Source organism: Diceros bicornis, chromosome 2, assembly GCF_020826845.1.
Source record: "Diceros bicornis minor isolate mBicDic1 chromosome 2, mDicBic1.mat.cur, whole genome shotgun sequence".
Classification (NCBI taxonomy): Eukaryota; Metazoa; Chordata; class Mammalia; order Perissodactyla; family Rhinocerotidae; genus Diceros; species Diceros bicornis.
The window spans coordinates 12,315,758-12,455,567 of NC_080741.1; the positions used below are offsets into that span (position 1 = coordinate 12,315,758).

At 47.2% G+C, this 139,810-nt stretch overlaps 1 protein-coding gene and 1 long non-coding RNA gene across 4 annotated transcripts; one reads left to right on the plus strand and one right to left on the minus strand.

Moving 5' to 3' along the window:
- The first annotated feature begins 26,837 nt into the window (after positions 1–26,837).
- LOC131412381 (uncharacterized) lies at positions 26,838–29,139 on the plus strand. Its single transcript, XR_009221767.1, has 3 exons — positions 26,838–27,521; positions 27,717–27,780; positions 29,028–29,139. It is a non-coding gene; the product is annotated as an uncharacterized LOC131412381 (long non-coding RNA).
- A 4,464-nt stretch (positions 29,140–33,603) lies between these two features.
- PXYLP1 (2-phosphoxylose phosphatase 1) lies at positions 33,604–100,118 on the minus strand. 3 transcript variants are annotated; one of them, XM_058551949.1, is made up of 7 exons: positions 99,907–100,033; positions 99,454–99,586; positions 67,283–67,413; positions 50,108–50,266; positions 49,180–49,306; positions 40,141–40,280; positions 33,604–35,639 (listed from the first exon to the last, which is right to left on the minus strand). In XM_058551949.1, exons 3-7 carry the CDS (start codon positions 67,359–67,361, stop codon positions 34,705–34,707), a joined length of 1,440 nt encoding a protein of 479 aa, XP_058407932.1. In that variant the 5' UTR covers positions 67,362–67,413; positions 99,454–99,586; positions 99,907–100,033; the 3' UTR covers positions 33,604–34,704. The 3 variants fall into 3 exon arrangements, with proteins under 3 accessions (XP_058407932.1, XP_058407937.1, XP_058407927.1); XM_058551954.1 differs by lacking the exons at positions 99,454–99,586; positions 99,907–100,033 and adding an exon at positions 100,058–100,118; XM_058551944.1 differs by lacking the exon at positions 99,907–100,033 and having other exon boundaries at positions 99,454–99,892.
- Between the last annotated feature and the right edge of the window lie 39,692 nt (positions 100,119–139,810).

A 139,810-nucleotide genomic window follows, 5' to 3' on the forward strand; every position in this document is an offset into this window, starting at 1 on the left:
CCCGGAAGTATTGTTTCTCTCACCAATACGTTCAGTCTTTATCTTCTCACTAGCTTTTCCCTGCTGATTGCACACAAACTCAGATGGTTCCATTAAAAAAAAAAATTTCATTTGACCTTGTTGCCCTCTCTAGCTTCCTTTCTTTCAAAACTAAACTTCTTGTATGAGTGTTTATGCCCACTCCCCAGCCTTACCTCAAATCCCCTACAGTCTGTGTTTTATACCAACTTCTCAACCACAGCTATCTTCTCTGGGGTCATCAGGGCTCTCCCAACTGCCTAATCCAGGGGCCTCTTTTCAGGTTTTGTTTGTTTGTTTGATAACTTTAAATTTTCTGCAGTTTTCAAATGGACAGAAAAGTAGAGAGAATAGTATAATAAACACATACATCCATTACTTAGATTTAACCATTATTAAATTTTGCTGTAACTGTTTCATCCATTTTTTTGCTGAATTATTATACAATAAATTACAGACATTCAGACATTTCACCCTGAAATAATTCAATAGGTGTTTCTAAAAAATAAGAACATTTCCCTACACACTCATAGAATCAAATCACACCTAATAAAATTAACAATAATTCTATAATATCATCTTATACACGTTCCACATTCCAATTTCCTCAATTGTTCTAGGAATGTCTCTACAGCTGGTGTGTTCAGACCCTGTTGCAATCACGGATATCCACTTGTCTGGCGGTTGTGTCTTGGTTTTCGCCAATGACCTCACTGTAGCACTGGCCTGCATTAAGCAGTTCCTTTTTGGAAGTCCTCCCTTGGTTTTCATAATATCAACTCTCTCTTCATTTTCTACTTTCAACCATCTGTTTTCTTCACAGACTCATCCTTTGCTTCTTGCCTTCTCGGTATTGGCGCTTCAGAGATTTTTGTCCTTGGCTCTCATTCTCACCTGAAACCCACTTCCCAAGCAATTCTACTGACCAATATTCCACTGCATGGTTATACCACAGCTTGTTTATCCATTTATCAGTTTATGGACATTTGGGTTGTTTCCTCTTTTTGGCTGTTATGAATAATGCTGCTATGAATAGCATCCATAGTATATAATCATTGTATTTGTACACAAGTTTTCGTGTGGACAAATGTTTTCATTTCTCTTGGGTATACACCCAGGAGCGGAACTGCTGGGTCATATGGTAATCTCATGTTTAACATTTTGGAGAAGTGCCAAAATGTTTTCCAAAGTGGCTTTACTGTTTTACAATCCCACCAGCAATATATGAGGGTTCTGATTTCTCCACGTCCTCACCAAGTTTTCTTTTTTATTTTTTGTGGAACATCAGCCCCGAGCTAACATCCATGCCAAGCCCCCCTTTTTTTTTTTTGCTGAGGAAGACCGTCCCTGAGCTAACATCTATTGCCAATCCTCCTCCTTTTTTTCCCTTTTTCTCCCCAAAGCCCCAGTAGATAGTTGTATGTCATAGTTGCACATCCTTCTAGTTGCTGTATGTGGGACGCGGCCTCAGCATGGCCAGACAAGCGGTGCATCAGTGCACGCCCGGGATCCGAACCCCGGGGCCACCAGTAGCGGAGTGCACGCACTTAACCGCTAAGCCACCGGGCCGGCCCCACCAAGTTTTCTTGTTTCAGCAAATGGTACCACCTCCAGTGAGATGCTCAGGCAAAAATCCAGGAGTCATTCTTAACTGCTCTTCTTCCTCCTTAAAGGTTACAATTCATCAAAAAGCCTTATCAGTTCTAACTTCAAAACATACCCCAAATCCAACCACTTCTTACTCTCTCCAAAGCTTACCACTCCAGCCCAAGCCACTGTCTTCTCTTCCCTGGATTTCTACAATGGCCTTCTAACCAATGTCCCTGACTCTACTCCACCCCATCTACAATTTTTTCTTCACACAGGAGCCAGGATGATTTCCTAAAAACTTAGGCCAGATCATACTACTCCCCTGTTCAAAACTCTCCAAAGACTTCCCATCACACTCAGTATCCACCCAAAGTCCTAACCATGGCCTAGAAAACTCAAGTGATCAGGGCCTGGTTTCCTCTCTGATCTGACCTCCATCTCTCTCTGCCTCACGGACTCCAGTCTGGCCTTGCTGGCCTCCTTATGTTCCTTGAACATGCCCAGCAGGCTCCACCTCAGGGCCTTTGAACCTACTGATGTCTGCCTACAATACTGGTTCACCTGAGATTTCAGCACAGCTCACTACCTTGCTTTATTCAGGTCTCTGCTTGAATGTCACCACCTCAGGGAGGTCATAGCCAACTCCCTTTCTAAAGAAGCCCCTCTGCAACTCACTGTCCCCTTATTCTGCTTTGTGTTCACTGATGGTGCTTCACTTCCCTAAATTACAGTATATATCTGTTTGTTTACTTCTGAATTGTCTCCCCCACTAGAACGTAAGCTCCGTGAGGGCAGAGATCGCATCTTTGTTTATTACTTTGTTTACTGCTGTATTCCTAGTGCTGGGTACCATTTCCAGCACATTATAGACATCCAATAAATATTGTTGAATAAATAAATAAGTTGATGGTATCATAATTTACCATCTGAGAGCAAGCCCTGGGTTTGTGCCCTGGCTCTCCACTCACTAACTGAACAGCCTTGGGCAGACCGTTTAATCTCTGTAAGTCTCAGTTTTCTCATCTATAAAAATGAGCTCGTAATACCTACTGTGAAGGGCTGTTGTGAGGCTTAGAGATAAGAGATGAAAGTGCCTGATGTTAGGTGCTCACTTTATAGATCTACAATTACCCACAAAAGTAAACACCCTTCTTTATGCATTACTTAGTTGAGGGACAAAGGCAATCATCAAACTTGCTTTCTCAGAACCAGATATTATTGATGGAAAACAGTACGCTGGAGGCTAAAGAAGGAAATGAATCTATTTCACTGTAGGAGACTCCCAGAGCTGGGTTTATACACCAGCCAGAATAGGCAGGCTTAGAGATACTACTTCCAAATTCAAGTCAAGGCATCGCTTTGTTCTGTGGATGGCAGCAGGGTTGGAGGTGATGATTCAGAATGACCTCAGCTTTTGTCTAATCTGGTCCTGTGACTAGACCACAGGCGACACCTCATCCAGGGCAGTAATTTCCTTTGCAGCTCTCTGCTAAGAGGCCTATCGACACGGTAAAATACTGCACAGATGCTACAAAGAATGAAGCTTCTCTATGTGTTCTGACATGCAAAGATCTTCGACACATATTGTCGAGGGAACATCACACAGCAACAACACCCCACTGTACTTGCACCCCAGTTTCTATATATGCATGTAAACACAGAGAAAAGGGTCTGGAAGGATAGAAACTGTATCACTTGTACTCATTTCCCCAGAGAAGTGGGGAGGTGACTAAAACTGGAAGTGGGCATCAAAGGAGACTTTGGCTTTATCTAGAATACATTTTTACGAAGAGAATGTATTACTTATGTAATTAAAAATTAATTTTTAAAACTCTCCAAACAGGATGATGCTAAAACACCATATTTAAGGTAAAAGGAAGCAATTTACTTTCCCCTAACTAGCAGTTCTCAAATGGGGCAGTCCCACCCCCAGGGGGTGTTTGGAAATGCTTGGTGGCATTTTTTGTTGTTGTCACCAAGACTCTTAGTTCCCCTAGGGAGAGGAATGTTAAATGTCCAAGTGTGTGAGAAAATCCCACACCACAAAGTAACATCCTAGCCCAAATGCCAACAGGGTTCCTGGTGAGAAACACGACACAAAAGCCGGGGCTGGTTGTACCTATAAATTCATCTGTGACCCCCAATTAAGAATTTTCTGTCCTTGATTTGAGCTACTGAGATGCCCAGCCCATGTTCCCTTTGGATATATAAAACAGTAAATTTTGTAATTGACGGTCAGGAAAAGTAAGTTGAGAAGCATGCCAGTTGCTCTGGCTGGGAAGCCCAAGTGGCTTGGGTTTTCTGCCTCCCATCTAGGGCATGCGAATATTCGTGAGAATGAGGGTCGTCCAGGCACCAGCCAGCGTCTTTGTTCTTAGCTAAGACTTTAAGATAAATGTCCCATGGGCCAGCAGTTAGGCAAGGGCTGAGAGCCTTCCAGGGAAAGTTAGGAGGGCCGTTCTCCTGGGCTTAGCGGCTCCCACACAGGACGGTCTGCCTTAGACCCCCAAGCCCTTGGGAAAGGGCTCCCAGCTCCCAGTAACGAGAGACAGAAAGGTGATGCTAAGCAAAACAGAAAGTGTGTTATATTTTCCCCTTCAATTCCAAACTCTCTGACACTGTTGTTGTACACGCCATTCCACAGATATTTGTGAAACACCTACTGTGTGCAAGCACAGTGTAGGCGCCAGGGTATTCAGAGGGTGAGACGGATCCGCTTACATTCTAGCGGGGAAGACATAGTAGACAGATGTAAATCAGATCATTTTAAACAGTGATAACCCTTATGATGAAACAGCATGAGTAACGTGGTTGACAGAGGCTGAGCTGGGGTCAACATGTGATAGAGTTCAGCAGAGACATCTGTGGGGAGGCGACCCAATCTGAGGAGGCGAGCTGGGTCCTGCAGAGGAGAATGAAATTTGTGCTGGGGGCCGCCACTGTGGAAGGCTTATGCCTGTGGGGGCTGTTCCTGTCTCTTCCGTCCCAGTCAGGGCACCATGCCATCTGGGACAGCAGATGTGGTCCAGATCTTGCGGGCTATCTGTGCTCCTGGGCAGGTAAAATTATCATGAGTAACATTCACGCTCCTTCTTATTTTGTTTTCCAGCTGATTCAACCCGGGATTTCACCTGCATCTGGGGAAGTTGATGTCATTTGTTTCAGAGGTATGGGAGTAGAATGCACTGGCAGATAACTGGCATGGGATTTTAAAAATTATTGTTACTTAAAAACACTTGTATGGTACTTTCTTTGTGTCGGGCACTGCTCTAAACACTTCACAAATGTTAAGGCATTTCGTCCTCACAACAAACCTACCTAACAGGCACTGAGGACCATTATTATCCTCAGTTCGTGGGTGAGGACGTGGGGCTGTTTCTCTAATGTCAGCCCTTTCCCATGATGCGCAGTGTGGTCCTGCCTGCTGGTTGCATCAGCACTGGGTTGGGGGGACGGCAGCTGTGGCCATGGTGTCAGAAATGCAGATTATTGAACTGCCCCCAGACTACTGAATCAGAATCTATTTTCTCTGGTGATTCTTATGGCTGGCCAAGTTCAAGACCACTGATCTAGCCCATCATTTTTAGGGAGATAATCTGAAGGATGAGCCTTCCATTGTTAGCTAATTGTTCAAAATCGCCCTCCATTGTTAGCTAATTGTTCAAAATCAAGCAAGTGTTTTGTTTTAATACACTCTTTTCCCTCCTTAGTTAAGGTTCACTTCTTGGGTAGGGGAACCAAGCACAGCAAGGTCAGAATCGACCAGCTAACCAAGGAACACGTAAGCAGGACATAGTATGTGCAAAGGGTTGGGATTGGTGGTGCCTGGGGTTGGGGAAGGTACAAGAGAGATGCTGCAAACAACAAGACATTGTCCCTGCCTGAAAGGATGCCCTATCCCCATGTGGAGAAAAGATACACGAGTGCCAAATGGGTGGACAGACAGAGGTACTGTGCTTTCACAGTGACATCTCATCCCACGAACAACAAACTTAAGTCAATTTAACCATATATCCTTAGCAGAAAGGAAGAAGTGGGGGAGGGGAGGAAAGGGGCGGGAGAAGACTTCATGTTGAGGCGCATTCCCCCTACATTCCTATAAGGAGATGCCTCAGAGGGAACCTGCCTTTCCCCGGGGGGTGCTCAGCTACCAGGGGCTTCTTTACCATGTGGCTCTCTCTAGCGGAGAATAGATCTAATATTTAAAGATTTTTCATAAAACATGGCCCCTGAATGCAAACCAACTACATCTCCTGGTTGTCAACCAAAAACCATGGTCTGCTTTAGTGCTAGCAGAAACACTGGTTGTGGTGGGCTTTCTGAGTGATGTTGTGTCCCATACTTTACTGGTGATTTAAAGGATTGTCAGATTAAATATATTTTCATCTTATGTGCTGACTTCAGACACCACCCTGTCTGTATGTAAGATGCAACTGCCCTGTGTATGAATGCCTCATATTATCTGACTTCCCCTGTTGCCAAAGCCAAGAAACTAGCCAACTAGACCCCATCCTACGCTGCAAAGTCCATGCCATGAGGAGGAGACAAGGCTGCAGCCTCTGGAGGAAGCAAGGGCCTTACAATTGTTGATAGACTCTGACAGTGAAAATATCCGCTGCCCCATCACTGTGTTTGCACAGTGGACACGTGTGCTCAAACCCCTGCCAACTGCAGCACTGGTGGTCTCTGTGTCCGTGAGGGTCAGTGCGACACCAGACGCTCCTTCCCCATCCACACTTCTCTTGTCCTGGATAGCCTGGCTCCCACACTCCTGCAGCCAGCCTGCCCTATTGGTGCTTCTTGACCCTGGGGTGACCCTGCCTTCTCCAGTAATTAGGCAGGAAGTGGACCACTCTATGAGTGCTGTACCCAGCCAACCCCAGGGTCTCCCTCTTACAAATGTGATCTGAGGGGCAGCCAGTCTTCGGTCAGATGGCAGCAGGCTCTGGAGCCATGAGGACCCGTAGACTCTGGGCTGGTGGCCACCTTGAACACACAGAGGTGGATGACAAGCAGAGGAGGGCAGAGAGAAGCAGGGATGAGGTGAGCCTGGAGTGAGCAACCGGGCAGTGAGAGACTTTCCTGGTCAGGTCTCCTGTGCCTGGCTGCACCTGACGCGCTGTCCCCGGTCTCCTCTGCCCATGTCCTTGCACCACCCCCCAGCTGCTTTTCATTGAGCTGGTGGTTTTGGTTCTGTCTCTTGCATCCAAACAAGGCTTTACTGGAGCAAGCGGTGTGAGGCCCAGGCTTTACACTGTCCCCTGGGGCCTCAACCACCTGTGAAGGCCGGTACAGAGGAGACAGGTCTAACCACTTGGAGGCCTCACTGCAGAGCTTCAATCGCTTGTGGCCCAAAATGTGAACTTCTAGAATTTAGATGCTCTTGGCAAGTTCATTTGTCTAAGAAATCCCTTTCTCCAGGACAGATACTTTTTCTTGGTCCCATGTAAAATGCCCACTCCGTGGGCTACATCCTTCCTTCTCAGATGGTTTCTTGGTGCTACAGGCACACTTTTCAACGGCAGGCATTTCTTCTACCATTTATCACATTAGGCATGGAAATAATAACAAGGAGTCCAATGGTTTTCAAAGTTTTAGCATAGAATCCTTTTTTTTCTTTCAAATTAATGTTACTTGACACCTCAATACAGAAGAGATATAAGCCGAGGGGACCTCTGGGTTTCTTCTCTCTGCGCGCCTCCCCCCACTCTCAGCTGCAGGCTCCTCTAGAACCCGAGGGCTCTGGGAACAAACAACGGTGCGCTGCTCAGGGCGGCAGATCGTTTCATCTTTATCTCAGGCAGACATCAAGGAGCAGCTGTTTACACATTACAGACATACTACAGCCCTTCCTCACCTCTGGAAATGCTCTGGAAATACACTGAAGTGAAAGACACGTCCCCAACACACAGGAGGTGGGGCAGATAAGATGCCAACAGCCATGAGCCAGAGCCTGGGCGAGGTTCAAGGGTGTCACAAGGAGTTAGGGCTCCAGGCTCAGAGATGGAAGAGGTGGCCAGGGCTAGAGCAGGTGGGGCAGCCTCCCCAGAGAAGATGGGGCTTCAGCAGGGTTCCATAGATTTACACAAGAAGAGAAAGTAAAATTTGAGGGTGGGGGATGTGGGTGCATCTAGCCAAGAGGAGAAGCCGGAGTGAGGGTGAAATGTCCGAGGGGTGCTCAGGGAAGATTACTGATGGATCTGGTCAGATAACAGGGCGTTCCAAGTGGGAAAATGGGCAGGGGCCAGCATTTGAACGACAGGCTAGGAAAATTCAACTCATTTCAGAGACCATCAAGAGCCCTGAATGATTTCACTTAGGAGAAAAAAAACATTAGGAGAAAGAAAAACAAGATAAGAGCAAAAATCAGACGTCACGGGGCTCAGACGTGGCGTCTGACATGGGTCTGCAGGAAAGGCGAAAGGTCAGCCAAGGGAAACGTTGATGACACATTTCCCCGTTACTAACCCTCCCCCTAAAGGGTCACAAGCCTTCTAGACTGGTGAGGGTGGCTGCATTGTCTTCCACTTATTCACCAGGCATCAAGAAGCACGTGACTCATTTGAAGTCACCCAGCCGAGGACTCTGGGGGTCCTGACTCACAGGCCTTCCCAGAAGAATCTTCTCCAGCAAAAACACATGATCACCAGAAAACTCGTTCAGCGGCTGGTGAGAGCAGTGTCCAAGCAGCTCAGTGCTTCCCAGACCGTTCTCCTTCTGCCCAAATCCAGGAAAGGGGGACACCCAAACTCCCTCCCAGCCTCAGCCGCGGCCTACACACTGGCAGCCAAAGGGATTCAGAGAACGGCCTTACATTAAAACCTCTCCAAAATCATCACAGTGAAACAAACCCACAAACACACGCACACACAGTCATTCTTGAAGCAGGCGTGAGCATCGGCGGTAAGCTGGGTAAAGGTGAGGGCCGCGCTCCATCCTGCCGGCCCTGAAGGGAGACCCCGATGCAACAAAGTGCCACCAGGAAGACGGTATGAGAGGTTCCCTCACCACAGTTTGATGGTGACACTTTTGGGCTGGCCAGCTCTCTCTCTCTCTCTCTCTGTCCCCTACATAAGAATCCAAAAACATGGGGAGGACGTGATTGGCGGTGGGGGTGGAAATGGAGGCATAAAGAGTCTGAGTGTCCTGCACAAGGTCCCTGGACAAGGAGGTATGTGGCCACCCTCTCATCCTGGTCCTCCAGTTCCAGTGTTCTGTCCAACAGCTCTGAAAGGCGGATGAGAACGACATCATCAGATAAGGGGACAGAGAGGAAGGACAGCCACCGCACAGCCCCCATCGGTGGGCGAGGCCTTTCCGGGAGGTTGTGTTGGTCTTCCCAGCACCTCCCTGAATTCCTAGGAGTCTGTTCCTGAGGATCTGGGGGCCGAGGGAGCGGGCACCATGGTGGCCTTACAGTCAGGAGAGCGTGTCAGCCGCAGTTCAGCCAGTGACTCAGCACTGACGGGAAGGCCAGACCTCCCTGAGGTCACCGGCTGCAGTCAACACTGCACTCCTCCACCTCCCAGCGCTGCCCCTACTCTAGAGGGGGGAACTCAAACCAACCTCCTGGTGACTGTGCTGCCCCTCGTCCACGACAAACAGGCCATCTCCCCTTCACTGGTTTTCTAGTCCAACTAGTTATGTAAAATTTATAAATACAACAGTGTGTACCTGACTTTAAAAATTCAAACAGTCCCAAAGACTGTCCAATGAAAAGAAAAGCAACAAAGGTTTAAGTATAATTTTCTAGTTCTTGCTGCATCAGTGTAAGACAGCTTCGTGTGACTTCCATTTTTGTAGACAAGGAAATCAACCTGCTTTGAGCATCCTTCCACTTCACTCTCCTCCACCTGTCCCTAACCTCTGGCACTCTTATTATGACTGTTACATGGCACCAAGGGCTATGACTTTTTTTTTTTTTTTAAAGGTAGTCCATCTCCACATTTATTTATATTTATTTCCCCCTAAGCCCCAGTAGATAGTTGTATGTCATAGCTGCACATCCTTCTAGTTGCAGGGCTATGACTTTTATGTTGTGTTCTAGAAATATAATTGTTTGTGCTTCATCTAGATCTTGATTCTTAAAATTAAAAACAAACAACCAGCATTTATAATATTCTGACTGTGTAAGTACTGTTTCCTCCAGAGGCAAGTGGAACCCTCAGAGAAGAACATGCAGACATGTCACTAAACTTGTGCTGCTCAAAGGGAAAAAATATCAACTAAGTTGTGAGGATGACTTAGGGAGGGGATGGGGTGATGTACTATTTTTCCCCAGCACATTGAAGCCATTTCTCTAACTCTGATCATTGAGTGATGTGACAGACGGGAGGAACAAAATCAGGGGTCTTCATTTATGTATTCATCTGTATTTGTGTGTGTGTGTGTGTGTGTGTGAGGAAGATTAGCCCTGAGCTAACATCTGTTGCCAATCCTCTTCTTTTTTTGTTGAGGAAGACTGGCCCTGGGCTAACATCCGTGCCCATCTTCCTCTATTTTACATGGGACGCTGCCACAGCGTGGCTTGATAAGTGGTGCCTAGGTCTGCACCTGGGATCTGAACCTGCAAACTCTGGGCCGCCGAAGCAGAGCACGAAAACTTAACCACTATGCCACCGGGCCAGCCCCCGTCTGTATTTTGTGTGCACCAACTATGTGCTAGGTACAATGCTAAGCGCTTAAGATGCATATAAGTACATGTCAAGCCTTCAAAGAACTTCCAAGGGAGAGACCAGAAAATCAAACCAAAGAGAGAGTGCCAGGAATGAAAACTCCAAGAAGGCAGGGATTTTTTTGCTGTTTTACTCACTGCTGTATTTTTAGTATTTAGACTAGCCAATTACTGAATGAATGAATGCAATGCCAGAGACGTGCACGGTGGATGGGCGTGGGGAAGGGGGATAGGATGAGGGAGGGGGGCACCTGTGAGAACACTGAGGAGGAGCCCTGGAGGACACCCACCTTAAGCTCGAAGGCTCAGAGAACATCCCCAAAGAGTCTGGGTTGACCAAGTAGGAGGAGGACATGGGAAGAAATTGGGAAAAGGAATTCCCTGTAGTGTGGTAGAAGCAGAAGGTGAGTTTGGGCACATGGCAGATGAGGTGAGAATGACAACAGGGGGCAATTCATGAAGGGACTTGTGTGCCAGGCTGACAAGCCTGGCCTTTATTCTAGGGGTGACAGGGAATCTTGGAGGGTTGTCAGCAGGGGAGTAGTGCAGTCAGGTGTGTCTGTGTTTTAGTGACACGCTGTGTAGGCGGGGGTGGGGTGGGTAGATGGGGCTGGAGGTGGGAGCCCAGCCAGGGGCCTGAGGCTGTCTCTGGAGTGAGACATGATAAGACGCTGAACTAAGGCCCAACTAAGGTTGGTGAGAAGGGCTCAGCTCTGAGAACCATTTAGGAGGCAGAATCTGGATGATTTGGTAACAGAGGGGCTTTGTGGGATAGCTCACCACGGGGTGAACTCCTAATTTGAGTGGCTGAGTGGGTGGTGGCATCATTCATCAAAAGAGGGATTAAAAGAAGAGCAGTGGGCTCAGCAAGTTTCCAGGCAGCGTTAAGTACCAGTGCGTGCTGTGCGTGTGGGGCATCTGAGTGGGGCCGTCCCTAGACAGACGGGTCTATTTATAAATCACAGAATTATTGGCAAGTAAGTGGGAGATGAAGCCACAGAAGGAAAAATGTAGGAGAGTGGGTATATGAAAGTGTGTGAGAAACGCCACCTTTAAGGATGGATAGACACAGAGAAGCCCATGAAGGGGACGGGGAGAGCGGAACTGGGGGAGAGGGTGTCGCTGTTTTGGTGTAGGCGTGTGTGTGAAAGAATGAAGGAAGGAAGATATTAAATGATTTATCCTTGCCTTTTCTCCTGGCTTTCCCCTCTTAAGTAACTTCAAGCACTAGACTGTACAACCAGAATCTGTCCCCATTAATCTTGGGGTAAAAACCACCAGAGGCACAACTTAGTTCTGGATGTGGTTATAAAGTTCCTCCAGGATTTTCAGGAAATATTGGAAGTCATGAAGAGTCTCAGCAGTTTTGCAACCAGTGATTTCTCTGCCAGTCAGCTTTTTTTTTGTTTTAATAAACTTTTTATTTTAGAATAGTTTTAGGTTTAGAGAAAAGTTGAGAAGATAGTACAGAGAATTCCCATATATCTAACACTCAAGTTTCCCCTCTTGTGAACGCCTTACATTAGTGTGGTACATTTGTCATAACTAGTGAATCGATACTGATACATTATTATTAACTAAAGACCATAATTTATTCAGATTTCCTTAGTTTTTAAGTGATGTCCTTTTTCCATTGTAGGCAAGCATCCAGGACATCACATTACATTTAGCTGTCATGTCTCCTTAGGCTCCTCTGGGCTATGATAGTTTCTTACACTTTCTTTGTTTTTGATGAACTTGACAGTTTTGAGGAGTACCGGTCAAGTATTTATAGAATTTCCTTCAATTTGGGTTTGTCTGATGTTTTTCTCATGATTAGACTCGGGTTATAGACTATATAGGTTTTTGGGAGGAAGACCATAGAGGTAAAGTGCCTTCTGCACCACATCATGTCAAGGTGCATCCTACCAAGAGGAGTTATCACTGCTGATGCCGACCTTGATCCCCTGGCTGAGGTGGTGTCTGTCAAGTTTCTCCACTATACAGTTCCTCCCCTCCCCGCTTTCCGTACTGTGCCCTCCGGAAGGATGTCACCACGTGCAGCCCACACTTAAGCAGGGGACTTGTGTTCCACCTCCTTGAGGAGGATGCAGTTAGCCTGCAAAATCTCATCCTGCCTTTTCATTTGAAGGAAACTTCTCTCCAGCTTCCTTTCCTGTCTTTCAGACACTCTTTTAAAAACACAGACCTGTCCACTATGGAGCCTGACTTTAAAGGGAACTTTTATGGGACTTAACATTTCTAAAGGTATCCAAATACAGGCACCTCAAAATCCCACATGAGGAGATTTTAGAATGCAGGTGGCGACTTCCCGCCAGGGAGGCACTGGGTCACTGCTGCCTCAGGCATGGAGGTTCCCTTTGAAGCAAGCCTGGGGGGATGTCTTGTCCAGGGGCCCATCTGGCAAGCCCTCACCCCTTGTCCACCTTCCTGGTGTCATTTATGAGGCTGACCTAACTTAAAAGTCAGGAATAAGTGAAAACCCCTCACAAGAGGGAGGAATCAAAAAGGAATTACTTGAAAAGAATGATGATGTTTCATCGTGTGATACAGATAAATAACATCGTACATTGTTACAATAACAGCATTCTCTTCTATGAACCAAGAACATCACTGTAAATACATACAACCTGATCACAGATTAAAAAAAAAAGTAAAGATTTTCATACCAAGATGGTAGAAAAGATTATGATTTAAAGACATAATGAAACTCCAACAAGAATAACTGTCACTGGAGTCAGGAATCATAGCACTTGTATCTTAGCAGTATAAATTTTATAATTTCATTAAGAATTATTGCAATCTGGTAAGATAAGGCCCTACACCCCTGCTTTGGTTCCTTCCAGTGTCTGTGTCCTGCCACCTCCTGGGGCCTCTCCACGGGGTAAGGAAGAGCAAGAAAGTGACATAAACTGTTTTTCTCTCTCTCTATTTTCCTCCTTATGGCCTGGACTTTGAACTTCAACGTCACATAAACATTAACTTGCTTCTTAAATAAAGCCACAAAGAGCAAACTGTAACTTGAGCACACAAATTACCCCAACACTTTCCCATGAGCTCTAAGGATCATGATTTCTTCTCCACCAGTATGTCTCTGTCTCATAGAACTAGTTTTGAAATAGTTTTAACTTATCATTATTATTATTATTATAGTCATGTGTCGCCTAATAACAGGGTTACCATCTGAGAAATGAGCAGTTGGGCGATTTCGTCGTCGTGCGAACATCACAGAGTATACTTACACCACCTAGATGATATAGCCTTCTGCACACCTGGGCTATATGGTACTAACCTCATGGGACCACCATGACATACGTGGTTCTTTGCTATGCGGTGCATGACTATATTTTGTTACTGAAGTCTTTTTCAAACAGTGCCTATCAGAGTTGATTTTAGGTGGCAATATGCACTGTTTCCCTTTAAATATATTTAAGTTAAAAAAAATTTTGATTTAAAGAAACAAACATTAAATAGCAGTACATGTAGTAAAAGGTAGGGCAAAGATGATCACTGCCTAAAGTTTCAGACCCACTGAACTCTTGCATTAATCAGTTTCACAGATGAAATTTATTGCACACGTAAAGCCTTAATCATCCTATTACAACTTTGGGATCAATCTACAGCAGCTAAAAGGGTGCAGGCTTTTTTGCTAGTCACTAGTCATCATCCACCTACATTATCAACAGTTTTCTTTTATAATACAGTTGTGCTGATCATGATAGTCTAAATCACTCTTGCAAACCCTTCAAAACAAATTACACACTTCGTTAACACAATCTTTGCCAGACTGGTGTCAAAAGCGAAGTTTCTCTGAATTTGGTTTGGAGATGTTTTTAGATTTTCTCCTAGGTTACATTTTATTTTCCCCAAACTAAAATAATAGTTTGTTATTTTAACTATTTAACTATATAATATAAAATTATAGTGACTTTTCCTAACATTGAGAACTTTAATATATATTGCTATCTGAATTGCTGAAGAAACAATCCCTTAGTTTTGAGATCTTGATTTTATAAATTATATGTCTTAATTCCTCTTCTACCTCCATCATGGTGGTATGTTCTTTGCAATGTTTGTGTCTTTTAGAGTTGGCTTGCTGGACCTGAACAGTGTAGCCCATGGGATCTCAAATAAATTAAAGACTGATACTAAAAAAAAAAAAAAAAAATGCTAATTTCTTTAATCTTTTTTTTCCTGGACTAAGAATTGACACATAATTAAATACTTTTGCGTGTTTGCTGAATTACTACTGTGTGGTTAATCCCTCTCCACATCAGGAAGCCTAGATATTTGCAAATTTCCTCGGAGCACCATTTCTGATTAGTTGACCTTTTCTAAATACCAGACCAACCAGCTGCAGTCAATTCTACCACCTCCATGATCAGCTTGCATTTATCCATAAATAAAGTTTTTGGTTGTTTTAATTTGCTTTTGAGAACTGGTATAGATGGAACAAATGGCTGTTACATTAAGAGTTTTGAATTTATCTTAAACTATGACCACTGTTGTTTACCTTTATGCTTAAGTTTCAAAGAGTAAATTAGTTGTTATTCTGGTTGTCTACTACTATTTTATCTTTATAAATACATCCTTCATTTTGCAAAGTGACTTAGTTTGTTTTATTGATTCTAGGAATCAGTGAGAATGCACCTAATTAACTTTGAAAACATGACTGTTGTCATCACATTAATTCTGAATAATACATTAACATTCTTTCCATTCATGCCCATTCTCCAAACGCTTCCTCTTCCTCCTTCTCTCCTATCTTTGTTTCCTTCCTTCATCAAACTTTCATCCAGCATCTACATGTCAGGCACTATGCTAGATGATGGGAAATCGATGCATAAACTCTCAGTTCTCCATGAAGCTTATGCTATTGATTTAAAATCTTTCTTTCCTGTTTATTCCAAAGGTCATTTGGAGAAAATACACTAATGAAATTCAGGGGAAAGAAAGCAAACATGGACAGCTTTCACCGAGTTGGAGAAAAAGTATGTCACCAACCTTTAGCTGTTGCAGAGTAATCGTTCTTCTTTTTGGACTCTGGCTATATCAACAATTCTTCTTTTCCCCAAGAACTGGCTCTAGGGAAGGCATTCTTCCTCCTCTAGCATAAATAACCTTGGGTGGGAATGTTTGGATGGACACCAGTTGGATGAGACCCAGTGCAGCCGGAGAGTCCCACTAGAAAACTTAAGTGCCTACACTCATTTGGTATGGCTGCCTGAGGCCTCTAGTAGAGAGCTCCTGTAGAAAACCACAAATGCACAGGAAATTGGGGAAAATAAGATAAAGGCAAAGCATTCAATGACACATGTACAGAAAGGAAACAGTTAAGAATTAACCCAAATTAATTTAAGGCTATAAGAGCGAGTGGTGCAACGGTTTAGTTAATAAGTAGCTAGTCTCCAAAGCTAGGGCATTTGAGCCAAATGACTAAGCGTTTTCAGAGCCATCAGGGGGCAGGTGGATGGAGAAAGGGATCTATTATAGAGAGAATCACAAATAGCCGTGGGAAGTAGGAGCAGGCACCATATACCAGATAGATAGATTCATTCATACACCCATCTACACATACACACAACTATTGATCCAGTCAGCAAATACGTGTTGAGGACCACTATTCTGGATGAGGGTATTGAGGGTACAGCAGCGTGCATGCCCTCATGGATCTTAAAATTCAGCAGCATGCAGGAGGCACGTTGAACAATCAACTGTCATTTAGGCAGGGATTATACAAAGAAAAAGGCAATGCTGAAACTTGAGTCTGCTGAGTTTAGCTAGTTTCTTTGGAAGACCAGGGCCCAAAGAACATTCCAATGGAACAAGTGGTCACCTACTCCCTCACCCTTTTCCTGGTCTAGGGTTATCTCTCCCTTTTTCTTTCTCTCAGCTTAGCAAGACCATGTCACCATCCACTTCCCTAGTCTCAGACCCATCTATACTCAGGCCTCCAGTCCTGCCCTAACAGGAAACATGAGGCCCTTGCCTGTTCTGCACTTGGTTGAGAATCAGCTTCTTGAGTTTCTGATTTCTTCACTGTGTTTGACCTCTAAAAACTGAGTTGAAGTTTCTGGATTTCCCAGACTCAATATTCATCCAATATCCTTTGTTTAACTGATACTCATCAGTCTACATGATCCCACTCAAATCCCTAACCTAGCCCTGAAGAATTGGCGTGTGGAGTGTGACAGCCTGGTCAGAGTGCTAGGGAGAGCAGTCAGTGGACAGAGGTGAGCGAACCCAAAAGTGAGATGGGTTAAACGTCTGGAAACCAGGTCAGGAAATGGAGTCCATAGGGATCACAGTCTATAGGGGATATGTTTCTAGAAGACTCTCCTAGAAATAATTCATTCTATGTTGTGGTTTGGAGACAGTTTAATGGTAAGAGTTAAGGGTCTCTTTGTAAATAAAATCAGGAAAAAGACCACTTTTAAATTCAAACAAAACAGAAAGGTATAAGACAGACAACCACTTGTGGAAAGGTGACTATGCTTTAAGAGACTGAGAAGGAGAAGCTGAGGAAGAAGGTTTTATCACTGTATCTCCAATACTGTGCAGGCGGGGAGATGATTGCCTGGTCTCCTGGTCTGTTTGGAAGGCTGATCCCTTAGAAGAGACATGTGATATCACAACTTAACTAATTCATTCATTCTCCTGGTTTGTCTGTTTGTTTGAGCACATACTGTGGTCCACATACCACTGAAGATAAATCAATAGAGAAGACATAATCTCTTTCCTCTAGGAGCTCACAGTCTAATGGGAAATGCGGGCTTATAAACAACTAATTAAAATACTACAAGTTGCGGTTTCTGATACAAACTTCCTTGGGACCTAAGAGCCGGGCAATCCAATACTTCCCGGGGAGGTCAGGGACTCTCAGTTGAGTTCTGAAGAACAAGGGTGTTTCCAGGGTGGAATTTTTTTTGTCTCCACTTAGCTCTTCTTAATAGGAAAAGATTGCTTATGACTAGTTTACCATGAATATTTAAGTTTTCTTGGAAAATACAGCTCTCATTACTAAACTAAAATTCCAGTTAATTTTTAGAACCAGCATGGAAATCACTCACTTGGACCTGATCTTGCTTTGGAATCTACAAAGCTAAGGACTAAATCCTTGAGCAGAGTCAGAAGACACGGTACCTGAGAGACCCAGACTGATGGGTCAGGCATCCCTATTTTTCATAACCAACTTAACGATTGGTAACTGGCTCAACCTGGGAACTTTTAGGGCCACGTAAGAGCAAGCGCCACACTTCCTGAACAAAAGGTAAAAATGTGTATGAGAGTGCAGCAGGGGCTTCCTCGATACTCAAAGGAAGCTTTCAAATAGTTTCCAGTAACAGTTAGCTAGAGGACTTGAATTAGTTTTTATTTTCCCAGGTCCCTAAGCCTTTAGATCTGAAGTTTTCTAGGGCTGGAATAACAAAATACCAAACATTGGGTGGTTTAAACAACAGAAATTAATTTTCTGACAGTTCTGCAGACTGGAAGTCCAAGATCAATGTGCCAGCAGGGTTGGTGTCCTCTGAGGCCTTTCTCCCTGGCTTGCAGATGGTTGCCCTCTTGCTGCGTCCTCACATGGTTTTTTCTCTGTGTGTGTACATCCCTGGTGTGTCATTTGTGTGTCCAAATTTACTCTTAACGTGACCAGTCAGATTGGAATAGGGCCCACACTAATGGCCTCATTTGAACTTAATCACCTTTTTAAAGGCCCTATCTCCAAATACAGTCACATTTTAAAGTACTGGATGTTAGGGCTTCAACATATGAATTTTGGGGGACACAATTCAGCCCATAACAGCCCTCCTCTGCAGATTCTTGCTGTCTGGTTGCTCTGTGATTCACTGTGTGGAAAATGGCGTGAACCACAGAGAAAGCCAGCAACAGGCGGGCCCTCCACTTCCTAAAGGAATGCCTGCCCCAAACCAAGAGAGAAGTGGGGGTCTTGCGACCTGCACCCCTTAGCCATACCTGCACTCTAATGCAGGGACAGCCTCCATTCGTGCCCTCCCAGCATTTGGGGCATCTCCCTGTTTTAACAGCAACAAAGGAAGTTTCTACTAGAGGCAACTGAAATGTCCATTTTGCACCTTAGGATCACATGGGAAGATACAAGCCATTCACCATCAGAGGCTTCAGACTAAGGAGTCTTCAGAGATCTCAGGTTGCTATTAGAAGCAAACTACAGCATAATAACAGAGCCAAAACAGAGGAAGTAAAAGAACTCTGCAAGGCACAGCTCGTAGCACTCTGAAAGTCAGTGTTTCCTGTTTGCTAGCAAACCTCATTCTTCCACAGGGGCCTTGCTCAAAGTTAACTGGTCCTGTTTGCCGTGGCTCTAGGTCAATTCACCAAAAGCCAACTGTTTGCATTTTACCTTCGTAGTGCCCGCCAATCCCACCCCTTCCCTTCCTGTCCCTCTCAGCAAGTTTCTTCAGTTGTTTCTAATTCCTCTTAATCCTCCCACTGCCATTTGTTCTCACTTCCCCCAATTCTTTCAACTACCTCTTGGTTCCTCCAAGCCTTTGTCCGTTTCCCCCCCTCCTATCAATATCAGTCCCTCCAAATCACTCCCAGTCCTACAGATCCCTCCCTTTACACGCCAGGCCTTTAGTCCCTCCCATTACGTCCATTCTGGAGCATATGTGTATTCCCCTAGCTCCTCCAACTCTTCCTCAGCTCCCACAGTACCTCAAAGAATAGGCATTTTAGCGGTGAGAAATACAGCCCAATTGCCTACCCAAAACACTGTACCAGTTTACACTCATGTCAACGTTGAATTCTATGAATGGGCTTGATCTCAAAAATACCTTCACTAACCCTATTACTCTTTTTAACTATCTGATAATAAGTTGTGTGAAAATAAACATCTTATTGCGGTTTTACCTTTTATTTTCTTGATTTCTAGTAATGTTGAAAATCCTGTCATGTATGTTTTTTGGTTAACTGTATTTCTGATCCTGTGCATTGCCTGTTCATAGTCTTTGTCCATTTTTCAATTGGGTTGCCTTTTTCTTATTGATTTATGTATTTGGATCATTAGTCTTTTATATATCTCACAAATATCTTCTTCTCAATATCCCTTGCCTTCTAACTGGGCTGAGATAGACTGAATCTTCCTTAAAATGCTGTTATGCAGATATAATGGGATACTGGCCAACTAAGATTTTGAAGAAATGTTCAAAAGTTGTTAGAATTTCATCCAGCATGAACGCTGTGAACTTTATAAACAGGTAAAAGAAGCAAGTAAATATGGTGTATTGATCAGCGAATTGGGTTTCAGCAAATGGGTCTGCTTCCTTTACCAGCATATCTGTCTCAAATACCTTGAAGTGTGACTGCATTTCTTAATTTTCTATGTCCATTTTCCCCTCATATTCATTACCTTTCTTTTCCTAATCACACAAACATATATTTTATTGTGGAAAGATTTATAATATACATACATACAGACAATTGCAGCAGATATTTTTGCGCCTACCCAATAGTCATTCCCCCTCATCCATGATGGTAAAGCCCAGATTTTGTTCAGGTATGGACTCAAACTTGTTAATTGGATTGTTTAATTCCCTAATTTTACTAATTGATTTATGAATTTCTGAGAAAGTTACATTAAGAAGAAGGGTAGAAGAAACCCAGAAACCTTGGTTTCATAGCCCCAGGCCCTTCGGTGAGATTGAGGGACCACACAGGAAGAGGGTCCACTCACTCAACAATGTAATGAGCCTGCCTTTGTACCTACTGTGGGGTTCCATTTAGAAGGTGCTTGGACAAGTTCCTAAAAGGAGTCTAACATGGATTCAGAGCATGGCAGTTTGCAGAATTGATGGGCTTGCAACCTCAGTAGATATTTACTCTTATGAGCGCTTTAGGCGAGAGAACCTAGCAGATGATGTGATGTATGACAGATGTTGGTATCCTGCCTGACCCTAGGAGAGAGAGGGGAGAGGGTCTAAGCCAGAAGCAGAGGTCTTTTTATGAGGGACTTTGTATGACTTGAACTGGCAGCCTTGCGAATGTGGTGAGATTGCACATGTGGCTAGAGGTCTGGGGGTTCTCAGGTTACAAGTCAAATGTCACAAATATGTTGCAGCCACAGACTCAGAGAGCCACGAAATGTACACAAAATTCTTTAGAGCCAAACAACGCACACTCAGGCCCAATATACCAGATGAATATGCTGCAAAACAGACATGATGCTTACACAGAGGAAGGGGAATCTTCTCTGCCACGTGTTCTTTTAATTTTTTGTTATAAAATATTTCACACCCCATAATTTAATATGTAAGAGATATAGAAGGCTAATAAATAACACATATCAATCATCTAGCTTGAGAAACAGAACATTACCAATCCTTTTGAAGACCTCATGTATGTTTCTATTTAATACCCTAAACTGAACACAACACCTTCACCTATGTCATTGGCCAGAATGGCACCACATGCCCATACCTAAATTATTATATCAAGGATATTATTTCAAGGGTAGCAGAACCATCATGATTGCTCAAATAAGTGATCTTAAAACTTTTTGGTCTCAGGACCCCTTTACACTCTTAAAAATTATTGAGGACCCCAAAGAACTTTTGTTTATATGGGTTATATCTAGCAATAATTACCATATTAGAAACTAAAACTGAGAAAATTTAAAAATATTTAATTCATTTATAAATTACAATAATAAATCCAATACATGTTAACACACACACACTTTAAGAAAAACATATTTTCCAAAACAAAAATAACTAGAAGAGCAGCACTGTTTTACATTTTTGCAAATCTCTCTCTGGCTTAAAAGAAGACAGCTGGATTCTCATATCTGCTTCTGCATTCCAGCCTATTCTAATGTTATTTCGGTTGAAGCATATGAAAAAAATTTGGCCTCACAACGATATGCAGTTGGAAATGAGGGGAGTATTTTAACAGCCTTTTCACATAATTGTGGATACTCTTCTTTGATACTACACCAGAACTCAACAAATGATAGCTTCTAAAAAGTTAGAAGCAATGTGGAACCTAAAACTACATCAACGAACGTTTCATACTCTGCTACGTTAAAAATCCATTGGGCTATCTTGCAATTAGAATAGATTTTTTATCTATGCATCATGGCTTTGTAACATCATGCAGGTCATTTGGAAAATACTGTTTCACTAAGCGTAGTGTTATTTAAATATGTCTGTGTATTCTTTGGTATTCTTCCCTTTAAGAGGTGGAGCTTAACTTCCCTCTCCTTGAGTGTGGCTGTACTTATGACTCACACTAATGAATAGAATGTGGTGGAAATTACAAAGCGTGACTTCTGAGGGTAGATCATAAAAGACACTGAGGCTCCTATCTTGCTCCCTCTCTTTTGGATCACTTGCTCTGGGGGAAGCTAGCTGCCAAGTTGTGTGTATACTCAAAGCCCTGTGGAGAGGTCCATCTGGTGATGAACTGAGGCCTCCTGCCAACAGCCACGTGAGTGCACCTCTCGGAAGCAGATCCTCTGGCTCCAGTCAAGCCTTCAGATGACTGCAGCCTCAATAGACGTCTTCACCGCCCCTGCAGGAGAAACTCTAAGTCAGAACCAGCTACATAAGCCACTCCCAAATTCTTGACACACAGAAACTGTGAGATAATAAATGTTTGTTATTTTAAATCAGTACGTTTTGGAGTAATTTGTTATGCAACCACAGATATCTAAGAGACTGATTATGCAGATCTTCCAAATATTGACACATTTCATTATTCAATATAAAAAAAAATCACTATTGCTAATATCACCACCAAGCTCATCAGAAGAATCTTTTAAGTATTGGGATGCTGTCAAGATATATGGCAGACACATATTTTCCAAAATTCTAATTTTTGCTTGAAAGACCAAATTTTATCATTGGCAACAAATAATGTAAGTTGTTTCCCTTGAAGTGACAAGCTCGCTTTGTTCATTTTCTAGAAAATGTCTACCAAATACCCAAGTCCAAATAATCACACTGTCAGTCATTCTAGTAAAAGGGGCGTTTTTTGGAAAAGAATCTAGTTCAGCCAGCAAATCAACACAAGCACAGAACTGCTTTTTGTTGAGCAAGTGACACCTATTACTACCTCCAGGGCAGGAGTCCCACCTCATGGAGGACAGCAACTGGTATAACAACACCTGCCACTGACCAGCAGTCCCAAGATGTCAACCCGCTGCATGGTTTGCAGGTGTTGGGGTTGCAAAGCAAGACAAGACTCACACAGGCAGTGGATGGAACAACGCTTTCCTCACATAGAGAAGAGACAGGGCAAGATCAGCTTCAGGAGTGAGTGCCCCCATGGCCAGCAGGCATGGTCTGCGTGCACTCCTCCTGCGCCACAAACCAAGGACTCGATTCCCTCCCCACAGGAACAGGTGTAGCAGCAGGGGTGGTCAGGTGCCATATGACACAAACGCTTTAGCAGAACAAAGAAGTACACATTAAGTCCGGAACAGGGAAAGAGATTCTCAAACAAAGATACACCCGGCACAGGCTATAAGAGCTCTTTCTCTCTTTGCAAGGAAATGTTCCAGGCCCAGAGCACATTCTTACACAACTGTACAGGGGTTGAAAGACTGCACATGTGACTGCCTTTCCCAACACTTTCCTCAAGACAAACACAGCACCTTGGTATGCAGCAAACTTGCTTTATGCATACTTCCCATTCTGTCACACAGAATCTCAAAAGGACCTCTACTCAAGGTTCAAAATTGAGTAAAATGAATATTTTTTACAGCTTCATTAAGGACATTCTTAAGTGAAAGTGGCTCTCCCTCTCCAGAAAAAAGCTTCGGTGAAAAATACAATAACCACAAATATAGTTTGATGCCACTGCCTTGATTCACACCAAGGTGCTAGCAGTTTTCCATATCATTTTAAATTTAAATGTCAATACACCAAAAAATGCAAACAAATCTTAGTATTACTTTGAAACAGCTTTGACCTTGCAGACCCCCTAAAAGGGTCTAGGGGACCTCCACAGCTAGCACAGAGGAATGTGGCAACATCGAGCGACACCTAGTTACCAGCAGTAGGAAGGGGGAGGAGGAGGGGGAGAGTGCCAGGCAACTCGGAGAAGTCTGTAGTTGTTGCACCTGTCTTGTACAAGTTACCAGTGGTTGTAGCTCCCTAGGAACAGATGAAGTGTACACTTCACTTAACACGTTTAGAACAAATCACTATCGGTTGCGTCTCTCATAGAGAACCAGAGATTTGAAAAATGTGTTCTTCATCTGCCTGCATAGAGATAACATATATTTCTTCCTTTTGAGACATACAGCAATGATGGGTCTCCTTCCCTCACCCCTGCACCCTAACCCTCCCATTTTGCTCCAGTAACTTTCAGTCCCTCAAATGTCCTGCAGTTCCATCTTAGTCCACTCCTTCCCTCAAATGCCCCAAACTCCCTATCTCAATCCCAGTCCCACCAGTTGCGCGCATTTCTAGCCACGTGCTCTAAGCGGCCTCTGAGGGGAAAGGTGCAAATAGGCAGCAGGGCCGACAGGTGTTGCTAGGGTCTGAGGAAGGAGGCTGACTTTCTCCAGAGTCCAGGCATTTGAGGACATGTGCCGGACAGGCCGTACACAGCCAGAGGGCAAGTGCCATAGGAAAGTCATCTTCTTGGGAACAGAGGCGGCATGTCAGGAACCAGCAGCATGTCCGCTCCCTGCTACTGTCTACACCTGTCCCCACTACCCACAGCTTCGACTCCCGCAGCCACTGCCGGAAGCAGCGGAAGAGCCGTGAGACCCACCCGTGGAGCCCTGGGGGTTACGGCCTTAGGGCCAAGGTCTCACTTCTTCCCAGAGGAAGACAGGCAAGGCAGGGCGAGAACAATGGGCACCCGGGACCATCCAGCTACGGGCCTCTACCCCAGAGACGCCCGGAGGTGGGGGAGAGCCTGCAGCGGCCCCGGGCCGACGGAGCCGGGGAGGCAGGGGAGGGCAAGGCCGAGGCGGGCCCGGTTGTGCCAGGCAGAGGGAGCAGGAACACTGCACGGCCAAGCGCAGAAAGACTATGCCCAGGCCCTTTCCCTCCAGAGCTCCGGCGTCTCCGACTCACGAACGACCCCTGGAGGTAAACTCTACGCAGAACCTCCAACCGTTCTACCCCTTCAGAAACCGCCTCTACTGCCAGCCTCGCCCACCTTCCGCTTTCCGAAAAATAACGCAGTTCCGGGGTGGGGACCACGAGGAGCTTTCTGGGAAATGGAGTCCGGATCAGGAGGATTCTGGGAGTCATAGTTCCTACTGTTCCCTGTGCGCACGCGCAGTTCCATTTTCGCGTCGCGGCGTCTATGGCTCTGCTACGCAAGAAAGAAAAGTGTGTATGCCTGGCCGGTTTTTGACCTGCGGCCGCTCAGGCTCCTCGTTCGGTTGGGGAGGCGTTCCGGGGGCAACGTGACTGACGGACTTGGGTCCTCCATCAGTTACAATTGCCACTTGTCCTTGGGCAATGACAGCGGCATGTGATGGTTTCCGAGATGCAGGACTTAGGGCAGCGCGTTAGGGCCCGGAGGACGAGGCATCAGAGCCCATACCTTGGGGTGTGGCATAGGACCAGGCCGAGGCGCGACGCGTCCAAATTCTGGGACCTCGAGAGCCTAGAGTCCCAATGACCAGGGCCACGACCTTGAAAGGGCCCTCGAGTTAGACTGAGGAGATGGGCTTTATCCCCCGACAGTGTATAGCTGTTGTCAGTTTCAGGCGGGGCGTGCTGTGGCCCTAACTTCATTTTATTAAGGTCAGTGTGGCTGTGGTTCGGAAGAGTCGCTCCGGGAGGGCACTGGAGACCGAGTAATAGTCCAGGGAGATGTGATGAGAGCCAACGGTAGCAGTGGCAGTGTGGACTGAGCGGATGATGAGGGCTCAGGAAGAGGGAGGAGTTGAGGATTTCCAGATTTCTGGTTTGGGCTACTGGCATGTCTGCAGATATTCTCTGTTCTTACCTAGTGAAATTCTGACTCATAATCTGTCTCAACCCCAAAAAAGACTCGAGGGGTCCAGGAGTGAGCACACATGTGAAAATCCCTTCACAAAATTATTCAGATGCACACATTGACTCAGAGGGCATTCACGCACATAGCCACACAGCTCCTCTGTTATACCCACCCCAGTGAGCACACTGGTGTGTAAATACACACAGCCACGCAGCTCCTCATGATCGCATACACACATATTCCCTACCCCAGAAAGCTCAAAGAGCCTCTGCCCAGAGATGAGGATGCCCTGCCATCTTGGTGTAAGTGTGGCCTCCAGGCCAAAAGGACACAGGTTGATTTCTTCGGACTTCTCTCTGGAAACTTCACGCATAGCTCAGCCTTTATCCTTCCTACTACATCCATGTCCACTATGACTCTCTGACTCGTCCTAGTTATCTTCCTGCCGCCCTGGCTTGATGGGAGGGAGGTATGGGGCTTGGATTCAGGTGAGGGCTCTGCTTATCTGAATGTGTTTGCTGAGGATCTTCCCAGAGCAGTAGTTCTGAACATATTTGTGTGTGCTGGACTCTTCCAAGAACCCCCTTCCCAGATAAACACACATCTTTATATCCACACTATTTTGAAAACAAAACTGAAACCCATCTGTGGGGCCCTGGTTCAGAACCTCACTAGAGGTAGGTCAGTTTCCTGGTTGCCCTCTCTGCAGTCTTCAAGTGGCTCCAGAGGGGAGAAGGGTAGGGCTCCAAGCCACCGGAGGAGTCAGGACGTGAAGAAAGGGCAGCCTCTCTTCCCATCCATCTGTTACCCTTAGTTATGGAGCCAGACTGTCAGTGTTGCAGGTCCTCTGCTGGGCAGTCTTTCAGCTGGTTAGTGGAAGTGTCAGCCAGGCAGGCAGTTCAAGCTTATAAAATTTTATTTATTAGAAATCCAGTAGGTCAATCAAATGATTTATAGTTTAGAAACTTAATCAGCCAGTCAGTCACTCAGAATTAATTTTTCAGATCGACAGTAGTCCATCAAGATACATCAGCCAGAAGTTCAGTTTAAGAGTCAGTCTGTCCATCAGGGAGCCAGGTGTTGAGAATGCTAAACAGTTGGTTCATCAGTCGGACAAAAGGGCAGTTGGGGTGAGACCATCTAGATATGGAGTGTGTTTCTACTGCTATATCCTCAAGACAACGTAGGCAGGTGGAGAGAAGAGTTGGCTCCTAGGCCACCAGAGGGAGCTTCAGTTTGCTGGGAAAGAGGCCTGTTGTGGTGTAGGGACAAGGAAAGAGGCAAAGCTGCGGAACCAGGGCCAGCAGGAGTTGCCAGTAGAGGGCAGTGTGGTGTCCCTTCACATCCTCACCCTGCACACCTCCTGGGCTCTACTTCAGGCTTATGGGAGACCCGGTCTCTGGCCGGCTTCTGAGGAAAGGCTCCTGAAAGGACTTCTCATCTGGGGAGTGCCTAACCAAGATGTGCTTGGCTCCGAGCTGGGAGGAAGCCAGCCGGCTGCCCACCAGGAGGACTTGCCTTTCCTGGGCACTGCTGCCAGGGGCGCAGCAGCACTGGGCAATGGCGGGGGGAGGGAGAATGGAGGAGGAGGAGGAGCACCTTACCTGTGTGCCCCAGGAGCATGGAGGGAAGCACCTCCCTAAAGCTGAGGTACTGAGTGCAGGATCTGCCTTCTGTCGAGATGCATGTCACTTCCCAGGCTGCTGCCTCAGCTTCTCTAGGGGCCAGGTAGGGGCCAGACCAATGGCCTAAAGCCTCCTTTGCTGAACTCTGTGGCCAGCTGCTGCTTCTGCAAGCAATGGACAGCGACTCTAACTAAAGCTGGAAGATGGAGGTTAGAAAAAGATAATGAAGGCAACATGGGGAAAGACGAGCAATGAACTTCATTTCCCCTGGGATAATTGAGATGTTTATATGTCAAATACAGCATCGGGCACAAAGGCAGGACTCAGAAGCTTCCAGTTCTTTTCTCTCCCAAAGGGAAGCGCATGAGCGCGGGGAATTATATCTCCCCGTTGTGCCTAGAGCGTGATGCTATGCCTCCAGGTGGGCTTCCAGACTTCAAAAAATGGGCAGTGACATAGTCTGGTTCCAGCTGATTGGGTGACTCAGAGCCGTTAAAAGAAAGAGTAACTTGGGGGCAGTACTGGTTGCTGCCATTGTGGGGTGCTGCGTGCACTCTCTCCTGGGAGGGATCTTCCCTGTTCACAGGTGAGGAATCTGCGGCCTTGAGAGACTAGATGTCATGTCCGAGGTCTCACAGCTGGGAAGTGATACAGAACAGGATTTGAACTCGGTCTGTATGGTTCCAAAGCTCTTTCCTTTTCTGGGATATCACACTCCAGACGTAGATGGGGAAGGGGAGGAAGGGGAAGGACTGGGAGGTTGCTAGGTCCTGAGGAGGATTTCCCCGGGGACTTCCCGACAGGACTGTCTCCTTCAGAGATTCTGCAAAGCTGACATCCCACTGAGACCCTTTTCTCTCTCTCAGGCATGCAAGAAATATGTCAACAACTACAGTCCGTGTACAACCGCTCTGGCCTGTACTATTGGAGGTAATACAGCTGGAGGGGTCAGTGGGAGCCAGACCACGAGGGGCCTTGTGAGTCACCTTAGAGATCTTGGATTTTCTCTAGAAGGCAGTGGAGGGCCAAGGGTTTTCAACAAGGATGGGATGATTTGATTTGCGCTGACACAAATGTGTAATCCATGTACATCAGAGAGAAATACTGAGTATGTGTTTATTATGTGTTAGTAAGTCCTCCCACATACTGCACATGGGACCCATGAGAAGTGATATGACAGTGTAGTGATCACGAACAAGGGCTCTGAGGTCAGCCTGCTGTGACTGCCAGTTCTGCCACTGCCTGGCTGTGAGGCCTTGGCAAGTGACCTCTCCTCAGTGTTTCCCCATCTTAAAAATGGGAGATGATAATGAGGATTTCTAAGCCACAGGGTTGCTGTGAGGATGAACAGGGTTATGCTTATAAAGCACAGCACAGTGCTTGGCACATAAAGCGCTCAATGAACGCTGGATCACCCTCACATCAGACACACCCCCTGCCCCACTTTCAATCCTCTCGGCCTCATGTCTTCCCGGCCACTGTTGTGGCGACCAGGTCCAGGCAGGCATTGATCTGACAGCATCTCATTCTCTTGCTTCCTGCCCTACGGCTCCTTGGATGCCGGATGCTGGAGGGCCCAGGTGAACCCACCAGGCACTCTTGAGTGTTCAATCCGGAAGCACAGGGGACCCAGCTGGGGATAGGAGCTGGGGGATAAATGTTTCTCCTTCTCTTCCCCGGGTGAACAGTTGGGAGACACATTTCATATGGCTTCCCGGGATCCTGCAGGCTGGAGGCCCCAGTCACGGCGGTCGGCTCAGCGGGCATCCTCGCTTTGCCTTCCCCTCCCCTTTTCAGCCTCCCTGTCCTTCACTTCTGCTCCTTGGGACCACATTCCCTAATAAATGCCAACACTGAGGTTTTTTTCCTCAGACTCTGCTTTCAGGGAAACCCAGGCTAAAACAACCCATTATAAGATGATCCTACTTTCTTGGAAATGCTGCATTAGAAAAAAATGGGAAAGAGAATCGAAAGAAGCTAGAAACATGAATGTCTACCAGAGATCACTCCCTGGAGTAGGGTAGAGGCTTGGCTGTTACTTGTTCCCTTGTACGAGGGTGAGGGAGTAAGGGGTAGAGCAGGCGCTGTGCTGAGGGAGCTGGAGGAGCTTTGCAGTCTAGCATGATCCAGTTCTAGTCCGAGTCTGCCACTTACTACTGATGGTGTGATCCTGGCAGATGGCTACCTCTGGGCCCGTTTCCTTACCTGTAAAATGGAGCTGGCGAATGCCGACTCATCCTGTGAGATGTAGAGACGACATCAGTTGAGTGCCTGGCCCAGTGCCCACCTCCTGGGACGTGCTCAACAAATGGTAAGTCTTGGTGGAACAGCCCTGTGCAGTCAGCTTGGGACTGTCCAGGACCAGATTTCTCCTGTTGCTTCATGTGTGCTCACTTAGCCTCCACAGCAACAGGCAGTGATAGAAGTTTTTCATCAGTAGATACATTATCCCTTTCAAATAAATGGCTCCAGCTTGACTGCCCAGACCAGCAGAGGCCTCAGCCCCTAGGATTTGCTTGCTTTCTGTAGCAGGTCGGTTCCCAGGAAGCAGACTCGGAGACAGGTCTGTGTGCAGGAAGTTTACTGGGGAGTGTTCTTCAGGTCAACACTGTGAAGGAAGGGGAGGAAGCAGGATGAGGCAGAAGACCTGGGCTGCAATGCAGTCACAAGGCCTCAACGGACCCCGGGGGGGAGCAGCGAACTGGGGGTGGCCCTTCAGGGATGTAATCCCCCAGGCTTTAAATCCCTGCCCTGTCCAGCCATTGGATGTGGCTGCCCTGGGAAAGAGGCACTGGCGGCCTGCACATTCCCGGCCGCCGGGGGAGGAGGTGGTGAAGTGGGGGATCTGGGCGGAGCAGTGCCCACCACACCTTCAGTTCTAATGGGCAGCTTTGGAGGATGTGGCAGTCACTGCTAGCTCTCTCCCCAGTGTCTGCTTTCCCCTTCTTCCTTATTAAGAGGTGCCTGATTTGTTTGAAACAGCAACATGCCAATAAAAATACTCACTTTCCTAGATTCCTTTGCAATGGAGGTGGGCACAGGACCCCATTCTGGCCAGTAAGATGTAAATGGCAGTCTGGGTTGCTGACGACATGGTGGAGCCGGGGGAGAAAATGAAAGGCTTTATTGGCTTAACCACTGTAATCAGGTTTCTGTTGCATGTAACCCTACAGTCCTAAATGGTTCAGAGAGGCACTGTCATATCCTGCTTAAGAACAGGGTCCTTCAAATTAAATGAACGACAGCTTTGGGGCCCGGCTCTGCACATAGCAGCTAGCTATGTGAGACCTCGGACGAGTCACCCCATCAGGCTTCCCCGTTTCTGTTAAGTGGGAATGACAGTACTACCTGGTGCGTGTCTTACCCCTACTCGGGAGCGTAACCAACTTGTCCCAGTTTCCAGAACCTGCTCAGTTTTAGCAGTGAAATCCCCGCATCCTGGGAAACCCCTCAGTCCCAGGGAAACCGGGACAGCTGGTCCCCCTAATAAAACACATCCCCAAACACCTTACCTCCTTTACAGATGCAAGACTGGGCCCTGACGGCTAAAAATTATATTTGATGCTGTGCCCTAGTGGCTGAATATAATATAACATCACTGCAAAGATGAATTTTACATTATGTAAGTAGTTTTATCTTAACAAAAATAGCAACCACAGATGGTCAGAGGCAGAGTTGGAATATTCTCCTCACCATTTAGATTTAAATTTGTAACTATTGTTTTAGTACTTATTGATATTCGCCAGCAAATATGGTATCTTGTAGGGCTATTGGGAGGATTAAATTAGTGTAGGAAAAACCTTTTCTGTGGTGTGTTACACGGTACATGGCTGTAAAGTTCACCAGTGTCTCGGAAACTGGAGTTAGACTCTGGGCTTTGACTCTTCCTTTGGAAAAGTGACTTCACCCCTGAGGCTGTTTCCTCATTTGTAATAAGGGTAATAGGACCCTCCTCAGAGGGTTGTTTAGGTTGATAAAGAAATGCTTGTGGGGCCCCTCGAGGGAAGCACGACCCAGAAATAGTGACTTTACCACTGACAGAGTTATCCAGAAGCTAGGCCTCAGGCCATCCCTCTGCTGAGGGGCTGTGCAGCTCTGACAGGAGCCGTGCGGGCCCCTCAGGGATACCTGCTCCTCATCAAGGCCTCAGCTGGCAGTCGGGTTTCAGAGGCCAGGAAGGCCTGACCAGACACTCTGACGAATTCAGCCGGTTCCTCTTAAGCTGAAGCTATTGTGACTCATCTGAGCTGGCCACTGGGCAGGCAGTATACAGGGGTTCAACCCCAACATTCAGTCCAGTGGCCTTGAGCAATGGCCGGAATCTGTGCTAGCTGTGATCAAAGCCAGAACTGCAGTGTAAACCTCAGCTGTTCTCTGCTCTCTACTTGTGGCTGTGCTTAAACACACTAGGGTACACCCACACTCGCCTGGGCTGCTAAATCTGTTCAGAGGCTTCCTGAAGATTCAGAGAAACAGAAGCATGCATCCTTGTCTCTCCTGCATCAGTGTTTTTGAGTTCTAGAAAAAGGAATCACTCAAATCTTTCAAAAGTCTAATTCTGCTATAGCTACGAAGACCCTCAAATAGGCTTAATAGCAATATTAGATTAAGTTCTTCAATTCTGTTTATAAGTGAAATTAGAGAAAGAATACTCCACACACACACATATATATATATATATATATTTTTTTTTTTTGTGAGACCAGCCCTGTGCTAACATCTGCCAATCCTCCTCTTTTTCTGCTGAGGAAGACTGGCCCTGGCTAACATCTGTGCCCATCTTCCTCCACTTTATATGGGACACTGCCACAGCATGGCTTGCCAAGCAGTGCGTCGGTGTGCAGCCGGGACCTGAACCGGCGAACGCCCGGGTTGCCGCAGCGGAGTGTGCGCACAGCCCAGGATACTCTACACATATTAATAAATACCTGCAGCTACACTGGAAAAGGGTTAACTGCTCAGATGGGCTAGGAAATCCACAGATACGATTGCTACCCTCTGCCTTGTTCTGTGAGTGTCAACGCCTTGTGGTCCCATTTTAGTACCTTGGTTTTAAGTGTCAATTTCATTCATTTTCAATGAGATTTAAAAAAATATGTCTCATCTGTATCATGAAATATTATGCAGTGGTTATAAAAAGAGCTCTCTCTTTCTCTCTTTCTATTTATCTCAATGTGGAAATATCTCCCAGACATACTGTTAAGGGAAGCAATTTAATGAGAAATACATCTAAGATATATTGTTAAAGCAAACAAATGAATAAAATATATTTTAAAGGGAAGCAAGTCGCAGAACAATACATATAAAATCATCTTGTTCCTATTAAAAAATTGCAAATACACTGTGTTTCGGCATCTACATGGGAAATTTCTGGAAGAATCTCTCAAACGGCTCACAGTGTTCTCTCTCGAGATGGGATTAGAGAAGAATTTCACTTGTGAAGTTGTTTTCAGTATTGTTTGACTGTTTCCAGTGTGCATGTATTAATTTTAATCATAAAAACCAGACAGCTGAAGATGCACATGTACACACCCACACCTGCCATGAACTAAGCCTTATTAAGACCGCTGCCCAGAAACCAAGGACTGAATCCATTCATCTCAGCTAAGTGCTCAGTGTCTGTTTATGGAATGAAATGTCTCAGAACTTGATATTGAGGAAGATATTTTGACGCTACGTATACCCAGTGTCTTGGGAGGCAAAACCTATATCTGCACTTTTAATGTTGGCTCTTACCCAAAATATTTACCTTTACCAACAGATGTTGTGAACTAATTTTTAAAACATCTTCTAATTCACTTTTTAAATCTTCAAGCTGTATTTAGCAGTTCTAATTCAGATATATTGTGAATAGGAGCAAAAAAAACTGATTAGGCTTAAAATACTCGAGAGAGGGGCTGGCCTGGTGGCGTAGTGGTTAAGTCTGCACACTCTGCTTCGGTGGCCCAGGGTTGGCAGGTTCAGATCCTGGGTGTGGACCTATGCACCGCTAATCAAGCCATGCTGTGGCAGGCGTCCCACATATAAAGTAGAGGAAGCTGGGCATGGATGTTAGCCCAGGGCCAATCTTCCTCAGCAAAAAGAGGAGGATTGGCAACAGATGGTAGCTCAGGGCTAATCTTCCTCACCGAAAAAAAAAATACTCGAGAGACAACACATGATTTTCAGCAGTAAAAGAAGCAATTAAGATAAATTTTAACCAAGACCACCAGCTATGACATGTTCCCCAGGCTCACTGAGCCCTGATGCTGCTGTCAGAGAGGGAAGCTGTGGCCCCTCTGCAGCCCCTAGCAGGACTGCAGTCCCACCATCACCCTCGCTGAGCCAGGCGGCCTGGCCCTCCCTTCGCCACACGTACTATAGAGTTATCTAATTTAAAACGTTTTCTTTATTTAAAAAAAATGTAAATATTGGAACTCACTTGAAAAGAACTTAGAGTGGCTTATAAGTACAAACCATTAGTTGTACATCCGAGTATTCTTCAAAAATTTATTAATAGAAATAGATGTATTCAAATGCAACACTGGACAGAAAGAGAAAAGGCTGGAATGCCAATGACGCTGGAGGATCTCACTTGCACTTTACATTTCTTCACACAGAACTAGCACCATTTTAGTTCCAAAATCACAGATTTAATTACAAAGATTATTTAACTATCTAGTAACAAAGTTCTTCCAAAAACTTATTTAAAAATCAATTAGAGTTTACCATTTGAAACTGATGAAAATGGTTTAAACATTGATCCAGTTCTACAGCTTGTCAAAGGGAATGAACCATAATTAGTTTTATTGGAAGAAAGTGCCTGAATCCAGCTTCTGGGTCCCTTCTAACCATCAAGCAGGTGCAGTAAAGTGAATATTACATAGGAATAGGAGCACATCTAAAACTGGCCTTAGAAAATATTTTCCCAGACTATAAAAATACTAAATGGGATACAAAAACTTCGGCATATGCAGCAAAGAGACTACAGCAGACAAATATTTAAAACATACTTAAAACTATCTTATACCACATCATCATGAACATCAAGTATTATTCTAATAATTTTTCTACGATTCAATGTCTATTTCCCCTCAAGTTTCGTTATAGTGTCAGATACAGACCAAATTCTGTGTTTCTAGCAGTTCCTGGAGGCACCACAGAATAATTCTTGGAATTCAACTGGTTCTCAAAGTGCTAAAAGTGCAGTTGGAGTAGAGCCTGTTTTTTAGATCAGGGGTCAGCAAACTACAGCCCATGGGCCAAACCTAGCCCACCGCCGCCTGTTTTGTGCAGCCTGTGAACACAGCCACACTCATTCGTTTATGTATTGTCTGTGGTTGCTTTTACGTTACAAGGCCAAGTTGAATACTTGTGACAGAGACTTTATGTGGTCTACAAAGTCTAAAATATTTACCCTTGGGCCCTTTACAGAAAGTTTGCCAACCCCTGTTTTATATAAATAACTTGGAAATTTTTCATTGAACAAGGACAAGGTAAGACTGTCCCAGATTAAGAAAATTTTGGCTGAGGTTTGCTGGTTCCATCATACAGTACCATGGCAGATCAAAAGAATACATATTTCGATTGGCAACTCTGGGTATTGAAATATTCTGGCATTGTAAGCAAAGTCTGGCTATGACAAAATACCTTTCTTTCTCTGTGAACTGGCCATTGTTTACCAAGTAACTCACGTACCCAATTACAACAACGTCCTTACTGTTCAACTCAAACCATCTATGTGGCTCCCAAGCACGATTTCTAGCCTTTAAAAATAGATAATCTTGTACCCTTTGCAACGGACAGTTCGAAAAGCGGACCTTTCCCATCCCTCTGTATTGGCACAGATTCTATAAGCACTGCACTGAGTACCTTTTAGAATCCTTCCCTGTGGCATGCATCATAATAATTAGTACTACCACCCAGGGACACAAACATGTCCCTTTTGACAAAGTGGACTAAGTTTTCGAGGGGGCACATGGGCTTGAGAGAACGCTTATGGTGGTCCTGGCAAAAAGAGGTGTGGAATGTGACATCAACACCATTGTAAAGAATCCGGACGGAATGCTCACTGGGCTTTTCCATGTCTTGCCAGAGCTCAAAGATCAACCTGGCTGCAAACCTTGGGAATCTGGCTTCCATAAGGCCCAAGGCACTGAGAACTGGGGACAGAGTGACATCGTGAGCAGAGTAGAGGGTAAAGATCTCTTCCTTCCTGCCTGCTGCAGCCCGCTGCATCCGGCTGATGGTTTGATTCAGGATGGGGTGGGCGCCCAAGAGTGCATACCCCAGATACAGTTTCTTCTCCCGCCTCTCTCTCTCATCCTCTATTTGATGCGTCTTGATCACCTTGAAGTGCTCCATGTCAATACAGCCATTTCTGGTGCAAGGGAAGCTGACATTGTGGCAGAAGTGGCAGAGCATGGAGTCAATGGGGTTGGCAGCCCGGAGCTGCTTGGTGGGGACATCCACAATCTTGGCCATCTCCCCGTAGGTCCTCTCCAGCTGGCTGTTTTTCAAACGTAAGAGGTACTGCCGACGCTGCTCCTTTTCCAGATACTGGTTTCTCACTGGGCAATAGCAGTTTCCAGAGCAGAACAGAGCACTGGGCTGGTGCCTGAAATAAATCTTCTTCCAGTCAAAATCTGGGAGAAAGCCATAAAGCAGGGCCAGCCCACTTTGTAGCGTCCGGCTTTTCCCCGTGGTCTCTAAGTACAGCTGCTCTGCAGACCAGTCATTCGGCAGGAGTCTGTGCTTCTTGAGATAGATGTCCCTCAGCAGCTGGCCGTTCTGCAAATGCTGCACGACTCCTGAAACAGAGGGACACACGCTTTCCTTACCGCCAGCTTAGCAAAAGGAATGGCAAAGGGAAATTGAGTCAGTGTCCAACTCAGGAATGCATTAGATCAGCGTAAGAGAAAATAATCGGGCCTGTGCCCCACCGTGTGGAAGCCGCTTGTGAAGGGAGCCCCTCGGGGTTATCCATGAAGGGATGAGCAGAGTGGGGCCCTGTCCTCTGGACCCACGGCCTTTCTGGGGGGCATAGGACCATCTGCCTCGATCCCTCCCTCTTGACTAGTCCCCTCCCTGGGGGAGGCGATATGACTGGCAGGGCTCAGAGGGTAGGAACTGCTGGTGGATGTCTAGGCTGTAACTGGCACTCCTCAGTGAGCGGGGAGAGCTCACAGAGGTCAGTCAGGGAAAGTCAGTCAGTCAGCCAGCGCTGGCTGCTTCGTCCCCTCACTGCTGGAAGCTCCCTCCTTCACCCCACCCTCCCTACTCTCCCAGCCAAAGGCTCTCTGCTTCTCCTTCTAGGTGCATTCTGCCTAATCCTGCCGGGCCTTTACCAACTCATCAACAAGGAGAGACTCTCTGTATGGACACGGAATGTTCTCCCAGATACCCAGATAGAATATTGGATAAAATCAAGTACAGAACAGTATGTATATTATTATTATATTATATATTATTATATTAAATAAAAATGAGGGAAAATAAGAACATGTATTTGCAATTGCATGTGTTGAGCATAAAGAAAATCTGGACGGATACACAAGAAACTACTATCAATGGTACCTGGGGATGCTGGGGGCACAGAAATAGGGTGGATGGAACACGGGTAGGAGGAAGAATTTTAAGTTTACCTTTTAGTTGTTTTACTTTTGAACTACTACAATACAGTAACAAATTATCTTGAAAATAAAAATAAAAAAGCTTTATCTTCAAGCAGGAGGAGGCAATCCAAGATAAAAGCCAGTTCGCCCTCCACCAATAGGATGTAAGGGGATGGAATTTCAGTCACAGATATGAATTCTCTGAGTGTAAACCACATGCCAGCCCTTTGACCAGTTAATGTCATTTATTCAGATGCCCAAATGGTTTGAAAAGCTCCACCACAGAGAGGAGACAACTTAAGGCTGAAATGCATGAGACAGAGGGAACTGTGTTGGCCCAGGAAGGGGAACAGCTCAGAAAAAACCCATGAAGGATGTGTAGGTCCTACTCTGAATGAAGAGTATTGAGAGCAGAATTCCTGCGAGATGTGGGCTGGGACAGTCTTAGCATTTCCAAAAGAATTTGCTCCAAGAGGCAAACCATGAGTGACGAACATTAAGAATCTGTGTCTGGCCCCAATTCACCCCTGGGCCTACCTTATATTCTGAGAGCACATGTATTAAAGTTGGAGTGCTTACTGTGTGCCAGACCTTTCTCGTTTAAGCCCACAAAAACCCAATAAAGAAGGCATATTATTATTATTATTTCCATTTTCCTTCTTTTACAGATGAGGAAACTGGGGCCCTGAGCCCTTCACAGTTCAGAAGTGGCAGAGCCAGAACTCAAGCCCCTGTCTGGCCCCAACTTTGTGCTCTTAGTCCCTGCTCACAGCCCCTCCTCCCTACATTTTCATGCAGAAATACTAAGTTCTAGCATTCACGGCTTCTTTTACTCTCCAGACACAGCCACATCTTCCCGACTTTGTTCATGCTCTTCCCCTTCTCCGTTCCTCATCCAGCACCTGGCTCCAATACTGCTCTGTAGAGTCTTCCTTCTTCCTCCCCCAGGTCGAATGAACGATTCCTTCCTGTTCCCATAGGCCGCTGGACCTCTAGGACATTAGCTGTGTTCACTGAGCCTTGCACCTGCTCGCCCTGTGCCGGGCACTTTACATGTGCTCTCCAACTGAACTCACCACCAGCCCTGCTGGAAACATCATTAGCCCCGTTTTACAGGTCTGTCTACCCCAAAGCCTGTGTTGACCCTGTAAGACCGTGCAGCTTGCACAGTCCAGTTAGTGTCTCCGTGCGCGCTGTCCCACTGCAGCTGCAGCTGCTTTAGGACAGGCATGGGAGCATCTTATTCATCCAGCCACCCCTTCCCCGACACTCAGCAGCTGCCAAAGCATCTTGAACGGGGGAGGCACTAATGATCCATCTTATCTTATATAGTGCCTGTGGGGTGCCAAAAGTGTGCCAGTTATAAATGATTATCATAACAGCTATGCATTTGTAATGAAATTTAAAATAAAAGATCCAAGTGACCATTAAGAGAGAATAAGGGAACAGGAGCAAATAGTACTGCAAAGATGACTTCTCCAGTAATACTAATTTAGAAAAATGATGATGATAATCGATCAACTGAGAAGAAAGGTCAGAATGAATGATTGTCTCTAAGTGTGTTAGGCCACCTCCCCGACCTCTTCTCAGGGAACAGCCCCTGGACCCAGAGGCTGGGCCCCCACTGCCCAGTGCACAGTCACCCTGACCCTCAGGACCCATCACACTCTCACACTCAAAAATTTGGCCGAGCAAGTTCATCTCTGGTGTGGCTAGGACTGTCACTCTGTTGACAAACACACAGCCAAATCATAGAGGTGGGGACAGGCAGCTTGCTTATTCCTGGTCCAGTCTCTTGCCCTTAGAGTCTGTGAGTCACCCTGAATCCTTATAATAATAAATGTCCCTTTTTTGCTTGAGTTGGTTTCTGTTACTTGCAACCAGAGTGTCTCACCAGTGGTTCTCAGCAAGCATGGTTCTGCCCTCAGGAGGGTTTGGGGGTTGGATTGTCACAATAATGTGGGGAGGAATGTTCCTGACACCTAGTTGGGGCAGGGGGCTTGACAGTCTCCAGGAACTGCTCTCTGTCTCACATGACTTCTGAATGTACCACAAGACATTCCCACACGTGAAAAACTCGTCTAAATACTTTAGCCTAGAACCTGTTCTTGTGTGTCTATAAACAGAAAACCATTTTTGCACAACATTAACATCCACTGAATTTTCCAGAAATGCAATATAAATTAAGGGACATCTGTATTTTGTTTTGATCAGAACTTGTCAAAAAACATCATGTCCCGACATGATATTAGAGTCACCAATACAATATCCCTCAGTTCGTCTGCATTTGTCAGTCACCAATCCACACTTAAGTGTAAGCAATTGGTCACTTCCTTCTGTTTTCTGGGGTAGGTGTGCTCTGCATTTATACTGAGATACACAGAAATATATAATAAATTAGCATGCTATAATAATATAGCATATTAAAATATAATATTATACATATTATAACATAATAAATAGCATCCTTTTGTTTCTCCTTTATATTACAGTTAGGGTGCCCAATATAACAGTTTTTTTTTTTAAATTACAGATACGGAAAGGTTATATTATATTTGAATTTCATTTCAGGATAGTTAAGCAAGCACCACAAAATACGTGCTAATAAGAGGGATGCTGGATCTGGTAGGACAAGAACTCCTGTTTTAAACTAATGTGGAGTTTGTGCATGTGGAACTAATTATCAAAAGCTTCTGACAAAACTCCTTATTCAAGGCTAGTCCTGCAGAGCCTTCAGCTTGCCCCACTCTGTCACTCACTATCATTCACCCCAATAATAATGGCTTTTAAAACATGGCGAAACCCAACAGGGCAACTCTAGGACAGAGACCTTCCTTCCATCAAAGCTGAAGTCCTTAGATGCTGGTGGAACAAGAAAGCAGAACATGGGCAATCGATCCTCCCAATTCTTCCAAAAAGGCTGATGAGGTCCCGAGAGGAAGAAGTAGGATGCTGGAACCTTCCCACCACCAGTTCCTTCTCTTCCTAACAAAAGTGACCCCACAGTTAACTCACCCACCTACCCTGACAGTGACCTGGCTGCACAATGGTATGAACAGGGCTGCAGACGGAAAGATGGGCTTCTGTGAGGGGCACGCTCAGCCACACTACCCCATGCTCAGTGGGGATCTGCCACATGTTTTTCTCCCTGAGACCCTATCAGGTGTTTCGTTTGAAGTATCTACGAACATGGGATTGGTGACATGAAGTAGGACCCGCCCATAGTGGAATAATATGTAGCCATCAGAAATGATGTTGTTGATGACTATTTATTGATAGGGAAAGATTGTCACGATATATCGTTAAGTGAAAGAGTGGGTTACAAAATAGTGTGTTTAGTAAGATACCACTGTGCACGTGCGCATGTGTGCGTGCATGCATTAACACAGGAAGAAAGATTCCTGATTTCTTTGGTGGGGTTACGCGGGCTTTAAATTTTTCTTCCTTTTGCTTGTCTTTCCTAATTTTTCCTCCATGAACATATATCGCTTTTGTAATAAGAAAAAAGGTTATTTTTAATTTTTAGAAATCGGATGTTTAATAGATACCCTGCTGGGCTCAGATCCACTTGCGGGGCTGGTCCGTATTCACCCCTGTGAGCCCACAGCGAGCGCCCTGCCCAGGAGTCTCCACTCCAGATGTGTGCCAGATGGAGGAGCGGGCGGGAGGTAAGTCAGTGAAGGACAGCCACACGTACCTGTCTGCGTGAGCTCACCCATCTCGCACAGCGGGTGGTTGGGGTAAAGAGGCAGGGAGTGTAGGGGGCTCTCGAAAGAAGCTCCAGGTCCTTTTGACATGTGACTAACGAAAGCTTCCAGTTTAGGGTGATACGGTTTCCTAAAGAGACAACACAGAGAACTAGTGGTCAGTGTGCTCCAAAACAGGCCAAGCGGTTTCAACTTCAGCAAGCAAAACCCCAAGTGTGCCGTGCCCCTCCTCACCCACAATAATAGGTACTGGCTCAATCACTTTTAAATTTCAATTTCATGATGACTCAGCCACTGAACACCTACACATCAAATCCTGGCTCCGTAAGGCCAGCCTGAGCCCCGAACCCCTGCTGAAGTGCCCATCACTCTTGGTACTGTGGAAGTCAGCTCTGCCCTCCACCACCCGGTCCCCAACCTGCGCCCCTCCTGTCTCCCTCTCCAGGCCTCTGACCGCCACCAAGCTAGGCTGGGAGTCCTCCTCCATTTCTCCCTCCCCTGCCCCTACACATGCCACCTGCCTCCAGTCCTGCAGACGTGTCCTCCTGGGGCTTCTCCACCCCTCTCCCCTGCAGCCCTGCAGCTACTGCCTGGCTTATGGCTCAGGCAGCTTCTGTCTGGATGACATGGGCTCCCCCCAGGTCCACCTGCAGTCCAATCCAGCCTTCTCCACAGCCAGAGAGACCGACTTAAAAGGCAACCTCAACTCGTCACTGCTATTCCACATTGCCACTTTCTGGAAGTAGCCATGCACATCCTGTCAGTCTGTTCTGGCCCCACCTCATTCTGAGGCTCAGGGCCCCTGGCCCTCTCTACTCTAAGGCTGTGCTCTGGCCACACGCAGCCAACCGCCTTTTGTTCCCCCAACGCCCGGTTCTTTCACGCTTCCAACTCTCCACATGCTGTCCCTTCCTCCTAGAAAACCTACCCCAACCTTCACCTGGGCAACCCCTAATCCTTAACTTATCTGACCGCTGGAAAATATCTTTTGAAGAAAATTAACTGATTAAATTAACCAAGGTCTCTACAGCTCTCTACATTTCACTATGCATTTTGCACATACAGTATCTCATTTCATGTGGGGTGGTAATGAATAGCTAAAAAAGTTTGTTTATGAGATCTGACATTATATTTCTGCTATGAAGTACATGTGGTAAGTCAAAATTTAATTTATCTTTCTAGTCACTAATATACAATTTCCCTGAATAATGAAATGACCTATGAATATATACACATTTTCTCTGAATAATGAAATGGCCTATGAAAGTATATACATTTTCCAGCGGAACAGAAGTGGACAGATAGAGTAGTTCCCAATTAAACTAAATCAGCATGAAAAGAAGGAAAGATAGATTGTGCTGATGGCAGACCCTTGCTGTCTGAAAGCCCAATTAACTGTGGCAATGCTTTTAAAATGGCTGCTGAAATGGGTTTATTATCTTTTAAAAACATAAAGCTAAAAAAATAAATCCATCTTTTAAAAAATATGTTTTAAAATTAGAGACTGCTAATCCGGATACACAGTATAGTATAATAAGTCACCCTGGATTGCCTCAGGGTGATTTTTATGTTCTTCCATAAAAACAGAGGGTATGTTATTTTTCTTGAGGCTAAAACACATAAATATTTGCAAACTGGGAAATAAAATTTCCAGACTGATAATGACGTTGCCAATATGAATCCACATAAACAAAGGCTGTCCATCAACAGGAGTCAAATGTTCTGCTCCAGGCCATTATTTCAAGTTGGTGATTTTTAAAGATCTGAGAAAGCTTTGCTGCCAACTTTAGAAATGAAATTTCACAACTGAAAGTGTTTGCAGAGACGTCCTGGGTTTTCAGGGCATCTGACTGCTTAGTGATGTGTTAATACCTAACTGTGTTCATGAAAACTTGTTTTTGGTATAGAAAGATAAAGATTCATAGAAGAAAAACTTCACTTACAGAAGAGATAATAAATGGCTGGATCTTTTTCACAGGAAGAGAACCAAGTACCCCAAGTCCTCGGTGTGTCCTGGATCTGAATGACCAGGTCCTGCCTGCCTGGTCCAATACTCCATCCCTGGAACCGAGAGGGTACCCAGCACATGGTAGATACCCCCAAAACACACGTGAATGAATTCAACTGGGAAGTGCCCCATCCTTACACGCCTCAGGAAAAGTCCAAGCGTCCCATAATCTGCAGCAATGAAGATGGCAAGTCCCCAAAGTGTTTATTAAAAAATCAGATTTTGATGGAAATATTAAAAATAAAGGCCTTCGTGGGTGAGACTACTAATTGTGACAAAGACCCTTTTTTGACCAGACTTTAGTTTGGCTCCTCTGAACCCTCTTCCTTTGGACTTTCATGTCCTTTGGACTTCTTCTTTGCAATGCCCAGTTTTAGCAAAATTTCTGCTAAGTTGGTTTTGCCAGAATCTCCCACTCTTGATATCTGATCAGCCTCGATATCTGATCAAATTCCTCACCCCCAGGTGGTGTCTGATCAACCAGGCCTGACTTCAGCAAGAATCCTGTCAAGTCAGTTTAGCCAGAATCCCCCCTCACCCCTGGTGTCTCCTCTGAGTAATTTTCCATCCACTAGCCCCCACCCTGCTCCTTGGCTATAACAAGTTCCCACTTGTCCATGCTGTATTTGGAATCAAGCCCAGTTCTATACTGAAGTCTCTTTTCCCCTACTGCATTAGTTCCTGAATAAAATCTGTTTTTACTGCTTTAACTACTCTCTGGCTCTGGTTTTTCTTTAACAGTTGTACACTAATGTCTGTTCTCTTCTTGGGAACTAGATTAGATCCCATTTCTGAGGTCCTAGTGGTTAGGCAGAGCCACATGACCAAGTATTTGCGAATGGAATGGAAGGATGTATGCCACTTCCAGGTTTAGGCTTTTAGACCATGGGGCGTGCCTCCTTCACACTCTCTTCCTTCCCGCTGGCCACCATCCAGGCATGGCAGCAACGCAGGGTCAATCATGGAGACATCTCTAGGGTGTGGTGGGAGCAACAACCTGGAAGGAACCTGGGCCCTCAAGGACCAGGTGAAGCCAAGTCATAAGACCTGGAACTCTCATCTCAGAGCTTCACACAAGGAAGAGACAGACTTCTTTGTTATTTAAGGCAATGTATTCTTGAGTCTCTTTGTCACAAAAGCCCAGGCTTACCCCAACTAACATAGAAATGATTATATCTGTGAGGACAGATTTTTCTTCAGGAAAAATTCATGTTATTGTAGCCTCATTGGAAATCTGCTTTCCCATTGAAATTGAAAGAATCAAAAGTGCTATTATCTTAAGTCTTCAAGCCATTCACTTCAGAGTTCTTATTTACATTTTTATATGCATCATTCATACCTATTTATGCCACGAAACCTGAGACAGAACCCCAAGGCTAATCTACACCCCCATGAGAAATTTACTGTGCTTTAGCTATAATCTGAGCAATTACTGAGTTCTGCACAGAACATTAAGACAAGCAGAGAAGAGGTATAAGACCAGTGGCACTGTTATCAGAATTCAGAAAAGCTTTCATGGCTGGACACTGGAATGAGTTCATACCAAAGATTTTTACAATTTGTGTTAAAGAATTTATTATTTTATATTATTAATAAAATGAAATTCTAAAAAGATAAACTCAGTATACTCCTCTCAGTCTTTAGCTTTCTGGGCCTTTTGCCTTACTTGACGTTATTAACTGCCCCTCCCGCCGCCTCCCTGTTTGCAGCGTCACCATCTCCTCCTGGGACCGTGCTTTCTCTCTGTGCGGTTACAGGCTGGTGTTTCCCAGCATTTCCCTCACTCTGCGGGCTCTGTCTGTGACCCCATTCAGGCCCACAGCTTCCCCTGCCATCTGCATGCTGAACTCTCAAAGCAGCCTCTACCTCCCAGCAAGACAATGCTCCTGTGCCCGCAACTACATGGCACACACCACCTTCTAGAAATTATCACTTGGATGTCTGATGATAGCTCAAACTTAGCACGGAGACCTGTCCTCATAACCTCCCTCCCTTCCTCCCCTCTACTCCGGGGAGGGGCACCACCCCCGGCCAGACGCCCATTCAGAAATCCGGCACTGTCCCCTCTTTCTCTCGTACTCCCACCCAAACTGTCACCTAGGCTTATCGATCCCACCTTGTAACTTTCTCTCAGACAACCTGCTGCCGTCTCTGCTGCCACTCCCTGAGTTCCACCCTCCATCATTTATTCATTCAACAAATATTTATCGTGTTCCTCCCACATGCCAGGCACTGTCCTAGGCACTTGGGATACAGCATCATTGAACCAAAACAAATGAACACCACTGCCCTCAGGAGCTTATACTCTAGCCTGGGGAAACAGACAACAACATACAACGAACATATACGTGTGTGTGTGTCTGTGTGTGTGCGTAAGGTAACAGAAAGTAAGAGATGCTAGGAAATGTTGATGCGTTTATCAAAAAGAGCAGGTAAGGAGGACCTGGGAGACCTGGACGGAAGGAGAAGTCCACTGTAATTTTAACTGGAGTGTTCTGAGCAGTCTCACTGAGATGGTGACATTTGAGCAAAGACTTGTAGGAGGTGAGAGAACTGGCCATAAAGCTACGCGGGGAACAGCCACCTGGAAAGAGGACACAGTCAGTGCAAAAGCCCTGACACGGCAGTGGCCTGTGTGCGGGAAGGAGAGCAAGGAGAATGTGGCTGAAGCAGTGAGTGAGGGCGAGAAGGGCAGCTGGTGAGGTCCCACGGGTCAGGGGTGAGCACAGGAGGCCTTGCAGGTTGCTCTAAGGACTTGGGCTCTGACTCCGTGTGCAGTCTTTCTTCTGGATCGCTATCCCCATAATAATGTAAACACCACCACCAGCCTCCAATCCATCCTCCACATCATGGCGGCCAGAGATCTTCATAATTTTGTCCCTTCACTCCCCAGTTCCTCGCTGCCTTCGTGCTTGGAGTCCACACTCCTAGCTGGGCATTCAAAGCATCAGGTGACCTAGTCCCTACCCATCTCTCCGCTCCATGCTCAAGCCTGTGGATTGAGCTGTCCACCTCCCCACACCTCTGCACAGGTAGGTCTCACTGCCCCCAGTATGGTTTATCATCAGCTGCCACCTGACTTGTTCCTGCACACCCTGTAGGTCCCTTTCTCCCAGCGGCCTTCCCTCATCTACCACCCCACTTGCCCTCCCCGCCCCAGACTGAGACAGGCTGCCCCCTTCTGGCTCATGCCCCCAAATGCAGTACCCAAACTACTTCCACGTCTACTTCCTGCTCTTCTTCCACTTGTTCCTCTAACGCTGCTGCTGCTGCCGCCACCAGTGCTGGCTACCAGTCACTGAGGGCTTCACCACGCTCCAGGCACCAGGTCTGTCCCTCCAGGGTGAGGCGGCCCCTGAAGGCAGGAACAGCCTTCCTTCTGTAAATCCTTAGAAGCCCACTCTCTCCCCCTCACTCCTCCAGCCCAACCACATACTGGTGTTATTGTTACTCATACGTGCCCAGCTCTTCCGGCCTCAGGCTCTTTGCACTTGCTGTTCCCTCCGCCTGAAACACTCTTCCCCCAGAGCTTCACAGGGCTGGCTCCTTCACTTCATTGAGGTGCCTGCTCATATGCCACCTCCTGGTACATGAGCCAGGCGCATGTGACAGAACCTGGCACATGATAGGTGTTTAAAAATAAAATTTATTGAATAAATGCTGATTGAAGTGAATATTCTTTTCTTCCTTGAATGTAGAAAATAGTATCTGATTTATATTCATGAATGCAAAAAAGCATTTACTAAACACGGCATATCAATGGGTAATAACCTTACTGCTAGCTAAACATAGTCCTATGAGGGTTACAATAGCATCTTTGTCATGAGGCACGTGGCAGTCACGAAGAGGCAGCTTCCACCACAAAGACTTTGAAAGCCATGGAACGTGTCATCGTGAAGGTAGACACTGGGGCAACCGACCCGTACATACATCCGGCTTCTGCTGATTCAGCTCGCACACCCCTACCTGCGGGCCCAGAGGCTCCAGTTCACTGGACTAGAGCAATGGGCACGCTCCAGGACTCACCGCCTTTTAGGAGGCCATAAAAATGAATAGTTCCTGAACCTGAACTAGCAGCTGGGAAGGCAGCAGGCACTGTTGGTGACCGGATCCCACAGTCCCAGGGGATTCAGAGGCCCCAGGTGGATCCCCTTGGCTGGGAGTCCTGCTCACTCTTACTCGAAGTGCATGTTTATAATCAGAAGGCAACTTTTCTTGCTTTTGAAGATGGAATTCGTTAAATGACATTAATTAAACATGCATATTCCACCCGCTTTCTACAAAGAATTTTAAGTAGCTCCTAAAAATACAGAATGTTCAGTAAGATAAAACTAGGCCAAGGGATCAAGGCCTGGGGAAACGAGAGCAGAGGCAGCCAGGGCGGCCGGTCCCCAGGGACTGTGCCTCTCAGGTAGGAGCTCCAGAAACGGGCCTGTCAGTGGATCCTGCCACCACTGTGACAGAAAGAAGGGCCCTGGGACCTGGCCTGGCCTAGTGACCATGACCACTCAGAGAGGACAGAGGCTGCGCCCCCGAAGACCTCCAGGCTGCTGCGGCAAATGACACGTCACCACTTACCAAGCTCTCAGCGTGGACCAGGCTCAGTGCTTTACTCCACCACCTTAGACTTCACAAGGATGTTACAAGGGAGATACATACTATCCCCACATTCCAGAACAGAGTACTGAGACTCAGAGGTGAAGTGATTTGCCCTACATCACACAGGGTACAAAGGCCTCAGAGGATCCCACGGCTGAGGCTCCAATTTACTACGAGGCACATGATAGGAATACACGATAGGCAACCATGACTTGTGATCTCACTGAGGTCCTGAATTCATTCTGCAACCAACCTAGTCCAACAACTACTTTATGCCAGGCTCTGGCTGGGCACTAGTGATTCAGAAAGGAGGAAGACCCAGTGCCCTTGAGGAGCAGTGGTGCAGGGAGGGCAGAGACAGTGATGCTGGGAGGACAAGCTGCAAAGTACCAAGGTGTACAGAGGTGGCCCTGCATGCTGCCAGGTGGTTCTGCCCAATGGGCCCCTTCTCTGAGAACAGCCAGGGTGGCCCCCAGAGGCCTCGCGGTGCCCAGGGACTTTCCTGCAACAGCTGACTGGTCTGGGGGCAGAACCCTGGTCTGAGCTGAGTCAGTCAAATTCACCTTAGAGAATGTGAAGCCAGCTAGAGAAAGGGGAGCAGAAGCTGTGAGCTGCCAGGGCTGAGGCATGGTCCTGTCCACAAAGACCTGGAGGCTGCCCTGGGCCTGGCCAATTCAAGAGGCCTAGCTGCCCATCTGTGCCCAGGCTGTTCAAAGGGCAGATGTCCAAGCCAGTGTGCAATGACAGGACTGTGCCAGTTGTTAACACACTGAAACTCTGCTGCACCTGAGGGAGCAAAGCCACTTCCCCGGGCTGCCCTCCCTGCACCCGACCCTGTGCCCTCCTGCCACCTGGGTGCTCCAGCCCATCCCCATGATCCAGAAACTAAAGGGTTAAATTCCCAGCACAGCAAGTGGCCTCCACCCTTGCCCTAGGCCTAAGGCCAGTCCAAAGGCCATTAACTATTTTGTTCTGCCACCTTTCCCATACATCCCCCTTTTGTTTGAGTGGGGCAGCGGCAGTGCTACAAGCGGGAGAACTCATCCTAACACACCAGGAGAGGTTCCCAGAGGAGGCAGCATCCCAGGGGGCCTTGGAGCAGCTGTAGGAGTGGGCCAAGCAGGGATGGGGGCCAAGCAAGCCAGACGGCAGGTACAAAGGCCTGAAGGGGTGCAAGGCTGGCAAGAAGGGGGTATGGCAGGGGCAGAGGGTCCCAGCAGGGAGGCTGGCACAGAAGGCTAGAGACTGGGGGAAGAAAGCCAGTGTCTGCACGGCACTCTGACAAGGGGTGGACTCGGCCCGGGGAGTTGTCCAACCCACGAGACACTAGGACCCACATCCGTGCTTGCTAAACATGGAAAAGAGCCACAAACACCCAGGCCACGAGCTTCGGGACCTCCAGCAGGAAATGAAAAAGTGTATGAAGGCCTATAGTCACATAGCATTTCATGATGTTTACATGAAATGGTTCGCTTAATCTTCCCCACAAGACTGGACAATGAGAAGGCTGAGATGCAAAGAGTTAACCTGAAACTCTGGGGCTCACACTGCAGTCCACTTTGAAAGAACAGCCCCGGCTGCAGGGAGGCAATCTGTGGTTCCCGCAGGCTGGCCCTGCCCAGGGCGGGCTGGCACCCAGAAGCATTCCATCTCAGTAACGTCTTCCCTCTGTCCCCTCTCCTCATTCAGTGAACTCTGCTCGGGAGGCTATGTGCCCACAGACACATCTGCTGAGGCCTGGCCCATCATCTTATTGCTAACTGTGCCTCTAATTTTAGAGCCATTCCATTTCCATATGCACAATTTCCACTCTCTTTTCAATTATTTTTCATCCTAAGGGCTCTCAACCAAGAGCAGGCTGTCTCTACTCCCGTGAAAAATTAAAAGGTCGAAGTAATATCTCACGTTTATGTGGCTTTGCAACTGATAGTGCATATTCCCCTCTGTCATCTCACTTATGCCTCACCCCAACCCTGTGTGGTCAGCATCGTCATCCCCATTTTAGAAATAGAAGGCTGAGGCTCAGAGAGACTAAGGGACTTACCTGCTGCCCTGACTGGAACTGCCAAGCCAGGGTCTGAGGACTCCTAACCCAGTGCTCACTGCCTTGTGTCCTAGCTGTTTCTCAAAGTGAACGACAGCAGAGTGGGAGAGTGAGCCTCAGATGGGCCTGGGCTCAAATCTTAGTTTATCTGCTGTGTGGCCTTACACACGTGTCCTCACCTCTCTGGGCCTCTGTCTTCTCAACTGTGAAATTAACGGCATTAACATGCAAGATTGTTCTGAAGATCAGACTCCTGGCAAACAGTACTCACTCAGCCAGTGCAGTTCACTCCCCCATCCACTGACTCTCCAGTCAGCATCTTGATCTGGACAGAGATACAGATTCTTGAAAATGACTTTTAGAAGAAGTGCAATTTACCTGTTAGCCACCAGAGTGCAGTCAATTTCTGGTCGCTTCGTTTTGGGAATGACATACAGCGGGTACCTGTCCCCATGTCGAATGAACACATGCACCGAGACCAGCTTAAAATGATGCGGAGCATGACCTGTGAGAGAGAAGCACACCGTCTGGTCATCACTCGGCAAGTGTCAACCCTTCTCACTGCGCAGAAGTGGGGAGGGCTGACCACGGTGGATGGCTGCCGTGCTGGGTGGGGGGCCCTTGAACAGCCTCACAAGGCAGCGCAGTGGTCCATGAGAGGCTCTGGGGGCTGGAGCTTAGTGAAGTGGGAGCAAGACTATTCATGTGGCCTCACTCCCATCCACAGAATAGGGGAGGCCCACAGAAATGCTGGAAACAGTGACTTCCGCTTCCGAGCTCTCAGGAAACAAGGCAGAGACAAACAGATAAATATTCAGCATCATTCTCTCTCATCACTCTCTTTCAAAAAAGCAATACTCAACGCAGAAATTCTATTTTCCCACACCGTCACTGCAAGACGCCAGCAGGGCATCCTGTGGACGTACTAAGTCCCGAGAGAGCTGGCCCGGAAAAGGGGATGGCTGGGGTGATGCCCTAGGGCCTGCCAGGGCCACCTGTCCATCTTGCTGATGTCTCACTAAAAATCATGATAACGGCAAACACTGGTGGAGGGCTTCTCACGAGCCGCGTGCTGCTCCCCGCAGGCACTTAATCCCCCGAGCCCAGGGAGTAGGTGATGCTAGTCACTTCCATTTCACAGTGAGGAGCTGGCTCGGGAACTCACCCAAGGGCACGGCCTAGTGGCAACCGCAGGGCTGGAGCCCTGGCCGCCCAGCTCCTCACCACTGTGCGGTGCTGCTTGAAGAACCAAGCCCCAGAGCGGGGTGCGTCTGGGTACCAAGTCAGGCAACGCAGCCAGGCCTACCTTCCATGCTGCGCTCGGCCACGCTAGGAATGTTGCAGTACAGACGAGCTTCGTAGATGGGGTCTGTCACCGGGGGCTCCGTCACCGGGTCGGGCAGGATTCTCTTTCGACTCCTGCTGCTCACTCCATTCTTAGCTGTTGACACCGGGATCAGGTGGACTGCCAGGAAAGCAGAGCAGGTCACGACACATGTAGCCATGGGGAACCAGCTGGAGGGGCCCAGTGTGCAGCTGGGTCTCCACTTTGACTAGCTACTCTCTCCCTCAGAATCAGGGTGGACTTGAGTGTAGCAAGAAGTCAGCTTCCCATTCAAGAACTGTTTCCTGAGCCCCACCGGGCCCCGTCTCTTTCTCGACACCATCGCCCTCTCCTCACCAACAATTATCATGCAACACCGGGCAGGGCACCCCAGAGAAAGGGGCCTCGCTCACCGTGGGAAAGAATGTACACACCAACACCATGCAACCTGATCACCTCGTTCCTAAAACCCTCCGAATTCTAGTAAATACTAAGGAAGAAAACCACCACCTACTGAGCACCTACCAAGTGTGAGATATGGTGTCTGACATGTCTCATTTGATATCATCTGCTTCACACTTTGTGGCCCCCGGAGCCCAACCACAGGCATGACTCATTAATCCTCATGAGGCCACTTTACAGAGAAGAAAGCCACGGACCCACAGTGAGGCTGAGGCAGCTGCCCAAGGGGTAGGTGGTGGATGGAACCCCATCTCCAGCTCACCCCTCTGCCTCCAGGCAGCTTCTCCCCAACAGTCTCCAGGATGTCACATGTGGGCCCTGCAGTCTGCTATGTCTGTCCATCTGGACCCCCTCTTTCTGTTGGTGAACCACTCATTCCCCTCCCCATGTGGTTCTGATTGAACCACCGTCAATCACAACGTCCCTGTCCCCTGGCTGGGGGTGGACAAATGACTGGAGAGAGGAGCTGTACAGACACTAGAATTCTGTATGCTGATCTCTAAGAATGGAAACTTGGGGCTGCCCCAGCCATCTGTCCCTCCATGGTCACCCTCTGTCTGCAGTGGAAGAGAAAGATGCTAAGTAGAGACAAGCCAGACCAACAAATGAAGAGAGTTAATCAGAGAAAGAGAGAAAGAAAGACCTGAGGACATCTGTCTTTTGAGGCCCTGGGTCCAGCTGTGGCTGAAGCCAGAACCTCCCTTAGGTGTCCCAGTTATGTAAATTGAGAAAGTCCTTTTCTTGCGTAAGCTAGTTTCAGTTGGATTTCAGTTACTTTCAACCAAATGAGTCCTGGTTAATACACTTTATCAATTATTTATAAGCAGATGTAAGTCAATCTTCTGGGTCAGTGGTCCCCAATCTTTCCATGTATGGGAAACCTCTTTGTAGCATCGCAGATTTTCTGGAACCCCCTACACAATAATAGCTGAAACACAAAATAAAACAACAATAGCATATGATTCCCCCCATCAGACTGGAAAATCATGTTTTAATAATAATATCACTCCCAGCAAAAGTGTGAAACCTACACTTCCACACACTGCAGGAGAGAGTGGGAACTGGAACGACCTTTTGGAAGGAGTATTTGGCAGTAGCCCCCAAAATCTTATATGTGCTTTATCCCTGATCTCATTATTCTGCATCTTGGAACCTATTCGACAAAGATATCAATTCAAACCACAAAGATGAATGGCCAAAGAGATTCACTGCAGTGCTGTTTGTAATAACAAAAAAGGAAAACAACCTAAATATCCATCATTAGCAGAACAGAATGTTACATCCATACTGTGGAATATTCTGCCACAGTTAAAAAGAATGGAAAAGAATCAAAGATAAATGAAGTGAAGTGAATAAACCAAGTCACTGGATGTTTATATAATCCTCTTTGTGGAAAGAAAAAACAAACGATAAATGTATGAATATACAGGCATTTGTTTATCATGTAAATACACAGAAAAACGTCTACAAGGACATCCATCACAACACAGCAGTGGTGTCTTCTGGGCAATGAGTGGGATGGGGTGAAGACATTATTTTTACTTTTGTTTTTCTATAAATGTCTGTTGTTTTATACACACACACGTATATACATATGTACAGTAAGCGTATGTTACATATATCCTGTATATATAAAAATATATGTATCTTTCTATAATGCCTAGATACACTTTTTTTACTACTAGAATATTTTCATTCATTACTCGTGTTAGTTGTGTTAAAACAACAATCACAGAGCTACAGAGTTGGCCCTTCACCAACTCAAAATTAGCCCTTTGGTTGGTCCTCGAGCACTTTCTTCCTAGCAGCTGGAAGGGGCCAGAACTGCTAACACACGGCTCAGGTGTCAGAGGTAATTTACTACGGGGGATTTGTGCCGGAGTAAGGGAATGAGGAAAAGTAGGTGTCCTAAAGCAGCATCTTAATGACCCCACTCTTCTGGCTATGCAGCACCCCTCAGTCCTTGACTCTGCTCTTCTGTGAAATGGTACCAGATTCTGGCCCCTTGGCCATGCCTGTGGGCACACTCCCTTTGAGGCTGGGCCAGGGACAAGTGAAGCTAAGGAGACATGATAACATGAGTGACACAGGGACCAAGGGGCATGGGTTTGCTGGTTTATCTGTAAGCACAGGGAGTAAGGGCTGTTGGGGCTGCCACTTGGGAACTGCTATAGACTGAACGTCTGTGTCCCCTCAGAATTCACAGGTTGAAACCCTACCCCCCAAAGTGATGGCATTTGGAGGTGGGGCCTCTAGGAGGTGATTAGGTCATGTAGGTGGAGCCCTAACGAATGGAATTAGTGCTCTTATGAAAGAGACCCCAAAGAGCCCCCTCCCCATTTCCATCATCTGAGGTTACAGCAAAAAGATGCCTAAGAAGAGGGTCTTCACCAGACACTGAATCTGCTGGTGCTTTGATCTTGGACTTCCCATCCTCCAGAACTGAAAGAAATCAATTTCTGTTGTTTATAAGCCACCCAGTTTATGGTATTTTTGTTAAGCAGCCCAGTGGACTAAGACAGGAACTGGTAGTTGGGTCCAAATGACCCACCTATGACTCAAGGAAGCAGTGGTTTGAAAGCCACAGATAAAGACTGGGTGATAATCAGGGACCTTCCATCCAGAAAGATTTATTGCTGCTTCCTCTGGCTGCTGGGCCTGTCAGCCTCGCCCACAGCTGTTGAGATTACCCTGTGCTGTTCACACCTTCCTGAGTCAACAGGACGCAGGGTCAGTTGACATGGGGCCCTTCGAGGGGGCCCCCAGAGATTGGACATTCAGGGGAGGTTCTGATGCACAGAAGCCATGGCTGAGACCTCCCCCACCGCTCCATCTCCCAGCATCCCTGCGCTTGACTTGGTTCTCATTGTCCTGAACTCTTAGAGCCACCTCTACTCCCCAGGATGTTTCTCACTCATGCTCCTCCCTTTGCTGGCAACTCTACCCGCACTCCATCTCTGTTCTCCAAATCTGGCCAACTGCATAACTGATCCCAAGGGTCACCCCTCCAGGAAGCCCACCCTGAATCCCCAGTTTCAACATCCCTCTTCTATGAGCCCATCTGGTTCTCGATGCCATCCTGGCTCACAATGCAGTATACGTAAGCAGGGGTGCCCACAATTTGTCAACCCACCACCCCAAACATCTGGAGGGCCGGAACCATGTCTCGTTCATGTTTATACTCCCCCGCCCCCCAGCATAGGGCGGGCCCTCCATAAATGCTCGTTGAACAAGGTCTGCTCTGAGCCAGGCACTGTGCTCCATGCTTTTGATGAAATATCTCACTGAATCCTCACTATGGGAGCACTAAGGGAGAAGGTTTTCTGACCAGCCTGGGAGGTGAGGATCATCCAAGCAGGCTTCCTGAAGAAGACACCCAGGCTGGGCCTGAAAGGCTGAAGTGAAGCTGGCTACGTGGGGAAGAGGAGAGGAGGATGAGAGAGGGCAGTGTAGCATGGGCAAACAGCAGGCAAGAGGCAGCAAGCTGGCTCAAGATACCCTTTGAGGCCTGGTCCAGGCAGCTCCACCAGGGCTGACATGCAGGGAGCCCTGGGAGAGGTCAGCTGCGAAGGAGCCTGAGACCCCAGGCTGGAGGCTGCCTCTGTCCTGCATGACTTGCCACATCAGCTCTCCCGGGCTTGCCTGGTTCACTTGGACAAAGGGGGCTGAGGGGCAGACTCGGGGGCTGGGGGGCAGACTCAAAATACGGGGCCTGGGGCTCCAGTGCTTCTCCTGGCAGGCCTCACCCAGGTCCCCAGCTCCTCCAGCTGCCCTGTGGGACAATTAAAAATCCGCTGACCCCAAGCAGATGACAGCAGTTCAGATGTCATCAGGCAACGAAAAGGGACTGTGTAGGCATCAGAAGGGACAGTGGGCAGGCAAACAGATAAGCAGCATCATTGTATAAGTGTAAAAACCCCATGAATCTAGGTGAGTGCCCTGGGGCTACTGTACCACCATGGCCCACATGAATAACAAAATAGGAGATCTCTTTTACTGATAATTAACGGTCCCAACCAGCAAGCAATTTCCCCGAGGTGTGATTTCCAAGCAGAGGAGATTTCCATACGCCTCCTGTGGACACGAGTCTCTCTCATGCATGGCTGCTTTACCTGCACATCTCATCTGCAATCACTTCCATCCTGTCGGCACATCTATAACCTCCTTTATAAAGTTGGCTCTCAATGTCAAAGAAGAGGCTGAGAACATTACCTCTAAGGAAGTTCCTTGGGCCCCCTCACTGGTAAAAGCAACTAGCAAACTTCTTAGAATCACGAGTAACAATCAGGCATTGTTCCACGTAGGCCCCTCCCATCTCCCCACTCTACCCTCCCCAAGGCACAGAGGATGACTCCTTGTAAGTTATTAGCAAACGTTCCTGTAGCTGTGACTAGGATACAAGCCAAACTGGCCCGCACTGCTTCTTCAGGCTTTGGACCTCACCCTGGGAAGAGTAGCCACCAGCCAGGCAATGGAGCTCAGGCAGAGGCTCGGCAAGGGACTCGCCCAGGGTTCCGCAGCCTGTAAGCCAGGCCTGCTAACCTCCCAGTTCTGGTATTGATGCTTCTTGCATCCAGCCATCCAACACTGATTGAGCATCTGCTGGGAACTCTCCAGAGAATAAGAGAAGGTCTCTGCCTCCTGGAGCTTACAATCCTGTTGAGGAGGGTGGTGAGATATTAAAGAAGAAAAGGGGAGCAGAAAGCATATGGGCCTTAAGGGGGAACTGGCCTCTGCACACCCTGGTCGTTGGTTTGGGGGTGCAGGTGCAGGAATGGTGTAGTAAAGACTTGGATATAAAGGAGATACTGGGAAGTCACCACAAGAGGGGTCAATAACAGCTTCGGGCAAAATACGCCCTATCACCAAGACTTGGCCCAGGAGCCAATACTGAACATGTCTGCAGGGAGAGGTTTTGACGATTTGCTTCCTTTAGTTTTTGTTTATTCTACTGACGGTCCCCATGGAACAGAGCAGAGAAAGGGCCCAGGTCAGGGTCAGAGCATAACTTATCAGCACAGGCTCCTAGGCCACAAGCCCCTGTATGGCCTTGGGCCTCAGGCCACCCTAGTTACTTCCACAAACTCGGTGATCCACAGAGTCAGGAGGTGATGTTACAGCCAGGTGTCTGCAGCCAGCCCATGACCTGAGAGTCACTTTGACCTGCACAAAGACAGGCCAATGCCTTTCCCCCAGGGCACTAATCTAATGTCCATGCTCTCTAGCTCATCTCCCCATATCGGGGCTCCATCCCAGGGCAGAGGACAAAAATCTAAAACAAAATGCATACTGGCCTCCTTCCACCATCTCCAACCTTAAGAACCTGCTGTATGCAAGCCCTTTACAGGTGCCTAAGGATCGACTTTGATAGAACCCTGTGGGGGCCCCATCCTGGGTCAGATCACTGCCCGTCCTTTCCTCCTGTGGAGTGGCTCCTCCCCACGCCAACCCCATGTGGTGTAGTGGGGGTTGTCATGCTGCACCTCCAGGACCCCGTCCACGTCAAGCTGACTGCTCCAGGGACGGGTACCTGACACTAGCCAATCATGCCAATAAAGGCCCTTTCCAGGAAAGAGAGGCTTCCCCACGTGAAAGAGTCACTTTCACAGGGAGTCAGGCGGCCTCTGCACCCCCGCCTCCTGTCGTCCCTGCCCTCGGCTCTGGGCTGCCTCTCGCTGTACCTGCACATGCGTTTTTAGTTGTCAGCTCTTCCTCTGATTACACTGACATCCCAGGAGATTCAAGTTAGGTGTCCGGGATCCACAGGTATCCCAGTGCAGATGGGCATGATGGAGCTCAAGTGTTGGCTCAGCTCTGCCTCCACTGCTCTGGGCTCTGCCGCCCACAGGTCACAGCACTGAATGCGCCAGCAAAGGTGTGGCCCACCATCTGCTTTTTACCCTCCGAGCTGCAGAGCCTGCCTCACCCTTGTCGGGACCTCAGCCCTGGGCTGGTCACCTCCCTAGGGCTATAGTCAGCTCTTCCTTAGGACTCCTCTTTTCCTGTGCCACTAAAGTCTGTCCTCAGTCACCTCTGCTGCCACGGTTGTCCATGGTTCTGAATGCAAGGAGGTGGCATGGGGCTGGGGGCCACAGAGTCACAAAGACCAGGCTTCAAGTCCTGGCTCTGTTACTTCCTAGCTGCGTGACCTTGGGCAGGTATTCCTGCCTTGCTATGGCTCATTTCCTTCATCTGTAAAATGAAGATGATGATACTTGTAACAGGGCGGTGGTGAGGATGACTTAGACATCACCTGTGACAGACCATGAAGTGCCTGGAATGTTAAAGGGATCAGGAAGTGGTACTTCCCCTTGAGGTGATTATTCTTATTCCTTACAGGCTCTTAAAAAGTGCTCCTTTCACCTGGGGATCAGGAAGGGATGCTGACCCTGTGCCCACGCCTTCCACAGAAGCTCAATGACCCAGTCGCCCTTCCCCTCTCGACCACCCCAAATTTAGCAGCTTTATTGACTCCCTTACATAGATTCAGCTTATCCACGATGGTGGCTTCTCATAAACTAATCCTAGTCCTGTCATCTGATTTCTCCCAATTCTTCCTCCCAACATCCAAAAGGCTCTCGAAGTCTCTTTCACTGGCCTGCCAAAGAATAATGATTTGTTCTTACAGGCAATTCCCGCAATTCCCTTAGTGCTCCTCAATCCACTAAGTTGTCTTAAACGCCCATTCTGCCTCAACCCTGCATTGAATATAAAAACGTCTGTGCGCAATTCTCAAATATAAACCAAAACCACAACACCAGAGCCCACAGTTTTGTTATTTGCCTCCGGTCATTTGCTTTTAAAGGCAGGGTAGAAGTCACGTTTACAGTTGTAATGTAAAAAATCAAGTCCCCATTTGTACACTTTGAGAGACTTGGTTCTACATAGACAAGACTGATCACACAGCTGAATCCACAGTTCCCTTTCTGATCCATCCACTTTGGGCCACAACACAACACCAACCCTTCCTGTTATCCTCATCTTTAACCATTCTTCACTCCTCATCCTCGTTGCCTCAAGTGAATCACTGTGAGGTAAAATCCAGTAGGTGCTTTTGGTGCCAGTGATCAGCCTGGTCCTATTTAGGGAGCCAGTGAACCACAGCAGGGGTGACTCACAGGGCTGGGGGCTCAGCTCCTGCCCCAGGCTGCTCCCAAGCTCTTATCTCCTCCCTGCCGGACCCTCCCTCTGACATCTGCCACTGAGACCTAAGCCCACTGGACTGCCAGAGCGCAGGGGCAGGGGTCCCGCTGTGGCCTGAGCTTGAGCCCAGCTGCGGCCTCCCAGAGGGGCCAGGAAACCTCACACTCCTCAGGGGCCACTGATAACTGGCCTCGACCTAACAGGGCCCTTTGGATTAGACGATGCAAGCACCAAGGACCCCAAATCATGACAGAAACTAGAAATCAGAGAGACGTCCAGGTCAGGCCCCCAAAAGAACTATGAAAAGAACCTTAGCCGTCCTCAACCATCGCAGGGCCTGGGTGCCCCCTGCCTCACCTCTGAGAATCTGACAAAAGCTACTGATCCTCACCCCTAAAAAAGGACTGCATACAGAAGCTCTGAATTTGGTTTCCGGGGGTTCACAGGACCCCAGAAACCACATGAGACAATGCAGACATCCGTGGACTCAGGCTAAGAACCCATATACCTGGAAACAGGTTTCCAATTTCAACACCCTCAAGATTTTTCTTTTTTCAAAATGAAAAGGAATCTTTACAATTCATATAAACATGTGTTCATCCTAAAATAGCCATTCAACACTAAGGTATAAAAAGAAGTGAAAATCACCCATAATCTTACCACCCAGAGAAACCCACAGTGGACATTTTAGTGTATATATGTGGCTGGATGTCCTGCAGGAGGCTAAACCTGTGCTTCTGTCCCTGCTCTGGTGGGAATGGTGACAGAGTCACCATGGCTCAAGGACATTTTTCCCCCTCCCCCAAGAGGAACGACTAAGTTTTCTGTGTCTCAAAGGTCTACACCCCATTGAGGCCACCAAACCAACTGCCCAGGAAGGCGGCCAGTCGTCTGCCTTCTGTGGAAAGGGTGAAAAGGAAGAGCCAGCCAGGTGGGCAGGAGAGCTTTGGGGAGGCCACCTCAGTGAGAGAGACAATGCGGCTGAGGGACAGGCCTGCACCCTCAGGTAGCTGGACCTTGTGAAGACCGGCCATCCCATCCTCTGGTAGATACCTGGCTGGGGAGAGGCAGAGCTCTGGCTGGGTTCCAGGTTCCCTAGAGGCAGACCCCTGGCCAGTGGGGTCCAGCCCCTCAGAGGACACAGTTAAACAGGGAGGGAGGTAAGAGGTGTTGCTGGAGCCTGAGCCAGATACATCAAAGAGAGGGCCACATGTGATGGCCCACTCCCTGTCCCTCCCACTGGGGGCAGCCTGGCTCTGCTGGGTCCCAGCGAGGCACAGCGCACCGTGGCCACACTGGCGGGAGGACAGTGAGAGGGTCCCAGAGCTCTCTGTGTGCACACCTGACTTCACCCTCTTATTCAGGGTCAGATGCTGCCCTCCAGCCCTCAGTCCCGAGCAGCTGCACAGACTGCCCCCTCCACCCCCTTCCCCCACGGTGGGGGCGGGGCTGCCTTCACATCACAGGGCTCCGCTCTGATTACCACTTACTTCACTTCAAGGTGGACTTTCTTGTTTTTTTTAATGTCATCAACTTAGGGCAGGAGCCCTGTTGCCAAGACAACAGGGCGTTGGACAGCAGAGTTGGCAGCAGACTCCACTTGGGCTACACCCACCGTGCCCCGGCTCACCTCCATTCAGTGGTTACTCCAACACAGTCATCCTGCCGCTTTCTCTCCTCTCGTCTTGCTCCTCACACAGTCATGGCACCTGCAGACACTCTCCTGAATTCACTGCCTACTTTCACTGCCACTTTCTAGGTTTACTAACTAACCATAGTTTCCCCTCCTCTAAAATGGGAGAGTCCCCTTCTTATCAATACTGCAGAGTCGACACACACACAAGTATCCCCATATAAGAGTACCCTATGTCCTTTTAGTTAATATATGAAGGACAACCTCCAGGTCAACACAGACAGGTCTCTGTAATCAGGGTCTAACGGATGCAGGAGTGTGTACTGTTGGACACTGTGGTGGCCTTCCCAATTCTATTGTAAGCCAGGCTGCAACAAACATTGTGAATGTACATTGCTATCTGCTCGTCTATTGTTAGGGGAACTTCTGTAAGATCAGAAGCTAAAAAGTAAGGAAGGAAAGAAGGAAGGAAGGAGGGGAGGAAGGAAGGAAGAGAGAGGGAGGGAGGGGAGAGGAGGAATGAGGGAGGAGAGAGAAAGAACAATGTCCTCATCGTGGAAGAAAACTGGAAATGACCCACAGACATAACTGTGCCCATTTTGAGCTCGGGGAAGGGCCTGCTACGTGATACTGTCGCCCCCTCCACCATGACTACAACATAAGCTTAAGATGTTGTGATGAAAGCTCACTTTCAGACTTAATTTTGCCACTTATCTACAAATTTTTTTTTACCTACAGATATTTAACTCTACGTGGTAGCTGGAAATGATGCATTCAGAAAAAAGGCAAAATTAAAACTCTCAGAAATCAAACAGATGAGATGGAGATATTATGACAGAACTCTCGGGTTAAAAAATGCAAGCCCTCATTTTCAATTCCTCATTCTTTTTAACTCTAACTCACCAAAATGAAAACCCGGGAGGAAACTTACTGTGGCTTTTAAACTGTGGTACAGTTCATCAGACCTTTGGCATTCTAAGGGTTACATCCCCAAACTTTAGCCACCAAATATTAAGATCTTCACGAACCCCCAAATTCACACATTCCCCGGGGCACACGATTTTCTCCATAAAATGTACCCAGGATGAAGAGGAGAGTGACAGAGCCGCCGCCTCCCCCCCCCTCCGCCGCCCCCCCCCCCCCCCCCCCCCCCCGCAGGACCAGGCCTGCTCAGCAGGAGCTCCGAATCTGTGCCTCAGCAAAATCCCTGCCACCACATGCCATGGACCTTCAGGGGGCCACAGAGAGTCGAGCTGCACGTGCTAACAGCCATCCTCAAAGAGCGGCCGAGGCTGAGGAAGCCAGAGTCTGAACGGCAGAGTCGAGTGTCACAACACCCAGGCACCTTCCAGGGGCTCCTCGCTCTCCTACTCAGAGGCAATCTTCCTTTAATTTCTACACTATTCTACCAAGCATGGGCTAGTCATCTCCTTCCCAGCAGACCACAGACCCAAAGAAGCAGAAGGGAGAGGATACGGGGGCTGAAGGCTACAGGAGGCTGAGGGCTCTGCAGGGAAGAAAAGTGCCAGGGGAACTACTGGACACACACACACCACATTCATATACACCACTCAGACACATCACACACACACACCACACACTCATGTACACACCATGCACACCATGCACTCACCACACACACTACACACTCACACACCACTCACACACACCACACACTCACATACACACCATGCACACTCACTACACACACACACCACACACATGCACACCACACACATACACACACACACACACACACACACACACACACACACAGCAGGCTAAGCTGGGGCTCCTCAGCTGCCCACCTTAGAGCTTGGGGCGGGTCACCTGCCTCCCTTGGCTTTGGGGCCCCACCTCTCCGCTGCTGCTCTCTCTCCTTCACGACCTCCTTCCCCTGTCCGCCCAGGCTCCTCTGTCCGCCCAGGACCCCCTGTCCGCCCAGGCTCCTCTGTCCGCCCAGGACCCCCTGTCCGCCCAGGCTCCTCTGTCCGCCCAGGACCCCCTGTCCGCCCAGGCTCCTCTGTCCGCCCAGGACCCCCTGTCCGCCCAGGCTCCTCTGTCCGCCCAGGCTTCCCCTGTCCGCCCAGGTTTCCCCTGTCCTCCCAGGTCCCCCTGTCCGCCCAGATTTCTTCTCTGCCTTGTCCTCTTTTCCCTCTACCTGCACCACGGGGCACAACTCTGGAGCTGACTGCTCCTTGGCAGATGGGGACTGAAGAGAAAGGGAGAGCTCACACTCCCCCTCAGGGGGCAGCCCCTACCCACCTGCTTGCTCCAGCCAACTGTCCCTGCAAGGCACTGTCCCCGCAAATGGGCCTCGGCTTGCTGGACAGTCTGGCTTTTAAAAGAGGGGCTGGTAGTTTATGTGAAATTGCCTAGTTTTAAAACACTGGTAAATAAATTTAAAAATATGAAAACACTGGTTGGGCCAAACTAAACACATCCACAGGCTGTCGGTCTGGAGCCACTTCCCCACACTGCCAGGAGAGGTGGTCTTCCCAAGCCAGGGCTTCTCAAACAGTGAACACAAAGTCCCCAAACAGCGGCTTTGGATAGGGTTTCCCTCAGGCTCAGCCCCTGAAATCACCCTCCCGCAGGCCACTGCACCCACTGCGCCTTGGGTACCCCCAATGACCCCTGTGCACCTCAGCGACTCTGCCAAGTCCCCCCTTGCTCTGCCCCCAGCTTGTCTGTTTGCCTCGTCCTCATCCTCTTCTCCTCTTGCTCTGAGCACTCTCCCTGGGCCTCGTCGTCCAGACCCAGGGAGCCATCAGCCCCACATGGTTGATCTCTCAGTCTATGTTCTGGGCATCTTCTTCAGGCTTCAGCACACGTATCCCAGATGGAGATGAAATGTTCATGTAAAGGAATGCATGAACAGATGAATGAAGCAAGCATCTACTGAACTACCCGAGCCAGCTCCTACGTGTCACGGTGGTGTCCTCCCCTTCTCTCAGCACTCTGGTCCCACCACACCCTCCAAATAGCTGTGGGTCCACAGCATCACTCTGACACCTCTGGCTTTGCTTCTTCCTTTCAGGGCCAATACCTTCATTGGAGCCACTCTCAGCCTTTTAATGGAGGAGCAAAACAGGCCTCGAGCTGCCTCCCACTATCACCCTCCCATCAGCTTCTGAATAGGTAGTGCCCAAATTTTGTATACATTAGACTCACCGAGAGAGTTTGTTTAAAAATGCAGATTTCTGGGTCCCACTCTCACTAAGATTCAGGTTCTTTGGGGAAGAGCATAAAATGTGCTCTCTTTTTTTGGAATATGCATTTCAACAAGCTCCCTTTAACAAGGTGCTCAGGAGACCACACTTTGGCAACCACTGTACCGGACTGTGTTCTTTCCAAGACACAAATCTGATGGTGTCTTCCCTGCTTCAGTGCTCCCCACACCTTCAGGATATAATGTGGTGATGGAGGTGGCCCCAGCCTTTGTCCAACTTCACAGCCACATACAGGCGACCAACCTGGTCCTGCCTCTCTCTTGCTCTGCATTTGCACATCCACCTCCATGTGCCAGGAAGGCTCTTCCCAGTTTCCTCCTTGGCCAACTCCTACTCATCTCTCACGGATGAACCTTGGATGTCACCTCCTCTGGGAATCTTCCCTGACTTCCTAGCCTGGATTAGCTTCTTGTCCTCTATCCTCCCATATCACCCTGCCATAAATTATCTCTAATTCACTTTTTCTAGCAAACATACATATAATGATTACTACGTGCCAGGTAGTAATCAGATTACACCTATTCTAGGTGTTGTATAAATATCAGCTCACTTAATCCTTTACTAACCCCATGAAATAGGAACTCTCATTATCCGCATCTTATAGACAAGAAACCAAGGCATGGAGAGGGTCAATAACATGCTTGAGGTCATACAGCTGGGAAGCGGCAGGACAGAGACTCAATCCAGGCAGCCCAGCTCCAGGGTCCACTTTCTTTCCCACCTTACCTTAGGTGCTGCCACCTCCTACCTGTCACAGCATACTGCACACTGTGTTCCTAGTGTCTGCCTGTGATTCTCCTCCCCTACACAGAGAGCTCCTGTGGCCACTGAGAAATCAGAAGGACAAAGTTGTGCATACGCATGACACTGACTCAACAAGGAAAGACAAAATCATAAAACTTGGGGGTCTGAAGAGACTTTAAATGGGATCAGGTCCAATGACCTGCCTACTATTCTACTCTTCATAGAGTGATGCCCCCGAGTCTGCACACCACCCATTCTGCCTCTGCATGATGCTGACTTGTAGCAAGCTCTACCTTATGCCTAACTGAAACAGTCTCCACGGTCACCTGGGCCACACAGAGCAGGTCCAACTCCTCTTGCAGAGAAGGCTCTTCAGATACTTAAGACAACCCTGGCTTTCACTTCTGCAAGGTTAACCCTCCCCTCTTCCACCTGGGGATCTGCATTTCCAGTCTACCTTAGACATTTCCCTCAGAAGCCACTCTGGTCAATCAGGGCCCTGGCCAAGAAGGCGACCCCCCAGATATGGGTGCCATGTGCCCAGTGTAGACTGACCTGTATCATGGCCAATGAACTCTGAGCAAAGAAAAATAAACGTATGATATATTTGAAAAGCTCTCTCAACAAGTGGCTGAAGTCACATAAGATGCGGCAGCCTTTAGGACACCAAGAGCCCTGGACTCTGAGGACGGTGCATTGTGACAGGACTCTGTACTGTTGCTTAAAAGGCTTGTGTTGCCTATGCTTCCCTGAGCCACGGGTCTTCCCACAAGGTCTCCGTTCTCACACCAGTGTTGCAAAGAAGCAACAAGTAACTCCATTTTACAGAAGAAGATATAGAGGCTCCGAGAGGTCGACCTTGCCCAAAGGCACACTCTGCTAAGCGGCAGGGTGGCACTCAAATCCAAGGCAGTGACTTCAGAGCCTGCGCTCCTGTCACCCTGCCATTTTGGGAATGCCAGTTGGAACACAGTGAAATGAGCATAAAATAAGCATGAAGGAAAGGCTGGGTTGAGGCAGGAAAATGGACGATCACAAATGAGCAGAAGAAGCAGAACCGTAACTAACCATTCACAGGTCCTCACAGCCCACGGTCTTTCCCTGTTGCACTAAAGGAATCCTTCAATTTGAGAAGTTACTTTTCCACTTGTACGCATTTTAACTGGAATAACTAAAGATATTTATGCCTCACTTGTTCTCTTCTACTATTCGAATGTCAAGGATTTCAGAATGTCCCTATTCCCAAACTCAAAAACACCAAGGACTTGAAACCACAAAATGAATGATTTTCTTTAAAGGCTATTAGCATATAGCAAGTCACTAGTACCATTTAAAATAAACATAATTTGAGAACCTAGGAACTGTATTGTAATCTTTTGTGTATCCTTTCCCTACCACTTCCACCCCAACAGTGTAGAAAAATGCCTAACACATACGCTCACATGTAAAAACACCCACATATTTAATAAATATATGTGGGTTCACATACCCACTTTCTGTACCAAGAGAAAGAAATGCTTATTTAAACAGCCTGATTTTCTAATTGTAACCTAGGTCACAACTTCCTCATATTCAAAATATCAGAAAAAGAAAACTACCAACACACAAAATAAAATATATAATCATTTCATAAAACAAATAAAACTATATTGTTCACTTAAAGCATGAGAAAACAAGTTATATTTGATTGCCTCAAATAATTACCTAAAATAATTATATTGCTAATTTGGTATTCAAAAATTAGTCAAAAGAAATGGTGAAGAAAGCCTATATATTTTAGGGTAAGGACCAATTATAAGTGTTACTTAAGTGTGTACCTTTGTCTTATGGATTAGCGCAGTTTCTTACACCACAATAATTAGCAACCAATAAAGCAATTAAACAAATAAGGCAATTAAACACTATTTCCACAGAAATGGGTGAATTGCAAAGTTACAGTTTACCTAGAAGTAGAAGAGCAGTAAGAACGTCCATATCTTAATGTTTTTCCGAACTCCGACGTATCTGAGAATGAAGAGCTCAGACCCAGGCAGGCTAATTTATCCTGCAAAATTTTCCTTAAAAAAAGTATGGCTGAAAATTGGCCCTCCTCAAACAGAAGGTACTTTCAGAAGAGTTATATAAGCAAAACACACAGGCCAATTCAGCGACGTGAAAACCACCTCATGCAACAGAAACGCAGCAAACACAAGTAACCCACACTCACAGCTCAGAACCTGTCAGCTTCTCAGAATAAAAATCAAGGTTGGTTGTAACCTCCTACCTCTCCAACCAAAGGATGGAAAATTTTTAATGAAAAGTTATAAACAAACTACTGAGAGTCCTAACTCAGTTTTTGGAAAGGATTCCTATTTTATGGTTCATTAACCATCTGGAGTATCTTTAAACTTCCTATGCCCACCTTCTCTTGACCTCTTTTCCTATTCTAGAAGAATAAAATGAGTATTTTTAATTCTCTTTACTATTAGAAATGGCCTGTCATATGCAGCAGACATGTGCATGGAATATGTCACAAATTGGAGGTGAATCAGGGAAACTCGCTCAAAGCCTCCTCTCTTCAAACAACTTATTCTAAATGCCAAGCCCGTCCCACGTCCTCAGCGCACTCAGAACATCCCACTCACTGAGCCACACGCTCTCCTTTCTATCAGTCAAACTGCGACAGAAACGCCACCTCCTCGCAGAGTCATCCCAGGCAGAGATAGGTGCCAACCACTTGTCTCCCACCCATCAGGGTGAGGTGGTAAAATGGAGTGAAGGCAGGCAACAGCAAAAACACAATTCTCAGCATCGTACAGACATTTACCCAGCTTCAATATACAGCACCACAAGGGAAAGGAATTAGGGTCAGCCTGCTTTCCAGAGCAGGTGTAGATTCACCCATTCATTTAACAAACACTCATGAAACACCTACTGTGTGGTTGGCAGTGCTGGTTCCCGGGGTACAGAGGGAAACAGGACAGGGTGCCCGCTCTCAGAGAGCAGACAGTCTTGCAGAAGGAAAAGACAGAACTGAGAATTACGATACTGCATGGCTGGTGCAGGAGGGGAACAGGTTCAGGGCATCATGGATGTACATCAAAGAAGCACCAGACTCAGCTGGGGGGTCATGGAAGGTTCCTGGAGGAGAAAAGGGCTGAGTGAACTAAGTGGAGGGGAGAAGGGGAGGGAGGTGAGGAGGCGAACACTCCAGGCAGTGGGGCAGCGGGATCCGGGCGCAGAGAACAGGCTGGCGGGGGGAGAACACCACGCAACTCGGCAATGCTATGGCATAGAGTCAAGGGGAAAGAGGAGTCACAGAGGGCAAAGGGCCTCCCAGAGACCACGGCCACCAAGGAGCTGCTGGGGCCGGATCTGTGTTTGAGGACAGCCACTCTTGGGGGAGCAGTGGGGTGCAGAGATTTGGGGCCCAACCTGTACACAGTGAAGGCCAAAGTGCTGGGCGCTGAGGTCCCAGACTGGCTTCATCAGCTCTTGGCTCACCACATGAGACTTCCCACATACAGTCCCTGCTGCCTGGCGACCTAATCCCCCCACCCTCCCCAACAACTCCAGCCCCACAGCTCACTGAACATAAAACGGACACCCAACACCAAAGAACCAACCAGCGGGCCACACACTTCTGCTCTGTGAGAGCACAACGAGAAATAAGCTGAGCCACTCAGTGTCTCTGCCTTGGGAATCTGACCAAGAATCTAGAATAACCAGGCAGTTTAGGAATCCATGCAGAAGCCAAAAACGTGTCACTAGGCCCAGCGAGGCCCTCTTGTTCCTCACGGCCCAAACAGCACACCCAGAACAACGCTCAGCAGGTTAGGATTCCTACTCAGACCATCCACCATTAGCCTCATCGTTCATCTGAAAAACTACTTGTCTCCTCCCCACGAGGGCCCTCTATTTCAGAACAAAGCCCCCTGCCTCCCCCGACCCGGCCATACTTACAGAACTGCAGGCTGAGGCTCAGGAAGGCCAGCAGTGCAGCCAGGGCCAGCAGCAGCAAGAAGCGATTGCGGAAAAGCATTATTATTTTTCTATTTTCTCTTCATGGTTTCACCTCAAATCGGGAACACGTCCTGTGAATAAAGCAGAGGCAATAAACATGTGTTCCGAGGTGGAAAACCAAGTTTGTCAACTGAAAATAATCCAATTAGGCCAGTCCTCTGGCAGGGAAGCGTGAATCCTAGGTGGAGAACAATAGCGTGCTGTGGGTCATGTCTTTGCCCCCAGATAAGCCCGGCCGAGGATGCTCCCTTCAACTGAGAAAGAGGAAACCAGCTCACGAATGCTCTGTTTATCTGACACCAACAGGGACTGACCTTCCCAAAGGAAACCGTAAGGAAGCTTATTGAGCACTGATGGTGGGTCAGATGATGAAGTCTTCACAAGGACCGGCTCACGCTCACCCATTCTGACCCCCAACTTCTAAATCTTCCACCTTTTTTGACGAAGATTTTGCTAAGATGACTCTGGTCTTCTTAACCTGAACGTCAATCACTGCCACGTGTCCCACAGGAAGGCCTGCAGGGACAGCTGGGGTGCGCCGTGTGCCAGAGGATTTGTTCCTATACCAAGGAGCCCCGTCTACTTGTTAGAGACCTCCCGCTACCCTGGAGCACTGGGCCTATTTCAGCTGCATTCACGGGTCTTCCTGCAGCCCCACTCCACCATTCTAATCGCCTCTAACCATACTAGAACTGTGCAAAAGGATTTTTTTTAAATGCTGAAGGAAGCCCTAAAAGTCCCTTCTGTGAAAAAAGTGTATGGTTGCTCCAGGTTTTACTCCATCAGTCTTAGATATCAAGTTCATTTCCTGGTGCTCATTGGGGGTTAAAATAGAACTTGAATATCACAGTCTCTCCAGAAAAGGCTCTTAAACTACAGTCTGATTATAACAGTAATTTCAAACTTGATTTTCGTGGCAGAATCTTTTCCTCCTTCAAATACAATCTCCTTCAGATCCCCGACAGACACAAGCAGGTAAGGCTCCTTTGCTGACGTGAGGGCTGCACACCTTTGTCAATATAATGAAAGCTACTGATCGTACACTTTGGGTGAATTGTATGGTATGTGAATTATACCTCAATAAAGTTGTTTTTCAAAAAAGCCTATCTGCAGAGAATGAAGCAGGAGCCAGGGCCCTGGAGTCTCTTGCTTGGCAGCCCCCCACCCCAAGGGTCCTGCAGGGGAGTTTGAGAACCACTCCTTTAAAGGCATTTGCCAGAGACTTTCCACCAAAAATGAACATTTGCTAAAAGATTGATGAAAATACACTTGTACTGCACAACTGAGCCTGTACATCCGGCAACCAGCGTCTCTGTTGACAAACAGATCCCAATTTTACACCTTCAGATAGGCCCTGCTTCTGTCCCTTTAGTCACTGCCCCTAACCAACAGCCAGTGCCTAGTGTCCCAAGACCATATGCAACCCCTCTTGGGGACACTCCTCTCCTTGCCCTGGAGGGGACTCACCAGCCTACAAGCTCTCTGCATTTCTGGCTAAAAGAACACACTACAGCTGATCCCACCCAGGAGTTAACATATTTGGGACCCCAAGTAAATGTTTTCTGTTTCCAAAATTCAAACTCCCCATAGCCTTCACCTGAGGGCGTTTGAAAGGACACGCACAGACCCGAAGGCAGCTCAGCAGAATCTGTGCTTGGGGGGGAACGACAGCCAAGACTTCTGCACTGAACCCCCGCGGAGGCCGAGGTCACAGTAAGAACGTGGGCCCATCTGATCTGACTGTGGCCCTGCATGTGTTCCCTCCTTTGGCAACCCTTGATGCTGACACACCCCAATCCTAGATATCAAACATCAAGCCTGGGTAGCTCTGGGCCCCTAATCCTTGCCTGAGGCGTCTGGGAGTCATCATAGTCCACTCTCTTGTATCTTTGACCTTCGGAGTGTCCTTGACAATGCTCCTTTGATGGTTCAACAGTAAACTCCCCCCAAAGGAAAACAACCGAAGTCAAATCCAAGTCACAGTCTCTCTGCCCTCCACTCTGGACAGGCTATACTGCCTGGCCGAGTTCCCCAGGGGATGAGCATGGAAGGTGACAACATTCACCTGCCAACACTGGCCACAGTGTTTTCAAAACATACCCCACTTGGGCAGAACGTCAGTGTTCCCTCAGCCACCCTTCCACCAGAGTGGGAGGCCCGAGGCAGCCTCCTGCTAGGCAGCCTCCGACCTTTGCTCTGCTCCTCCAGGAACCAGGAACTTCTAACTGCTCAAAACTATCCATTCCCTGGGTTTCCACTCACTGAGCACAGTGGGAGCCAGCCGCCTTTGACTGTGGAGCCCTTGATGTCACCTCATTTACGCTCTGCAGAACAGGCATGTGCGTGTCTAATGTGCAGACAGAAAACCAAAACTCAAGGGCACAAGGTTATTAATAGTCGTGGTAACAAGATACAAAACAAGATCTCTGTGCCTCTAAAGTTCTTTTTTATGTGTCATAGTGTCTCCTTCACATGTCCACACACTGATTCTAGTTGTGGATCAACACACGATAAGTTAACTGTTGGCACGTGCCAGCTTCTTAGATACTCAAGGATGGCTACCTGCTCCTGGCTAAACAGCCTGTGGGTTTCAGAACCTCTCCTTATCTCACTCCTGATCGGATTTATTCTGCTTTATCAATGACCTTCTTATAAGGCGATCTTTTTAATTTGGGGAAGGTGAGTGGGGTGTGTGGGTGGAGATCAGATCACAGAATGGGGAGAAGGTTCAGAGCAAATGTCTCCTTTCGGGGGTCCCTGTACCCCCAACAATAAATATGCTGGGGCTTTTCCTCATGCCTTCCTCACCCTTCTGTTATGCTACCACCTTCTGTTGAGGCTAATGCCGTCTTTGGAAGGTCTCCGTTTCCTTTACCTGAATGTCTTCAAGTGTTCCTGCGTGACAGACGGCCTTTGGGGTCTTTCAGAGTTCCACTACTAGTGGAAATAACAGTCCTTGCTGCCTAAAGATGCTCTTTCTTGTGGGACCACATCAGCAGCGTGGTGTAGAGAAAGGGGCACAGCACATGGAGTGAGACAGACCTGGGTCAACACTGAGCTCAGTGACATAAGCCAAGTCACTTAACCTCTGAGACTCAGTTTGCTCATCTGTAAACGGAGACTAATTCCCTCCGGATGTTGTGAGGACTAAATTAAAAGGCTAAGTACAATCCCCAGCGTACAGCAGACATTCAAAAGAAAGTGGCCGTTGCTAGCTTCATTCCCCACCCATCTTCTACCAGTTCACTTTGTGGCTTCTTCCCTCCTCTTGGGAAACAGGACTAGAGTTTCTCAACCTGTTTGCTGGCTCCTCTAGCTACGTGAGTACTGAACGCTCATGTGTTTTGTCCATATCCCTCCCTCTGTTGCTCAGGCTCGAACGCTGTCTTCAGCCTCTCACTCTGGGCCTGGGAAGCAACCTGGGAAACCACCACTCTGACTTCTGAGCCTTGTGGTGTGCTTCAGCATCTCAGAGACCAGACCTGCCTTTTGGCTGCTCTGCGTTTGGGTGTGGGAGGTGAGGGCCCGTCTTCGGGTGCCGGGCCAGCTCTGGCCCTTCAACCACTTCCTGCCTCCAGCCTCTCGGGGGATTTTCCATTACACTCACTGGCAGATGAGGCCACTAGAACTGCTAAGCACACTGCCTATGCTTTTACCTGACACTGCCTTTCCGTACGAGGATTAATCACAACATGGTTCAGAGATGTCTTCAGACGGGCATTGGGTGGAGACAACTGCTATTTCCTGAGTTAAATCTTAGCATGGTTGATTTGTTGCAGTGATGGCCCCCAATTTGTTCATGCTTTTCTGTATCTGCCTTGTGTAGTTTCCTCCCACGCTGACTCTAAGCTTGGACAAGGTATATGCTTTGGCTAACGGGAAAAGAGCAAACGAGCTGCAAGCAGAGGCTTAAAAAGTACTTATGCACTGGGGCTTGTCCTCCTTTGCTGCTTTCAGAACACTGAGACCATCCCGTGAAGACGCCCAGACCAGCTGCTGGAGGAGGAGAGACCACAGGGAGCCAAGGCAAGCAGTCCCGGCTGAGGTTCTCTTCAAACAACCAGCCTGCCAATCACCACACATGTGAGTGAGGCCATCTCAGCCCATCCAGCCCAGCCACACCACCAGTAGGTGGACATCAGGAGAGTCAGCCCAGACCAAGAGAAGTGCATGGCCAATCCCCAGATCACAAGCAAGTGTAACGGTTGCTGTTTTAAGCCACTAAGTTTTGGGAGCTTGAGACAAAGCAAAAGCTAACTGATCCAATAAAGAGGAAATACCTGGCATCTTTACCAGGAAATTCTGAGCCAGGGCCTAGGTCTCCAGATCCTCATCTGCAGGCACCACATGCAAAGCTCCATCTTGTCTACATTCTTCAATATGCTGAGTGTTTTTGGGGAAAGGGGCTATATTTAGCTCCAGATTTAACACACTGAGGATACGCTGGGTGAACCAGATGGCCGGGATCATGTGACTGCCTTACTGCTTTTAGTTTTTGGGCTGCTGACATCTCTGCAGATCTTTGGCTTTTCACTTGATGACACAGGCCTGGATCTGGGAACACCCACTCTTTCCCCTGATACTCTCTGAGTTTCTGCACTCTCCCCGTCTGACTCCCTTTGGCAGTCTCCAAATGCCAAATGCTAAGCAATGGTCAGAATCTCCTTACTTCCATTTGTGCTAGGACCAGCCTAGGGTGCACACAGCCCAGGTCAGGAGGGATGATGACACCGAGCCCCAGGATAAACACACACCTTCTTCAGGAGCCGACTTCCCGAGAAAACTTGGAGGGGAAGGTCATGCTTTAATCTTAAATTTTTAAAGTGGCTAAACAATGATGATGTAATCCAAACTTCACATGGATTTCAAGTTTGTCTTTGCAGCTGGAGCTGGGCTTCAGTGTGTGTATGTACGCATGTGTGTCCAGTGTGGGAACTGGGAGCATGGTCCTGCCCTGGGGCGTTTCCTCACTGAGGCCACCTCCTCAGTGGAAGAGACTGAGGGGAGCCCTGATGTAGTGGAGGCTCCAGAAACCAGCAGATCTGTGGTCACTTCCCTGATCCGCTGCTATTTTCTGTGTGCCCACTTGACAACTGCCTGGCTTCACTTCTCTGAGTTTCAGGATCCCGATCTTTAAATAAGATTGGGGATAAGAGTATGAAAGAGCAAGAAGGTGGTGAGGAGCAAATATCATGATATGCAGAGCACGTGGCACAGAGTCAGTACGTGCTGTGTTTGACTCCCGGGCTCTGGAGGAATCATACCGACCCCTACACCCTCATCTAAACACAAAGATTCACCCCTTCCCCTGAGCTTCTGCCTCTGCCCCATGCTGTGGTTCCTCTTCTAAATCCTGGTCACTGGCCACTTCCCTCCTCACCGGCCCCAGCCCCATCCGCCAGGGCAGGCAGCCACATCTGCAGCCCCATTCTGGTTCCTCCACCACCGCAAGCCTTCCTTGGGGCTGACTCAGCTGTGGTGTCCCTGCCTCACCACAGGTTTTTTTTCCAGCCTGGAACATCTGTCTCAGCTTCTGCTGGGCCCCATCCTAAGAAGATAAGGATTACTAGCCAATGGGCTCTCTCTGCGGCCCCAGCTGCAGCCCTATTATCCAGAGCCCCCTTTCTCTTTTTCCATCCCTAGGCAGGAGGCTCATGCAGCCACTCAAGAGGTCACGTAATCCTCAGGTTCCCTTCTGGCCATCTTCCTGCATATTCCCTCCATGGGGGCTCTGCAGGCACACACGCCTGGGGTCTACTGCAGCTCCTGCAGACACCCCATCAGACTTGTCCAAGTCATGCCAAGTGACAGCCAGGACTCTGGGCCTATGGCAGAAACCTCACAGCCCACTCACTCATACCCAGAAAGTCAAGTCCATGGGAATTCATTGCCACACCATCAGGGGGAGGCGCTGAGGGATTACAATCTTCTTCAGTACAGCCCCCACAGCTAATCCTCAAACATCTCTCCAGTCCCATCACCTTCCATGGCAAAGATGCTCTTGGCTCAATATGGCATCACAACCAAATCCAATTCCTTCAGTGGAAACACTTCAGTGGAAACAACTGTTTTCTGTTATAGGCTGAACATATAACAGTTTCCAGTCATCAGATGTCTATGGGCATAGCCTTAGTCCCCTGTGCTAAACCCACACAGCAAAAATACCTTAGTCCAGAAAAAGAACAACTCTGAATTCCTAATGAAACAGCAAAAAAAACCCCCAGAAAACTCAGCCAACTCAATTCAACTTTACAACAGATTTGAACAGTAAAAGAAAATATTTTAGAATAAGATTCTTAAAAAAAGTACTAGTTAATAGGCAGTTCCCATTATATTACGGTAAATACCATTTCTGGACAAAGAGGAAAAAGGAGCATGTCAGAGACATTTTTACAAGCTCCTGGTCTACCACCAGGGAGTCCCAAAGCCCAAGCCCTGGCCTGGTTTTTTTCCTCATAAGAGCTGGAAATGCCACATCTACTGACTGTGGTCTCAGGGTCCCCTTCAAAGGGTACAGAATTTAGGATTTCAAACATGACCACAACTGCTTAAAAGAAAAATGTACGTTCAATGATCTCTCATTTGTGTAGTTGAAATACCATTACCAGGAATAGAAAGATAGTATTTAAAAAAATGCTTTAAAATGTATTCTATACTTTGACTTTTTTTTTGTCCTAATCATTTTTGCCTAAGAAAATACGGCATTATAATTTTAAAAAAACCCTCAAGTCTATAATTGTGAACTAAATATGAACCAAGCAAAGGTAAAAGCTACATCTTAATAGTCCTCCCTTGTCCAAGGTCACCTCAAAGTAAAGTTTAATTGCAAAATCAAAGATGCTTGGCTAAGAATAAACCAAGCTTAAAGTCTGATCAATGACAGACAGACAGATTCCAGAACCTCCTGGAAACCTCAGGCAACGGGATAGGCACCAAAGAGGCTGTGGGCTCCCAGCAGTTATTCACATTCTAGTTATTCAAATTCCAGCTAATTTGTAGGCTCAGTTCTAAAGGTTGAAACCAATTCGTTCATCTGGTCAATCAGTTGATTCAAACCAACCTATTTCCCAAGAGCCAATACGCGTTGGGCACCATCTGAAGCGCTCAGGACACAGGACACAGCTTCTGCCTTCCTGAAGCCCACAGCTGAAATGTATCAAAGTTTATGGGAGAAATTATATGAGATCTAGGAATTGCTTTAAAATATTCCTGGGGGGGGTGGGGAGGGGGCTGCAGGCTGAGGAAGAATCAGTGAAACAAGACTGGCAAAATGTTGACAATTGTTGAAGCTGGGTGATGGATCCTTGAGGGTGCATTATATGATCCTCTCTGCTTTTGAGTATGTTTGAAATTAAAAGTTAAAAAAAAAAAGTGGAGGGGCTGGCCCGATGGCGTAGCGGTTAAGTGCGTATGCTGCACTGGGGCGGCCCGGGGTTCGCCGGTTCGGATCCCGGGCGCGCACCGATGCACCGCTTGTTAAGCCATGCTGTGGCGGCGTCCCATATAAAGTAGAGGAAGATGGGCACGGATGTTAGCCCAGGGCCAGTCTTCCTCAGCAAAAACGAGAAGGATTGGCATCGGATGTTAGCTCAGGGTTGGTCTTCATCAGAAAAAAAAAAAAGGTGGAAAAGAAAAGAAAGTTCACAGTCTGGTCAGTGGAGCAATGAGTAAATAGACCATCAGGCCATATGAAACCAGTGCCATGGGGGGCGCGGCGTGCGGGGAGCGGGATGGGGCTGGGGAGGAGACAGCACCGAGGCCCAGAGAGGGTGGGTAGGCTTTTGGGGAGAGCTTAAGCTTCCAGAGCAGATTGGAGCTGGTGCATTTGTAATTGCATTTTAGGAAAACAGAAACAGCACTAAGACTGTTGGGCGGCAGTAGGAGGGTTTGCGTAGTTTGTGAGAGGAGCTAGGGAAGGGAGGTGGGTTAGTCCAGGCACCAACCAACAGTTGCACAGGCACTGACGCCCACTCCCTCACTGGAGTCCTCCCTGGGCACAAAGCCACTGACCTCCAGGTGGATCAGGAAGAGGGGTTTGATTCCAGGACCCACACCACCAAGCATTGCCAGCTTGAGGGACAGGCCAACTTCGTGGACTGATCCTCATTTTCTATGGTCAGGGTGCTATCCCCTCCCAGCACCAGCCTCCTTCAGAAATACAGGACAGGAGCAGGCCCAGAGACCTCCCTGCTCCTCATGCCTCCTAGCAATGTGGTGTGCCTCTCTTTGAACATTCTGCACTTTGTCCCACAGCAGACCCTCCCAGGGCTGCTCTCTTACCTGGGTACTCTCCTGAAGCACTACCCCAGTCTTCTACCCTGGGGTAGTGAAGGGTGATGTAACCCATAACAACATCATGCCCAGATGTGACAGGAGTGGCAACAGCCACCTCCTGGCTATGGAATAACGCGTAGGAGGCCAATCAACGCTGCAGACGGATCCCAAAGCTGGCCCTGGATAAAGGGTAGCATCAGGCCCAATGCTCTTCTACCCTGCTTTCAGGGCTCGCTATGATCTGGCCACACCCCACAAATCCCACCTCAAGTCCCAGTCCTTCCCACAATGCGTGGCTAAGAGCGTGGTCTCAGGGGACAGTTGGCTAGGTCTAGAACCCTTCTCCAACCCTTACTGAGCCACAGTTTCCCCATCTATGAAATGGGAACAATAGAGTCCATCGCATAGGTTGTATAAGGGTTAATGGGGTTAGTACACGTAAGGGACACAGCACAGCACCTGGCTCCATACGTGCTCAATAAAAGTTAGCAGTCAGTGACTTCTCTTACGGTTTTAATACCTACCACTTACACATGAGGTACTCACCCTGCTGCCCCCTTGTCTGCCCCTACTCTAGAAATAGGATGCTGGTGAGACCATGCCAGAGGAAGCCAGAGTTTGAAGAGGTTTTAAACACCACCTGGTTCAAATGCCTCGGTTGACGAGAAGAGAGCCCAGGACAGGTCAGAACTGGCACAAGGCTTCAGGCTGCTCGAGGAGCCTGGCCCTCATACCTCAAACCTTTGCTTCACAATCAGAGAGTGGCACCCAGTGCTCTGTCTTTGTCACGTTCTTCCTCTTCACTGTGGAGGACACACTATGTGGCAGACACTTCCTACTGTCCCCCAGTGTCTACTCTCTCCTTACTAACAGAATCCTCTAGGTTTTAGCTGGACACATGGCCACTCAGCTAGAGATAATATTTCCCAGAGTCCTTTGCAACTAGTTGTTGTCGTATGATCAAGTTCTGGCCGATGAGCTGTGACTGGAAGGAATGTGTGCAGTTTCGGGTCAAAAGGAAGCCGCCTGTCCTGTCCCCCTCTGACCTTCCTTCTTCCCTCTACCCATGCTCTGAATCACTGGCGTGTAGTGAGCCAGCTTTCTTGATGCATATGGATCAACATCCTAGTGGCTCACCAAGAAGAACCCTGGGTGACCCCATGGGGCAGGCCACCCATCTCTTTGCCTGCCTACCAGCTCCAGTCGTTTTGGGAGAGAAAAATCAATCTCAAAACCTTTTTAAGTCATTGTTCTTTCACTTCTGGTAAAGCAGCCAAACCAACATTCTAACTAGAACTTGCCACTAGCACCAAAAGACATTGGTCCTCTTCACGGCGGCTCCCTCTGTAGGTGATGGGGAAGAAGCACACACACATTCATGATGAAATGCATTAGGCAGAAAAATTTCAACCGTGACCAGGCTGAATGTCAGTTGTAGATCTGGTATCAATGAGCCATGGTCATGGTAACTTTCGTTCTTTTTGAGGTTTATATTTTGCTTTATCTTAAATAATTCATGTATCTATGAAGATGGCTTGGCTGCAGGCAACAGAAAACCCCAGCTAACACAAAGGGACTCCAATATTCTCACATTAATGAGTTACTGTGTCAGGAATGGCAGCTCCAGGTGAGTTAATTCAGCAACTCACAGGCATCATCAGGAAGCCAGGATCTTTCCATCTCTGGGCTCGTCTGCCATCCTCTGTGGGTGTCCTGTCCCTAGAATGGCTCCCCTCAAGGGTCTTAAGATAGTGACCACGCTCCTAGGCACTACAGCCACACTTGCAATCTGCAGAGGCAGGAGGGATAAGCCTGCGCATTGCTACTAGAAGCAAGAAAGCCTTTCCAGAAACCCTCCAGCAGACTTCCCCTAAATCTAACTGCCAGAACTGTGTCACACACCCATGCCCAAACCAATCCCAGGCCCCGGGGAATGGGTCACAATTGGGTGAAACCAACCAGGATTCACCTACTGGCGGAGGCCTGCACAGGGAGGGCAAGGGTGGAAGCCTGAAGAGACTTACAGTTCTGTTAGGAACAAGGGAACAGGAGGCTGTCAGCAACAGCCAGCCCACAACTGGAGAAGATGTGACAACACACACAATTATTGTAAAAAATTATTCTCAAACCCCGTCATCTGATGACAGTACCAGCTGTTTTCAGATCCAGCAATCAAAGCACATACTGTCATAATTATATGTTTAAAAAACATCAGTGCTGGTTTGCTCAGGTATAATTCGGCAGTGACAAACAGCAGAGCAGCATCCTTCAGCCTACTAACTGTACCTGTTCTACTAACAAGACCTTTTACTCCACATTTCACGTGTGTTTAAATAGGCAGTGTGAATTATTTATCTACCGTTTCTTTCCAAAAAGAATTTGAGGCAGATAATCTGCAGATTTAGTATTTTTAAATCCTTGAATATTAAAGTTTTTCTTCTTCATTTGTGAACTACATGTTCCTCTCACCCTCTCCTTTGAGGTGTTTCCAGCTCTATGAGGAGTAAACTTCTCAAGACAGCTGATCATTTTGCAGGACCAGAACAGACCGAAATAATGAATTCATCGAGCCAGGATTTTCACTTTTTATATACTCTTCAGTTATCTTTTCTGACATTTTGGGAGAAGTCTGTGTTCCATCCAACTTTGCTGCTTTGCTCTTTCTTAAGTTTTAGAAGTAGCTACATCTGAAGCTGGCATTCTTATTTGAGAACGTCAAGATCAACCATAATAAGCACCTCAATGAAAAAAGACGAACATGCAGGTGGCGTGATTTACTCACAGCAAAGTCACTTTAAAAATACAGCTGATTCTTTTTATTTTGCAAGCAAACTGCACCAATTAAAAGTTTCTTAAAATGTCAAGGAAAGCACACAAGAGGATTAAATAGGCAGGGCTGTAAACCTAGAAATACAAGTGGTGTACAATGTAGGTTCAAGTGGTAAAAGTTAAATTTTTAAAGGCAAACAAAAAAGAGCTTACAAGGTCCTGAGAATCACGGCGGTGTGACGTGAATCAAGCACACCTGGCAGTGCAGGTGGCCAAGGCCACTTACGCTTTGTGAAACCTGCACTTTCTGTTAATACTACACAGAAACAGGATTTTGCTCTGCGTGGTACATGGTCGGGAGTACTCATGCACGCCACAGATCAAGGCATTTCGCCCAATGAGGCGTTTTTCGGCTGGGAGCACACCCACCTACAGAGCTCTAACAAAACCCTGTGCTCGCTGCCAGCCCACTCCATGCCTTGATCATGACGAGGTGTGCAGCACCAGCCCTCGGTGGATTGCTACCACTGCCAGGGCCAGCGGGCAGGAACTCCATGCCCTTAAATATCTTTTAGAAAACTGCCAGCTGATTCAGTGGGAGGCGAATAGCTTCAGTGTCGGTACAGAATGAGCCTTCCTGCCCATGGAGGTGGTCACACGTGGCCCGCTGCCTGCTGGGGATACTGTGAAGGGGCCGACGTGGGCAACCTCTAGAAGCCCTCCCTGTGCTGAGATCCGGGAGTTCTCTGATTCTGATCCTCAAACAAGCTCTCAAAACTATTGTTTGTTCTCCTTTGCACTTATGAAGAGACGGGTAGAGCAAAAACAGCTAAGAACACTGTCACACAGAATCACAGACATTTAGCGTGCGAAGGAATCTGAATTGCTTTCTAGTTCCAGCTCCTTTCCAATAAAGTAGGAAACAACAGTGGGTGTTTTATAAACTCCAACACTTTGACTCAGCTCAGGTTAAAGCTGTAATGAAACACAAGCCTCAAAGTCAATGGTACTCATCATACACAATGGTGAAAAGCTGAAAGCTTTTCCTCCAAGAGCAGGAACAAGAGGTCCACTCTTGCCACTTTTATTCAGCATAGTACTGGGATTCCTAACCCAAGTAATTAGGCAAGAAAAAGAAATAAAAGGCACCCAAATCAGAACAGAAGAAGTAAAATTGTCTCTATTTGCAGATGACATACTATACATAGAAAACCCCAAAGACTCCACCACAGAACTGAACTAATAAATGAATTCAGTAAAGTTGCAGGATACAAAAATCAATATACAAAAGTCAGTTGCATTTCTATACATTGACAACAAACTATCAGAAAGAGAAATTAAGAAAACAATCTCATTTACAATTGCATCAAAAAGCATAAAATACCTAGGAATAAATTTAACCAAGGAGGTGAAATATCTGTCCACTGAAAACTACAAGACATTGATGAAAGGAATCAAAGAAGACACAAATAAAGGGAGATAACTCTGTGCTCATAGACTGGAAGAATTAATATTGTTCAAATGTCTACACTACCCAATGTGATTTATAGATTCTATCAAAATTCCAATGGCATTTTTCACAGAAATAGAAAAAACAATCCTAAAATTTTGTGGTATGGAACCACAAAAGACCCTGAATAGCCAAAGCAATCTTGAGGAAGAAGAGCAAAGCTGGATTATCATACTTCCTGATTTCAAACTATATTATAAAACTACAGTAATCAAAACAGTATAGTTTGGCATAAAAAGATACACAGATCAATGGAGCAGAAATTAACCCACACACATATGATCAATTAATTTATGACATAGGAGCCAAGAATATACAGTGGGGAAAGGACAGTCTCTTTAATAAATGGTGCTGGGAAAACTGGACAGCCACATGCAAAAGAATGAAACTGGACCACTATCTTACACCATACACAAAAATTAACTCAAAATGGATACAAGATTTGAGCATAAGACCTGAAACCATAAAACTCCTAGAAGAAAACATGGGCAGTAAGCTCCTTGACATTGGTCTTGGCGATGCTTTTTTGGATTTGACACCAAAAACAAAGGCAATAAAAGCAAAAATAAACAAATGGGACATCAAACTTAAAAGCTCTGCACAGCAAAGAAAACTATCAACAAAATGAAAGGGAAATCTACCAAACGGGAGAAAATATTTGCAAATCATATATCTGATAAGGGATTAATATCCAAAATATATAAGAACTCATACAACTCAATAGCGAAAAAATAATCCAATTAAAAAAATGAGCAGAGGATCTGAACAATTTTCCAAAGAAGACATACAGACGGCCAACACGCACATGAAAAGGTGCTCAACATCACTAACCATCAGGGAAATGCAAGTCAAAACCACAATGAGAAGTCACCTCACATCTGTTAGAATGGCTACTATCATAAAGACAAGAAATAACAAGTGTTGATGAGGATGCGCAGAAAAGGGAACCCTTGTGCACCGTTGGTGGGAAGGTAAATTGGTGCAGCCGCTATGGAAAACAGTATGGAGATTCCTCAAAAAATTAAAACTAGAACTACCATGTGATCCAGCAATTCCACTTCTGGGTATATATCCAAAGGAAACAAAATCACTATCTCGAAGAGATAATCTGCATCCCCATGTTTGTTACAGTATTATTTACAATAACCAAGACATGGAAACCACCTAAGTTTCTATCAATGGATGAATGGATAAAGAAAATGTAGTGAGACATATATACACACATATAGATATTCACATATAGATACACACAATGGAATATCACTCAGCCATAAAAAAGAAGGAAATCCCAGGGCTGGCCCAGTGGCGCAGCAGTTAAGTTCGCTTGCTCCGCTTTAGCAGCCTGGGGTTCACAGGTTCGGATCCCAAGTGCAGACTTAACGCACCACTTATTAAGCCATCCTGTGGCAGCGTCCCATATAAAGTAGAGGAAGATGGGCACGGATGTTAGCCCAGGGCCAATCTTCCTCAGCAAAAAGAGGAGGATTGGCAACAGATGTTAGCTCAGGGCTAATCTTCCTCAAAAAAAAAAAAAGAAGAAGAAGAAGCAAATCCCACCATTTGCGACAACGTGGATGGACATTAACGGCATTATGCGAAGTGAAATAAGTTAGAGAAAGACAAATACTGTATGATCTCATGTGGAATCAAGAGGGAATTAAAAAAAACCAAACTCAGAAACAAAGAACAGTTTGGTGGTTGCCAGAGGTGGGCAGTGGGGGTGGGGGAAATGGGTGAAGGTGATCAAGGGTACAAACCTCCAGTTATGAAATAAATAAGTTCTGGGATGTCATGTACAGCATAGTGACCATAGTTAACAATATTGTATTGTATATTTGAACATTGCTAAGAGAGTAGATCTTAAAAGATTTTATCACAAGAAAAAAACATTTGTAACTATGTATGGTGATAGGTGTTAACTAGATTTACTGTGGTAATCATTTTGCAATATATATATATATCAAATCATTATGTTGTATACCTTAAACTAATACAATGTTATATGTCAATTATACATCAATAAAACTGTGAAAAAAAAAAGATAGGATATAACTTGATGTAGAGTAAATATGAATGTACAGTGTTAAAAGAATAATAAAATTACCAAAAGGAAAAGACCAACTTGGAAACCACACGTTGTAGAAGGCATAGCTCCACCAGCCTGGGTCCCCAAATCTCTGCGCAGAGCAGGGGACCCACCCCTTTCACTTACTCCCACCCGACACCACCGTATGGAACCAAACTGGACTGTTTTTGTAAAGGAAAAATAATCTATTGTGTTAAGCCACTGAAATTTGAGGGTTTATTTGTTATAGCAGCTTAACACTAATCCTAACTAATACTTATCCACATATATATAGGCTTTTGATAAAGATTAAACAAAATAATATACATAAAACACCTGAGTCATAATAGCTCAATAATGGTTAATTCCTTTTCATTCATAGGTCTGATACTCGCCTGAAAATATACCAATAAAATCTTTTTTTTTTCTTTGGAGCAAGAGTTTTCCAGGAATATTTAAATGTACAGATTGAGGCTAATCTCTTAAGCTTATTATCAGGCAACATTTTGGGGGGAGTTCTGACCATTTACATCTTTAAGTCACTCTGAGATCTGGGATATTATGTTTGCCTTGAAGCTGAGAGAGGTCGAGGTCCTGGAACAGAGACACCCACCTCACTCAGTGGACGGCAGGCCCTTTCAAGTTTTCCAGAGTCGGTCATACTTACCTGTAAGTTATTAGGGATTTTAGGAAAAAAAAAAAGGCGATGGTACTTAATGAAAAACGTGGGGGAAGAAGCTGTTGACGCAAGTGTTTTTGAGAATGCAAAGCACTGGGGTAGCCATGATCCTTGTTTGTACACCAGTTTCCACAAACTTAAGCTAAATGAGAAAATACTTATTCTGCAATATTAACATAATAAAATTGAGTTTCTAAATTGAGTTTCTAAGTATGTCTACTACCTAGGGCAGAGAGTTAACCTGTAATATCTAGAGGTTTGTTTTAATAGTCATCTTGCAAGGTCTGTTGCATTATTAGTTGGGCACTACTCGTTGTGAACTGTTGCACTATTCATTGGGTGTTGCAGGACTTCACGGTGGCAGGAATGTTTGTCATAGATTGTGTTCAGTAACAGCGTCGTGAACTCTGTTGGTTATGGAAGATTGGCTCTGCCCACCAACCTCGTGATAACTAACCACAGACTGCCATATCACTGATCTTGTTATAACTGACTCAATCAGAATGGGGATCTACGTTTCCTATTCTCAAGTTAGGAACATACCTGAAAAGTCTTCTTTTTTAAGAAAAATAAATCATTCTGACAGATTAATTTAAAACATAATGTAAAATCTTGTTCTTCTCAGGACTGTCTTCTATAATTTTCCTGGCAGGTGGTCATCAGAACTCTGGCCCTTTAGCAGTTTCCCATAATGCTCTTGGGATGATGACCAAACTCTGCCATGGCCTACAAGGCCCCACTGTCAGTCCAGCCTCACCTCAAGCCCCCGCACTAGAGCCCCCAGCCATCCTGGCCATCTCTCAGCCCCATAGAAGAGCCTTGCTCCTTGGTGACTTGGGGCCTGTGTCCATGCATGTCCTCTGACAACCCAGTTAGGAGGTGGGTCAGCTGGGCAGGTGCCTGGAATGCCAGTCCACAAGGGGCCCCAACTCCCCACAAGAAAGAACCCGAGATGGAGAAGTACCTTTCTGGAGCTGCTTGGGGCTGGGGACGGAGGTGGGACCCCAAGAGGCATTCTGGAGCCAGGACCCAAGGCCATTAGACTGCCTTCTCGGGAAGACCCTGGCGAGCCGCAGCAGATAAGTAGGCTTGAAGCCAAGGCTGAAATGCTCAGGAAAGCAAAGCATGAGAGTGTGGTGGTTTTATAGCATGTCCACAAATTCTGTCACATCTCCCATCAAGACGGGGTCCTAGGTCCCCTAAGTAGGCTTTGGGACTGCCTTGATGAGTAGAATGGGATAGAAATGATGCTGCGTGACCTCCAAGGCCAGGTCAGAGAAGTCCTTGCAGATTCCACCTGGCTCTCTCTCTTGGACCACTTGCTTTGGAGCTCTGAGGCCACCATGGTGGAGAAACCACGTGAGAGGCCCCCAGAGACGAGGATGCCCAAGCAGCCCCAAGTGTGGCGTCTTCCCAGCCCAGGCATCAGACACGTGAGAAAGGGAACCTTCGGATGATTCCAGACCAGCCACTGCATGAACAACTGTGTGAGAGACCCGAGTGAGAAACACTGGCGAGGCCCAGGCCACTCCCAGATCCTGAGGATGACAGTGAAGTGATGGTTGTTTTAAGACACCAAGTTTGGGGACAACTTGTTTTGCAGCTATATGAGCTCTGTGAGGCTGGGGACTTTGTCTTGCTCCCTACTCTTGTATCCCCAGGGCCAAGAACAGTGCTGGCTCAGAGCAGGGGCTCAATCAGTATTTGTTGGATGAATGAATGAATGGATGAATGAACAGAGAGGCTCACCACAGCCACCAGCAATCTATCCTTTCTGCTTCCCCCAGCCAGCACACTTCCTCTTCTCTGTCCCTCCTCCTTTCCTGCCTTGCTGTCTCCTGATCAGCCCTCCAATCCCAGCTTAAAGCTCACTTTCTCAGGCAAGCTGCCCTTGAACTCCCCTGTCTAGATCAGCATCCTATCTGACACTCTCAAGTCACCCTGAGTTTCTCCTTCATGTCACCTCTCAGGACCATCACTACATAATCAAATCACCACGCTGAAATGCCCAGCTGTCTCCTGCGATTGACCGCAAGCCCCCTGACAGCAGAGATGGCATCTGTCTGTTCACACGCGTGTCTCCAGCACTGCGCAAAGCCGGGCAGGGAGCTGGCTGACAGCACGTCAGACCATTTCTGGAGACGGGCAACATACAGCTCAGCTATTTTTACTCACAACATTTCTGACACCAAATGTGTAGGGTTTTCTTTCTCACACCAACCAATTCTTCAACTCTCTGGACACCACGTGGGTGGCCTACAATTCAATTCCATTCTGACACTGACTACCTGAAGTCAGTGTCAGACTCCACCGGTTTAAGGGCTAAGTCCCAAAGACTGCACCTCTTCAGATGCCAGTCCCAAGAATCAGTTCCCCGGGTTATCCACTTCTGTCCAACTTGGCTACAAAGTCAGGGCAGTTCCCACCAACCTCCACCCCTTTCAGGTTGGATAATTTGCTAGAACAGCTCACAAAACTCTGGGAAACACTACTTAGCACTATGGTAGATTTACAAGAAAGGAATAAACTCAGAAACAGCCACACGGAAGAAATACACAGGACGAGGTATGGGGCAAGGGCACAGAGCTTGCATGATCTCTGCGGGCAGCCACCCTCCTGGCGCCTGAGTGTGCGCCAGCCTGAAAGCTCTCTGACCCCACTGTTGGAGGTTTGTATGGAGGGTCATTACACCGGCTTGATTGATCAGACCACTGGCCACTAGTGACTGAACTTCACCCCCAGCCCTCTCCCCTCCCAGGAGGTCAGGGGTGGGGCTGAACTTTCCAACCCCTCCATCAAGCCTTGGTCTTTCTGGCAACCAGCCCCCATCCTGAAGCTACCTAGGGGCCCCCAACTACCAGTCATCTCATTAGCATATAAAAGACACTCAGCACTCTGCAGATTCCAAGGATTTCAGGAGCTGTGTGCTGGGAAGCTGGGACAAAGACCCAATATTTATTTTTTATGATACCACAACAGCCAATCCCATTATTTGAAGGTGCTAATTCTTAGAGTTCTCATTAATATTGAGCCAGAACTGGCCTCTAACTACTAGCCTGTCCTCCACCAGGCTTCAGACATCCTCATCACACAGACCCCAGGGAATCTAAGAGGTTGAGCGTCTTCTTCAGGTTTACATAGCAGTCAGGGGAAGAGCTAGAATCTGAGGCCGGCCCTTCTGACTGGCCAATTCCATACTCTTTCCATTACACCGCACTGCCTTCAGGATGTTAAATACTCTGGAAGCCCCATAGTCTCTCTTTCCAAACACAAGACACAAAGGCGTGCTTTGTTTTTCATAATGGAACATATGAAACAGATGAAGCTTCTCAATATTTGACATAAGGTATTCAATATTTACACACAGCAAGAGCTCATGGTGATATTTTAGGCACCTCTCTGCCAAATACCTAAAGGATGAGCCCCTGAGCAAACATCTAATTCTGATTTTAATTTGGCTCCTATTTACTGGACAGATCCTACATCCATTCTCAGCAGAGGGTGTTCCTTCGGCTTCCCTTTCTTTTCTGTTACTTGTCATTCCCAGGGTCTTTGGAGATGAAGGACCTAAATGTACTAAGATGAAGACCACTCCAGGTGATCTGCAATAGTTCACAAGACAGCACCCCTGAAAATAGAGATTTTGCAGACAATGCAATGATGGGGGAAAGAAAATGTGAAAATTTTTTTTTTTTTTTTTTTTTGTGAGGAGATCAGCCCTGAGCTAACATCCGCCAATCCTCCTCCTTTTTTTGCTGAGGAAGACGGCCCTGGGCTAACATCGGTGCCTATCTTCCTCCACTTTATATGGGACGCCGCCACAGCATGGCTTACCAAGCAGTGCGTCGGTGCGCGCCCGGGATCCGAACCAGCGAACCCCGGGCCGCCGCAGCGGAGCGCGCGCACTTAACCGCCTGCGCCACCGGGCCGGCCCCGAAAATGTGAAAATTTTTAATGTGAAAAGGAAAAAAAGGATACAGAACCATGCACTGCACGACTCTAAATTTTTTTAAGTGTGTGTGTGTGTGTATATATATATATATATATATGCTTGGAAAACTAGGATGGAAAGAAATACAAATTTAAAGAATTTAAAGATGACGTGGCATTTCTCACCCTTCAGATTGGCAAAAGATAAAGAGATCATTCATCTCTAGGGAATGTTAGTCTCCACGGGGACGGGGACGAGTTCTTTTACACACTTGGTGAGAGGGTTATCGGAATGGAATTTGTGAAGAAGAACTGGTGGTCTTGTTACAACAATAAATACACACACCTTTTGCCCCAAGAATTCGTATTCTGGGGATCTATTCTCAAAAAATGCTCACTCGTGTACAAAGCAGCAGTAGGAAAAATGATAAAAATTTTAAAAGAAACAAAATGTTGATCCGTAGGGAAACGGTTGGATAAAATTAGTTTGTCCACACAATGGAACATGAGTCAGCCTTAAAAAAGAAAGAGGCGGACTTTGGTGTAGACGTGGACAAACCTCCGGGAGATACTGCCAAGTTAAAAACAGCTGAGAGAGAGTGTGCAGGTAGTTGCATAATAGACACAGTAGAATTTCATGTAGGTAAAACATACATGGGCATATCTCAACATATATGTGGAAATTTTAAGAAAACAAGTAAACTTACAGAAAAAGGTCTGGAAGGAGACAGCCCCCATTAACAGGGGTCGTCTCTACTGTGGATGTTTCAAGATTTACTCATATACTCACTGCTTTGTTTTCACAACGTGCTGTGTACAAATAACAAAAAATGATTAGTAATGACAAAAGAAAATGTTATATTGTTAAGTCAAAAAAGCAAGCTATAATATAGCATGTACAGTCTGAACTCAATTATGTTATAAAGACAAGTTACAAAACCGGACTGAATGGTGTGAAACAGGGGTGGGAGTAGCACTTTTTATTTTTCTTTAGAATTGTGAACCTATTGCTATTTTTTAAAATGAGTAAAGGTAATAATTAAAAAAAAAAAAAACTAGAAAGAGAAAATATGCCCTTAATGTTATGAGTGGTTGTAGCTGGGATTCCAAGTAATCTTAATTTTCTTTAAAACAAATAAACTGCAAGACAGACGACTGGCTTACAACTCCTTAAGCAGGTGGTGGGATCCTAGAAGACTTCTCATTTGTAGTTTTCTGCATTGTCCAAATTTTCTTAAGCAAACATGTATTACATTCAAAATCAGAAAAAAAAGAAAGCTGTAAATGTATTTAAATTATTTTTAAACAATGTAGTTAAGCAAGAAGTCACAAAGTGGGTACATGGTAAATTACAAAGACACCAGCGGTTTTGAAACACAATGCAACATGCAACCTGATGCGGAACCTGACTGGTGAGCAAGATAAAAGCAGAGTTCACTGGGCGGGGCCTCATGCCCCACTCAGGAGAAGCCTCATCACTTCGCAGAGCCCAGGGCTGCAGAACACCATCAGGAAACGCACCCTACAGACAGACTGAGGCTGCAGGGGCTGGTGGCCTGGCCTCTTTGCACTGGGCTGGTCAGAGAGGGCTTCAGGGAAGAGGCAGAAGGTGTGTTAAAACAAAAAGGTGAGGGAGGATGTCAGTGGGCATGCCTGAAGGGCGCAGGCATTCCGAGGAGGATAGAGGAGGTGTGCAGCGGCAGAGGCGGGTGAAGCCCACCCTTCCCTGCACTGTTGACTGGTGACAGGCTTCATGCAGTGACTCAGCAGTGAACAGGGTGGAGAACAGTTGGCACCAGACTAGGTTCCTGTAGGGAGCCACAGAAGGTTCCTGAACAGGCATGACAGGATGAAGGCGGCATTCCAAAAACATCGCTCTCAAGCTGCTGAGGGACACGCTCCTGCATATTCATCCCACCCTTGAGTGGCAGCCAGGCACTGGCAGCAAGAAGACAGACAACCTGCCAGGCCTTGACATTTGGGGGCTGGTACCTCACTGTCACTCAACTGGTCGGTTTTGCCATGGTGGCGCTGCCTGTGGTCAGAATGTCAGGCCAGGCAGGCTGTGGGCCTTCCTACAGTGCTATCCTAGAAGTCACCCACATTCTAAGGGCAGTGGGGCTGGGGACCCCAAGTCACAGCTCATGGTGCCTCCCTGAGACTGAGATCCAGGCTTTTTACTCCACCATTTACCAGCTGTGGCATCTCAGACAAGTTACTTAATCTCTCTGAGCAGCAGTTTCCTCACCTGTCAATGGTGATTCAATTATTCATTCAACAAATATTTACTGAGCATCTGCTCTATGCTAAGTACAGTCATAGAACTGGGGATCAGAAGGGACCCAAATGGGTCCAAAATGCCTACCCTTCTGGAGCTTATATTCCACTGGAATGTAAATTACCCACTTCATGGGGTCGTGGAAGGGATGAGATGAGATACTTCCTGGAAAGCACTTAGGATGGTAACGATTCTGCACCTAATTCCAATGTGTGTGGGTTTTCCCCACACCACCAAGAAATGCTCCGACACCAGCTCAGTGTCCTATCATTCAACTCAATCCTGACACTATCCACCTGGAGTCAGCATCAGATCCCACAGGTAAGGGCTCAGTCCCAGAAGACCGCTCCCCACCACCACTTCAGACCCCAGTTGCCAATTCAGGTTGTCACCTATGCTTCTGACCAACCGGCTATAGATCAGAGGTTCCACCGACCCCCTCTTTGGGTTCAATTAATTTGTTAGAGTGGCTCAGAGAACTCAGAGAAACATTTTACTTACTAGATCACCGGTTTATTATAAAAGGACATAACTCAGGATCAGCCAGATGCAATAGACGCATAGGGCAAGTTATGGGGAAAGGGCACGTAATGTGCATGCCCTCTCCCAGAGCACCACTCTCCCCACATCTCCATGTGTTCACCAACCCGGAAGCTCTCCGAACCCCACCCTTTTGGGTTTTTACGGAGGCTTTGGTTACACAGGCATGACTGATTAAATCATTGGCCATTGGTGACTGGTCCAACCTCCAGCCCCTCTCCCCTCCCCAGATGTCTGGGAGTGGGACTGCAAGTTCCAACCCTCTAATCATGTGGTTAGTTCTCCTGGCAACCAGCCCCCATCCTTAGGCTACCTGGGGGCTTTCCAAAAGCCACCTCATTAACATAACAAAAGAGGCATTTATGGTCTCCTCACGGGAAATTCCAGGGGTTTTAGGAGCTCTAGGACAGAAACAGGGTCAAAGAACAAATATGTATTTCTTATTATATATCACAATATCACAGGTAATAACAATCCTCCACCTCCTCATTTTATTATTATGTACATTCCCTACAGCACTTGGCACCAAGAAGATACCCAATAAACATCACAGCACTGGTCTGAGTTTTCAGCTATGGACTGAGCATCCCCTACCCGGAAACAAAGTGCCATACACTCAGCTCTGGGCTTGGAGGAGCACGAAACTTCCTCCCTCTGCACCCTGCCCCTCAGCACTGTCAATTCCACCTTAACAAACAGGGCTGGGGAGGGAGAGTGAAGGAAACCACCCTTGGGGCCATTCATCACAATGAGGCCAGCTGACAGCTCTTGGAAACCCTGGCTCAGCCCACATTTCCTCGGGGAGATGAGCACCACTCTGCAGGCTGGTGAGGGCTGGTCCCTTCTCAGGCCGTGCTGACCTCATCAGAACCCTTGATGGACTGCCCCATGGAGATGATCCAGCCCCTCCAATCAGGCCGGCCCATGGCAAGGTGTGCCCTCACTTGGTGGATTTCAGCGTTAAATATTCATTTCAATGTGCTCACAGGGTGGGTAAGGCGCACAACCAGGACATATTCTGAGCCAAGCGGCCAGAAGTACTGGTACAAGTTAAAAGGAGAAAAAAAAAAATTGTAAGCCAACTTTAGAACCTCATCCTTGAGGCTCCAAGAAAGTGCTCCACCAAAAACGTAGCTGGCACGAATCTCGATATACAATGACAGCTTCAGCTTTCCTCACCAAGTACATGCTGGTGTTCTGGTGCCAGCCTCTATTTTTATAGCCTGAGTAATGCTCGGGCAAAGGACCAGATGAGAATCGGAGACAAAGGGATGAGGCACGAGAGGTGATGGCACAAGCCATGGGGCCCACATCCTTCTCGGCTGCGAACAGCAAACCCTTTGGAGCAGAGTCTGGACAGCAGCCAAGCCCTCCTCAGATTCTGGCCCACCCTCCTCAGCAGCATCATCTCCCATGGGGCTGGGACCTTATCTGTCTTGTTCACCACAGCAACCCCAGGGCCTGGAGTATAGCAGTGTTAAATGAGTGAATGACACACCATCCCACCCCAACTCCGGCATACTGGACTACTTACCATTCCCCACGAACCCCGAGAGCCCCTTCTCCTAACTCAGTGTCTGTGCCCACTTCACTCTCTTGGCTCAGATGCCTTCTTGACCTTAACTCCTGCTCATCCTTAAACTCAGTTCAAATGCGTCCTCCCCCTAAAAGCCCTCCCTGACCCCAAGGCTGGGTGAGGTCCTCAGATATTGGGCAACCATCGCCCTCCCACAATACTCATCAAGACCACAGGCTGATGTCAGCCTCCTCGCCTACCATCCCCAGGGCCGGATGGACACAGAGCTGGGTAAGCAGCAGGTACTCAGTAGGTGTGTGTGGGCAGGAAGACACGAAGCGAAGAAACAAGGACACCAAGAAGGATGTGGTCGATGGAGAAGCACCTGTCATTGAAACCTACAACAAACTGAACAGGAACAAAGCCCTAAACCCAATAGATCAATGGATCATTCATCAGTGTTTGAGAAAAAATAGCAGGAAGTGGTGGGACAATATTTCTCCATGGATTTAAGTGAGAAGCAGAGGTCACTCTTGGCTGTGTCTCTCTCCCGACGTGGACTGGGTGGGGGCTGGAGAGGAAGAGAAACTGTGGAAGGCCGAGTGAGTGGGGGCACTTGAAAGGCTCATGGGCAAGGAGGTCTCACAGGCTCAGAGCTCCCATAGGCTCCACTAGTCTTGAGGGGGATGAAGGCCACTTCTTCTGGGGTAACATCCAACTGCTGAGAGAGATCAACTAGGACTTGGCCCCTCAAAGCTGTTAATAGCATGCCCTGGGTCAAGAAAGAGGGATAAGGAGGAACTTCCCTTGTCCTGCTGGCCCAGTTCCCAAAGGTGGGAACAGAAGCAGGGATTTAAGACAGAGGATCTGGGAATACAGACTATTTTTGGCTGGAGCCTTCTCAGTCCAGCATTTCCTTCTAAGACAGACACCTCCAGTTGCCCCTCAATATTAATTCCTGCTTCCTTGCTAAGAGAATACTGATCTTGGGGGAGACAGTGTGGCAGAGATTGCCAGCTAACCATGAGAGCCATCCCCTCTTTCCCCTAGGCACAGGGCTGGACCACATTTCCCAGCCTCCCTTGCAGGAAGTGTGGCCATTCGACTGAGCCCTGGCCAGTGGAATGCCAGCAGGAGTAATTCACCACCTCCGAGCCTAGCCCATAAAATCCTCCCACACACCATCCTCCATGCTCCTTCCTCTTCCTCTGATTGATGCAAAGGAGCATGGTAGCTTTAAGAGCCTGGGTCCCTGAATCACTTCTTGGAGGACAGCCCCTCCCCTCCCCCTCCCCCCCTCCACTGATCAGGAACAGCCATTGTGGACTTTGTGTGAGCAAAAAGTAAATGTCTATCATATTTGGGTCATTAAATGTATTCGATTTGTTTCTTTCCGCAGTGAGCCTACCTAACTATTCTAGGCAGCAACATGCCCTGCTAAACACTCCTATGGCCCTTTTAACTGGGAGTGGTCACGTGACACAGTTCTGGCCATGAAGTGTCAGGGGAAGCCTGCTGGGTGTTTTGGGGAAAATGTCTGCTTTCCCGATAAAATGTACCAGTGTGCCTGGAGCCTCTTTCCTACAGCAGCCATTTTGCCATCATGAAGGAAAGGCCAAGAAAACAATGAGAGTCTCAGTCCAGACAGACATCAGCTGTTGAAACCAATGCCAGCTGCCACCTACCTTCAGACAACTTGTTACAGGAGAAAAATAAACCATTATTTGCTTAAGCCACTAAGGTAGGGCTTTCTGTTACCTGCAGCCAAACACAATCCTAACTGCTTTGCAACCATTCATTCACTCACCCAACCTTTATTGAGGCCTATTTCTTGCCAGACCTCGTGCTAAGGGCTGAAGATTCAGAGATGAGCTAGGTGTGGCCCCTGCCCTCCAGGAGCTCCCAGCCAAGCTGGGGAGACAGGCCCACAGTGGACAATCTGAATGCAGTGGGAATGGAGGCTCTGATGACACTCAACGTCCCAGGGGGGGCGTGAGTAGGAGGCGGTGGGCAGGCACTGAGGCACGGAGTTCCCACCTAACTCCCTTCCTGGCAAACCGCACACAGAGCCAACACTCCTCAAGCTAAAAAGTAAAAAGAATGCGCTATGCTCAGCCAAGCCACTGCAATTACTTACTGCATGTTGAGTCATTCAACACCATCAATTAATGCAGCTGTTCAAGATAATCAGCAGTCATTATAGCAAGATGCAAAAGAGGAGAAAAGAAAAAATCATATGCCTCTAACGTAGAAATGCTGGAAATTATGTGAACCAAGGACGAAGCAGGCTGCTGAGATCTCCCTGCCTGCTGACGTTAGCCATCTCCTAAATTATACTTTCTTTCTCAAAGAAGACACAGTAATTTTTCACCTTGAAGACAGAGCCAAAAAAATCCACCGTCCATGCAATGACCTTCAACCAGCAATGTCCAAGCTTTGATTTTCAGGTCTGTCTCCATTAGGAACTGTGATGGAGACACACTGGTGACAAAAGATGACCCCATCCGAGAGATCAAGAGGCAACCAAAACAGAGAAGTTGGTGCACCTGGAGAACCATTTGGAAACTAGAGGAAAGCTTTTCCTCCTTTTAACTCAATTCTCCTACATACAAATAAATGGTTTTCAAAAATGAATGGCATTATTTGCCATTTCTTCATTTTCCAAGTGGGGGGAACGTATTAAAAAACAAAGGACAAAGCCTCATTGACTTCAAATTCCAGTAGTTTAAAAACGAATAAAAATAAGCAGACTCCCCACGAAGAGAACTGATTACCAGGCTTCCAGTCTGACTGCCAACTTAGTGCAGAGCGTTTCAGGGTAGAGCAGAGGGTGTGCTCATCTCACAGCAGAGAAGTGCTCAGCAATCACAGGAGGTTCCTCTAGTCCTCAGGCCATCGCTGGAGGCCAGCTTCATGCCGGCTGAGGCTAGTTGGGCAGGCTGTCATGCTGGAGTTTCTTCTTAGGACACATGGAGCATGGGAGGGCGAGGTCTGAGGAGGAAGGACCTCCCTTTCTAGGACCAGTTATTAAACCCAAGCCTATCGACAGTTTCCCAGAGACTTTCAGGTCAAGAAGGTTCTGGAAATGGCAGACACAAGAGACATGGTGGTCTGGCCTTCTGCCTCAGGCTAGTCCCCTGCCAGCCCTCAGGAGCAGCTGTGCCATTCCCCACTCAGAGAACTGGGTCTCTGATGGTATCGTGGGCTTCTGGAGCTGAAGAGCCGTCCAAAGCAGTACCCAGGGCACTTGGTGTATTGATCAGGACCGAGAACAATGCTGGCAAACCAGGTGACTAAATACAGTCTCTTATCACATGCCACACTAATAACCTGAGGCCCAGAGTGATAGTTAAACCATTAACAACCAGCATGTGTCAGCCACAGACAAATCAAATGAGTGCCTGTCTTAAATGGCTGGCAAGGCCACCTCATACCAGTGTGTACCAGCTGAAGATCCTCAGCTCCCACCTCCCCCATGGTCAACCCTTTATAGGCCACACTCTAGCCTAGAATAGGTGGCCAGAAGCCAGGTGAGTGCCACCTGGGAAATGTCTGTATTGCCATTCATGTTCTTTGCTGTGAATTTATGTATAACATCCTCCTTTCCATGAGGACAGAGACTATGTGTGTCTTATCCATTGTCCTATGTCTATCATCTCAGTGCAGTCAGCATCAAAAACGTATTTTTAAGGAGTGAATGAATGAATGACTAGTAATAACAGCTAATATTTTTTGAGCATGTACCATGTGGTAGGCACGGTTCTAAGTCCTTGTCATGTACTATCTCACTCACTTCAGCTTCACAACAATACCATGAGGTAGGTAGTATTATCATCATCTCAATTTTACAAATGAGGAAACTGAGGCACAGAGAGATTAAGTAACTTGCCCAAGGGTAGAAGACTAGTAATGGTAGAGCCAGGATTCAAAGCCCGTCTGGCTTCAGGATCGACACTCTTAACCACTGCCCTGTGCCGAATACACAAACTCAGGTACTCTAGTATTAGAAAGTCATCAGCAGAAAACCCCTGACATCCACAGACACTGAGAAATCCTTCCAGGAGGTTCCTAGTGGTGCTAAGCACACACTGTTTCTGTTTGTTTGACTTGCAGAACATTTTAAAGAAAACCAATTATTTTTACACCTAAGCAGGAGACCACCTGTAATTTTCAAAAGACCATGTAACCACATTTGGTTATCAAGCAACTGTAGCAGGAATATCTAGGATTACATGGTATTTCTCCGCTCAAGAGATCTGAATTCTAGGGGAAGCCTTTTACACCCTGTGCTCCCAAGTCCTCATCTCTAAGAAGATCCTAGACTTGCTGGAAGGATTGAATGAGATTATGGACATAGCTGCCTATTTATATGGTAAGCTACTGTATAAGCATAATATATGATCATAATAATTAATATATTTCAATAAAATGACAGATCAAAATTTCTATACTCATCAATCTATACTTGTTGAAATTCTATGCTTGCCTATATTGCCATGTAAATTCCTGTTTATATCTCTCCATGTTTTAGTAACAATGTTTAAAGCTTAATAATTTCTGTAAGACTGTCCATCTATTATTTTTCTGAGCTTCCAGACATTTCTACAACTTTAATAGCTTTTCCCCACCTTAATTCAACTGCTTCTTTCATTTTAGAAACATAAAGTTAACAAGGCAGTAAATGTTTTCTTCTAACTTCAGATTTTCCTATATCAGCAGATGACACAATTAGAAAGCAATAGCTTCATTTTATTTTATAATTAAAAAGCTCAAAATGATATTGCTGTATCTCTGAAGGCCTGAAGTTTGGTGTTGGATCCAAGAATGAGATAGGTCTAGGAAAGAAAGCTGAGGTTTAGTTGGTCAGAAAGACCCATGTCTCCATATAATTGAGGGGTAGGACAAATAGAATTCGAGCTATTTGTAAATTTGGTGTAAATGATGATTCTAACTACAAACAGAAGTGGAGGGGAGAGGAGGGTGGGGGCGTGTAAAAACCAGGTGCAATACTTTTCATCTTAGTCTGTTTTTTTAAAGCTCTGGTCTCTATGCTATTGATTACAGCCCTCTCTAAGGAAGTCAGTTATCCACAGAGGCACAAAGTGGTAAGCAGATGACAAAAGGCTGCCTTGTAATACAGCAACATAATGTATAAGTTGGGGAAGTGCAAGCGCAAATATAAACAGAATTTTCAAGTTCCTACAGTTGCTACCACTATATGTTTGGGCTCCCAAACTCTCCTCCACCCCAGAGTACCAGCACAGAGGTGGCTCCCTGACATGTGTAGTGCAGATGGATGGGGCTGGGGGCAGAGGAGGAAGGGAGGAAGGGAGGGAGGGAGGAAGGAAGGAAGGAATGGAGGGATGCATGGATGACCCAGCCAAGAGGATACAGGTGAAGGCTGCTTCCTGGCTGCAGGAACTATTCTACAAGGCTCCTCCAGGCTCTTTTTTCAATGCCTTTTTAATCATTAACTTCCTCCATGCTCCTGGGACTGCTCCTCTCTTCATTATTGATTGCCCTGTTCCTTTCTAAAAGCCAGTGCCTTCTCCAACCAAGGCCTGAGAAGATTCTGAACAGCCTGACGGTCCTAGCGGTGGAGGCTCGCAGGCCAGGGTCTGGGGCTCCGTTGGGCCACCCTGGTCCTCCTGCCTTTTAGAGTCAGAGCAGACCCTGTAATTCATTCCCAGTTCACAGGTGCCTCCTCATGGCTGTCTTGCAGTATCTCCATGTTGAGGGGCTTCAGCAGGCCCTACTCTATTGCAAGGCTGCCAGAGGGTTCAAGAAAGGTCTCTGGGAGGCTGTTTCTGTCCAAAGGCCCACCATCCTACCAGAAGGCAGCTGCTGCCTCTTCCACCCCCAACTCAGGGCAGGGGCGCAGACCCTCCCAGCTGCTCCCTTTTTGCCACACCCCCGCACTCTCTCCTGGCCTCCCCTCAGCACCTCAGGTGTGAGGTGGCTCCCCCAGGCCAGACCCCAGACCAATGTCGCTCAAGCCACCATTTCCAAAGGGGCACAACCCTCATTCCAAAACTTAAAATGGCTCAGTGCTCTCCGACCTTGCTAAGCCCAGCTCTTAGCTGGCTTTCAAGGTCTTCTAGAAACCAGAACGGTGAGCCCAGCAAACCTTATTTCAGGTTGCTGTGCCGCCATTTTTCTTATCTTAGTGACTTTGCTCCTAACAGAAACCCCTATACCAGAATGTGGGCGCACGTCCTTATCCACCAACCAAGAACCTTGTCCCAGGGCAGGTCCCGGGCTGAGTCTACTCTCTGAATGTTCAGGACCTTGGATATTCTCTCATCCTCTTCCTAGCCCCCTCCAGACAGCAGTCTCTCTCACTCCCTCCCTTTCTCTCTCACTCACAAACTGCAGGCATTAATTAAACCTCTTCTAGAAAACAGATTTTCACCAACTGCAGGAATTCTGGGTAAGAGCCAGACTTGGACACAGAGACAGTCTGGGTAAGAAAGATAAGCCCACTACAGCCGTGAACCTGTGGGCAGTGCAGGGTCCCACATCCAAGCGGCATTCTCAATTGCAGCCCTTCCCAGATTCCTGGAAAAGGGGGCATGGGGCGCGCCCGCCCCCTGCTCCGCCTTTGGCTGTGCTCTGCAGGGCTGGCCTTTGACAGAGGCAGAAGAGCTGGACTTCGCTCCATTTGCCAGTGGGTCACAGCCACCTCCCACAGACAGAAACACCTTTCCAAAACACTAGCCTCCCTCCCCCCCACAGAGCTGCAGAGCACACTGCCTGAAATATGCAAGAAAGGGCACTCCCAGCTCCCCAGGGAAACAGTTATTGGGGGGCGGGGCGTGGACCCACTGGAGGCAAGATGGTGCAATCTGAAGCAGCCAGCCGGGCTCTGCAAGTGGCACCTGGTATCCCTGAGGGCTTCCTCCATCAAGGGCAGAGATGAGGGAGTCTGAAGGGGGCTGTGGCCACAGCTCAGCGTTGACAAGTTAGGCTATGAAAGACTCACCCCCCAGCAAACAGCCTGAGCTCCCACAGTGCCTGTCATCCTCTCACCCCAGTTCTGGGATGAGCACCACTGACTTCCCTTGTGGAAATTCTGGAGTCCCCACGGAGGTTAGAGGCCCAGCTGTCAGAGCATGACCCATAAATTGAGCTCTCTGCCCGACATGCACACAAAAATGAGTTTGTCTCTTGTGAGGTTATCTATTTTTTAAGAATTTGATGAATTTAAAGATAATTTGAAAACAGTGCAGCAAAATGGAAAAACATGGGTTACGGACTCTGACTGGATTCAAGAGGGGAATCCATTTCTTTACCAGACAAACACTGAGTACCTACCCCTTAGAGGGTGCCAGGCTGGGCGCTGGGGCCACAGAGATGGTTCTACCCCGTCCCTGAAGGCGCTCCTGGCCAGTGGGGCATCTGACAGTCAACTCCCGCAGGAACTGGTGGGCACTCAGAGGGGGCCTGCTGTGCCCCAGTGTGACCTGGGGTAATTACTTATAAATTCCCTATTCAATGGTGAAAGAGTATTGAGCTAATTACCATTCAAGCCAATCAATAGAAAAGAGTTACTGAGAGGGCAGTTCCAAAAATGTTCAGAGGGCTGTGCTCCAAAGGCCAGGTGGCCCATCCTGTCACTGGTGCCCAAAAGCAGCCTCCCAAGCATCAGTGAGGGTGGACTGGCCAGGAGCTAGTCCCTACAAGAGAAGTACCCCCTATATGTGCTTTTTCTGAAATAGGCAATTAATTTAATGCAAGACTTAATGAAAGCCAGGAGGAGGGATGGGGCAGCTTCAGGCACTGGCTTTCAGGCTGTATCCATGCCTCTCCACATCTCTCCTGGGAACGCGAGGCTTTTCAAACCATCTGCTTTACACTGTCTTCCCACAGATGTCCAGACTGGGCACCAACACCTCTGAGGAGCAGGAGTTGTTGCCAAGCCCCGTCCGCAGTCCCGTCACGTTTGTAAGGCTGGGCTCAGCCTTCTGCAAATAGCAACAATGTCCCCAAGCTGTGAAGCCCTCTTGAGGGCCTCTTGGCCATACACCCCACACTTCCCCATTTGCACTCGCTCTGATTTCACGTCTCTCCTCATTTTACTATTTGAATGCTTACAAAGCACTCCTGCCTTCCCACGAAGACACTGGCCACCCAGGCTGTGACAGCTTCGCTCCCCACGAGGCCCCTTCGCTACCGCTGACCGCCCAGCCGCAGCGGGAAAATATGGCTCCACATCCTCCTTGCACCGCTAATTCTCCAGCCACCCACAGGTACAACTTGGAAGATTGCTGCAGCCGCAAAGAAAGCAACCTGCTCTATGCAAATCCAATTTTTGTGTGTGACAAAGTCGGCTCCTTTAAAAGATCGCGACAGACGCGGTTCACGAGCAAAAGCGATGACGTGGGGTCTAAACCACGCAGTCCTAACCCGAGCCCCCAGAAGTGTCAACCCGCGCACAGAGCGGCCCCTCCGCGGGGCCCCAGGACTCCCGGAGGCGCCGGGCGCAGGTAGCCGCCTAAACCAGCCCCACCCCCGGGAAAGGCCGCGGAGGAGTTGCCACCTTCTTCCTACCTGGAGACCAGCGGGTTCGGAACTGCAGGGAAGGGGGCTCCTGGGAGCCCGAGTTCGGGCTGGACTCGGGCGGCAGGAGTGCGGGGGCCGAGCGGGAGCGGGCCGGAGGGGCGGGGACGCGGGTGGAGGAAGGCTAGGAAGGAGAGGCGCGGAGCTGGAGGTGGAGAAGCAGGGGGCAGCGGGGCTTTCGGGGAGGCGCCGCCGGGAAGTGGGGGGCGAGGGCTTGGGGAGAAAGCGGGGGAATCGTAGGCAAGGTTAGAGGGCGCAGGGGCTTGGAGAGGGGCGGCGGGTCGGAGGGCGGGGGCCGGGGCGCGGGGGTGAGGGGAGGTTTTGGAGGAGGAGCGAGTCGGGGGGCTGGGGTTTGAGGAGGGCGCGGCGATGGGGGCTGGAGTTGGTCACGGGGTTCAGACCCGGTGCTCGGAAGCCCCCCCAGCCCCGCAACCACGCTCCTACCGGAGACCCTGCCCCGTCGTCCCGGCCTCGGCGCGTCCAGAGGACCCCTGGATCGCCCAACAGCGGACCCTGGGACGCCCGCCCGCCTCGAGCCCTCGCGCCGCTCAGCTCCAACGGCAACCACCCCGGCCCCGGCCCGCGCCGCGCTCACCGCCCATGGTCCCGGCCCGGCCCGGCTCCGCCGCTGCGCGGCCGGTTCGGCGCTCGCCGCCGGCTCCGCCCGGCGCGGGGGGAGGCGAGGGCGGCGCGCACCGACCGCGGGGCCGCGAGGCACCCGGCAGCGCCCCCTGCTGACCCCGCCGCGCTCGGGGCTCGGCCCGCCCCGCGCCAGGCGCCCTGGAGCTCCGCCCTGGAGGCGGCGATGCGGTGCGGCCGGGCCCGGGAGAGCGGCGTGGAAGGGCTTGCGGAGAGGATGCTGACTCCGGGAGGCCACACACAGTGCCCCCGCGGCCCCCTCGGAGCGCGCTTCTGAAGCTCCACAGAGCACCTGAGTGATTTCTATAACTCCTTGTTAGACATTGAGAGGCGCGCAGTTGAACTTGATGTGAAAGTATTTGTGGGTCATTTCTTTGAAATGTTGGGTTCCGGCTGGTGGTGATTCCGACGTGATTTCTCTGTGGGAGATGACCAACTGCGGCTGTCAGAGAGGACTTTGGTGTCAGTTGGAGGTCCACAGTGACCCCCGTGTGCCCCAGCACACCTGGCCTTGAGCAAAGTAGACTCTCATAAGGACTTACTGCTGTCTACCTTGGAGGCGCACTTTCCGGAGGAGCACTTTCCGGCTTAGCTCACCACTTGGCCTCTTCTTTCACTCCTGTATTGATGGCTCCCAAATCCACACACTACGCCCAGATGTTTTACCCATATTTCTACCTATTCTCTGGTTTTCTGCTTAGAACTCTGCATCTCTAATCAGCACTTCCACCACCAAATTCGGTCTCTTTCGCCTCCTGTGTGGTCTCCCCAGTCCCCCAGCCTAACCTGGGATGCCTTCTTCACCTGAAGGCTCAAATGTCCAGTCAGTGTTTGCTTCCAAAGCCGGCTAACCTGCCCTTCTCACCTCATTGTCCTCGGCTCCTTCCTGCCCTGACTACGGACACAACCCCTCCCGGACACAACCCCTCCCAGACCGTGAGCTGTGTATCTTCCAGCACAAAATCTTCACTGTCGCCTTTAGCATCACCCCAGACTCCACCTGGCTCTCACTCCACCCTATTCCACCCAACACTTCTTCCCTGTCCAAGCTCCTCCTGATTGTCGTCGCACTAATTCCAGGCTCTGCCCCTTGACTGGTTCTTCCCTCTTCCACACATGGTTAGTCAGGGCACTTCCTGCTGTAAATGACAGACAATCCACATCACATTTGCTTAAACAAACAAACAAAATGATTGACTTATGTAAATGAAAGGCCCAGGGGCGTCGGCTTCAGGCCTGGATTTAGTTCCAGGGACTAAAGCCTTCAGGAACTTGCCATCTCTCAGCTTTGCTTCCTTCCATGTGAGCTGTAGAGTTGGGCCCGGCATGAGATCCCAGCAGGTCTAGGCTCACAACCTCACAGCAATGAGACCAGCAGAAAAACAGCTTCTCCTTGCCAACCATTCCCGCGAGCCTTGGGCTGGGCTCATCGGCAGAGTGGGTCACCAGTCCATCCTGTTCTCCCAGCCACTGTGACCCCATGGTGGGTGGGTTCCCTCTCTCTCAGGTACCTTCTCATCCCCCACAGGGAACATGTGGTGGCTGCTGCTGGATCCCTTCTCTGTCACAGGGGGACTAAAGGTGACTCGGGGTCACCAGCTGGGGCCATTTCCCCACACAATATGCCACACCACCACTTCACTTTGCTGCAGCCCTGCTGTGTTGCCACAGGGCATCCTGGGGCAGAATTCCAAACAGGAAGTGGGGCACAGGCCCTCTCTGCTTACAGCTTCCTCCTCAGCCTATCTGGGATTTCTGTCTGTGCAATACCCATCCCTACGTCAAGACTTGGTAGAAGGTGGCCTCAGGCCCCTCGGGGAACCAGGCATCCTAGTTTCCCCAGGCTCATGCTCCCCACTCTCTTTCCTCACATTCCCTATTCCCTGGGAGCTTTTCTAGGCACCTCCTTTCCATTCTAGAGAAGGCGTCCCCTCCCTGCTTTCTGTGGACTTTGGGTTCTGGGTGGTACCCACCCTGCCCTGCCCCCGGGGGCGATAACACCTCAGGGCTGAGCCGTAAAGGAGAAAAGGGCTCAAGGAAAGAAAAAGAAAAGTTTCCTACGGGAAAAATATATCTGGGGAAGCGTCTCAAGACCATTCCCCCCATTAAATCTCTTTCCTCTGTGGTTGTTGAGGTAGGATGTTGGCCTGAAGCAGCTAGTGGCCATCCGGCTAGCACCTGGGGAGGCTGTGCCAGAGATTGTAGCTGACACAGAGGAAGGCAGAGCAGAGAGATGGGCAGGTTTCTGTCATGCCTGAAAGCAGGACTTGGATTGTTCAAGTGTATGTCCAATAAATCCCCCACTTTCCCCCAAGCAAATTAGAATTGGTTTTTCTGTCACTTGCAAGCAAGAGGGGTCCTGAGTAGTACAAGCCCATGGCACAGTGCCTGGCACATTAGTTCCTGCAAAATAGTGACTATCGTCATCATTATTCATCTGATAGAAGAGGAAGGGGTGCCCATCAGTGACTGTAAAAGAGTAGAAATGAAAAAGTGCGGTGGTCTTTTAACCTTGGTCTCCCCTTCTATTCCCAGCCTGCTCCTTTGTCCTGTCCACACATATCTTGGCCCCCAGGGAAATGCTCCAAATTCATTGAAAGCTGAATCCATGCATCTTATATAAATAGTCCCAGGCTCACTCAAGTCATCAATATTCTGCTAGGCAGCATTTGTTGCCATTTTACACAAGCAATCCCTGCCTAATCTGAGAGCAGCTAGGAGCAGGTGCCTATCTTCAATTCAGTTTCGATCTGTTGAGCAAAAATGGAGCCAATATTTGTACAGCCTCCTTTGTCTTGCTCTGTAGACTTAGAGAAACAATGAGCTACTGTCTCTACCCTTAAAGGGACTTTACTATGAGGGAAGACAAGTAGTCTAGGACAGAGACTGAGGTGACATAACAATACCAGGGAGTCCTCTAGGGGAGGGGATGGGGTAGTTTATTTGCACCATGTTCGAAGTCCCAAAGGTCTGTGCTGCCCGCAATCCTGCCTTACAACAGAACAAAACATTTCTTTTGTGTCCACCACAATATCTAGGTTACAAATATTATTTTTAAGTTCCATTTATCATGGATTTTGTTTCTCTGATTATAAGAGTACCCATTCATTGTAAAAACTTGGAAAAAATACCAAGTACACATATAAATGAAAGTAAAAATTATCCATAATAAATTTGTGTCAAATAATATAGTAGAGAACATCAAACTTGGATATAAAGAGAGAAGACTATCCATGTACACTCCCACCACCCTGCTGGCCACCCAAGGCCTCAGGAAGAGAAATGTCTTGCGAAAGGCTAAAGGTCATTTCTTAGGTTCTTGCAAAAATGCTGCACTCTCCCTAACACATGTATATTTTTAACAACTGCAGTCCTGGCCTCCCAGCTCCAGGGTGGTCTGTTCTCAATTATTTATGTATACATGATTCATTTTACTTACTACCAGCTGTAATCCTTTCTCCCCACCCCCAGCAGGCTTATTATACAAGCCCCTTTCCCTCCTGGAGGCATCTAGGTAGAGCAAACTCATTTTACCATGTATCTGGGTGAAATTTAATTAGAAAGACAAATCTGGAAGAACAGAACACAAAATAACCATGTTAAGTAAAAATGAGAGTTGGCTCCGAACCTGACCTTGAGCCGACAAAATCACAAAGAACTGAAGTAATTTGCTGAATCATAGATCTAAATATTCACTTTTGTCGTCTAAAGTCTGAGCCCAACTGAAAGATGTTTCTAAGGAAAAAAGGAACAAACAAGCACAAATGAACTCACACAAATCTCACTTAAAATCATTGAAGGATTTTAACAACAAGGGTTCTGGCCGTCTATGTCATCTGCAATGGGGCCTGGCACATACTTTATAAAGAATGGATGGATGGATGAAGGGACCAAGAGTCCATCCCTCTCATTTTACAATTAGAAGCCCATCAGGAAGGAGACAAGAGGAGAGTGGAACCTGGTGGAGCTTTCTGCAGTCTCATGGCCACGTGGAAGACAAAAACCAGAGTCCAGTGTCCGTGAGAGAAGTAGGGCCCAGATAACACCCAGACTTCAGTTAGGACCCCAAACAGAAACGACAGAAGCGAGAAAACAGGCTTAAAATGCTGAAAGTCATTGCCAATGTAGAATTCCATGCCCAGAGGAAAACAAGGAACAGAGGGTAATTGTCTTGCCCCCAATCAATCTCAGTGTGATAATGGGGCTAGAATCAAGGCCTCCTGAACAGTCCGGGACCCTTTTCATTTGAACTAAGTGTTGTTTTTTAACGCCACATATATTTTTAAAACATAAATGAATTTAAATTCATCCACTGAATGAAAACATCTCAGTGTTCTCCAAAGAGGGATGGAACAAATTTATCTATCTCACAGTCAGCTTGAATTTTTTCAGATATTGCATTCCAAAGCCAGTTGGGGGTCACCCATTCTCTTAGTGTATTCAGGTTTCTTATATTTTTTAACACTGGCTGAGTTGACTTGGGTTCTGAGGTCTTTTGCCTCCAGCCCAGGCCTCTCTGTTGAGCAACAGACCAGAGCATCCAATTGCTTACTCAGTGATTCCAGCTGAACCTCCACAAACTCCATCATGTTTAAAACTGAACACTTTATCTGACGTTCAGACCTGCTGTTCCCTGTCTCAGGGAATACCACCTTTGCCTCCTTTCCTAGTCTGCAAACTAGAGACATGGGAGACATCCTTTTCTTCCGTATCTCTCATCTCTAGTCCTTTCCCAAGTCTTGCTAATCATTCCCTCTTTAAATATTCATTCAATTTGCCCACTTCGGTTCTCTCCATCACCACCATAGTCCAAACAACTGATCTGCTTTCTATCACTATAGAGTGGTTTGCATTTTCTAGAATTTTATGTAAATAAAATCACACAGTATGTACAGGTTTTTTTTTCTTACTTAGCATAATTATTTTGAGATTCATCCATACTGATGCGTGTGTCAATAGTTTGTTTTCTTGCTGAATATTACTTCATTGTAAAGATATATCACAATTTGTTTATCAGTTCACCTGTGGATGGACATTTGGGTTGTTTCCTGATTGAACTATTACGAATAAAGCTGCTATGAACATCTGTGTATAAGTATTGCTACTTGTACCAGTGGGCACGTGCTTTCATTGCTTTTAGGTAACCATCCGGGAATGGCATGGCTGGGTCACGTGGTAGGCATGTATTTAATTGTTTAAGACGCTACCAAGCTGTTTTCCAGAGTGGTAACACCATTTTATACTTTCTCCAGCAGTGTGTGAGAATTCCTGTTGCTCCACATCCTTACCAATACTTGACATGGTCAGTATTTTAAATTTTAGCCATTCTGGTGGGCGTGTAGTGGTATCTCAGTGTAGTTTTAATTTGCATTTCACCAGTGTTTAATGATATTGAGCATCTTTACATGTGTTTATTTGCCATCTGTATATCTTCCTTGGCGAAGTGTGTTCAAATCTTTTAACTATTTAATTGGGTTGTCTCATTATTATTGAGTTGTGAGTGTTCTTTATATATTTTAGACACAAGTATTTGTCAGATATACATTTCAGAAATATTTTCCCCCAGCCTGTGGTTTGCATTTTTATAACAATGTATTTTGAAGACCCAAAATTTTAAATTTTGATGAAGTTCAATTTGTTGATTTTTTTATATTACAACTCTTGATTTTTGTTTTCTCTTTAAGAAATCTTTGCCAAACTCAATGCCAATAAAATTTTCTCCAACTTCTCCAGAACATTTAGCTCTTACATTTAGGTCTATGATCCAATCAAGTTAGTTTTTGTATGGGGTGTGAGATCAGGGTGGAGATTCAAGTCTTTGCATATGATTTCCAATTGTTCTGTCATCATGTGTAAACATTATCCTTTCCCAATAGATGTGCCTGGGCACCTTTGTCAAAAATTAATTGGTTTATATTTGTTAGTCTATTTGAGAACTCTCTATTCTGTTCCATTGATCTATATGTCAATACCACACTGTCTTGATTACAATAGCTTTATAATAAGTCTTGATATCAGCTAACACAATCCTCCAGCTTTGTTCTTCTTTTTCAGAATTGTTTTGATTGTTCTGGGTCTTTTGCATTTCCACATAAATTTTAGAATCAGCTTTTGAATTTCTACAAAAAACTTGCTGGGAATTTGATTGGGATTGCATTAAATCTATAGATCACTTTGGGGAGGTTAGAAATCTTAACAATATTAAGTCTTCTGAAACATGTACACTATGTATTTCTATTTGTTTAGGTCTTCTTTAATTTCTCTTAGCAATGTTTTATAGTTTTAATTGTACAGGTATTACACAATTTTTTGTTGAATTCACCCCTAAGGATTCCACATTTTTGATGCTATTATAAATTATGTTGTTTTTAAATTTCCATTTCCAGTTGTTCATTGGTAGTAGATATAAATACAATTGATTTTTGTATATTGCCCTTGTATCCTGCAACCTTGCTAAATTATTTATTAGTTCTAGTAGCTTTTTGGTAGATCCCTTAAGATTTTCTACAGAGATGATTATGTCATGTGTGAATAAAGACAGTTTTACTTTTTCCTTTCCAATCTGGATGCCTTTTCTTTTTCTTGTTATTATTACACTGGCTTAAACTTCTAGTAAAACACTAAACAAGAGTGGTGAGATTGGACACGCTTATCTTTTTTCTGATCTTAGAGGGTCTTTGAGTCTTTCACCATTAAGTGTGATGTTAGCTGTGGGCTTTTCATAGATCCCTTTTATCAGGTTGAAGAAGTTCCCTTCTATTTCTAACTTGCTGAGAGTTTTTATGAGTAACGGATGTTAGATTCTGTCAGATGCTTTTTTATCCATCTATTGAGATGATCATATAGTTTTTTCTCTTTTATTTGTTAATATGGTGAATTACACTGACTTTTTTTTTTTTTTTTTGGCAGGGGAAGATTTACCCTAAGCTAACATCTGTTGCCAATATTCCTCATTTTTTCTTCCTTTTCCCCTCTCAAAGCCCCAGTACATAGTTGTGTGTGGTTGTATGTTCTTCTAGTTCTTCTCTGTGAGCCACTGCCACAGCATGGCTACTGATAGATGAGTGGTGTGGTTCTATGCCTGGGAACCGAGCCCGGGCCGCCGAAGCGGAGCGCACCAAACTTAACTGTTGGTCATCGGGCTGGCTCTATACTGATTATTTTTTATGTTAAACCAGCCTTGGATTCCTAGGATAAACTCCACTTGGTCATGGTACATTATTTTTTTAATACATTGCTGGATTTGATTTGCTAAAATTTTGTTTAAAATGTTTGCATGTATGTTCATGAGTGATATTAATCTAATTACTTTTCTTGTAAAGTAATTTTGTGGTTCTGGTATCCGGATAACTCTGGCCTCACACAATGATTTGGGAAGTGTTCATTCTTATTTCAGTTTCTGGAAAATTCTGTGTGGAACAGATGCTATTTCTTCCTTAAATGTTTGGTGGATATCACCCCTAAAGTCATCTAGACGTGGGATTTTCTATAAGGGAATTTTTTTAAACTGTGAATTTGATTTCTTAAATAGATATAGGACTGTCCAAAATATCTATTTCTTCTTCAATGAGCCTTGGGAATTTGTGTCTTTGAAGTAATTTGTCAATTTCATCTAAGATGTGAAACACATTCGCATAAATTGTTCATAATATTCCCTTCTTATCTTTTTAATGCATGCAGGATCTGTAATGATTTCTCCTCTCTCATTCCTCATATTGGTAATTTGGGTCTTCTGTCTTTTGTCTGTTTCCTCTCTCTGCTAGAGGTTTATCAATTTTATTGAGCGTTTCAAGAACAAGCTTTTGGTTTCATTGGTTTTCTCAGTTGTTTTTCTGTTTCATTTATTTCTGCTCTTACCTTTATATTTACTGTCTTCTGTTTACTTTGCTCTCTTTGCTCCCCTGATTCCTTAAGGTAGAATATTAGGTTATTGATTTCAGACCTTTCTTATTTTCCAATATAGACATTTAGCTCTATATATTTCCTTTTAATCATTGCTTTAACTGCATCCCACAAATTCTGATATGTTGTTTCATTTACATTCAGTTCAAAAGACTTTCTGATTTCTCTTCTGAGCCATGGGTTATTTAATAGTGTCTTTAGTTTCTGAACTTGGGGGGATTTTCTAGCTATTTTTCTGTTATTGATTTCTAATTTAATTCCACTGTGGTCACAGAACATATGTTGTAGGATTTGATTCCTTCTAAACTTATTGAGACTTATTTTATGGCCCATATTATAGTCTAACTCAATAATGTTCTGTGTATCCTGGAAAAGAATGTATATTCTGCTGTTGTTGGGTGGAGAGTCATGTAAATGTGAATTAAGTCAAGCTGGTTGATAGTGTTTTTCAACTCTTCCAGATCCTCACTGATTTCATTTCTATTTTTTTCTATCAATTATTGAGTGAGGAGTGACATCTTCTACCATAATTATGTATTTGTCTATTTCTCCTTTCAGTTCTGTTAATTTTTGCTTCATGTATTTTTAAGCTCTGTTATTAGGTGCATAAACATTTTGGATTGTTATGTATGCCTGATGAATTGCCTCTTTTTCATTATGAAATGGCCTTTTTTGTCCCTTTTAATATTCTTTGATATGAAATCTACTGTGTCTGATATCAACATGGCCACTCCAGCTTTCTTTAGATTAGTGTTAGTATGGTACATCCTTTTTCTTTAAATCTATTTGTGTCTTCATATTTAAAGTAGTTTTTTGGTAAGCATCATAAGGTTGTGTATTGCTTTTTTATTCATTCTGACAATCTCTGCCTTTCATTTGAGGTGTTTAAAGTATTTTCATTTAATGAGATTAATAATTTGGTTGGGTTTAATGCTATCATTTTACTATTTGTTTTCTATTTGTCCCATTCCTTTATTTTTCCTTCTTTTTTTATTAATTGAGTATTTTTTTAGCATTCCTTGTGACCTCCTTTGTTTGCTTATTTGTTATATCTCTTTGGTTTTTTATTTCCGGTGGTTGTATTAGGATTAAAGTATACATTTTTAACTTATCACAGTCTATCTGCTGGTTTTATTTTACCACTTGATGTGCAGTATAAGAAACCTACAGCAATACACTTCAATTACCCCTTCCTGCCCTTTGCAATATTGTTTTTGTACATTTTATGTCTACATTTGTTACAAACTCCATGATACATTGTTATTACTTTTGCTTTAAGGCATCAATTATCTTTTAAAGGGATTTTTTTTTTTTCCAGTAAGGAAGATCAGCCCTGAGCTAACATCCATGCCAATCCTCCTCTTTTTGCTGAGGAAGACCGGCCCTGAACTAACATCTATTGCCAATGCTCCTCCTTTTTTTCCCTTTTTCTACCCCCAGTAGATAGTTGTATGTCATAGTTGCACATCCTTCTAGTTGCTGTATGTGGGACGCCACCTCAGCATGGCCGGACAAGCAGTGCATTGGTGCGCGCCCGGGATCTGAACCCGGGCCGCCAGTAGCAGAGCGCGCACACTTCACCGCTAAGCCACGGGGCCGGCCCCCTAAAGTGATTTTAAAAATAAGAAAAAATCATTTCATACTTAATTACATAATTATCATTTCTGGTGCTCTTCATTTCTTTGTATAGATCCACATTTGCATCTGGTATTATTTTCCTTTTGCCTAAAGGACTCCCTTTAACATTTCTTTTTTGTTTGTTTTAAACAACACCTTTCTTTTCTTTTCTTTTCTTTTTTTTTTTTGAGAGGAAGATCAGCCCCAAGCTAACATGCGTTGCCAATCCTCCTCTTTTTACAGAGGAAGAGTGGCCCTGGGATAACATCCGTACCCATCTTCCTCTACTTTATATGGGATGCTGCCACAGCATGGCTTGACTAGTGGTGCATCAGTCTGTGCCCGGAGTTCCGAACCTGCAAACCCCAGGTCACCGAAGTGGAGCACGGGAACTTACTGGTATGCCACCAGGCTGGCCCCTCCCTTTAACGTTTCTTGTACTGTATGTCTCATGGTGATAAATTCTTTCAGCTTTCTTATATCCAAAAAAAATTTTGACTTCACCTTTATTTTATTTTATTTTATTTTTATTTATTTATTTATTTATTTGTTCCCCCAAAGCCCCAGTAGATAGTTGTATGTCATAGATGCACATCCTTCTAGTTGCTGTACGTGGGACGTGGCCTCAGCATGGCCAGAGAAGCGGTGCGTTGGTGCGTGCCCGGGATCCGAACCCGGGCCGCCAGCAGCAGAGCGCACGCACTTAACTGCTAAGCCACAGGGCCGGCCCCTTCACCTTTATTTTTGAATGCTATTTTCACTGGGTATAGAATCCTTAATGGGCAGTCTGTTTCTTTCAGTACTTGAAAGATGTTGTTCCAGTGTCTTCTGGTTTGCATTGTTTCTAACAAGAATCTATTGTCATTCCTACCTTTCTTCCTCTCTATGTAATGTCTTTTTATCCCTCTGCTTGCTTTTATAATTTTCTCTTTATCACTGGTTTTAAGCAATTAGATTATGATTTGCCTTGATATAGTTTTCTTTGTGTTTCTTCTCCTTGTGCCTTACTGAACTTCTTGGATCTGTGATTTTATGGTTTTCACTAGATTTGGGAAATTTTCAGCCATTATTTCTTGACAAATTTTTTCTGTCCGCTGCCCTCTTTCAGGGACTCCAATTATACACATATTAAGCTGCTTGAAATTGTACCACAGCTCATTGATGCCCTGTTCATTTTTTCTATCTTTCTTCACTCTGTGTTTCATTTTGCATCGTTTCTATTGCTATGTCTTCAAGTTCACCAATCTTTTTTTCTGCAATGTGTAATCTGCTGTTTATCCCATCCAGTGTATTTTTCATCTCATTTAATTTTTTACCCTTAGAAGCTTGACTGGGGGGGCCGGCCCCACGGCATAGCAGTTAAGTGTGCATGCTCCGCTGCTGGCGGGCTGGGTTCAGATCCAGGGCGCTCACTGACGCGCTGCTTGTCAGGCCATGCTGTGGTGGCGTCCCGCATCAAGTGGATGAAGATAGGCACGGATGTTAGCTCAGGGCCAGTCTTCCTCAGCAAAAAGAGGAGGATTGCCATGGAAGTTAGCTCAGGGCTGATCTTCCTCACAAAAAAAAAAGAAGAAGCAGCTTGATTGGGGCTTTTTTTTTAAAGTATCTTTCATGTCTCTTTTTAACATGCTCATATTTTCCTTTACTTTATGATCATATATAATAGAGTTCTAATTCTATGTGAATGTCTTTGTCTACTCATTCTATTATCTATATAATTTCTGGGTTGATTTTGATTGATTGATTTTTTTTCCTCCTCATTATGGGACATAGTTTCCTGCTTCTTTATGTGCCTAGTAATTTTTGACTGAATGCCAGACATTGTAAATTATACCTTGATGTGTACTGGATATTCTTGTATTTTTAAAAATATTTCTTAACTTTGTTAGGACACAAAGTTACTTAGAAATATTTTGATCTTTGAAAATCTTTACTTTTAAACTTTGTTATGTGGGACCAGAGCAGTCTTGAGTCTATAGCTGGTTTTGTCCCACTACTAAGATAATACCCTTCTGAGTACTCTGCCCAATTCTCCATGTATTACAAAGTTTTTCCACTCTGGCTGATGGGAACACCAACTATTCCCAGCTCTGTGTAAGCCTGGATGTCATTCACCTGCCTTTGGTGGGGCTCGAAAGATCTCTTCCACCCAAGAAACTAGAGCAATGCTAGATCTAGGTAGCTAATGGGCATCCCTCAATGCCCAGAGCACCCAGCATTTTCTGACACATCTTACAGGGAGCAAGGAGCTAAACAGCCTTAACCCCTCCCTCCTCTGCTCCCTTCTCCTCATCCATCATACCTGGCTCCAACACCTCATCCCGCTCCCTTGGACCCTCCCTGGGTTGCAGAATGGCCCAAAGCAGAGGAGTTGAGTTGAGCTGTAGGCTGTGGTGGGATGGGAAGCAGGCCAGGGGACGACTGGGGTGCTCCCTGCTGTCCTGGAGAACCAAAGGTGGGTTTGATCCTCATCCCTTTGGAAGAATGAGAGGCCAGCGTAATGGCAGTATAGAAGGGTGGGCAAAGAATGGAGCGGTTGCAAGAAGTCTCCAGTCCCCGTTCATTCATTTACTGAGTACCTAGGACATGCTCAGCACTGTGCTGGGTACCTCAAAGACAACAGTGAATCGTCACTGCCTGAGCAGCTCCAAGGCCTGTCAGGGGAGACACATGGTCAAACAAGCAACAGACCGCAATGTGATCATTGTTCAGCGGGAAAAAAACGTAATCCCATTTCGTGTAAGGGGTAAGGGTAACGGCTAGAGAGGTTAAGTGACATGCCCAAGGTGACCCAGAAATTTGGTGGTTGAGTTTGTATAAAATTAAGGCCCGGGGCGGGCTCCCCTACCCTGTCTCAGGCCTCTCATCAGTGCAGCCCTGCCCCACAGGTCAAGAACCCCCTCGCAGGTCAGAACTGTCCAGCGTGCACATTATGATGTCATGATTCTTCACCAGGCTCCTTTGGCAGGTCCCAGGTCCCTGAGCAGGGTCTGCACCACCCAGAGTCAGCCCCACATGGCTCCAGCTGCCTCGGGCGGCTGTGACTTGTCACTGCAGTGGGCTTGTCAGCTTCTCAGACGAAGTCTCTAAATCCCCCAAGTGCCTTGCACATGCCTAGTGATCAACAAATGTCTGCTGATCAAGTCCCTGTTAATGAACGGCGACGGCTTCATCAGTGAATATTGATGGATTTGGGACTCCCGCTCACTCTGGACAATAAGCCAGGGGTTTTGCCAAAGGAGGCTGAAAAGAATTTCCAATAAGCTGGATGTGTTCCAGTCCCCTACAAGGACAAATCTGTAATTGATTCAGGCAGGAGGGTGGGGGGGGGGAGGTGGGGGTCTCTCTGTCGTCATGGTGACTCAAAAAAAAAAAGCTTCTTCTTTAACAGCATCCCAGACATCAAGACTCAGAAGCAATGGCCCTTTTAAAACTGAATCATGTTAATAAGATCTACTCAGCTGAACAATGTGTTTCTTTTTTTTTATTATTATTATTAGATGCCTTATTAACTTGGCTCGCAGCAGGACCTCATAAATGCAAAGTGCCCATTCAAGAAGAACACCACTTCCAGCATGGAATAAACAAGGATGCAACTCACCAGTTCCAGAGATCCTGGTGGATCAGGAATAAGCTCTGTGAATGGTGATCTTCGAGTTGTATATTCTTGAAGGGGCTGGGTTGTGTGTGGATCACTTCTCTTCGGTGAATCCTCAAAACCTGGGGCAGCCCGTGCACGCAAGCAGACCAGCCTGGTCACAAAGCATCAGAGGGAAGTTGGGAAAAGAACAAGTAAATTTCACAGAAGTTCTACATTGTGCAAGAGATGACTTGCAAGAATCTTAAATCAGACAGCTCTCTTACCCCAGTGTCACCTTTGATATTGGATTTAGTAATATTCAGTGTTTATTGAGCAAATAATGTGGCAGATGATAGACTCTAAAATGGCCCCCAGTGATCCCCACCTGCTGGTATTCACACCCTTGCATAATCTCCTCCCCTTGAGTACTGGGTAGAACCTGTGGCTTGTTTCTAACCACTAGAATATGGCAAAGCCAATGAGATGACACTTCCGTGATTACATTACATAAAATGTAACTTCTGTCTTGTTAGTGGGCTCTCTCCCTCACTGGCTTTGATGAAGCAAGATGCCATATTGTGAGCTATGCTATGGAAAGACCCTCTGGCAAGCAACTGAGGGCAGACTCCAGCCAACTTCCAGAAAGGAACTGAGGCCCTCAGTCCAGCAACCCACAGGAACCAGATCCTGCCAACAACCACATGTGCTTGGAAGTAGATTCTTCCCCAATCAGAACTTCAGATGAGACTCCAGCCCCAGCCAGTGTTTGATTGGAGCCTCATGAGAAATCCTGAAACAGAGGACTCAGCTAAGCCATGCCTGGATGCTTGACCCACACAAACTCTGAGATAATGTTTTTGTTTTAAGCCACTAGCTTTGTGATGATTTGTTACACAGCAATAGGTGACTAAAACAAGCACCTACTGATGTTCTAAGTTCTATGGACACACCAGTGAGCAAGACAGACAATTCCCTGCCATCATGGATGTTCCCTTCGAATTGAGGAGACAGGCAATAAGTAAATTAATAAATTATTACCATGAAGAAAAAGAAATTAGGGCAAGGGAAGAGAGCAGGAGGTGGGTGGTATTTTAGATAGGGTTGGTGAGGAAGGTTCTCTGATGAAGAAGCATTTGAGCAGAGAACTGAAGAAGTGGGAATATCCGAGGGAAGAGCATTCCAGGCAGAGGGAACAGCAAGTTCAAATGTCCTGGGATGAGCTCAAGCTTGGCAAGTTGAATCCCAGTTAGTAAAGGGAGTATTGTAAGTGATGAGTTCAGAGTTAGTGGGGTCAGGTCATGGATGGCTCTGCAGGATGTGGGGAGGGCGTGGCTTATATTCACCATGTGAGAGGCAGTGCCAGAGCTTTCTGAGCAGGTGAGTGATGCAATCTGACCTGTGTGTGAGAGTCTTTCTGGAAGAATGGTCCTCTTCCAACACCCACAGCATGAATTTCACAGGGGATACACGGGGCCTAGAAAGTGACAAACAGCCCCTTGTCCATTTTTCTTCAGGGATTCTCCCAGAAACCCTGTGGGGTAGATGGGGCAGGTGCAGGAATTCCTCCCTAACTTTGCATCCCTCTAGTTCAAAATGCTCCTCTATGTGACTGGACTTCTGGGTCCTTTTTCCACTCTCGGGAGCCACTAAAATGGAGGCAGGACAAACGGCGAGTGACACCAGTTGTGACTTGGGGACCCTGATCATAATGTCAGAAAGACTTTGAATATTTGCATGGGAGATGAAGCAGATGAAAAATAGTGCTTCTCAGACGCACAGTATTTACAGCAAAGGCAAGTGGATGTACAGGAATCCTTTTAAAAATTTATTTACAGGTATATTTTTGAAATTTCAGAGAAGGAAGATCCTGAAAATATTTCTCGTGAATTAATTATGTAGGATCCATTATTGCTAACCTAAAATGTTTCAAATGCCATTAAAATGGTGTAGTTTTCTTTGAGTGGTACACTATCATGTTCTTTTAGAGCAATATAAATATATATTAGAAGTCTTACATATTCACATACATTATTAATCCCTTGACCTTATTTTTTTTCAGTAAGGTTTGAGTTCCACAGTATGATATTTTTGTTAAATAAATGTAAACCTCAGGTTTGAAAGAGGAATCTGCATTATTGTCCTTGAAGTTTGAGATTAAGTAAAAGACTTCTATATTTTCTTAGTGGGTCCTGCTGCTTAGTGGTCTCCTGCCACAGGAGAGGGGAAGAGCACAAATCTAACTGTATTGGAAAACAGGTGACTGAAACTTCACACTGCCCTCCATCCATCCCCTCACCTATCCATTCATTCACTCAACTCATCCATCCACTCAACCATCCACCATCCATTCACCCACCCATCCATCCATCTATCCATTTATTCACCCATCCATCCACTCAACAAATATTTATGGAGCACCAAACAGAACCAGACATTTAATAGAAAACTGGAGACAAAGTAGATATGGCCTCTGTTCTCATACAATCTAATCTTCATTTCCCGCACAACGTTGGGTATTTGCCCTGAAACACCATCTCCTCCACTACTCCTGAGCTCTCATTTACGCAATCACACATCTCAGTTCTGCTGGAGGATGTCCAGGTAAACTTTGCTCCCCAGTTTTGGGGAAGCAGAATCCAAGAGATTCCCTCAAAGCACTTTCTGAATGAATGTGGTCAGAGTAGACAATCAGAGACAGAATCTAGTCCAAAGTCCTCCTGGTGCCTAATACATGGGGAAGCTCTTCTAGGTACCAATACTAATAGCACAAAGCCTTCTGAAACAATATGTTGAATAATTATTACATGCTGGCAGGATTGATGAGTATGTTCTCATTTTCAAAAAGCACATGGTTCTTTCTAGGTCCTGCTTCTCTACCCACTCTGCCCTAAAATTTTGATGTTTCTCCAAGATGAACTTCTCAGCCTTCTGCTTTACGTACCCTCATAAAGTGATCTCATCCACTTCATTTATCAAGTCTGAATCCTGAATCCAGCTGGATCTCCTAAGCTCTTTGGTTTATTGTGGGTTTATTTTCCTGCTGGACTCGCATGTCCCAAAGGGAATAGAAATTCAGTCTGCCCTAGACCAAACTCTCATGGCATGTACAATGGCAAGGCCCCAGAACTCTAAGCTCTGATGAATGGAATCCACAGGGGATGTCTTTTGGTCTGTCCAGAGTAGCACAGAGAGACTACAGCTAATTCAGGGACATGAACCCATTTCAAGAAGCCTGCAGCAGAGAGAGTGTGGGCAGCAGAGAAAACCTGGGGTTCAGAGAGAAAACTATTGTTGTCCAAGGAGGCGAGACCCTGGATAGACGGGTCCTGGGCAGTCCTGCCACTAGAGAGGGAGCTCAGCCATGGGGGGAGATTATTTTAGGACTCTCTGGTTCAGGGTCAATGCTTCCTAAGCAGCTAAATGATTAAGACTTTACCTTGTCAGCACATGGACACATTGAGAAGGACCAAGAACCTTCCTGACTCCAGGTCAGGATCCCACCATTGTGACTACACTCTCTTCTGGGGGAGGGGTACATCAATCTCCTGTGAGTACGGTCAGTGTGAGCCAAACACTGAAAGACATCATTCTGCGTGGCCTGAGAGCCCCAGCCCAGCCCAGGCCTGGATTCCTCAGGTTCTCGCGGCCCAGCGAGGCATTGTCCACTTTACATGGCATGAATGACATCCAACTGACCCTTGTTTGTACCAGGTGGGCAAAACCACATTCTTGCTGTAATTTCCAGGACTGGCATTTCCCTCATTTACTCAATAACACCCGAGAGTTCACCTTCAGGAGCCATCACTTCAGTAGCTCAGGTTTTCATGCCATTTAAACGCAGTTCATGGATGGGGTATAAATTGGCTCAATTTTGGAAAACTGTTTGGCGGTATTTACTAAAGATAAACACTTGCTCCGTGATCCAGAAATTCCACTTCTGGGTATGTGCTCAAGAGAAATGAGTGCATACATCTGGTAAAAGACATATATAAGAATGTTCATCACAACCTTCTCTGTTAGAGCCCCAAACTGAAAAAACCCGAACGTCCATCAACAAGAGAATGGGTAAAAACTGGACATCCATGCAATGGAATACTACACAGCAGTGAAGAGGAATCCAGTACTGATACATGCAGCAACATGCATGAACCTCACAGACATATAATGAATGAAAGAAGTCAGACACAAAGGCTACATAGTCTATCATTCCATTCACAGGAAGTTCAAGAACAGGCAAAACCAATGGTGATAGAGGTGACCTCAGGGTTGGGATATGGACTGAGAATGGGCGTGGAGGAACTTTCTGGGGGCTGAAAATATACTTTATCATGATCTGGATGGTGACTACATAAATATATTCATATGTAAAAATTCAGTGGCTATATATTGAAAATTAGTGCACTTTTTGCAATTTACTGCGTCACACTTTTGCAACATCAAAAAATATATAGGAAAAAATTTTTTAATGCAGCTAGTCCTGAGCAGGGTGTTACTGGAGTCCAGGGAGAGCAGGTGTGTTTGATCTCTCATACAGTCTCTAATTGAGCTACATTTTTCTTAAGGGGCCAGATAGTACACATTTTCAGCTTTCGGGGCTACACATGTCTATCACAATTAGGCAGCTCTGCCCCTGGAGCAGGCAGGCAGTCAGTAAGTAAATGAATGGGCGTTGTTGTGTTCCAATAAAAGTTTATTTAAAACAACAGGCGGCGGGTCAGATTTGACCTGTGGACTGGACTTGGCCGACCCCTGATCTAATGCGTTGGCAGCGACTTCCCGGGAAACTCTGCTGAGGATCGCGAGGCTCCTCAAGGGTCCGCCGGGGAAGAGCGCAGTGACCTGTTAGTCAGGTTTGCAGAGCAGTCGGGCAGTTGGACAGGCAGGAGTGGCCAGTCCCTCCCACTGAGCCCCCTGGACCCCCTGTGTCACAGAAACAACCCCTTCATCCTTAACCCCCTCGCTGAAGGCCTCCTCCGCCGCCTGCTTCACTGTCCGGCCCCAGGACCCTGCTCTCCACGGGGTTCCTCGAGGCAGGTGTCCTTCGTGCCTCAGACCCCAGGTGTCCCTGCTCCTCATGCCACCTCCAAACCAGCCGGCGTGACCCCTCCTCTTCTCTGGGAGGTCTGCCGTGTGCCCGTGTCGCCCTGGACCGCTGCTCGGGGCTGACTCGTCCTGCCTCCCGGGCAGCTCCTCTCTCCTTCCTCCTCGCTCCCCTCAGGGCCTACGGGGCTGACCCGTCAGGACCCTAGCCTCTCAGGCCGCAGACGCCACTTTTCCCAGGACCCTCACCTGTCATCTACCCGAGCCAGTCATTCCCGCAGCCCTTCCAGAGCCCCCGTCACAGAGCCGTAGCCCCGTCCACCGCGAGCACCTGGACTCCACACAGCGTGCTCTCCAGACCACACAGTCCCTGGCCCTCCAGCCGTCCCTCCGCGTGCTCGCGGCCCCTGCCCCACCACGGGGACATCTGCCAGCCTTTGTTGGACGTGCGCTTCTCCCCGCGCTCGCTGCTGTTCCCGCTTCACCGGGGCGTCAAGCTTTCCACCCTCCGCGGTATCCTGAACCTCCTTGCCCCTCTGTCCAGCCATCTTATTCACCCCCCAGTCTCCCCAGCTCCGAGGGAGTCCCATGGTCTGCTCCTGCGCGCCGCCTCCACGGGGCTGAGAGCAGCGGGGGGGCATCGCAGGCTCAGCTGGCAGAACCGGACCTCGTGGACCTCACCTCAGCTGGGTCCTCAGTGCCGCCAGGAATTCTTCCCCCGAACTGCCACAGCGGCTCTTGGTAAACCTCCCCAGGCTCCAACCCTGCCCCTCCCCTGTCAGATGACTTTGCCCACTCTTCTCAGATAGGGGCTCCTTCAGCATCCCGCCAGCATATCCTCAAGTGTCCACGTGTGACCCAGATTCAGCTTAACCCCCTTTCCACATTCACCCTAAGAGTGTCCACACATTCCTGGGGCCCTTACCCTCAGGTCCCTTCCAGTCCTGAGAGCCTGCCTCCAGCGCCTCTCAGCCCTATTCCTGTCCCTGCACTGGCTGCCTGCTCCTCCCTACCCCACACCTGCCCTTTTTCGGTGTCCACTTAAAACCACTGTTGGGAGAAAAACTTTTCCTCTCCCAACTTGTGTCCAGTGGTTGGGGGCCTGCAAATTAACTGAGAAAAGACAGACTAACAGGAGAAAAGACAAACGTGCAAGCACAAGCCCCCACTGACGGGAAAGCTCACAGAATAGCCTGGAGTAAAGGTTAATATATATAAACTCAACAAAAATGGAGTTTTTAGGGCTTCAATGGGAGCATGTGGGAGGTTCTCTTGGGCTTTTTGATGCTAGTGGGAATGGGCAGTTTGTCTTGTTGGCAGGTGAATTCACAGGAAACTCCCTTGCAGGGGGGTTAAGGGCAGCTGTATTTTGGGGAGGCCAGGTTTAGTTAGATAAAGGAGGTTCAGATAAGATTTTTTTCTGTTATAGGGGAGGAAGACAATTCCTCTACCCTCTAGGTCCTTCTGGCTGGTCTAAGAATTAAATTGACATGAGACAGAATAACAGGAGAAAGTCAAATGAGGTTTAATAACATGTATACTTGGGAAAAGCCAAGAAAAACTGAATAACTCACCACAATGGCCAAAGTCGCCACCTTAAATACCATCTTCAGCTAAAGACAAAGGAGGATGTTGGGGGCAGTGGTTTGGCACTTTAAAGGGGAGGAAGGCAATTCATGTGGAGATGGGAAAGCAAATGTTTGGTAAACAGAACTTTGATAAGAGCGGGCTTAGCAAGGACCCTCCCAGTCTATCCACACCCTGAGTTATCTACGGTGATGGCCTGTGCTGGGGATAGGCCTTTTGTCTTAAATTCTTTTAGGTAGTTAGGGGGAAGGTCAAAGTTTCTTTCAGAGTCTCTTGTCCTTAAAAATAATCAAGCCAAAGAGACACATCTGGAGGCGGCCAGTTCTGAACCCCCACACTGCATCTTCTGTAGCTCAAATGTTTTCACTTTAAAATAATCTTTATACCAACTCTGGGGGTCCGAGAGGGTCACTACAGCACTCATAAAGCATTTGGGGGTATGGCAGATTGTCCCCATCATTTCGGAGACCAGTGGAGTTTACAGCACAGAGAGGCAGACTATCTGAAATAGGACATTAGACCTTCCTGTCCCTAAAAAGTCCCTCAGCCGCTTTTGCCAACTGGAGCACAGTCCCACGTGCAGCTCTGCCTTGCCCTCCGTTTGCCATATTCACAGCCCTGTCAACCATGAGGCCCCCCCTTCTTTTTCAGAGCAGGGTAGCCCTCTCTAGCCTCCACACCTGGATTACCCTAGGCCTCTCTTTACGTTGCTGAAGACTCAACATATTCAGCTAAACATTGGGCACCTCCTGCGAGCCCCCACGTCCCGGGTTCCCTCCCACCCACCAGTATCTGCCAGGTGGAGGGGAAGCAGAGAAATTCCTGTCCCCACTGACCCTCTGATAGGAGAGGGTGGCAGTGGGGAAGGAGCCACAGTCAGTTTCGATTTTAACCATTCTTCCCTTGGTAACACCTGTCTCCAGTCTCTGGCCCCACCGGACCCCAAACGGGAGAGGTGCCCACCTCTTCCCGGAATCAAGCCACCTGAGGTGGAATTCTCGCCCTCCTGCCTTCTCGGGACCCCACTCTTCTACTTTTCTCCTCTTTCTCTGGGTTTTAACTACGTTCTCAGCTGGCTTCTTTCCATCTGCCTTTAAATACTCTTAATTCCCTCTCAATCCTTAGGGGAGGAAAAAACCCCACACCCTCTTTAAATCTCCTCTTCCATCTCCCGCTGCCGCCTTACCTTTCTCCCCTTCTTCTCAGCCAAGATCTGGAGACGCTGTCTCTGCTCGCGGTCTGGGCGTTCTAGTGCCAACCCTTCCAGCGGGCTCCCCTGGCTCCACTCCAGTGACACCTGCTCCCTTCTCGTCCCCGGCAACCTCTCTGTGGTGAAATCCCACAGACGTTCCACAGCCCCTGCTTCTCCATCCCCGAACATGCCCTTCCTGTCCAGACCAGTTCCTCTGGCTCTGGGACCTCACACTTGCTCCCCGACTTCCCTCCTGCACCTCCGGCTCCTCCCCAGGCCCCTCCTGCCCCCACTGAAATGGTAGTTCTGCAGGACTCTGTCTTCAGGCTTCTCACCCTGCGAACCCTCGCTGGGCAAGGCTGCTGTGGATAACCATCTGTTTCTAGGCCACATCTCTCCCTGGTAAATTCTGCGCATCTTGAGTGACGACTATAGCAAGGACTGCTGGTTGCCTCCTTGCAGCTATTCTCTTCCTTACACCTAGGAACAGGTCCCCAGTGCTTAGCTGGATACATGGTTGGTTGTCCACAATAAAGATGATATTTCCCAGCCTCTCTTGCCAGTAGTAGTGGCCTTGTGACTTGATTCTGCCCAATAGATGGGGACGTGTCATGGGGGACTTCTGAGATTACTTAAAAGAAGCTCACTTAACTCAGAGTCCCATCCCATCTGCCTCTCCCCTTCCTCCTATTCACCGACTGGAAGGACATGTGACATCTGACTCCACCGCCATCGTGGATCCTGACGTGATGTGAAGGGTGCCAGTCACATGTGCTGGAGCAGAAAGATGGGAGCAGTCCGGGTCTTGATAACCTGGTAGGACTCAACTCCTGCCCTGGACGCCCATCTGGCCTGCTTTATGGGAGAAGAAAAATAGACACACGAGACAGAACCGCTGTGTCTAAGCCGCTGTTGAGTCTGTTGTGTCCAGGAGCTGAAACGAATCCTGATACATCTCTCCTCCCGCCCATTAAGAAGTTGATGATCTTCCCCACCCCAAACCTGCTCCTCCTGTGTGTCCTGTCCTGCCACAGTAAAACGTACGCTCCTTTCTCCCCACTCCCTTCCTGGCTCACCCCTCGTCCTGACCCAAAACCAGGCATCACCTTCAATTCCCTCCTATCTCCTTATACCCAACCAGTGATCCAATCCAACCCACCCAGTCATTCTCCCCTCCGCGCTGACCTCAGGATCCATGGTCTGCCTCTAGGCCCTCGTTCAGCCACCATAAACGATCACCCCACAACCACCCATAGACCTCAGGGTACCAGGGGGCTCCGAAACTCTGAATGCCAGCAGCTCCCCTGGGAGGTAGCCCTTGCTTGCCTGAGATGAAAGGGGAGGGGGAGGAGAGGGTACCTGTGGGCTGGACAGAGGGAGGAAAAGCGCCTGGCTGGACATGAGTCCCCAGGGACGTGCCCTGTCTGCCCCACTGTTTCTTCCAGAGCCAGCTGGGATGGCGTCATGGGCAAGGGAACATCCAGGCCAAACGTCGACATTTGTCTTTTGGATCTACTGTGGCCATCCCTTCCTGGGGACCAGCCTCATTTTCCCCAAAGTCACTTCCAGACACTTCTTCTCAGGGAGACCTAATTATCAACTCACAGGCTGCCTGTGGCGCGTAGGGCAGTCAGAGCCCCCAGGCATCCCTGGGTTTGGTCTTCCATCCACTAAGCATCTACCATGTCCTGGCCCAGTGCTAGGAGCCTCCAACAGCCTTTGGGGAGAGTTTTTCATGCCTGTTTTATAGGTAGGACCTGGGACTCAGTGGTGAAGTGACTTGCCCAGGGCAGCACAGCTCAAAAGGAACGGGTCTGCCATTGGCCCCGGGTCCAGGTCCGTCTGACTCCAATTCCCTGCTCTTTCCCTGCTCACGGATTACCCTCAGCCTGGAGAAGTCTCTTCACCACCTGCAGAGCTATTAACAATTCTGATTCCAGGGCCCAACCCCAGAGATTCTGCTTCAGCTGTTTTGGGCTGGAGTGGGGAAGTGTGGTTTTTCACAGGTGCCCCAGTCCCCAGGCAGTCCCGAGGCTCAGCAGGTCTAGGGCTGGCCCTGCACTGCGTCTCGCCCCCTCTCAGTGGGAGAAGCTGCCGCTTCTCCAGTACAGCGGGAGGAAGAGCCGTTTGGTTGGCCCCGATGGGCAGCTACAGCCCTGCACAGGGTCTGGCCGAGTATGAGGGAACTGTACCCAGCGGCAGGCCCAGCAGAGCCTGCTGAAAAGAGCCCGTGCCAGGAGACACCTGTGTCCCTTTGCTGTTGCTATCCAATACTGCTCTCAGGGATTGTGGCCTTGAATTTTTTGTGCATTTGACCAAATCTAGTCATTCTTCTTCCCGTCCAACCTGCACAGAGATGTCAAGTTAAGCTGCTGTGCACAGCGTCTGCCCATGTCAGGCCGTTTGAACATTTTCTCAGGCTCCTCCCCGTCCAGGGGGTTCAGGTGAAGTTCCTGGCCCCAGGGTGGTCTGGCTTGACCTCCTGCTCTGCCTTCTCTCTAGCTGGTCTCCTTCATGAAGCCCCTGGACCTTTGCTCCTGCTTCCTCCTTCTCCCCGTCCCTGATCTGGAATACCCTCTCGAGCCCTGCCTCACTCTCCAGATCCTACCCCCGCTTAAACATCCCCTCCTCCAGGGAGCCCTCCTTGACTGGCCTGGCCCACAGTCCTTCCTGGAAGACTTGCTGTTGTTCATGTCTCCTGCTCTGCTGTGTCCTGTGACCTCCACATGTCTGTGTCCTCACGACACAAGCAGAGGTCACTTCTCAAGGTCATTGGTCGGATCTTGAATGTCTTCTTGACTCCAAACCCATACTCCCCAGCTGTGCCCCAAGCCCTGGATTGTCCTAATGATCCCTTTTGCTCTTCTCCCGCTGCCCTCAAAACTGACCTGCCCTGTGGCCCTTTACTTGCTATGAAACCAATGAGCCCGCTTGTAATAATTTAATCATGCTATTTAATTTTTCATTTTATTAGGAGAGGAGCTATATTTTATGGAGCACCTGGCCCTTGCTAGGTGTTTACCTCAGTTATCTTATTCATCTCGAAAATTCTCCGAGGTGGGCGCCATACCCACTCTACCAACGTGGAAACTAACATTCAGGGAAGTTACACGATACGCCCAAGGTCGCACAGCCAGTGAGTGACGGAGCAGGGCGTGAGGTCCAGGCACGGCGTTTTCAATCACTTCCTGAGCACATGCTCCAGCTTTCCTGCTCTGCAGTGCTAACAGTCACCAGATGGCCTGGCGAGGCCGCGGTGAGCCGGTCTCCCCTGGTGGAACGTTGGTCGGCCGCTGAGCCTGCAGTGCCCGTATTCACCACTAGGAGGCAGACGGGGAAAAGAAACGGCGCATTTTCTTCCCGGGAAAGGCCATAGCAGCTCGCTGATTATTTTAGCTATTCTAAACATTACAAGTTTCAAAATGTGTCTTTGAAATCTTCTTTACCTATGTTGAAGTACCATAGCCTAAGCAGAACTTTAATCTTTTTTGCTAATTAACTTAAGGGCATCAGCATGGGTGATAGAAAGAACAGAATCTCACTCTGTAACTTCCCGGCTTGAGTAACAAAGAGAACCACCATTAATTACCTCCTGGGTGCTGTGGACTTTACATGCTTCATCTCATTTCATCTTTACATCTTTGAGAGGTTCCAAGGGTTCCAAGTTACTCTGAGAAGTAACTTGCCCAAGTTTTCACAGCAAAGCCAGGATTTCAATCTCATTAAACTGACTTCAAAGTTTCTTAGCCTCTCTGAGCCTCCATAGCCTCATCTGTTAAATGGGCATAATCATAATAATACCTATCCCGTATTGAGTGAGATAATGTACATGAAGTGCCTCAGAGAGGCACAGACGTGGAGTGCTAAAGTGGGTGAATAAATCCTGGTGGCAGGTATTTTCACATATGATTTACACAGAGAAACTGAGGCCCAGAAGGGGGAAGAGATTTGGCTGAACTCTCTGAATTCGTGGTGTTCATTGATTCTCATTGATTCACATACTTGACATTTATTGAAGGCCTACCATGAATCAGGCCTGTGCTAGGTATGGAAATAAAGGGATGACTCAGGTATTATCCCCAACCCTCAGGTGTTCACAGTCTAGGAAAAGGATGATTGCCCTGATCAGGACTATGCCCTCATTCCCCACTGCCTTCTGTGACGTCACCTCATCCATACACCTGTTTATTGACCCACCACCAATTCCCTCACTCATCCACTCACCCGTCCACATATATACCACCTATCCATCCATCCACCTATCTACCCACCTATCTATCTATTCATCCATGCATTCATCCATGCATCTATCCATCCATCCATCCCTCCCACCATCCATCTTTCCATCCATCCACGCACTTATCTGTACATCCATCTAAACAATTGTTTAGGCATTCCTTCCCCTGGGTGAAGTCCCTCCTAGTGCTCCCACAGTCATTTATGCTTCCCTTTATCACATCACCCATCACTCTGGTTGTAATGGTCTGTTCCCTTGCCAGTATTCCCTTCCAAACAGTGAGCTACCTGAGAACGGGAGACTGGAGCATAAGAGACTCAGTAACGTTTGTTGAATAAAGCAGTGATGCCCAAAGTGGGAGCCGGGCGCCTCGGGGTTTGTGTAAGACGATCCACTAGGATGAAGGAGGACAATTTTAAAACTTCCATTTGCATTTAATTTTTAACTAAATAACAAGAACATAATTAATCATCTCCTGATATTTAATATCCAGATTGATAATGGTGCAGCTGATATACTGGACAGCCCTGCATCGCTCCTGGTACGTGAGGCATCCTGAGAAGAGGATGGGTGTTCCCCACTGTGGATGGATTACTGAGGCCCCCTCTCTTGTTTGCTGGCTTTCAAGCAATTGCAAATGCAGTACTTCTTCAACTATAGTATGTCACTGATGTTAATTTTATAAAAGTGAGATTTTCAAATATCAGAATCTTTGTGTGACTTTGTAACAAGATGTCAAGTGATTAAAAATTTTGAATTAGTTGGTGGTTAAATATGTTTAATATCATCCCCTGAATTGAATATCAAATGGCAAAACTGGGTATTACATTTGGCAAAACAAGGGGGTAAACCAAAAAAGAAGACATGGGATCCAGGACACAGGGGATCCCCCACAGCGCAGCAGGGCAGAGGAAGTCCAGAATGGCTGCTGGGCAGTAGGTCCAGAAAGCAGCCAGTTCAGATGGAGCTGATGGCCAGAGGACTCAGCGGAAAATGACTTGCTGGCAGGCCTGATGTTTAGACAAGATGTGCCAGTTGAGGTACTGCTGAAATGGTTGTTAAATAGCAGCTAACATGAGCCACTCTTTTTCCACTGCCCAGCCTCTTCCAGGAGTCTCCTGGACCTCACCATGATCCAGACCCTGAGGAGTTAATGTCTGGCACAGCAGGGGGCTTCTAGCACTCTGCCACATGCTTCAGTGCCTAGTACTTGGTCCATTCTGATTGCTCTGTAGTATAAATCATCCCCATTTATTGAATTAAATTGGGTTGATTGTTGATTAAATATTTTTGGTATAATTCCCTACTGGTTAGAATATATGATATGATGGAAAGTTTGAAAAAAAAATGAGGATACGAGATAGGCAAACAGGACAAAGAAAAGCAAAGCAAATGGAAACTCCAGGACGAACAAAAAGCCTGCAAGAAACACAGTGTGCTGACAGCATGTTACAGTAGCTGGCTGAGCCTTCATCGATATTTGCCTAGTCGTAATCATGTAAACACTGCTTCCTGATTTTCAGTTTTTAGACTCAGCCTGTAAACAAAGAACAGAGCTATACATGCAGTTTTGAAACAGAATATCAATCTTGAAGTCATAAAGTAAAGCCGACCAGGCTTGAGAGGAAGGAATAAGGAGAGAAATTAGTATCTTCATCTCACCAAGGGAGAGTCAGAAGACACCGTGGAAGGATGGTGGACCTAGGAGTGGAAATACAATAGTATTTACACTTACAAAGGCGTCCAAATGAAGACTGCAGAAGATTATCTAAACTCAGGTTAATCAGGAAGCTGACAGATAATGCCCACAATTGGTAAGTCTAGAAAGCATGTTAAACTCACATTGTCTTGAGATATGGAGTGAGCCACCAGCAGAAGCACCTGGGAGAGTTCCCAGGCCCCACCCGGAAGCCAGTGAGAGGGCGGATGGGGCTTCCCCCTACAAGCTCCTCTGTGCCCCCTGGCTTCAACCAACCATGTGCATGTCCTAAAAATTCAAAACCAAGCTTTTTCATGACTAAAGTGGACGAAGTGGAGACTATTTGAAAACACTCCACTCAACAGTGGCCGATCTAAAATCCATTGTCAGACATGCTCGGCTTAGAAATCCGTTGCAAGTCAAACTCCCCCTCAAACACCTTGCCCTCTCTCCCCTGTTGGGCCTCATCAGGTGAGGTCTCAGAGAGGCGACCAGGCGGGGTCCCAGGGCTGGAAGGCTGCTGCTCAGGTCAGAAGGGGATTGAAGGCCCTTCTCTGGGCGGAGTGTGCACGCTGTTTGTGGGGGGCAGGGCAGGAATCAGACCATATCCCAGACAGCAGGAGTTTAGCAATCTAGGGCCCCCCACACATCCTGCACACCCCTAGCTGGGATGGCGGGTGGGGGAGCACAGCAGGGAGGGATATTCCCGCCCAGTGAACAGGGACCCAAGGCCACTTGCCTGCTGGACCTGCTGCCCCCTGCCCCTGGGACATTCTGCAGCTGTAGCATTCCTCCCGGAGGACAGACAGAGGCAGCAGTTGGCAGCCAGACACATGTACACGTGAGACAAGGACTGTCCATCTGCAGATGGGAGGGCAGGTCCCAGGATGGGAGGCCTGATCATTCTCCCCTCCTCTCTTCCCGCTCTGCCCCAATCTGAAAAGCCAAGGACACTGGTCTGCAGGGCACCCTCCTGCCTTCTTACTACTGCCCTTTCTGCCCACCCCAGACCCTGCCAGGACCCCCAGATCCCTCTCACCTTGGACAGGGTCCCTGATTCCAAAATAATACACCAGCACTCCCCACCAAACCCCTGACTCCCAAGGTCCTGCTCCTGATCAATCTCGAGTCTTGCTACTGACAGGGTGGTTCTTGGACCAGCAGCCAAGTGTCACCTGGAGCTTGCTGGAAATGGAGGGTCTGGGGCTCCACTCCAGAGCTCCTGCGTCAGAATCTGCACTTTAAGAAAACCCCCAAGTGATTCACATGCACATTAATGTTTGAGAAGCAGTGAGTTAGAACATACCATCTGATAAATCCACCTACCCTACTATTACTAGTAGATATCTAAAAATCCTTCCGATGAGCCAGGCTGTGTGCTAAGTCTTTCGTGACTTGTCTTATCCAACTTTCACACAACTTTACAACGTAGGGACTCTACTGAACCCATTTCACAGATGAAGAAACTACAGTTTGGAAAGATCAAGCAACTTGCCTAAGGTCACATAGCAAAGAGCAGAACTGGGATTTGAAGCCAGGCATTCGGCTCCAGAAAACTCGTAGGTCTCAAGACTGAGGTTAGCAATGATGTTGTCCGTCCTGGAAGGGTTTGTGCTTATTCTAAAAGAGTCTCAGAAAAACCTTCAAGCCGGAGAAGCTGTCTAGGAGCTGGGAAGAGCTGAGGACAGGCGGGAGACCTTGGGTTCAAGAACCACTTTTGAAGAGGGTGACTTTGGGCAAGTCATTTAGCCTCAGCTGTGGAATGAGAATGATAATGACAGTTGCTGCCACCGGCTTTGTTTGATTATTCAGTGAAGATATGCAAATTCCTTTGCAAACAGTGAGCATCCAACAGACCTTATTGGGCTCTCTGGTGCTGAGGATGTAGAGATGGGAGATGACACCCTGCCCTTTGAGAGTTCAGAGCCCAGTGGAGGCGGGGGGCACTGCTATATCTCGGACTTACAACAACACAGTGTGTCCGTTACAACAGGAAGCACGGGGGCTGTGGGGGGCTCTGAGGGCCAGAGGAGAGATGTGCAACTTGCTCTGCACGGGAGGCAATACCTCCCTAGAGGAGGTGACCCCTGGGCTGAGTTCTGAAGAAGTTAGGCTGGTGGAGAGGGTAATGTGGACGAAGGCAGAGCACACAGCCAGGGCTGCAGTGGCAGTGAGGGAGTCTGTGCACAGTGCCACCGGGCAGCCGGAGGGCAGGGGGGCCGGGGAGGCGGTCCCTGCCACACAGAGCAGGGCAGGGGCAGGCAGTGCAGGGTCAGAGAGCAAAAGGACAGTTCGCCAGCCCCTCCCAGACAGATTGCTCCAGGCCCTTCCCCCACCCGTCTGCTTCCTCTGACTTTTTGTCGTCTTTCCTGGCTTCCAGGCTCTTTCTGGCTTCTGACTAAGGCTTCTGCCTTTTCCACCGACACACAGTTGCTCTCCTCTCTCCCTGCTGCTGGCTTTGGAGACCATTTTGGGGCCAAGCACATCAGACCCCATGGTTCTGCTTCGCAGCTTCCTCCTCAGATCTGACCGTGGTCTTGGGAACATGGTACCCTCAGGGCTGCCACCTGCCCACATAGTGGTTTTGTGTCTCTTCCTCAGGGCAGACACAGCCCTGTGCCAGGGTTCATGGATAAGCAAGCTGAGTGCTGACTGGATTTCAGTCCCACTCGCCCCTCAGGTGGGGGCCTTTGTGTAGTGCTCAACCTCTACAACCACACATGGTGATCCTGACACTTGAATTCCTGCCCTCCTTTCTGCTCAGACTGGGGGCACCTTGAGGGCAAAGACTGTCATACTCATTTCTGATACTCCAGGGTCCAGGAACAGGGCCTGGCACTCAGTGGGATGAATGGATGGCCTCATACCCATGTCCTCCAGCCCAACTGCCAAAGGAAGGGAAAGGGAATCCCGGGGCTACTCTCATGGCCCGCCTGAAGGTGCCAGGGCTAAACTGTTTCAGTCTCTAGCTCTTCCCTGCTGCAGCTCAGAGTGCCTCGACTACCCTACTTCCGCCCTCCCGTGGGACCAGTCTAGGTAAAGTACCTGAGGCTGGAGGTGGGAGTGGGGCCTTCCAGTCCTTCTACCCAAGGGAAGATCTGCTCCCACAGCACAGGAGGGATAAGGGACAGGGATGTGGGGCAGCTATATCCTGGGTGGGGAGATATGAGATATATGACAAGAACAAATAATGAATAATTCAAACCTGCAGATCATCTCAGGTCCAGACCCTGCCATTCAGGCTCCCCGACTTCAACCATGAGCATATCCACCAAGCTCCCGCCTGGGGCTCCTGGGAGTCTGAGCCTGGACCGCCTTCTACACACTCAAAGCCTCTTTGAAATTACCTGTTTCATCTTAAAAATTCATGAGGATTTTGCACTCTATTTCTGGGCTTATTTTAATGTAATATTTGTGTTAAACTACTTAAAATGGGAGATGCAGAAAGATGCCCGAGTTTCCCTGTGTCTTCACATTCTGCTGGCACAGTCTTAATGAGAAGACAGCCGTTCTGTTGTTTTCCTGCACTGCCTCCATCGCTTTCTGGCTCCAGTGGCTCAACTTCCCTTTGGGAGAACATCCCCCGCCCCCTGTCCACGGTCAGAATCTGCCCTCTGTCCAGGGGTGGACGTAAGTAACTCAGGTCACATTCCTCTGAGCACAGTGATTGCTCCAGGAGTGAACTTGTGGCCCAAGCTGAACCAATGAGCATTAGTCCTGGGACTTTTGCTGCTTCGATTGGGACAGAGAAGGCCTTTTCCTGCCAGGATGGCTAAACTGCTGGGAGGGAGCCTAGAAACTTCAGGGCCACCTAGTGGAGAAAAACTGCCTGAGAATGAACCAACCCAAAGGAAAGCAAAGTCAAAACATGGAAAGAGGCGAAGTCCCAATGGGCCATGTAAGTCCCTGGATCTAGCTATACCTGAAGCCATGTAATTTTTTGGTTAAACTGATTTGCATTAGGTTTCTTTCACTTGTAGCCAAAAGAGTTCTGACTAATTTAACTGGTGGACACGTGCCCCAGTTGGCTTATTGGAAAGCCTTTCAGAGCTTTGGAATGGGAGCCAGAAGGCTGGAGTTGGGTCCTAGCTTTCCCGCAAACTTGCTCTGTGGTTTTAAGGGTTGGATTAGGTCATCTCCAGGGTTTCTTCCAACTCTAAGATCCTCTGCCTAAAAATCTTGTAGAAATTTAATGAAAGGCAAATTTACTATAGAATTGAGGTGGGATTCCCGGGCTGCAAATGTGGAGATTCTGACTGCACCTGAGTGGGGCTTAGAAATCTGTATTTTTAATGCAATATCCAGGTGGTTCTTATACGTAACCAGGTTTGGAAACCATTCAGCTTCTTAAATTCTTCTTCCTAAGGCAGCCACTTAGAGATTCGTCCAACAAGAAGTTATCGAGCACCTACTGTGTGTCCGTGCACCTTCCTCTGACAACGGCCTTCTGTTGGGTAGGGGAGGGTAACTGTCATCCTCCCGCCGAACTTTCTGTAAAGTCCCAAAGCTGGCTCTGAGAAAGAATGTACATTACTGGCAGCACACTTCCTCCAGTCATTCAATTGCTTCATAAATGGCATTTAAAACTTTTATTGATGAATAAGCTATTCACTGCCCAGTTGGTTCATTTATAAGTGGCAGGGAGGTGAACGCGTGCCTTTATGTCGCCTTTGCTGTTGACGTCTCGTTTAAAACCTTAACAAGACCGTGCCATGGCAACCGTAACTCCCACACGGCTAGAACTCAAATGGCTTATTATCAAGATAAACATTTATTATATTAAGGTATGCAATATTAGTGTCATATTTTATACATGGTTACTTGTAGCATAGTTCAGCCCGGGGCCAACACCATATTGAATTATTTAAAGCCGTTTCTCCCTGGGTTATTAAAAAGTTCAGTAAAATATATATTAGTGTATAAAATTTTAATGCATAGTCCACATTGCAGTATTTGCAAACTCTTGGCCTTCAGAAGAGGAAAGCCAGGAAACCAAGCTCCAAACAGACTGTGTCTTTGAGAAGGTGTGTACCGCGCACCCAAACGCAGCCTGCCCTTGGTCCCAGCAGTGACTTCAGATCCTTCAGGGCTCTCTCACGCGAGTTATAGGTGAGGAGGCCAGAATAAGGTGACAGCCACCACTCGTGGCTCTGGGAGGCCTTCTAGTCCCCAACCTCAGGGACTTGGAGCCCTGTTGACTTGAATACAGGGAAAGTGTCCACCAATTCTCTCTGCTCTGTATGACCCCCATAACCACTGGGCCACTCAGGTGGGCAATGAATCAGGTGTTTCCTGCACTGCTGTGTACCCATTTCGTGAGTGTACATTCTATCCTCCCTGAACCACACCTTCCCTAGAAGGGCCAGGTGGGGCTGGAGTGCATGGTTTTAAAAATCTCAGCCGAGGCAGAGAAGCCCTGCCTCAGTCCTGACAAATGGGGAGCCCATTACTGCCACAGTCCCTTCTTAGCTGCCCAGAGAGCCCACATCAGGACAGTAGACCCTACTGGCCAATGTCTGGTCACACCAAGGTTGGACGGGGTGACCTTCAGCTTGAGCAAGTTGCTGCATTCTTCTGAGCCCCAATTTCCCCAAAATACCTGAGGCTGTGATTATAAGACACAGAACCCCGACTGTGTGCTCCCCCTCCACGAATGCTGACTTCTCCTGAGATCTGGGTCATCAGCACCTTCTCCTTTTGCTTCTTTGTCCCCCTGACGGCCTTGCGTCAGGCTGGGTGTGTTGGAGCAGCCGTGAGGAATTGTCCTGTGGCAGGAGAATGTGTTGCCTATGTCCATTGCTCGTACCCTCTTTGCAGCAGGAGACCCTCAGAAGGAGGAAAAGGTAACTCTTCTCTCTTCTCGCTCCTCTCTTAGCAGGTGAGGGCAGACTAGGTCTGGACTCCTTTGCCTCTGGAGATGTTGATAGCTTTTGGGTTTCAGAGCCGAGAACAACAGCTACCAGGAGTCTTAGGTCAGGGTCCCCAGAAGAAGACTCTGAGAAAAGGATTTGGGGACAATCTGGGAAGTGATCCCAGAAGTCACAGGTAGGAAGTGGAGAAGTGAGACCAGGCAGGAGAGGGAGCCAGTGCAGGTGTGTTAACAAGTAGTACCTGCTCGGGGCACCCAGGGTCCAATTCATGTGGACTTCTGTGAGATTGTGGGAAGCACAGCTCTGCATTGCCCCACCCCGGAGGCCTGGAGCTGGCGTATTTATCTACCAAATGCTTTTGTCATTGGTTGAAATTGCTCCCAAGGCGTTAGCTTCTGGGAACTTCTGGCCTGCACCCTGGGCCAAGCACAATCCTGCAGCTGGAGAGTCCTCAGGCCGGCCCAGGGGCCTGCAGGAAGACGCCATTGGCTTCCCCAGCAAGGTGAGTTCTGGGGCTAGGTGACTGCCACACCTGGCACCCAGAAGACAGCCCCTCCACAGTGAGGGAGAGGAGTGGAGGCTAGAGGTTGAGGCTTCTGGTGACTTCTGGGGATGCAGGGGAAGAAGGTGGTGGTGGGTCCGCGCAAGGTGAGAAAGACACCTCACTTTCACGTCAAGGCCTCTGAGGAATGGCACACAGATGTTGAGGACTGGGCCCTAAGGGGTGTGACATTGGGGAACAGCAGTGAACAAACGCTGTGCCCAAGCTAGGCAGAAGGTAACACCATCCGTTCTAAATGGACAACATGGACGATGAGAATCTCAGTGGTGGCTGTGATGGACTGAAGACCAGAGATGCTTCCCCAAGTTTTCAGGACTGTGCAAATCCCACTGGCTTCTTGGGTGACCCTGGGGAAGAGAGAGTATCCTCAACAATGAATTATGTTGGGTATCTCATTGCCCTGGTAAGTGGGAGCTGAGAGCCAGATTGAACTTGAATTAGGAAAAAAAGAAAGTAATGAGATTCTTCTTGCTCTTAAGTCTTGTGATGCAAATGCAAACCTATTTCAGTGGTTGGAGTGAATAGAGTTTTGCAATCAGATGGGAGGGGAGCCTGAAATGTGGGGTCACAACCCCAAGGGTGAGCAGTTGTAGTCAAATCCTGTGCATTCAGCAGAGGCACAGAAAGGGAAGGGTGTCCTCTGCACAAGTGACAACAGCAGCATGAGGCTGGAACACACAGTAGAGTGATTTTTAAGTGACAAAAAAAGTGCCTGTTCACCCTTAAAGACTCACCAAGCGTGTGAAGCCCTGGAGAAGATGAAGAGTAGGACTTGGCTCTGATGACGAAGTTGAGACACTCAGGGAGCTGTAAACACAGAGCAGGACGTCCTGTTTCCCCAAAGGCACCCTGTCGCTCGGAGAGACAGCACAGGCTGGAAATGGGGACAGGTTCAAGAAAGGCTGGGAGGAATTCACAATTGACAAAGGCACTTGTGTTACTTGGGGAATTAAAAGTTTGGTCAACCGTGGCTGATTGAAGGACACTCGTGACCTTTGCAAAACCACCACAGCCAGCAAAGCCACGTGGAAAGGCAGCCAGCGGGTCTGGGGGCCAGTCTACAGAGACATCACTCTACACCTGTGACTAAGGTGTTAGTGGAATAGATTGAAAACGCGGGTACTGGTACCTCAGATGCCCACGCTTGACAAAATGTACTGCGGTCCCGCTTCTGTTGAGGCACACAGTACACTGGAGGGGAAATTAAAAATACCTGTAGAGGGCATCCACTTACTACACACGGAACAAGTATCGTTAAACTATCAAAGGGGCCCCATGTTTATTAGCCTGTCAGAGACACCCATGTCTCAGGCCAGCCGTGAGATGATAATTCTAACCCTTGGATGAAGGAATGTGTTTATGAGAGAGGGGTCTGAAAGGCATCCATGCTTCCCCCAGAAGCACAGGGGAGTAGAGGAGACCTCCAGGAGCAGGGGAGGGGGTGAGAGACAGCAGAGTTGGCAGGGGAGGGTGGTGGCACAAGCAGTTCTGTGTGGCTGGAAGTGCAAGTTGGAAGTTTCAGGACGTAAAATTGGAGACGTAAGCAAAGGTCAGGTCCCAGTGGGTCCTATAAATATGGTGGCCATATATTATTCTTTAAATTGGGATACATTTTTTTTTGGTGAGGAAGACTGTCCCTGAGCTAACCTCTGTGCCACTCTTCCTCTATTTTTACGTGGGATGCCTGCCACAGCATGGCTTGACAAGAGGTGTGTAGGTCCTCGCCGGGGATCAGAACCTGCAAACCCCAGGCTGCTGAAGTGGAGCGTGCAAACTTAACCACTACACCACCAAGATGACCCCCTAGGACACTTTTCTGTAAATAAACTTTTTATTTTGAGATAATTATAGATTCACGTGCAGTTGTAAGAAATAATACAGAGAGGTCCCTTTTTTTTTTTTTGTGAGGAAGATCAGCCCTGAGCTAACATTCATGTCAATCCTCCTCTTTTTGCTGAGGAAGACCAGCCCTGAGCTAACATCTATTGCCAATCCTCCTCCTTTTTTCCCCCCAAAGCCCCAGTAGATAGTTGTATGTCATAGCTGCACATCCTTCTAGTTGCTGTATGTGGGACGCCGCCTCAGCATGGCCGACAAGCGGTGCGTTGGTGTGTGCCTGGATCTGAATCCAGGCTGCGCACTTAACCGCTAAGCCACAGGGCTGGCCCCCAGAGAGGTGCTCTGTACCCTTTACCCAGTTTCCCCTGATGGTAATGTTTTGCCAAACAACACCACAGACATGACATTGACACTGATACAGTGAGGATATAGAATACGCCGATCACCACAAGGATTCCTACTGCTGCCCTTTTTAGGTGCAGCTAATTCCCTTCTACCTACTGTCTCTTTAACCTCTGGCAACCATTGATCTGTTCTTTATTTCTATAATTTTGTCATTTCAAGAATGTTATATAAATAGAGGCACACAGTATGTAACCCTCAGAATTGCTTTTTTCACTCCGCATTGTTCTCTGAGATTCATGCAGGTTGTCACATGTATCAGTAGTTTTTCCCTTTTCATTGCAGAGTAGTATTCCAGGATACAGATGAGTCACAGATCGTTGAACCATCCATCTGGTGAAGGACACCTGGATTGTTTCCAGTTTTTGGCTGACACGACTACAGCTGCTATAAAAATTCAGGTACAGGTTATTGTGTGAACATGAGTCTTTATTTTTCTGGAATAAATGCCCAGGAGTGCAATTATCAGGTCTTATGGAAGTTGCACGTTTAGTGTTTTTTTTTTTCTGGGAAAGATTCGCCCTGACCTAACATCTTTTGCCAATCTTCCTCTCTCTCTCTTTTTTTTTTTTCTCCTCTCCAAAGCCCCAGTACATGATTGTATATGTTGTAGGTCCTTCTAGTTCTTCTGTGTGAGCCACTGCCACAGCATGGCCACTGACAGATCAGTGGTGTGGTTCTGTGCCCAGGAACCAAACCCAGGCTGCCAAAGTGGAGTATGCCAAACTTTAACCACTAGGCCATTAGGGCTGGCTCACATATTTAGTTTTTTGAGAAACTGCCTGACTGTTTTCCAGAGTTCAAAGAACTCTGTACCATTTTACATTCCCCTAACCGTGTGAATGGTCTAGTTCCTCTGCCTCCTCACCAGCATTTGGTGTTGTCCCTAATTTTTTTTTTTTTTTTGGTGAGGAAGATTGGCCCTGTGCTAACAGCCAATCCTCCTCTTTTTTTGCTGAGGAAGACTGGCCCTGGGCCAACATCCATGCCCATCTTCCTCCACTTTATATGGGACGCCTGCCACAGCATGGCCTGACAAGCAGTGTGCCAGTGCGTGCCTGGGATCCGAACCGGCGAACCCTGGGCCACCGCAGCGGAGCGCGTGCACCAGTCCGGCCACCCCTAATTTTTTTTAATTGAGATATAATTGACGAATAACATTGTATAAGTCTAAGGTGTACAACACATCAATTTGATACATTTACATTGTAATATGATTGCCATTGTAGTGTTAGCCAACACCTCTATCACATCACATAATTATCATTTCTTCTCGGGGGGGAACAATTGAGATCTAGTCTCTTAGCAAATTTAATGTTTATAGTACAATTTTATTGTCTATAATCACTGTACTATGTATTAGATCTCCAGGACTTATTTATCTGCTAGTTGCAAGTATGTACCCTTAAACAACATCTCTCCCATTCCCCCACCCCCAGCCCCTGATAAACACCATGCTACTCTCTGTTCTTTTGAGTTTGTTTTTTTTTAGCTTCCATATATAAGTGAGATCATACAGTATATGTCTTTCTCTGTCTGACTTATCTCACTTAGCATAATGTCCTCAAGGTCCATCCATGTTGTTGCAAATGACAGGATTTCCCTTTTTCTCATGGCTGAGATGCATTCTGATGTATATATACCCTATCTTCTTTATCTATTCATCTGTTAATGTACACATGTTGTTTCCATATCTTGGCTATTGTGAATAATGCTGCAATAAATATGGAGGGGCAGATGTCTCTTCAATAACCTGTTTTCATTTCCTTTGGATAAATACCTGCAAGTAGGATAGCTGGATCATATGGTAGCTCTATTTTTAATTTTTTGAGGAACGCTTGTAGAGGAGGAAGACTTTCCTCTACCCACTCTGGGTCCCTTTTGGCTGGGCTACAAATTAAATTGACATGAGACAGAATAACAGGAGAAAATCAAACAAAGCTTTATAATGTGTATACGTGGGAGAGACCCAGGAAAAACTGGGTAACTTGACAAAATGGCAGATGTTCTCATCTTAATACCATCTTCAGCACACAAAGGAGGATGTTGGGGGTGGGAGGAGTCAGCTATAGGAGATTACCAGAAAGCACAGTACACAAGAGTAAGGTTAATATGCAGATTTAAGTCCTCGCCTTCCACACTGATAAGAGTTTCTAGAGATAAGGTCATCCCCCCTTCTTCCTGGTACAGAGAGGGAGATACTTTTACAAATGGAGATTTCCCTTATAAATGTAAATGTCTCTTATGAAGGATAACTTCTACTTTTACTTGGTTTCCAGAGTTTTGAGAAGAATGGGGTTAGCAAGGACCCTCCCAGTCTACCTATACCCAGAGTTACCTATGGTGATGGCCTGTTCTGGGGACAGGCCTTCTATCTTAAATCCTTTTAGGCAGTTAGTGGGAGGGGATGCCAAAGTTTCTTTCAGAAAAAATAATCGAGGTAAAGAGACATATTTTGAGGTGGCCAATTCTGATCCCCCACACTCTCATGCTGTTCTATGTAGTGGCTACACCAATTAGCAATTCCATTCACAGTGCACAAAGGTTTCCTTTTCTCCACATCCTCACCAATGGTGCTGTCTCTAATTTTTATTCTAGCCATTCTGGTAGGCGTGTAGTGATATTTTATGGTGGTTTTAATTTATACTTCCCTAATGCTAATGGTGCTGTACATCTTTTAATGTTCATCTGTATATCTGACTCAGTAAAATGTCAGTTCATGTCTTTTGCCCATTTTCTAACTGAATTGTTGTTTTTTTTAACTATTGAGTTTTGAGGGTTCTTTACATATTCTAGATTCTAGTCCTTTGTTGGATATGTGGTTTGCAAATAGTTTTCTCACTCTGTAGCTTGCCTTTTTATTCTCTTTACACAGTCTTTCATGTAACAAAAGTTTTAAGTTTTGCTTAAATCCAATTTATCATTTTTTTCTTTTTATGGATCATGCTTTTGGTGTCAAGTCTAAGCACTCTGTCTAGCCTTAGATCCAAACAAGACACTTTGAGAGCAAATAGGAATTATAAGAATAAGCCACAACTGTAAAGGGCAAATCAGGATGTACGGTTACACTGTGTACAAGTCACACTAAATAGCTTGTACTTAATCCTGTAGGTAATGGGAAGTAACAAGATGAGATTTAGGTAAAAAATGGATTGGCGGGGCTGAAACTAGAAGAGTGAGTCCTTAAGGCGGGGCTTCTAAAATTCAAAGAACCATAGACTGTCAGGGTGGGAAGACGCCTCAGAAATAAAGTCCAGCCTTCTCCATTTATGGATGAAAACAGAGGCACAGGGCACAGAGATGTGTACTCCCATTGGCGGATTCTTAATCACAAGTGATGAGAACGTTCTATGGATAGTTGAGAAATCACTTAGTGCTTCATAACTTTAAGGCAAATTCAGGTAGCTGGGGATCTTGATAAAATGCACCTTCTGATTCAGTAGGTTTGGGGTGGGGCCCGAGAGTCTGCATTTCTGATAAGCTCCCAGGTGATGCCTGTGCTGCTGGCCCATGGACCACACTGAGAGAAGCCAAGTTTAGAGAACATTAAATAGCTCACAGAATTTCCAGGTGAGCCAGAAACCAGGCCAGGTGGCTTCACTGTCAGGAATGGTGCTCAGAAAACACTGAGAAGCAGGCGTGGGCACTGCACGGCCCTGCTGGTACCGCTGGCACTGGGCCCTGCGCACCGCTGCCCACGTCCCCCGTTGCTGCTGCACTTGCTGAGTGGATCCCCCAGGGGCCTGTTTCTTGACATCATGAGCTTCAGAGTCACAGTCCAGCATGGGATGTCTGACTGGCAAACCAGGGTTCAGGCTGATTCCTTGCTACAAAGGAAGCTGGGAAAGAGAGCTCCCCTTAGCTCCTCTAGTTGGGGGGCCCCAACCCACCCAATGGGGGATCCCCCAAACTCAGTTCAAAGGAGCTAGATAGCCAGGAAGAATGACAATTATTCACTACATCCCCTCTTGTGGACAAAGCCTACAATCTCCTACCAATCAATAAGGGTTAAAATCCTGAAACTTCTGGGAGGAAGAACACATTAACTTAAGATGTGTGAGGGCCAATAATAATTTTTTATTCCTCCATCTACTAGAGAAATGTGTGGATATTTATTGAGTGTCTACTATGAGCAAAGCACTGAAAACTAAGTATCCTGTGCTCATCTTTCCATCTCGTCAG

What these genes read in the sequence shown, in the direction of transcription:
- PXYLP1 (XM_058551954.1), bottom strand. Translation starts at nt 67,361, where the DNA reads ATGCTTTTCCGCAATCGCTTCTTGCTGCTGCTGGCCCTGGCTGCACTG. An exon ending in TGCACTCTGGTGGCTAACAG is followed by an intron (nt 40,281 to 49,179) that starts GTAAATTGCACT and finishes TTGTCTCTTTAG; the next exon opens with GAAACCGTATCACCCTAAAC. An exon ending in GGGTGAGCTCACGCAGACAG is followed by an intron (nt 35,640 to 40,140) that starts GTACGTGTGGCT and finishes CCTCTGTTTCAG; the next exon opens with GAGTCGTGCAGCATTTGCAG.